Source organism: Centropristis striata, chromosome 19, assembly GCF_030273125.1.
Source record: "Centropristis striata isolate RG_2023a ecotype Rhode Island chromosome 19, C.striata_1.0, whole genome shotgun sequence".
NCBI classification, from domain to species: Eukaryota; Metazoa; Chordata; class Actinopteri; order Perciformes; family Serranidae; genus Centropristis; species Centropristis striata.
Genome location: NC_081535.1, coordinates 13,940,045 through 14,084,223, shown reverse-complemented (window position 1 = coordinate 14,084,223; position 144,179 = coordinate 13,940,045). Strand labels below are relative to the sequence as shown.

The following is a 144,179-nucleotide window of genomic DNA, read 5'->3' as shown; positions in this document are numbered from 1 at the left end:
CATCAAAAGTTGACTGATTCAGCTACTTTGGTTAGTGTAGAAAATAGAGGAAAAAGAAACAGACATGCTCAGAAAAATAAGATACAAGATTTCAGAAAGTGTACCGAGGAGTGGAGGCTATATGATACAGAGAAGTATGCATACACTGTGATATTACCTGCAAATTACATTTTGAATTATAACTACATGTAGCAGGATGATATGTAGCTTAAAACTTTGCACACAAAAAAACTCACTTTTTACTTCTGTTATTTAAAGTTTGGAAGTCATTATTGTGTCAAATGGAGTTTTTAAATATGTTGGTATGTAAAAGGAGGAGGAAATTTAAGTTTAATAATGGTCAAAATAAAATAAATAAAACATAAAACAAACAAACACAAAATTCTCTGTCTACTACACATTTAGAACACGTGCAGAAACATCGTGATGCCAGTCTCTCAGCTTGTTGTACTTGTGTCCTATAACTTCTGGGTCCAACTTGTTCACTCTGATTTGCACCATAAGACAGGAGGAAAAGAGAAAAGAGAGAAAATGGGAAAGTTGGAAAGGTTAAGATTGCAGAAAAAAAGGAAAAGATAACATAAGAGGGACCTACAGAAGCCCTATGAGGCAAGATCAGGTTCTCTGCTATTTATGACTTAAGAACAGGTGGGAAAAAATCGTTTTCAGCAGGTGAAATATTTATCTATTTGTCAGGATAGGAAGTATTACATATTACCCATTTCAGCCACAAGAAGCTGTGCAACACCACCTCGTGTTGTAAATAGGACAAAAATAATTCTTGTTTTCTTCCAGGTGAGCTTTAATTTATCTATGTACTCTCAACACAAGATGCATATATTGTGTGCTTTAGCAAGTTCTACTTAGAAAAGGCTCATAGGGCTTCTGTAGTCCACAGGGTTAAATGCAGGGAGAAAATAACAATAGCACCCAAAAATAGCAAAGATGGAGATGAATGCAAAGCAACAGATGTGTATTAAATTATAAGCCAGGACAATCTGTTATATGCCCTCTTTTTGAGGAAGTCTACACAGAATCTCACTAACAGAAGGAGAGCAGGAATCTCCTTCTGGCAGGGTGGCTATTACCCACAACACCACTTAATTACCCACAGGTTCAAGTGAGTGACACACTGATTGGTTGAAAAGTCTGGTAAGGAGGGCAAACTGTGTTTACTGCAGATTAAATCAATTTAAGACTAGGAACGGCAGCAGCAATCACAGCCTACGCTGACTTTATGGCTGTCTCCACTCCACCGTCTTCCTCTGAGAGCTCTCAGAGCGGTTTCTCCAAATTAAGCCTTAAATTAAGCGTGATACTGTGGGACCATAAGATCAGGAAATCAGGGCTTAACTCGGAAACACAGGCTCCCAGACATGCTTATATTAGTGCTTTGAGGGCCAGTTCTGAATTTGAAACCTCTATGATCAAAGAATCACTGTTATGATTAATAACCTAAAATAGATGCCTTATATTCAGCACATACAAAAATACTACAGACGAAAAACAGAGACAGAGGGCGAGTAAGCTCACAACCACATACCAAATTTGATTATATTAAAAACCACCAACCACTTACTTCTTTCCACTGTTCTCTGCAGCTTGCTCTGAAACAGTAAAGAAAAAAAAAAACACCAGTGAAAATAAAGCAAAAAGTACAATAAAAGGTCAGTGAATATACAGTTACTGTTTGCAGCTCTATCTCTGCTCCAACTTGTTCTAGGTTCATCAAACCACTGCAAACTAGACCCTGTTAGGACTTCCTAGACTTGTCTTTCAATTGGTAACAGCTGCAGAGACACCAGGCGCATTGAATTTACATCAAATGTTCAAATCACATCATATATTCCGCACCAGTCTGGTAACTTCATTTGACACAGAGGAAGAACAAAACAAATCTCTCATCTTACTTCATTCTAATAACGACCATAAGTTAGTGTAAATAACATTTTGCATTGGTTAAACTACACACAAATGCACGCACTCACTCACTCACACACTCACACCCCCAAACACACGCACAATCTCGCACGCATACACACACACACAACCCTTATGAATGGAGACATGGAGAAACCAAAAGCCACAGTCTGGTCGTGTAACCATCACTGTCACTTATAGTCAAAACAGCAATATAAAAAACACATTAAAATCATAGAGTGATGAAAGCTTTCTTAAAGTGCTGTGGCTGAAGAAACTATAATATAATTTTTTGATCTAAATGGGCAATACCATTTTGATAAAGAAATGTGAACATAAAGCTGTTTTTTAAATAAAATATTAGCTTAAAATTGGCATCCTTTGAATTGGTTTATTAGATCTAAAATAAACTGCCAGCAATATAAAGCTGGGACTTACAATGTTTAGAGAATTCCTAAAATCATATTTAGACAGTTTAAACACTTAAAAACACTGGTTCCCAATCAGGGGTCACTAAAGCTTCAAAGGGGATCACAAGATTTTCAACAATTTATTTTAAATATGCAGCATTGACTTCATTTCTGTGGAGAAAACTAGATGAAAATAGTATCTTCAAAGTTTGGATTTTTATTAAAGAGACAAACTTTAAAAAACAAGACCTGAACACAAACTATATTCACAGAACCATTTCTCTTTTTCTAAATAGCTTCAGCCTGTTATGCATTCAATATGAACTATATATGAAAATGTGTCATGGGTCATCAGTTTACTTGATAATAGAAAAGGAGTCCCTTAAGGAAAAGGGTTTGGGAAACATTGCTTTAAAGACCATATGCATGTAATAAGTATCTAACACACTGAGGTTTCTACACACCATTTTCTGTGCCTGTGAGCTGGGCCAAGATGCGGAAGGAGCGGGACTGGGAAGTTCCAGTTCTCGGGTGCCAGTCCTCCGTGTCCTCAATCAGACGCTTCTTGCTAGCCTCGCTCAGTGGGGAGGCGTGATCCTCGGGTTCCACATTAGGTTTCCTATACAGTCAGAAACCAAGAAATTATGTTACAAGAATGGCAATTATCACTGGTCAAAATAACAGTTTATGCACACACGCAAGATCCCAAACAGCAAACATTCATAGTAACAACCAACACACACAGTACACATACAGTATATACTATACTATGCAATGAGTGCTCCACATTCAATCAAGGGTGCAGCTTGTAGATATACAGGTGCATCTCAATAAATTAGAATATCATAGAGAAGTTTATTTATGTCAGTAATTCAATTCAAAAAGTGGAAATAACACATTATAAAGATCCATTACACACTGAATGTCATGTCTAAATTTATTTCATTTCTTCTATTTATAATGATTATGCCTTACATTTAATGAAGACTTAAATTCAGTGTCTCAAAAAAATGTAATATTACAAAAGACCAATTTTAAAAAGTATGTTTAATATGGAAATGTTGGCCTCTGAAAAGTATGTCCTATATGTACTCAATACTTGGTTGGGGCTATTTGTCTTGAACTACTGGAAAAGGACTTTTCCATCATATTCTAATTTATGGAGATGCACCTGTGGGTTGCACATCACTGCTGTTAGATTTCACAATTACCTCCGAGGTTTAGCTGGAGGTGGAGTTCTGCAGACGAGCAATGCAACAGGGGGAAAATGCACAAAGGTAGAGACGATCATAAATGCAAAAGTCACATTAAGTCCTAACTGTCTGACACTGCACTGTTTATATGGAAAGTCAAGAAACTGTTCTGACCTATACTTACTTAAGACTTCTCTGAGGCTCACTATCAGGAAGGAAAACCACAGAGTAAAGGTCAACCAGAGAATAAATTACTGGTAATTTATTTAAATCTTGATTGATTAAGCAATTAGATTTACTATACTAGAACTGTGATATTAAACACACCATCTGCATAGTTTAAGGAATGACAGTGAACACATCTAACCACAAGGTGGGAGTAATGTGCTTTGTAATGAGGGATCAACTTTTTCTCCAAAAATAATTTGAGGCTACTCTAGAATGCAATAATATTTACGTGAAGTGTTTACATGCACAGTTTAGTTCAAGGGCTGCTCCAAACTCTGACTCATTTCAATGTCAAAAGTCCAAGTATATGCAATTTATATTCTGTGTGGTTGCTTCTGTCAGGTGAGTGGAGGGAGGTGAAGGATGATCAAAGACAGAACGAGTCAGTCTATTATTAGCCAAAGCAGAAGATACTTGGCAGTGATTTGTCTGGCCTTGAGTAAACACACTGACAACAGTAGCAGATGGAGCGAGACAGATGCAGAGCCGGGTGACTTGAGCGGCCGAGTGCGTTGACAGGCCGGGCTATGCAGAGTGTAAATACAGTATTATCTAACACAGAGCCTGATGTCACAGAGAAAATGAATGCCCTGCATGAGCTGATCCCCCATCGGGTGTCCTGCGGTGCTTCAGAGATGGATTATTTACGGAGTTTCGCAGTTTGTTTGGAGCTTGAAATGAGCATGTAGTCTAAGTGCATGAGCATGAATGTGAGGGTTGTGAGGGTGAGCTCAAAGAGGTGCAAGCATGCCGTTGGTAATCATAAACCAGAAAGATGGGAAGGCTGTAATCACATTCCACATGGTTAGAAAGCAACTGCAGCAGATGTATTATCATTCACAGCACTAACTTGGTGTCTGTCTCTTCTTCCTCCTGTGTGTAAAGAAGGGGTAAATGGAAAAGGATTGAAGCAAAGAAGGAGCATGAATAGAGCAGATTGAGAATTGGAACACAGTCCAGAACCAATGCCCTTTAAGTGAAAGGCCCTTCTGAGAGAATGTGCCTAAAGAAAACCAAAGGAAACCACAAACAAAGCATGCAGGTCAGCACGCAAACACACACATGCTGCAAGAAATACACTACCTCTATTAGAGTCTGAGATTTCAAGCGAAAGAAAGATTGCAGAGAAAATTACAGAGGAAAATAATAAGTGATGTTGTGCCTGATAATGACACTCCAACTCCTGATTATATATTTAAACCTAATATGAATGATCGTTATCTTCATCTCTGTTCCTCACTGACATTCCCCACAGGTTAAACACAGAATAGAAAACAGATGCTAAACCTTCCCGAATTAACCATTTTTAACATTTGAACTTTGTCAAACATAGAGATATACACAGTTTCATGGATATATTTAAGTGTGGTAGAAGCTGGCTATCTTCAAGCCAATAAAACAGATTTTGTGACCCGTTTTCCAGGTGACAAAGAGTAAAGAATGAGTGGCAAATCACTTCAACCTAGCTCAGTCTACTGAAACCCAACCAGTGAGTCAAATCCTGCTGATGTAGCCCACTGCAGTCAAACCCAGCTCTGTCCCCGGTCCCTAGAAGCACAGCAGAGCTGCCAGGATTCAGGCTAATTAGAAACAAGTGTTGCACCAGCAGTGCCTGTTGGGCAGACTGTGTGTTTTGGCAGTTCTGTGAACCACACTGTCAATTATAGATAGGCAGGCAGTAGCATCAGTTAGCATGTTGTCTAGACTCTGTTCCCTCTCCAGTTGCCCTGTGGAAGATTCAAACAAGATGTGCGGCATGCTTTGGATTTTCCTTGTATGCAGCTGTGTGAAAACATAAGTGATGGGCTGTTTCAATGTTAGCTTTTCAAATGAGACACATATTTGGGGTGGAACAGGGAATGAGGTTTAGGAAGAGCAGAGTGGAATATATTATTTTCTATAATGCATTCTTTTATGTAGATGGTAAAGCAAAGTTGCAACTACTCTGTGGCCTCTGTGAACCACAACTCCTTCTGAACCTGCTGACCAAAGCCATGGATGGATTACTAAGTGGGCCTGCCGGGCACAGGTCCAGGGGCCCAAAGTGTTAGGGTGCACCACTGACCTTCAACTACAAAATGTCACTCAAAGAGACATTTTCCAACCAGGATGAGACTTAAAAATGACCACAAAGAAACATAAAACCACAACAGACACAAAAAGACTACAAAGAGGCCCAAAAAAACTACAAAGAGATGCAAAACTGTTACAAAGAGACTCAATGGTCCACAAAAAGACTTGCAACGTCTACAAAAAAGGAATAAAAACACACAAAATTGACTGTATAGAAACACAAAACAACTACAAAGAGACAAAAAATGACTACAAAAGACCAAAACGACTACAAAAGACCAAAAAAACTACAAGAGACACAAAATTACTACAAAGAGACACGAAATGTCTACAAAGGACCAAAACAACAAAAGAGAGATGTCAAACACTTGCAAAGACACCCAACATTCCACAAAAATACTCACATTTATGAAAAGGGGCAGAACAACGACAAAGAGACACGAAATAACTAAAAACTAGCAGGAGTGGTGGGAAATTTTGCATGTCTGTGCGTAGGAGCCCATGTCTCATAATCCACCAATGACTAAAGCACACAGTGAACATATATTACTAAATTATTCTATATGTTTTTTGTATTTAAACTAACAAAAAAAAAAGTAAAGCAACCAAATCGTCAAGGGGTTGGATGAATGATACGTACCCATTGAAGTGCTCTGAGATTCCCTGGCTCTCCAAAAGGCCGCGTCTCTGTCCCATGACCACCTCACAAGCATTGTTATTGGAGTAGAGGTTGATAGGTGAGTTATAGACGGAGGGCTGTGGGACATTAGGGTTGGAGGGAGGGGCTGTCACTCTGGCTGGAGAGGAGGAGTTAGATGAGGAGGAAGAGGCAGACGGGGAAGTGAAGGCGGAGCGGCCAGTGCTGGGCCTGGGAGAGGAGTCCGGTGCAGGGAGGCTCGACTTCAGCGCAAATGGGGGCTGGGGTGGCTGAGAAGGGGCAGCCGGCTTGAAAGCGGATGACTGTGAGGGGATGGAGGGGGGGGCCGGGGAAGAAGCTGTGACCACACCGCTGTCCCCGCCAAAAGGCCGGGCTGTCTTGTTGTAAGCAGCACTGGGCTGGCTCGACGGCTTGGTGTACGCGGTGCTCGGGGCGGGGTGAGTGATTGGGACAGGCTTAATGATTTCTTGAGGTTCGTCCTGGATGAAGGTGGAGACACACAGCGTGCACATACAGCAAATCCATAATCAGCTCATGCATGTAAACCAGCATTCCTAATAGCACTGCACAACAACCACATCACAGTCAAAGGTGTTTTCACACTTCTGTATGATTGAAAGTCATGCCTGTGCCATACATGTTTCAGAGGTGCGATAAAATGCAGCCTCAGTCTCAGCTATGCATGCCAAGCCAATCTGTGTTCTCACATAATCTCAGAAGGGCCCAATAAGCATGCTCACTTTTAATAAACTGGTACAATATGAATAAATAACATGGAATTCAGGGGAAATTTAGTCAATATATGGTTTTTATGTGAATATTTTACTTCACCTACCTTAGGTATGGCATCTTTCGGAGAGGGTCTGCAAAGACAGAGAGAAAATCATAAAAAGACTGATCACACAACATTCTCATTTTGAATGGTAAATGTTTATTTGTACATCTGCTGCGAGAAGGCTTTCTAGCCAAATACAGGTCAACATTTTTGAGATGGTGACATTTAAGGCAAAATCTTGGCCAAAAACTGGTCTAAAATACCAGTTTAAAAAACTATTTTACTCAGAGATTTTTTTAGTCAGAGATGCAGAATTGTATATTGGATGTCAGCGCATCCCTAAAGCTCCCCCAAAAGAATCATTTTCTGAATGAAGCTGCGTTACTGTGTTTCATAACAAATCTTGATGAGAGCTTGCGGGCTAAATGAATGCACCAAAATGTTTCCAGTGATGAATTACTGATCTCATGCAAGGTTCAAGCTCTGGAAATGGACATTTTTTGTGCACTGAAATAAAATGGAAACAAATGGCAGCACGGAAAGTAGGAAATGTTCAAAACTGTGTGCTTTGGAAGATGGTTAACAATAATTATATGCAATTTGTGGTTAAGGTGTTAAACATGCAAAACTACCAGTATGTGTGAACCCGCTGTACAGTAGGGTGTGTGTGCATCTGCAGGCTGGTGTTAAAGTGTGGCGGACATCTGATTTACACTTGATGATTGAAGCAGCTGCCACGATTTTATCACCTATGGGAGAGAGCGGGGTGGTCTCTTCCGTTCTGTTCTGTTGAGATGTTCTGGATAGATAAATATCCAACAAACTTTTTTATCCTTTTTCTATTTGTGTCATTTTTTTACTTGCAAGCACTGTCTACCACTATGTCCTCCTTAAGTGCCTTAAAAGGATGCAGTTAGAGAGGCATCCAATTCAGACCCTTGTTAACAATGTGTCCTATTTTTGGCCTGGACATGCAGACAATGTGTCCCTTTTTGCTCATTAAAAGCAAAATACAAAAAACAGACAGTGAGTCAGCAAGTCAGGTTCCGGACCAGGAGCTACGGTATGTCTGCTGCTGTCCCTCCTTTCTCTGCCATATTAGGAAAACAGTCAACAAACGCTGAAGCATTTCCTTTCTGACTGAGCCGAGACGCAACAACTGAGCCTGGCAAGAAAGAGTTCCACCCTTCGACCAGATGTTGATGTCATCTGTGCCCATAGCCTGCATTTACAGTTTCCACTTAGCAGCTTATATACAGTATGCTTATTTTCCAATGTACTTGTATTATTGGACCTGCTTATGGAGAGGAAGCAGCACGCCAAGGAAAACAGTAAAAGGTCTAAAGATCAAACAGCACATTCCATTAAAATGTGGAGCCAGTCTACAATGAGGCAGTGTGTATCTGCCATCAGTGGCGCAGAGAGGGGCAGCTGGGCGGATTCACTCTCTATCTTTCTTTTCCCAGAGCAAACTGAACAAACACTTGTTCGGGTGGTCCTGTGAACATCTGTTGAGCTCAGCCCCTCTGTGCTGTCCTGCTCCCTGCCTAGCTGGACCTGCTTTTGTTCTGCTATGACAAAGAGACAAACACTGGGTGAGTGTGTGGTCGCACGAGCGTGCATTTACTTTGTGGTGTCCAAGTTTACATGTACGTGGTTAATCTGAGTGTAACTGGATCGTGGCACCAACTGGTCTGTCATTGTGGCGTCTTCTTGGCGTCATGTTAACCATCTGTGCAGTTCTACTTTTCATTCTGGAGATGGTTCTGTTTCGGGATTTTGGATGCTATAAGTGCAACAAGGTCTGTGGTTTACTATTGAAACCAACATGAGAAGTTACAGGAAACATTTTATATATAACAGAATGAAAGTAAAATAAAAAATGAAATTGTAATGAGGTATTATTTATGTTTTATGTATCAACTACAGAGAGTGCTGTATGTACAGATTGTAACTACCTGAGGCAGATTTGTGATTTGTAATTTTGGCCCATATAATGAAATTGCATTGAGTTGAATCGAGTCGAGTCGAGTCGAATTGAATTTATTTAATCTTATGGTAAGTTAGTAAATTGACCTTACATAAGATAACATTACTTGCAACTGGTTTATTACAATAAAATGGCATGAAATTAACAAATGTTACGTGAATAAAACTTTGCATTAAGACATTTTTGAGCATTATTTCCACAGGTCAGATAGATTTTCATCAGTAACCTGGGTTGTTTAACAGTGAAGACAACAACTCCCATGATTCCACACTACTTCTCTATGTCACCAAGTTCATCTTATGTTTTTGTTTTGATTGACTGACCCTTTGTGGCAGAGAATACATTCTGTGTGTTAAAGTGTTTGTTTTTATATATAGATGAGTGTGGGGAATGTCTATTATATATTTTATCCTGTATTTATCACACATTAAATATTTTTTTCACATTAAAGTTTCTCTGTTGTTAATTTAACTAAACCTTTTCCCTCAATAAAAAAATATCAGACTTTTTGATCTTGACAAGGCTGCTTGTCTAGTTTGTGCTACTGTTTGTGGTTATTACACAGACAAATCCTGCTCCTGTTGAGCCTACAGTCATGGCTTTGCTATGCTCAGCGCAGACTTCAGTTCCTCCTAATCTAATCAGGATGCCTTGTTTTTATTAGATTACAGATGCAGATATCTACAAGATTTATTTGTGGACCAAATTAAGAGACTACATACCTTAAGCAAAAGCTAATAAATTACGGCAATATATAAATAAACATTATCTTGAAAGCAAAAGTGTCCTTGGAAGAAAAAAAAAGTTGTTGAGTGTGGTTTTCATCAATGTAGACTTGTCTTTGCACTGACTCTGTCACACACGCACACACGCACACACCCACACACGCACAAACGCACACACACACACACACGCACACCCCTCCAAAATAAGAGGTTAATAAGGAGGTGAACCGGAGGAATAAGCTAGAGAGCAAAGCAGAGTGACGCATTTCCACCCTGCCCATGTCTCTTTAAGGGCCAAGAGAAACAGTCTGGCATATGGCATTTGACTGAATGATGGAGCAGCTAATAGACACAGCTTTCTCACCACACACACACATCTTACCACCTAACAGACTCACATATCCATTTTTTTTTTACAGGGGAAAGAGAAGCCTTTAATTTTTTAGGTGTTGCTTTCACTAGACTTTCACACACAGTTTCTTTTGGAAAAGTTCCATAAAAACATCATTAATGATTTTGACTCCAAGCATCTGTCACCATCTCTTGCTTTAATATCCAGGAATAGTTTTGTTCACTTTCATCATATTAAAGCCGGCTTGGATATTATATGATATGTAGGAGGACTGAGACAAGTCAAATTCACACGCTATTAATGTCATAGACAGGCTACATTATTCCAAAACTTTTTAAACAAGGCCTGCCCTCTTGTATTTAACTTGTGTGATAAATGTTTAAACTCTGTGGGAGACCTGGCAAACATTATCTGTTTTCTCAGATTTACCGCTGCATAAAAATCGGAGCCAAAGCGTGGAGAAGAAAGAAAACAAGGGGAAAAAAACATCGGAAAGCAAAACAAAAACTCCAACCGAGAGATGTGGAATTAGTGGGTGTGGAAAAAAACTTTTCTTTCTGTATTTCTGTTTTTCTGTGCAGCCAGCCTATCCACTCAGTGGCAAAACTCACAGCTTGTTTCTGGCACATGGCCTCTATCATGTCTCCATGCGCTCCCTCTTTTCACTGCTCCCTCATATTTCACAGAGAATGAGCATCCTGGAGGAGGGAGTTTTGTGCTTTTAAGTAGAGCTCATGAGGATGTTTCATTAGGAAGAGTCTGAACAGATGGTCTTAAAAAGGAATGAGCACAAGATTTAAAACTGTGACAGGGCGAACAATAATAGAAATGTGATGGCTATTTCCAGAGTTAAAGCTTATTAACATGCAACTGGACAGCCTGTTGCTGCTGTCAGTTGCCTGGATACTTGCCCGTGTCGGTACACGTGTCAAGTAGGAACCCTGTGCACTTGTCCATATCAGCAGTCACATGCATCTTAGTGACGGAGGGCATTCATATTCATTTCCATGTGCATTGTCATGCCACTCGACAGCACTCCACTGTGTGAGTGATAACTCTCTGGTCACATGTGCTCGTCTTGGCAAGCACTAGTGGAATAAAAGTTAACCACAGGACATAAGCTATTTAAATTTGCATTTAATTGCAATCAGCAATCAAACTTGCGTAAAGACCAGATCGATGAATAGAGTAAGTGGAAATTAAGTGAGTTCTTCATGAGGTCAGCTCTAACCACAACAGAATAAACTGAAGCTCTAGTTAATGTATCTTTTTAATGCAGGTCCAAGCAATGCAATAACAAGCCCCCATCTTTTCATTCTTTTCTTCCGACCACCGCACCACATCTGGCTAAGGCAGCCAGGAGTCAGCGGGGGCTCTGGGTTGCATTGGATTGTCCTCTGCTTCACCCTGTTATAACCATTCCATAAGACTTGTTGTATGTACATTGGCCATGTATGGGAATATCTGTATATTTAACCTACAGCCGCCTGGCTGACATGTGTTTAGCTACAGTAAGTGGCCTGGGGGCAAAAATAACTGTAGAATATAATGTAGTGACAGCGGTGTGTATGTGTGTGGGACAGTCCAACCAGGTATAAAACAAGGCTGCAGCAGGTTGTAGAGTAAGATCTTGATATCTCAACTTATGTTCTTTCGTACTAGCTATTTTAAACACAGAAGTGCATTCACACTGACATTTATGGTAAAATGCGGTGCACTATGGGTACCCAGATGGTCTGTAATTCATTGTTACCTTTTGCTTCTCTTTTGCTGCTGTGGCAAGTGAAATTTCCCCGTTGTGGAATCAATAAAGTATAAACTAGTCTAATCTAATGTAATTTAATCTAATCAAAACTCTTCTCACCCTCAATGGACACCATCTTGGCTTTGTAGTGAAAGTGAAGAGCCACCCAACTTGGGAAAATGGTGGCCAAGGAAGATTCAGCAGTTGGAGGAAGATTCAGCAGTTGCTCCGGTGAACACCGCACAAGCAAATAAAAGTGAAACCTATTTGATTCTATTCAGTTTTAATATGACTGTCAAGTGAGCAAAACAAGTAAACAAGTTGCCAACTGTTGGTGGTCATGCTCTGTCCAGTTACAATTTGCCATTAAAATGAAGAAAAAGAAGCAGTCAAATGTTGCAATTGTCAGTTCTGGTAAGTGCACGTTTGATCTGAAACACTGCCCTGTTGAAATTCATGCATTGCACAAGTAAGTACATAGTGTACACAGTGTACAATTTGTAAGTGTGCTAATGGTCGTATCCAAATTGAGACAGTGTAAGTTTAGTAAGTTGGTGTCAAGCGAATATGAATTCTAGTGAATGAACATTCAGTCAATGATCCATTCTGTCAGCATGCAATTCATCTGATAGAACACTTAACACCTTCCACCTTCCAAAAGGTTTACGCTGTCCAAGTTCCCAAAAAACAGCGTGTGTTTAAAGCACACAGCCGGAAAAATACACAAAATCTAACAAATGCTCCCGTGCTGTGGGAGCTGACAGAAATTCTTGTGTAAAACATCCGATGATGGTTGGATCTTAGAGCTAGCGGTGCTGAGATGTATTATCTCTGAGGTTTTGGAACCAGGTGCAGCCAGCCACAACCTCTGGGGAGTGGTGTTTCATTGCACTGTGCTGCATATTTCAATGACAATAAATAAACATCAATTATCATACTTTCCTAAGGCTGCTTCCCACAGCCGCCTGCTTTAACTAACTGTCAGCTGGATTTCCATGGTTGTAGAACAAAAAGTACCCATTCAATTCACGGCCAACTGCAAGCACATATCAAAGGATGGCAGATCGGAAACAATTTGATAAAATCATTATCACAAGCTTAGAACTCAGGAAGGCATTTACTCCCAAACTGAAACTTTTGGGTAATCAGTCTGTTCTGCTGATTAAAACTGCTGTATTAGCCAAACATAGTGAGTGTTGTCAGACACTGTTGTGATATGTTTTCCCAAAGACCACATCTTGGAAATGAAACCCTGATTTCTCCCTCTGTCACAAATAACACAACAGCTTAGCACATAATAGCATCCAGACACATCTTGACAGTCAACGACAGGATGGAGATAATACTTTCAAACCCCAAGTCAATTTCCTTTCTGAAAACATGTTTCCCCTCACCTAGCAACAAGGAAATAACTTACAAACATACTGGCATCAATGCCTGTGAGTGGCTTTTTGGCCAGACAACATACGGAAAGACTGCGTGGCATTCAAAACTTAGATGATGTTAATTTGATGCTTTTTTTGTATATTACAACATGTCTAGCTATTGGAAACATGACGTGACTCTGTGTGTGACAGTTTCTTTATAACCAACTGTATTTTATGTAAACCAGTAAATGTACAACTGTAGCTTTTATCACTTTCAGATTTCAAATTTGACCTTAAATCTGTGATTACTCCAGTGCGATTAAAGCAGACTTAATTACCTAAACCTTAAGAGTGAAACTAGTGTGTGGAGCTGAGCTGTTTCAGGGCTTCTTATATAGAAATTTGCTAATTTTTTTTAAAATAAATACACGGATGTAGTGGTTCGTTTTGTTTTTGTTGAATGTGAACTATGTCAAAGTGACATAGTGATACTAGACTGTAGTCACATTAATCATCTCTTGGCTCTATTGGAATGTTATTATAAGAATAGTCTTATCAACGATCATCAAACCCATCAATCAAATCTGAGAATGTGAAGTGAGAAAGTGGTGCATGTCAGAGAGAATTATTCAAATCAAATTGTGTTCTTAAAGTACTACATATTACCTGAGTTTTAGGTACTTTAGAGGACAATAACATTAAGGTCAATGTGACTGTCTAATCCCACTTTCTTTGATCTAGTTCCCATTTTTAACACATTTAATTCAAAATTGAGCCAAATGTAGTATATACACCATTAAGTGGTTTTAAAAGGATTCTTTCTGTGTTGCTGAACAGACATGCAATATCAACAGCATGCAAAAATAGACTATATAAATTGGACGTAACCTCCAGGTCTGAAAAGTAAAGCCAAAGTAGAAGTACCTTGAACCTGCATTCTTTCTAATGACCAGCAGGGGGCGACTCCATTGCTTACAAAAAGAAGTCAGAGTTACATAAGTCTCTGAGATAATTCAGAGAATCCTAATGACTTTGTGTTCTCAGTCTCAAGTCTTGTTCAATACAGTATTATGTTTATTTAGTAAATTATGGCCCCATTTAGAGTGAAATACACAATGAAGCGAGTTATGTTTTGAAGTGTGGCTTGTGATTGACATGCCGCTACTATAAAACCGGTCAGGATAGAGGCATAGCAATGCCCTCCTCCCCAGCTCCACCCTCTCATCCAAATATGGTCACCTCTGTAGTTAAAGAAATAAAAACCATAGTCCACAAACCAATGTGTACGTCATAGTGGCTACTTCCACTTCTTTTATACAGTCTATGCATGCAAACCATGCTCTAAAATATGGTGCCAGGAATAAAGGAAACTACAATCATGTATCATTTGTAACGAGGAGACCTTTGTTGTTCTGTGGGTGATTTTTGTTGTAGTTTACAAGTAGTGTGAGACCAGCATGTTTTGATGTTTCATTGTGCAGCCATTACCCACAGTAGATTACATGCAGCTGTGGGACAAGGCTATTTTAGGACTATTTTCCCACGATTAAAGCACAGAGGCTCCTTTCTCCTTTGATGTGGTGATGGAATGACAGGACATGCAAGCCAGGCTTTGAAATTTTCTGTCAACATGTTTTACAGCTTGGAGAGTATGCGTGCTTCGTCTCCATTTGTTTGTTTCTGACACTAAAGTTACTCTTCTTTATGCTCGGCTGCAGAAAATGTACACAACAATGATTGACCTGCAAAAAAAATATAGAAATGCCAGCTAATCCAGTTGTGAACTGAGTGAACTGATTTTAGTCATGCAATGCGGCCTGTAAAAAGGAGTGTTAAGTTTGAGCTATTTCTTCTACTACAAAACCAACCCAAGACATCCTAAAAGTGAAACATGACCTTCCTGTACATGGACTATAAAAGTAGTTTGGACTAAAACTTCTCCTTGGTGGACAAAATTTAATGGCAACCTCAGTTGAATCCCTGTTTTCTTTTCTTTGAAGCATATATTACGGCTTTACGGAGCGCTATATTTAAAGTGCTCCTAGTACTGCACTATGGCTTTAATATACTCAAGGGCCCCAGGATCTCAGGGTCTTCCTCTTGTCTAATGGGAGAAGCAGAGGAGCAGTTGATGAACTCAACATGACCAAACCAGAACTGATCTGAGTACTTTTACAGATTCTGTGCCACACACTACACAGACAGGGAGAACATGGCATATCGTTCATTAAGAATAATTCTGATGGTAATTAGCTTTTTTGTGTGCGCTGTGTAGCATTAATAGTCATTTTCTGATGTATTATTTACATAGACTTGCAAGTCTTCAAACAGCTCTTGGGCCAACAGTGTAACTTGAACTTAACCCTCAAATTCTACTGATTTGCATGTAATTAATATAGTCGAAAATGTGACTGCAAACTGTTGAGTCTTAAAATTAACTTTTCAGAAACAAGGGAATCACTTTAAATCCAATATTGTTCTTGCTAGACAGTGTACTCTTATTATAATGCATGTGACAGCATATATAAACCATGCAAGAAATATCCAGCTGAATTCAGTCTTTGTAATGTTCCCAAATGTGCTGCAGGAGATCAGGGACACAGCATCTGCTGTGGCAGAAACACTGAACTGTTTTGAATTAGCACAACAGGAGTGCATCTGTTTTAAATAAACCAATGGCTATCCAGCTTCCTATTGCCACTTTTTTTATTTGTCTGTTCACTATGCTGTGAGATGTAGCTTTAAATACACACGGTACAGAAACTACCGGCTCTGAACATGTTCTTCAAACAGGCTTATATACACACACATACACACTGGTAGGCAAAATCAACAATGTATGCATTCCATCGCAGAGTGAGGAAATCCATAGATAACGTTATAGAAAGCATCTGCTATGTGTGCATGTCTGTAACTGTTACCTCTGTAGAGTGAGGCTGAGATTGCCTGTGCAGGCCTTAATCTTGTTCTGAGCCTCGAGGTGGTTCATGCTGTCCGTGGAAATGCCATTAATGGACAGAATGATGTCTCCAACAGTCATCTTGGCTCTGGCCGCCTTGCCTCCATCAGTGAGCTGCAATAACACACAAAAATTACATTTAAAAGAAGCTCATCATTGACATATTTGCACCTAAGAAAGAATAATTTTCACACATAAGTGCCACCTGTTTTTAGGTTGCTAACATTTGGAACTCTAAGAGAAGAACTACAAATGTTGAGTGTGCATATTTTGATTATTTATTTCTTGTAATCACCAAGCATTGTGCTTTTTTTTTCATTTCCCATCTTATGTAACCGTTATCAGATAAGATAGGCATCTTGTTGTCAACATCACAACCTCCATTGAAGATAATTCTACATTCACCAAAACAAACCACAATGCTGACTTGGTTTTGCCTCTCTCAGATTTGCAGCTTTCAAGCTCTGTCAGAATAAATATCAGTGTTGTTAAATTGTAATCATTAGTTCTCACCTTAGATTTAATGTTAATTGCTTTCCCTTAAGAATGGGCCGAAATGAATATGGCCAAAATCTAATATCCGGATGTAGTTATACCTCAATAATTATATACTGTATATCACAATATTACATATTTTCTGCTAAATCAATCGATAAATATTATATATTAAATAACCACATGGTAAAGTTTTTTTTTTGTATAAAAGCCTCTGTGGTTCACTACAGCTTTGCTACCACAGGTAATGATTAAAACATAAAGCATGATGGAAATATTACTGTTCCGCAGTTCAGCCACAAGTTTATTGACATTGCAATAGAAACTATTTAAAAAATATATCTAATAGACACTTTTATATAATTTTGACAATAAACACGGTCGCCCATAAAGTTGGAATATAATATTTTTACCTCTTTCCATGAAATGATTGTGACAGTGTGATTTATTCTTGACAGATAAAATATATATCTTAAAAATTAATAAATACTAAATGAATCCAACTTCATGGCCGACAGTGTATTTTGTCTTATCACCTTGCATTCACTGGGTCCCTTGAGGACATTCCAGTGTTTTCTTTGTTGCTTCATCTGGTATTGTCATGTTGAAACGTGCTGGTTTACAGGTTGTTTGCTTTAAAGCAGGTTTTCCCTTGGGAGATACGTGTGTTTGTGCCACCTCTTTTCCAAACCCAGCCTCCCAATCAGTAACATTTGTTTGCAAGCTTTTGTATGTGTGTACATGTTGTGGCATCCATATTTCAAAGTCTATATGTATTGTAAATTAAATAGCAACCTAAGTTTGTATATTTTCCAAAGCAGATGAAAGAGGAGGAATACTTTAAATATGGGAAATGTAAAGATCCAACCCATTTTGAGAAGTACAAACATTAAATGCTTTGCAGGTTTAATTCCAAGTAGCGCTGCAACTGTCTGTCTACCGAGGAGTAGAGTAAGGCAGGGTGGAGCTTGATAACGTCTTCCATCTCTTTCCACCACGCTGAGACTTGCACTGAACGTAATAAAACCATGACGATGGGATGACTCTCTACCAGGTGTGGCGATCGACCAGCGATTACGTAACTCTGAGCACACACCTCATCAATCACTCAAAACCTGCAATCATGCAGGAACAGAAAAGAACTCTGTGTACTTATCATGCTGCCTTTGTTTGGATCATATCTTTATGTCATCTCTCAGAACTCAAATTCCCAAAAGCTTCAAACACTTGGGAAGCACACACATGTACATAAAAGAGCGGCAGCTCAGGTGAGACCTCTGAATGTGTTGAGAGGCAGAAGGTTAAAAGGAAGAGGGTGTGAAGCGTGATGGGGGGAAAGTGATTTTATCTGTCAACTCCATTGTGTGTTGAATATAAAAATTAAAGTTAATTGTCAGAAAGCAGTTAAATGCTCCCCCGCTGCCATCAACAATACATTTCTACACTTAAAATTATTTGTTTCTTACCAAGATTTAAAAAAAAAACTTTAGATTTAGATTTAGAAGTGTTAGAAAATGTATCTTGCAAAGTTAATTTTAGTTAATTTCTTATTTTAAGTGTTCAACATGCTTATTTTCTAGATTTAACTATTTTAATTCAAGAAATCTTATCAAGTGAATTTTATCTTGTTCTTAGACACCCCTTTTTTGCAGTGTATGAACCAATAAAATTTAAATACACGCAAAAGACCTTCCACTTTTCAGTCACACATACTTATCGTATTTATTTGTATGAAACTGCCCTGATTTAGGCAGACAAACAAACAACAAGATACTCCCTCTCCCCACTGCTGAAGAATGCATTCGGGTTAGATAACTCTATAAAGACTTCCTCTTGGTTTTTAAAAAAAGAGCCAATGAGACATAAAGAATGTGCCATTGTGCTAACCCTCATAATAAAATAGGGGGGGGAAAAGTGGGAGGGAGGGAGAGAAAGAATGAGGAAGTGACAGTGGTGGTGGCAGTGACCGACACATTTTTTTCTGCTGCTGTGCTTTCTTTCTTTTTTCCTTGTGTCATTATCAGGAAGATCAGTAGCGGGAAGTGTAGAATGTATAGCTGAGGCTGATGTATGCATACCAGCGTCCTGGAAACCTATAGAGCAGCCACACGCTAAGTGTTACTCACAAAGGGCAGGGTGCTCACTAACGCTGGCAGGAACACAGCTTCTACTGATTCACTCAGTGTCCGGCGTAGACTCATACTCACACCTGCCACATGAGTGTGTCATGACTAGTTTACTTCCCATTAAATAAGTCATTATTCTTCACAGCAGAGGCCAATGAGGAGTAAGCACTCTGCTGAATCTGCTGCATTTTTTTACTGGAGGTTAATGAGAGAAAAAAGCTGCTGAGTTGCTGAATGGACAGAGTCTTCTCCCTCGTGTCTCCTCCTCTGTGTGTGTTTGTCATAGAGGAAGAGAGAGAGTGAAAAGGAGATCTGAAGTTTTCTCCATGTAGGGATGTGAGAAAAGATAATACTTTACAGCTCTATATATGGTAACTCCTCAAACACTATTTCAAGACACGAAGAGAGGAGAAGGCTTCTGTAACATTCTTAGAAAAACCTGTATTTTTATATGTTTAATGCTGCGGTCTGTGGTCAGCAGAGGGCACTTTATAAATCCCTGCTTCTTCCAGTCAAACACTGTCTTTCTCACATGGATACAAAACAAATAGATGTTACAGTAGGAATCCCTGGCATCCGCCGTCTAAAAATATAAATCAAGAGAGGTCTGAAGCCCTCGTGACGGAGAGCAGATAAGTAATGAACTGGAACTTTGGCTCTGCTGCTCCAGCTCTCTCTAGAGAGCAGGATGTTTTACCAAATACTGGCCACCGCATCACATCGTGTAATTTGTGCACTTAATCAAAATTTGCAAAAAAAAACACGTTACTATTTTAAATCTCGCAAAGTCAAATAGGAGTCATCCAAAAACTGCTTCACACATTTCAAAAAGCTGAGTTTAAAGAGTAAAAAGGCTACAAGCAAGCAGCAGATGAGAAAGACGTTTTCAAATGAATTAAGTGTCTTTCCAACTGCGCGTACATGAATGGGATTCCAGCCACATAATGGTGAGGCTGCTGTGGTCCTCTCCACACTGCTGGTTTTACTGCTGTGCAGTTACTGGTAATGACTGGTTCCTCCAAACTACACATGTAAGTGCCTCTGCTCCTACAAATGTAGCTTGAATACAGCATATTGCACAATACTTGGCTTATGGAAAATCCTATAGTCCACTGGAGATTATGATATGACTCGCTACAAAGCTCCTTAATTTATTTGTGGTATAAATGTCTTTGTGGAAGGACTCCATCTTCTCCTAATTGTAAAGCAATGAAGAGAAGTTTAGAGGGATTTTGTACCAGACTCACTATAATAACACATGAATTGGAGCAGAAGTCGAGAAAAAATTAACAGTCCATTGCTTCCATGTGTCTTCAATCCATCTGTTATACAGCCGTAATCAAATACAGTCATAAATGCTTCCACAAAATAAAAAAGTCTGGATCAGTCCAAAGACTATGCGGATTAAAATGTTTACTCAGTAATCAACTATTCAGTAATAAGGCAATAAAATAATGAAGAATATAAGATTCAATATTTGTGAGAAAGCTGCTTTGTTAAGCAGTTGATACAGCAAGATTTATGACCTAGAGTGCCTCTCCAAAGATAGTCTCTGTGTGGAGCTGGCTGCTGCCAAAACTTCTGAAATACTTCAGTGAAGAGATCAATGTTGCATTTTTAAACCATAGATTTACAGTGTTTTGTCAAACACATTTTTAAATCACACAGACCCCACCTCTTTATGGGAAAAGAAAACCAAACACATTTAAGTAGGGTCGTAAGAAAATATCTTCAGTATTTCATTATGTTTTGTTAAGCCGCATCGATTCTCAAAAACGGTGAATCGCTTTTTAAATTTCAGTTTAGTTGTTAAGACATGCAGAGAGTGGTTCTGATTGCAATAAAAAGTTGTTTTTTTTACTCAGTTTGTATGAATATGTGTGTGTTCTTTATACTGCAAAAGTTGTCCTAAAATTAGATTTTTTTTTTTTTTTTTAATCACAGAAATCACCTCACTTACAATAAATCACAGTATATTGAATGGTTACCACAGTATAATGGTACATATCATATTGCCAGTTTCTGGCTGATGCACAGCCCTTCATTTAAGGTGAGGTAAGAGATTTAGGACCTCGGCCTTGTGGGATACTAATCATCTTTCACGCTGGTGTAACCTACTGCATTCAGTGAAATTATGGAGTAAGGAAGAGGGCTGTGGTCATTTCGCTTTTGAGAAGTCATGTTACAGGAAGTGTCTTGTGGTAACGAGTGAAGGCCTGTGGGATGCATGTCATGTCTGTGTAGCATAAGATAGAAGCCCTTATATGGAAAAGGCTTGGGCCTAACATTATGTCATCACAAACACACAAGTCTAAAGCAGGATCGACTCACTGCACCCATTCAACCTGTGAAGCTCGTTAAAAAGAAATAGTTTACCCTGCATGTGCTGAGAACATTAGACAGTACAGCACACAGCAACCTGCTGGGCGAGCACAAGCAGGAGCCATAAAGTACAGTTTATTGTCAAGAGAAGTCTCCACTTTCACGCCTGCACCTGCAACACCTTGCACAACTATGCAAACAATAAACAGGAAGAGGAATGAGAAGTAGATGAATAAAGCAGTTGGGAGGGGACCAAATAGCAAGTACTCTTTTCCTCAGAGCCAAACATCGCAATTAAGGCCACTCGAACAGAGGTAGACCCGCGGTTGTCATGGTTTGACCCCAGTCACTTAATACATCAATCAGGCTGCTGGAAAACACGTGATGCCAAGTAGATCTACGTACGAGCTCTTGGTCAAATTGCCATGACAACGCAAACAAAACAAAACAAAGCCGCACCAACCCCTCGCTGAATACTGAATGCTCTTTAGTCAGGTCAAAGACAAACCCGGCTGACTAGCGCTGCCGAGGGAGATGATGTGAAAAGGCTTTTAGCAGCGGTGGAGCTTGAGCCAAGTGCAAGTGCTGCTTTCCACCTCCAGCCATGATACGTTCAGCTGCAGGCTTTAAATTACAGCAAAATGGCATAATGATTGTTAAGTGGTAAAATGTTCTGGCTCTATAATGTATTAACCACACAAAAAGACTGCCACGACTCTATTAGCAGTATGTACAGTTGATCTGCTTTTTAAAGCAAAAACATGGCAACAGTTTCATCACAGATACAACAACATAACTAAGGCACTAGAATGTTAATGTGTTGTTGTATGACTGCACAAGATGATTCCCCTTTCAGTTGCTGAGGTAAAGGTTAAATAGGCTTCATTTATATTGCAACTTAATCCAGACAGTTTGAAAGGTAGGGTTGGATGATTGTTTATATATTTTTATGCTGTCCAATCGTGGGTACTTGAGACTGCTGACAGGCAAGCTGATCACCAAGGGGGCGATGGGAGTAATACTACAGTACTTTTATGGAGCACAAAAAACAACTTGGTGAGCAGGCACATGGACAGGGGTACTGGTGGAGTGTCAGATCCATGGAAAAGACTGATCTGTTGTCCAGGATTTAAACTGACTCATTTGAGCTGATTAATTGAGATGATTAATGTTGCTCAGCAGCCAGATATATCATTCCACCAGAAACACATTCAAAGGCACAGTAAGGTGCAGATAATAGAGAATACCGTTTATAACATCTTAGACCGCGTTTACACTTTGTTTTGATATGTATCGTGGGAAATCGGATCACAAGTTGTCAGCGCTAAATACAGGGTCTAAGACACATTGTCATCGGATCAGTCAAAACGCTTGCAGAGGTAGTCTAAAGCATTTGAGCACATATAGAGTCATGGAAAAAATTAGACCACCTTAGAGTTTAATTTAAGAGCTGATATCTAACCATTTTCCATGGTTCTCTTGATAATGATTTTGGTTATTAACAAGAAAACCATGGAAAATGGCTAGATATCAACTCTTAAATTAAACTCTTAGTAGCTATTTTTGTTGTAATCATTATATTAGTCCAAACGAATGTACCTAGTTGTACCAGGCATGGTAAAATGAACAATACATTGAAGAAAACAATGGTGTAATAATATTTTATGACTGTATGTTGTAGTGGAAACACAAATGTGTCCTGATGTGTCCCGACAAGGACGGAACAGGATGCAGGAAGTCTTCAATGCAGGCCATGTGGTGTTTAAATCACAGTTTAAATCGAGCAACTTAAGTCGTTCGATGTAGTAAATGTGCACGGGGCAATTTGAAGTCTAAACAGGGTTTTAGTACCGAGAGTAAGTCTGTTAATCAGTGAAGGAATAAATGTCTGAGTAAGAAAAAAAACAATTGTCGTTCAATTGCCAAGTGCAAAACACTTAACAATGCTTAATAACATGGGATGCCTGTTATCAAGTGTGAGTGACTGTCACTGTTGGTGATGTTTTAATCCAACTGACCTGAAAACAGTCATAATCATCGGCTGTATTCCAAGCTGCAACCATGAACACAGATCATGTGCAGTGGCCACATAATGTCTTTAAAATTACAGCAATTACAACTGTCAGTATTACATTTAAAGGGGCTCATTCCTCTGTCTTCTCAAAGTGAGAAAAAGCGGACTGTTCCTTTCCATATCTTTCGACAAAACAAAAGAAAATAGTAATCTAAATCAAAACCAAGTGACAGCCTGGTTATTCTTTATAGCCCTGCCATACAGCATTAGGGAGATTGAAAGCAGATGCCTTCAATCCAGCTCTCGACAGACACCAGGGAGATCATACTGGGATCAAACACACTGCAGATAACTGTTTTCTACTAAACCCATATGTAACCTGAACACATCTTTAGGGCCCTGCATAGAATCACACTTTATTAAATATGCCTTGTGAAGCGTATATTCACAAAGCTGTAAAATATGCGATAAACTTGACGGGATTCTATTGAATTTCAGTTTCCGTGTAAAAATGCTCAAGAGAGATTCTTATACAAGAGACATATAAAAAAAAATACAGACAAACTGTTTGACAGCTATGCAGCACAGGCCACAAGTTATCTGTCTGAATAGTTTCCTAAAATGCCAGGGGAATTTTTCACTGCTTGACTTTATTTTTTCTGGACCTGAGCTCAACCAAAAGTTATGGCTCAATGTCTGACAGATTACTCTCTATCCAGTGAGCTACAACAAGATACAGACCTCTTTCTGTATTACACGTAAATCAATGACAAAAAAACAACAGGCAGGTTTCCCCTAATGGTCAGGATTCTTCTACTTGGACTTTAGCACTTGCTATCAAACACTATCGTAATATCTGACACCCAACATTAACCCTTTCTTACATGTAGGAGAAATATATTTTAGAAAACATGAACCACCAGGAATTTACATAGTAAACAATAATAAGTGTGTCTAATGAACTATTGATATTTCACTTGATTTATTCTACTTGTAGGCATTTTGGGACACACTACACTATGGCTGTTTTTTGACATTTTTGGACATACTATAAGCAGTGTTTTTTCATATTTTTGGACATACTATAGTATGACCTTTTTGTTAATTTTTAGAGTTACTACAGTCATGGAAAAAATATTAGACGACCCTTGTTTTCTTCAATTTCTTGTTCCTTTTAATGCCTGGTACAACCAAAGGTACATTTGTTTGGACAAATATAATGATTACAACAAAAATAACTCATAAGAGTTTAATTTAAGAGCAGACATCTAGCCATTTTCCATGGTTTTCTTGATAATGATGTTGGTTATTATCAAGGAAACCATGGAAAATGACTTGATATCAGCTCTTAAATTAAACTCTTATGAGCTATTTTTGTTGCTATCATTATTTTTATCCAAACAAATGTACCTTTAGTTGTACCAGACATTAAAAGGAACATTTTTGGACATACTATATGGCAGGGTTTTTTAAAGATATTTTTGGACAAACTATATAGCGTTTTTTAGATATTTTTGGACAAACTATATGGTTTTTTTAAGATATTTTTGGACAAACAATATGTTTTTTTTTTTTTTTTGGGACATCCTACTAGCTGAATGTCACTGGAGGTTATTCTCACGGTTGGCTCTATATATCTAATTTGGTTGCACTTGTGTGCAGAGAGGAAATTAAAGCACAGTTTTGGTCAGCCTTTCAAGTTTCGCACATGCTGGATGTAAAGCTACACAGCGAATGAGTGGTGAGTAAAGGATATGTTGCAGTCAGATCAAAGAGCACAGAGAAGGGTGATTCAAACCGAATTAATACTTGCAAAAAGAAACAACAGCTGTCTCAGTTTTGCACTGGGAAGCCACAGAGCAGAGCATGTGAAAGTTTTGATCGGCATAGCTCTAATAATTATCTCAAGATACTATCATATCTCATAATAAACATATACTTAGCAGATATAAGATTATTATCTCCACCAGCTATGGGCCTGGAGGGGGGGTCATGCATATCTGTCTGTCCGCAGCTAATCTTGCATACTACTGGATCCATCAGCCTAATATTTTTTGTGCACATTTATCACCGTATGCTGAAAGATCTCTCATAGTTACAGTGATTCATAATTATTGAAAAACCTTTTTTAATGCTCTAATTTACACAATCATTGACTGCTGCAGTTTCTCTCCTCTTAACCAGAGTTTCTGTTTCTGCCTCATTTTGGCTTTTGCAGTTGCTCAAAAATATAGAAAAATTTGGTGTCTTTATGACTCGGAGCATCTGCAGATAAATTACATGCAGAATATATGGCACAGTGTGAAATTAATAAATCCCCATTTTTTTCTAGGAGTTGATTTAACATCTGAGTGAGAATCAACCAATTGGCAACCTCCAGGCCTGAAATGTGAAGCCAAAGCCAAAATGCTTTAAACCTGCATTATTTCTAATTGCCAGCACAGAGGAACTCCACTGGTTGCAAAATAATTCCAATTGAACTGAAGTCAATGAGAGAATTACCTTACTTATCACTTGATTTATTACCTCTGCAAACATTCTCCTAATGAGTTTTTGGACTAAATCACTAGTCAATTCACTTCAATCCAGCATCATGTTAATTTGCAAACTGCTGCCAGGATACTTTTTCTTAAACTGAAGGCAGTAAGAATACCTTTTACCCCCGATGTTGATGCTGGTTGCCCAGATACACTAAATCATCACAATCCTCTTCTTTGAGAGTGAAAGTAGCCTCACTATATTAACACATAATGATGGCGCTCGAAAAGGGGCAAATCTGGAAGCTCAGCGCCGACTGCACACACAGAGCTAAAATTAGTTTGTATAATGTTCACTCACAGTATCACATGACACTAAAACAACAATCAAAAGGACACGGAAGACAAGAGGGGGAAGTGAAGGGTCATTGGGAAAAAAGAGGAACGTTTATCTCTGATGACCCCAAACTGACCTAAAATAACCAGTAATTACTTAAGTTTTCACAAACTTTTCTTACATAATATCTTTTTTTGGAGAATAAGTGAATTTATGACCGATATGTTTAACTTAATTCACTGTGTGTAAATAGATTTGATGCACTCCAGTGTTATGTTTTGTCTTTTGAGCTTTCCACTGTTTCATAAGCAATGCAGAAAATAAATGAATGCCTGTCAAGAAATTCCTAAGAAGGAGTTGAATAACCACAGATGCCGGAAAAGGTCTGGGGGAACAGGAACACACACACCCGCACACATAATGCACATAACTGGACCCTTCCTCCATAAGTCATCCTTACATTAATGGGTGGTCTCTTAACATACATCCCAACTCAATATCGCACAATAAAAATGATTTATGTTTTGCACTCCAGTTCATACTTTGATTTAGTTTTATTAGGCCAAAGACCAAAGTTAAATATTTCTAAATAAGGCATCAGGATATCTGTGGCTGTATTTTAAGTGACCTGCCTTATATACTGTACTGTACTGTATGTAATCTTTGGATCAGTTACATATGGGAGGCACATGTTAAGTCATTACATCATTATTCCATGGCAATCGCATCCATCTAAGCTAAATAAATAGAAGCTTTAATGTGAAGGCATATTCTTTACTACAAATCCAGTCTATTTAGCCTCGTGGGTCTCTAATGAACCTGAAAATAGGCATGTGATCGACACAGTTTTCTCGTCACTCCGCTAATGAAGGAACAGAAGAAATGGTTAAATTGCTGGCAGATGTTTCCATATGTTCCTTCTACTCACTTACTCCTCCTTTTGTAAATACTGTTACTTCTTTAACTTAGATTTCAGATCAGTACTGTAGATGAGATCAGATTAAAGGAAATGTTGGATATATAAACTTTTCAGCTCTACTGTAACAAAAAGAGCCCATGTCCTGCATTCGTTATATTGGCTGGGCCTTATGTGACATTAGGATTTGGAAGATAAATAGACAAAAGATAGACTTATTCCTGGCGCCTGGACAATAACAAGAAATCGGAACCATTTATGGTGCCATTCACTGGTCACGCGCTGATGAAAATATGTCACAGGAATGACACTAACCAACAATGTGATGGAGAGAAAAGCTGTGAGAGTCATCTCGCCGGGCTCAGCAGTACTGTGGCTCGATCCCGACCACTGATGACTCAACACAGGACTGCTGCTGGACACAGGAGGTGTATTCAACACTTTTATGGTCCTTGGAGTAACTACCAGTCATTATAACCGGAAAAAAAATCAAGAAATAATAAAAACAACCACATTACAAGCACTTGTGGTCCTTACCGGTTTCAGGGCGTTTTTTGCACCTGTTATACTTTACTCACTGTGGCCTTCTTTTACTGGAATATAAAAGTCCTGCACCTCTATGGAAACAGCACATGTCTTTTGTGCATTATAACACACTTATAATGCCACAAATCCTTAAAATCAAAAAAATTTTGGACAAAAAAAAAAGAATCTATATTTACAACATTTTTCCAAGTGCCCATAAGTGTTACCAATATAGGGATGAAAATGGGAGCTCCACATGCTATTATACATATTGAACTATTTATATTTCTTATTATAATCTTGCTTGTCCTCTCCTCTCTGCTTTGCAGTTCAATCGAAGTTTCGCTGAATTTTTGTCAAATGGCTGTTGGTCTCAGATGAGTCATTCATGGTTTCCCAGTTGCTCTGAGGAGCACAGAATTTAATGTTTTTTACAGGATCAGGTTAGTGCAAATGGTTTATTAAATATCACTGGTTTAAGCTTTGATTCAGTAATTTTAATAAAAGTGTTCATTAAATGTGGTCAAGGACTATCATAAATTTGAAAGCTCTTGTCTAAAAGTTTCTCGCTATAATAAATTGTATAGTTTTGGCCTTTTTTTTTTAAAGAAATCATGATTTCAACTCGTTTCAACTGCATCAGCTTGTTGTTGGGTTCAGAGGGTTGATAGATTAAAGGCTTCTGTCAGTGTTTTTGACACCTTTCCCAACTCACCTGTCTCTTTTTATTTTAAACTCTCTTGTAAAAACATGACAAGGCACATATCACATTCTGAGGTCAGGAGACCATCTGATTCTCATTTTTCTTATGGGTTTTATACAGCAGTTTGCATATTGGATATCAACTGGAAAACTATTGTCATCAATTCACATGTCTTACAAATCATGAAAATAAGATGTAAAAATGTAGGTGTATTTATTTTACATTTGTGCAGATGTTGGTCTTGTGTTTTATTAACGTCTAAAACAGACAATTTCATGCAGATTTTGTTTGCCTCCTCCTCTCTGGAAAGACTTTTTATATTTTCATTATGTTCTGTATGTATAAAAGTGCTCTAACATCTAATCAGGTGACAAGTGTGGAGGTGCTTCATTCACGTGTTGTTTTTGAGATATGACGACAAGATGTCTCCTGACAGCTACATGCCACTATGACAACATGATGTCCCTCATTCCATTATTATCATAGTGTGAAGATATAAAAATAGTCTGAGCAGCTATGCTGGCCTTTTCATACTCTATGTTTATGTTTCCACTTGAGAAAAGTCACTTCTCCTCTTCACACAAAACTTTCAAACTTCTGTAACTCAACCGGGCCAGCAACAAATAAACAGAGTCACTGACCTTGGTCATGACATGGAGATTAGAATTACATAACAGGAAGCCGCATGAAGTAAATAACACTGTTCATTCTGCAGCAGCCAGACTTCACTGATAGAGGACAAGCTGCCGACTTTTAATCCTGTTTCACAAGAAATAATGTTAGTTTAATTGAGACACTTCTGATACCCTTGGGTTGAAATCAACTGCTACTTGACAGACTATCTGCACTGCATAGTTCTTGTAATTTGTTCAACAATCAGTGTTTGCACAGAACTGACTTGAACATAAACCGTTTCACTATGTATAGTCTGGAGCTGTGTCATAAACAGGCCTGTTTTTCAATCAGCAGGCCCTTCAGTCCAGCAGTCCTTGCCCCAGCTGAGGGCTCAACAGGACCTGGTCAGCCAGAGCCAAGTCCCAGTTTGAGTTTATGTGGTCCAAAGTCCCAAATAGTTATTACAGAACCACTGTGGCTTTCTAGAGTTTCACTCAGATGAGCCATTTGAGGACAGGTTCTGATTCTTCCGCTGCAGTCGCAGTTTACAAAGTCTCCTGTGCTTCGAATCAGGACTAACGCCAGGGAGAAAGGCCAGGACACTTAGCACCATCCCTCATCTGAAGACCCGAAATGACAGCAGCCGTTAACAGCTATCAGCCTAATCCTCCAAATATAACCCAAAAGACATTTTTAAATTGATGGATATTGTGGTTACGGTTCAGTTATGTAACATTATTATGACAATACTCATAGCCTTGACGGGAGGCAGGTCATGACCATGGGGGACTGAGTGGCAGAGGCCATGAGCTTTTAGAGGAGGTGTCTAAATCCAGCAGTGAGAGACACACTGGAGATGAATGGCACACGCACTTTCATCACTGAATGGGCAAATGGCATAGTGAGCATGACCAGCATTCCTCAGAGGTGACTGTCATGGAGTGAAGGGTACATATGTGTGTGTGTGTGTGTGTGTGTGTGTGTGTGTGTGTGTGTGTGTGTCTTCCACTCACCCGTGAGATTGTGAGGGGCAGACAGAAGTCCTTCCCTCCTTGCAGTCTGAAGCCCCAGGGGGCTGGGCCAGCCAGGGAGACGCTGTAGCTGCTCATGATTCACCTACAGGCAGAAGAACACATATTTAACACTCGATTGTGCATGAACCTGTGCTAATCCACCAAGAGACAGACACACTGACAACAAATATCACACACAAGGGAGATTAAAAAGGAGAGAAAGAGAATAACAGGGAATGTAAACAGCATATAATGTAATATAGAATTGATATTCAGCCACTGGCATTTAGAAAAGATTACTATTTTCAAGATGAATATTCTGCTAAATCCAAACAGACACCTTCCTCTGATGAGGTTAGAATATGCCATTTCTTGTTGTGTTCTCAGAAGCTGACTTTCTGAAACACTGTAAAGAATATTTTCTTTTTGTCATCCAATAACAGCTTACCAGACTTGGTGCAGCTGACTTAACCTTTATCACATTGAGGCTATCTAAATTCAAGTACAACAGTGTATTAATAGTCCTCTTGTGAAGCTCATAGCTCTCTGCTGACAGCTTTGGAGAAGGTCCTCTGGTCCCAGGTAATACTGTTTACAATGGGGGTAATAGTGAATCTGTAATGTATCATATACAGCATTTTCTCAAGGCATTTTTCATGCTGAATGACTTCTAAAGGAACTTGGGAGCACATCTAAAGTGGTGCTTTTGCACGGTACTTTGTGAAGAAACTCAGTTTCCCAGATCAGTTGATTAAATTGAAATCCCCATTGTGGGACTCATAAAGGAATATTGAATCTAATGAAATCCAATCTAGTCTAATTAAATATTCAAGAAAGTTGTATAAGTGTTAATCAAACAAAAAATATTAATTAAGTCGAAGATTAACCTAGTTGATGCACGTCCTGCAGCGAATCAGAAATTAGGCTTTCAATTTGCAAAAGTAGTTGAAAAAAGAAAGAAGAAAAAGTCTGGGTTATTTATAGCACAAAAGCACTATCCTTTGTTTACCTAATAAGAAGCTCAGATCAGTAACTCTGGAGCTGGACTTTAGACCCACAGTATGATCTCACTGTCCTTTCAGTGAACCCACTGCTTATGAAAATAGGTTCAGACAAACATGCACAGACAGAGACAAGCTACACTAAAAAATAAATTAATATGATGGAGATGTGTGCCTGCTTATTATATTGCCCTATAGGGGCACATATAAGTGAATCATTTTGATTTTTAGGCATTTCATATCACCTATTTTCCCCAGAAGATTGGGATACTTTTTGGGATTTATCTCCGAAGTAAGACTCGTGAACCGTTTTGTACCTGTTGCATCTTTAATATTAGTCCCTGCCAGTCATCAAATGATGATGAACAGATTAAAGCCTTGATATAAGATATATTTTATTGTTTCACATCTTGCTAAAAAGCCCTCTTAATCCCTACTATGTTACAAAGTGAACACTGGCCTTTCCTCAGGCCACTTTAGTGTTGCTGGCCTTGCACAGGGTCAGAGTAAAGGCCAGACACACCCTGGATGGTCAGAGACTTCACAGAGCTCAGCTGCCAACTCAACAATTCACTGGTTTGCCTTGAATTTCAACATCTCAATGGCTAAATACACCATCAGCTACATTACCTCATGGATGGATACAATACCATATCCTGATTATACATGTGTGCATTCAAATCAAATGGACAGTTCCAAAGTTGAGACACAGCAAAGACTATTTGGTGCAGTAAAATATTTCATGCACTATTGAGTTTCACTGGTTTAAGCCCTGCATGTCATGCATTCCTTTTCCCTTGAAAAATTGAAGCTGCAAGCTATTTATTGGAAGCCAGACTGAAGTTAAGTACTGTCACATGTTAAGATTTAGTGCATTATTATGTTTATTAGGTTAATTATTGAGGAAATTGGTACGCCATATTTGCTGGATACAGTTAAATCTGGTATGAGTATTGAGCTAACAGGCTGCAGTGGATGTGTCTGTGTGCCTGTGTGCCTCTATGTGCAAGTTCAGAGAAAGCACAGCTCATGTGGAAATATATCACCTTCGCCCGGCCCAACAGGAAGGGTGGATGTTGACATGAAAACATGACATCAAAGGCAAACCCACGAGCATTATATGTCACATACAGAACATTGCAATTATATGGAAAAAAGGAAAATACTGGGTCTAACTCTGAACAGATGGGTGCATTGTTAGTGGCTATCATATTTTACTTTCGAGAGAAACTGGGAAGCAGAGAAAGCTAAAAACATATAGTTCAGATGTAATTAACTAATAGTCTGGTGTTTCTGTTGAGAAAATTTGGAAAATATAGTAAAGAATGGGGGTGAATGGAAAGACTTTATTGATGCTGAATACAGAGTTTTAAACTGTAGTGCTGATGAGTATCTGCTCTTTTATTTCTGGCTTTGGTGAAGAGGATTTCACTTTCTCACTACCACGGCTGGAAAAATGTGTGTGTGATTTTGAAAAACAAAGGAATTAAAATGTTTCAACACCTTTTCAACACCAAATGTGTGTGCTGGGCAGTGCAGAGAAAAAACATACTTTCCTGATGAGTATTTCATGTATAATAATGCATTGTCATCCCAGAGGCATGTCATTTTGAGGTCATAAGTCATGCTCACGTCACAAATTCCCTCAGGGACGCAGCACCACCTGCTGCAGCCCATCTCTTAGTCAATTGTACACACCAGATCAGAGGGTGGGACTAAACACACTGTCTCACCAACTCGCCCCAGAGGCAAGCAGGCTCTTAAAAAGAAGCCAGCAGGAACCACAAAAGGGTGTGGGGAGGTGGGCAGATAGAAATCAAATCACGTGTGAAAGTGATAGGCAGGAGCTGAACACCTGGAAAGTACAGAGCGCATAGCTCTACTATTTATACAACATTGTTTTACAATCAAACTAAGCAAAAATACACACGTGCAGACTTGGGGAACGTGAAGATCTATAATAAGATAGCAACCACTTAAGGACAGCTGTCTCCCTCTTCAAGGTGACCGAATGGTTGAGGTGAGCCAAGACTTTATTTTTAAGGAAATTACAAGGCCTAACCCAGTGTATTATCGTTCGTCCATTGTCACCAAGGAACTTAAGCCATTCAACATTAAACTCATCAAATGCAGCATAGAGAAACATCCTTGAACAACTATTAAACAGTGATTAAGATAACACAATGTTTAAAGGAATAGCAGAGCTTTATTAAGTGGGGTTGTATGAGGTACTTATCCATAGTCACTGTGTAACCTACAGTAGACAGAGGTCAGCTATTAGCCACCTTAAAAAGCAACAAAACAATATCAGCTTAAGTGGACGATACATTTTGAATATTTTCACAACTTTACCTTGCTATTAGACAGCCCTTTTGACAGGAAATCACAGCTGTTATCTATGTTCTCTTCAAAGCCAGCAGTGTCCTTTGACAAAAACAGAATTTTTACCTTAGAGAACATGGGAGTTGGTGCTCTGCTGCCTCAATCGAATTTGTATTTGTACTATTGTGTGACTTAAAATTGTTAGTTCTGATTCACCAAAGTCACACAAAAACACAAAGAATTGAATCTTGAGGCAGCGGTAGACCAGTAACCCTCCTGTGTTCTGCAAAGTGAAATTACAGTTTTTGTCAATGTAGTCTGGTTGCTTTGAAGACCGCATTTGGATATAATGGCTTTAGTTACCTGTCAAAAAGTTCTGTCTGACTGCAAGGTAAACCAGTAAAAATCTTGTAAATTTCGCATACATGTACCATTATTAATGCACTAATAATAGTATTGTTTTGTGCAGTGGCTAAAATATGTTTTGCTGCTGCCCCCATCCACAGCAGTACATTACTTAGTGTCCGAGCCAGTACTTCTGCCTGCTTCTCCAAACTAGGGGTGTACAGACCACCATCCACTATAGGTTGTGCACCGACAATGAATAATAAAGTACCTCATTCAACCAAACTTTAAAAAAAATCCAAACTATCCCTTTAAGTCCAAAATCATTCTTCACTGTAGCTAAATTCACCAGCAGGCAGCTGACATCATAACCTCAATATAAGGAGCTTAGTGACATCTTGCTTACAACTTTCATTTGAATTTACAAAACTGAACTGGAAATTTGGGTGACACAGGACACAACAGACCTAAAGCTAAAGCTAAAAGTCATGGCTTGAAGACATGCTCTCATTGTTTTCACCAACCCTTGAGGAATACATTGAATAGAACTATGTCACTTGTTCACAGCAAATTCTTACAGTATTAGATTTCATAGCCAACTGGGACATCTCAGTAAAAGCTACCAAAAGAGTTGATGTTGAAATTCAGATCAGTCATACCCGCATATCAGTAGCGTTTCTTTTCCAAATATGGAAAGAGCAAACATTAAGGCTCATCTCATGTCCCTGCTTGTTTTGCAATCCCTAATGATATCATGCATAGACATGAGCAGACACACCTCTCAGTGTTCCTAAAATTGAGGAAAACAGCAGAGCTCTGAACAAGCATTTTATCAGCAGCACTCACATCAACCTTTCTCAAAGCTAGCTCCACCATCAATCTGGTTACTTTCCACTTGGCCCTTATCTTTCAAGTTCCTGTCATAATGGCACTTTATTACACTTAATATTTCAGCACGTTCACACCAAAAACAAGATTAAATCACAAATCTTTCCGCACAGCACAAATGGGACCTGCTGGCCAAGTTATCTACAGTCTCAGGCATTTATATGTGCTTGTAGAGGTTATGTCAACCTGATTGATGTAATAAGTAGGTATCCAAATAGTCTGTTATTGAATGTACATGTTATTTGTAATTGGTTGAAAGTTTAGGGTAACTTCCTAGTCATGGTTGAATAAGAAAAACTCCCCTCCCAGCAGGAATCAAACACGGGTCAACAGGGTCGAATGTAAGTGCCATTCACTCGTCTGACCTCTATGTCCTTTCCACTGTATGTGTCAAAATACAGCTGTGTTTTAATCAAGTGATCTTCAGGTAGTGGGAAGAAAGTCTCTGAGTTTTGATGAGCAGTCTGGGTTTTTTTTTTTTTTTTTTTTTACAGTTTCAGACGTCATGCTCATTTCACAATGCTTCAGGAGACAATGTTGACTGGTGACATCATTGCAGGACATGTTGACTCACAGAGTGAGTGAGTATATTTTCACAATGTACTGTTGTGTGCTGCCTATTCATTATAAATTATATATTTGATTATACATATGATTTTATTTAGATACAAAAAATACATTTTATATGATTAAATAAAGGACAGATGTACATTTTTGTTAGATTACACAATATTAAAACCTTAAATTTGATAGTTAACTGTCTAAGTCAATATCCTTTACCCAGTGTCAATGGGACAACTTGTTCCACTCTGACTTTATAGGACACTTTTTGTACACCCTGATTACACATGTTTGATTTACAGCAACATCTGTGCTCTCTTACCCTACATGACACATTCTTTCATTCAATATGTTGATAACACTTATTTTTAAATGCCTACGTCGCATTAAATGTCTTACCTGAGTATGTAAATCTAGACTATTAAATACAATATAATTTCTAGGGGTAATAGTCTAACATAACGTTTTAGTCATGGTACAAAAGTGATAATTCCCCGGGTCATTCTCAGTCGTGTTTACTTCAAAGACCACACATTAGCGTGTGTAAAATCCAGCACGGTTATTTTTTCTCACGGAAACTGAACCTTAATTTCTCTTTTGTAGCTTCAGTGGGTGTGACATAAAACACATGTTACTCACTATTGGTGCACTTTTCTTATAGAACTTTTAGTCAACCTGTTTTACGTCAGTAAAATAAATGTGTAGGATAACTGTCAGGAGTAGTATCACAAAATGTGTAAAGTTATAAAGTAGCTACATATTTCGACGCGCTTCTTTTAATTGCAACTTTGTAACAGGCACATAAAGCTGTAAAAATCATAACGGTCACATGAGCAGAGACTTTTCCTGCCTCGTTGTTTGAAAGTTTTTGTCAGGTGTAGCGGACTGAACAGGACTCACCTTGCCTTGTGGAGCCGGGTCTGCTGTGCACAGAGAGAAAGAAGCGTGACTGTAGTCCGTCTGTTCTCAGTTTCGAAGTTAACTGGACTGAGCGGAACTGAAACTTCCGCATATAAGCCTGCCCCATCTGGCTGCCGGTAGGAGGGTTCACAGCGGTGTGTGTGTGTGTGTGTGTGTGTGTGTAGACCGAGGCAACACAGAGGCAGGCATGGGCATGTCAGACCGTGGGACAGAACAGGTGAGTTTTAGTAAAGCGAACACCCTAAAGTACCCCAAGTAGGCCTACATGCAAGCTTTCGCTCCTGAGGCAAATGATCATTTGTCCCAATATGCAAAGAATAAACTAATAAATAAATCACTCCCTGTTTGAAAGTTAATAACCCCTCCCTTTTCTTTCTTTTGCATTGATGATATCTTAAGTTTGAGCCACTAGGCTGGAGAACTTAAAATGTTTTTCTAACAACTTTCCAACCGAGGCCGGCTCTACGCTGGGGCAAGAGGGGGCCGAGCCCCCTTAAATAAATGTCTTGCTCCCTCAAATCAAAATTTTAGAAATTGAGAAAGCACATTTTAATAAACTCACAAAATTAATATACTGCAAATAAATGTATCTGCAGTAGCGGAAAATTCGCAGAAAAAGGGACACACAATACACGAAATCTGGGTGAAGGATGTTTTATTTTATTTTATTCATTCATGTGAGGGATTGCCACCTTATTGTGGTCAGGGGGTTTGTGTGCCTCAGTGACCTTAAGATGTAGCAGGAGCTTAGTCTTCTCCGGGAGCATGATGTGTACACATGATGCCCCCTTCACATTTCTGACTGCCCCCTCATATATGCCTGCCAAGAACCGGCCCTGTTTCCAACACTGGAAAAAACATCATCAACGTTTTGATTACAGCTTCTTCAAATAACAATACTCCTTAATACACTACAATTAATTTAGAAAGCAGCACATGAACATAATATTGAGCAAGTCTCAACTTTTTTTTTCAGAAGTAAGATTCATGTAGCTTGGATTGTATGAGAAGTGTACCTTTTTCCTTATTATATGTAAACATTTAAAAAAAACATTGATTCATTTATTGATAACACTTTTTAATAAATGCAAATAAATAAATAATAAATATATGCAAATAATAAATTAGTACTTTCATTTTTGATGATGGTGTCTGTCTTTGTCTGATTTTTTTTTTGGCACAGACTATTACTATTTATTGCCTTAACCCAAAGTCCTCCTAATTCTTGTGAGGCTTGTCTTTTTGTCTTGTGTCAATATTTAGTAACAACAAAACTTCTCACACCAAATACTCAAGTCAGCTAGTAAGCTTATAGGAGAACAACAATACAGAAATGCTATTGCTCTATTAAACAAAGCCTGTACAAGTTAATGCACTTTATCCATGCATCCCATTTAATGTGGGTGAGTGAGTTGGGAAGGTTTTATTCTCTGTGATATCTGCCCAGTTTTGATTAAGTTTACATTAAAATCAAGGAGTTAAACATAAATTTGCTTTGGTAATTTGGAGTCATAGAACATTACGTCATTGAAATAAGGAAGCAAAGTGTCAGCAGTTACAGGAAGGCATAAGGGAGATATATTTATATGATGTTATGAAAGAAATATTTTAACGTGACAGGTAATCAGCTTGCCTGCATCAATGGACAATGATGTCATTCTTTCCACAAATACCTCCTATACAGGACAGACGAGTCACATGCCATCCTGTAAACCACTGGGTGAGCTGAACACTTGTTGATGCTATACAGAATGCATACATTACAATACATTGTAGTTTTGAGTGAAAGTTTTACTTTTCTACTTTTTGTTTGTTTATTTATTTCCCATTATAAAGTAACTGTGATAGGGCATTGAAGCAGGTTTCAGTGTTCACCAGGATTTTAGTGACATAGTGTTGTTATGCCCTCTAGTGGTCAGCACAGAAATCACATGCTTCACAGTTTATGAAATTACTGTGGATTTAAAGCCACTCAGAAATGTATGGCCTGGAGGTAAGAGTGTAGTTTATCCCTTCCTCCTCCGCAAGCTCATACCTAAACATTTGTCACTCATCTTGTTGTGTTGCTTCTTGTCTACCGAGACATGGCATCTAGCCTGAAGCTGAGGTTTTCACAAAACCAACACAAATAAAGATGTATAAAAAAAAGACTGTGACTGAAGATTGTGAGTTTTGCCCTTCAGACATTTGTTTAAATAACAAAAACAAAAAACAATGTTTACTACATTCCTGACTTTAGTCTTCTTTTTTATCGATCTCTCAAGTTGTTGCTGTAACATCACTGAGCTACACCAATTTGTAGGTCGCCACACCTAGAAAAAGCAAGTATAAAAACATTTTTTTAAACAATTAGTCAATCTACAGGGATGAATCAGTAATCATTTTGATTTAAAATAATAATTGTAATCCTTTTTAGGCAAAAATGGCAACCACTGCCTGATTTCAGCTATTTAATTGCAGGAATGTCATGTTTGTCTTTGTCATAGACGATAGTAAACTAACAGCATTTGGGTTTTGAACTGTTGGACAAAACTCAGCATTTTAAAACATCACTTAGGGCTGTGAGACAGATTAATCAATAATGAAGAATACTCACAAGTTGCAGCCTTGTTTCTTCTGTCCCGGCTGAGCAGGTGAGGACAGATTAAGAGGTTTGGCCTCAGTAGGGGAACACCCTTGTGTACTTTGGTCGGTCTATTAGATAACATGTCTGGATATTTTTCACGTACACAAAGGTGAAACGGGGTGTACTTATTTGGCAAGCAAAAGCCTGTAATCCCTGGGTTTGTGAAGGATAATTTTAGAATTGTCCACCGTTTCAACCGGACAGAATGTGCATATAGGCTTTGTACAGTATTTTGTTACACATTTAATCACAGTGCTATTTTAGGAATCAAGGCATTCCAAGAAATCACATGGCTGCATGTTTTATTTTTTCCCTGTGATAAATGTTAAATAAATATACACTGATTTATGATACATGCCAAAAGGTGTGACACATCCTACAGATTAACTGAAGCCAGCTAGTGAAGCTAGATGTTTGTATTCTGCTGCATGGCTTCAGCTCGGCTTTCTCTCAGCTACATGTGTGTCATGTCAATACATGGTTATAAACTAATGGGAAGCCCAGCAGCAAAATCCCCCTGTGCAATGTGAATTGAATTGAACCAGTGAAGTGCACTGGTGCTTTATGTAAGGCTGCAGTACATACCTTTAAATCATCTTTACATAACTGGATAAGCAAAGCGCTCAGGAAATCTTGGAATTAAACTTCAAAGACATTTCAACTGGAGGTTTTCTGGGTGTTTCACTTCGAAGGAAGAACTCACTTTAAGTGTCACTCTAGATAAATGGACTCATCCTTCGAGGCGGCTGCTGTACCGTGTAATTACATGAACATGTAAGTAAAAATGAAATAGGAATTGTAATGTAGTACAGCAATCCCCTGCTAATAAGCATACATTCAACATACCCATATTATTAATGAACTTCTGTCATTGTGGTGACTCACAAAGCACATGCATTGGTTAAAAATGCAGTGTTGATGTCATCCCTTTCTCTTTACTCCTTCTGCTCTATAATGCATGCACAAACAACTAGAAAACAAATGGAATTTGGTGGGTAAAAAAAGGAATTAAACCAACATACTATATTGGTTCTGCAGACTCTAATGCATGACAAATTAATAGCACTAACACTTGTGGAAAGCCTATAATGCATGTATAAAAAAGCATGCATAGACTCCATTCATAACAAATATCAAATTATGTGTAAGTTGATCATAATGCTTCCCAGCACCACTGGCAAACAGTGTATTAAGGAAATAAACTGTTGTGATTTCATAGCTGCAGCAAGTTATGAAGACATTTCTCTGAAGTGGTGAAACGGAATTATTAGTCCTTTAGGCTTGATTAAAGTGAAAGAAACATGATGTGGTAATATTATAAGAAATTGCAGGATACTATTTTTTCAGAATGATCTGCAAGTTTAAAGAAGATGGTGCAGAATATATTGAGAGCTTTATGAAAAGTTTATTTCCCACAACAAATACACACAATGGTTGACCCTTCTAGTTTAATATTTTACAGTAGCATCAAGGGCAGAAAATATGTTATATTCAAAGACGAAAAAGGTGCAAAATTGCAAAAGATTGCTGTCGTGGAAATACTGTTTTTGAAGCCTTATTTCTTATTAGAAAATCCTAACATACAGGGTTTGGGGTTTGAAGTGTCTTTATTACTTGCTACATCTGGCAGCTGAAATCAACATGACATACTTTGGTTAATAAAATGCTTTATATCAAATACGTAGCATTGTTTGCGAAGTGTGCAGACATAGTATATTAGTACATAACATAAGTCATGTACCCCACATTTAATGAAACTAGATAGCATAACTACATGAAATACTCATTTTGAACCAAACCCTGATTTCCTGAATCAAACCAACCAGTTTTGTTGTCTAATATCAACCAAGTTGTGCCGTTTCACAAAGCTGACCACATGTTTATAACTGCATCAGTTTCACTTTTTTATTAAATAGAACAGTCGTATATATTGGCAACCAACCAATAACTTCATTTATGTATAAGGACGTATTGCACATTGTACATTTAAGTGTCCATTTAAGAATGATCTATAGCCTTGGTTACAAAGTAAACAAATGTATAAAATCTGCTTCCTCAGAAAATGGTCAAGAAACACTTCAAAAAGAGACGAACTTTGGTCCCTCTGCAACAAGTTGATAATAAATATGGTTGGTCTTTAGTAAGTTGTTCTTGGTTGATTCTTGGCTCTTTTGACAAAAGTGCATAATATTTTTTTAAAGGTCATTTTAAGTTTAGGCTCCTTTTTTAAAGGTATACTATGCAAAAACTGTAGACTGCTGTTTCTGCATTGTCAGATGTGTTGTGTGAGTGAGTGATGTACTCTGATTGTACCATTTTTTAATGTACCGAGAGGAATTATATACTCTATCTATACATTATTTTTTAAGGAAAATCCTGCATAGTATACCTTTAAGGTTTTTCTTTATTTCACTGTGACAGCATTGACAGTGCAGAGGATGTGCCTCCAACAAAAAAAGGGTAGCATTATTTTGTATGTGAACATCAAGCCTGAACAGGATTTTCAGTGAAAACAGGTGTGTATACGATCGCACAAAAGCCTATAAACAACGTATGTGTTTGCACTGCATTGCTAACCATTTGAGGGAAAACCTTGTTTTAAAAATCACCTCAACATTCTTGAACAAAACAACCAAACGTGTTTACTCTGCTGTGTCACAGTCACACATAGCCACATAGATAAATAAATATATCAAACATTTAGCTTAGAAATCTTTGCACAGACTCAAATGCTTGAGCAGAACTGTCCAGAGTCTTTAAATTGAGCAACAGTTCTCTCTGTCTGCTTTGTGTGCTTTCTTTTTCTGCACAATAGCCAGGGTCCTGGTGTCCTTTCTTTGAGGTAGGGCTGATGATTGCTTGGGAGTGCACACAAACAATATTTTCCAGAGATTCCGGTTGGATAAGGACCTGTAGCTCCTTCTCATCTTTTTCCTCCTGAACTTGTTGTGTCTCTCTTTGTCCATCTTCAACATGTTTCCTCTCTTCATTCCAACTTTCAGGATTCTCTTCCCTTCCCTTCCCGGGTACCAGGGGCATATCTCCTCTGACAGGCTCAGGCATTAGCGTATGTTCATATCTGTTTAGTGAGCCTTGCTCTGAGATTTTGATCTAGAACAGAATTTTAAACAAATATAAACGTAATCTACACGACATAGCCCTATTTAAAGATACATGATTGTGCTGATATAGAATAATGAGCACCTACCCTACCTGCTCCAGGCTTTGGCTTCCCGTTTCCTTGATCTGCTTAGTCAATGATTTGTGTTCTTTGTCCTTCAGAGCTCCCAGGGAATAGCTGTACCTCACACAATGGATCTGGTCGATAGGGTCCAGCTCCACATCACTCCAAACCTGCTACAAGATATATGCACATTAATAGATGCAAATCAAGGAAATAATTTACTGATGTACTTGCATGAATAACGTAACATGTTTCAAGCTTCTATAGGCACATTTCCATTAGGTACTTTTCCCTCTAGTGAGCTGGTGTTAGTGATGTGCGGATCGATACTGAAATATCGATACTTCCGATACCAGATCTGCATGCTCTAAAATCGATTCTCAAATGAAAATATCGATACTTTTGATATGTCATTTGTGGTAATGTATATAATTAAGAGGAATACGGTGGAAAGTAACTAAACTATTCCAATCTTGTCTAAATGACACACTACTGAACTACTTTTTCTTCCGCCTGGCCTAATACGTAAGCACAGTGGCACGCTGCTGCTCACTCTTCTGTCTCTCAGTGTGTGTGTAATTCAATGGCGGAGCGGAAAAGAAGCTATATTGTGAATGAGTCCGTATACTTTTGAGTTTAAAATAAATAGCTAAATAAGTGACTCTGATGTCTTGTATTCATTCTTAAGCCATTTGAAATACACTCTTTTTAGATTTACCAGGCACATTAGGTGTATTTGCACAAAGTATTGGTATCGGATCGGTATCACCGATACCAGCCTGAATTTTACTCAGTATTGGATCAGAAAGGAAATCGGTGGTATTGAACATCACTAGCTGATATGGGTGTAGCTTGGGAGAGAGGATTCGCCCAAGATCCACCCACCTTCACCGGTTAGCGACTCAGGTAGCAGCTCAGAAAGTACCTGCCTCGGGCGGGTACTTTCTGAGCCGCTACTAAGGTGCGACTAACTAGTCGACGCTGATTGGATTAGGGTTGAGGTGGGATATGACGTGAGTAGAACTCTAGAACTCGACACAACCACAACATTCAGCTCCATTTTTAAAAGAAAGAAGCAGAGCAGACTGAGACGAGAGACTTGAGAACAAGAAACCAAAGAAGAGAAGACGATGGACAAAGGAATAAGACATCCGTGTGGGTCTGTTGTCAGCATCGGTCAAAATTGTTGCTGAATAATCACGTAAGTGTCGCAGAACTATTTACGTCACATTCGAACTCCGTTGGTTAGCCGTTACAGAAGTATCTGTATGGGAACAGAGGCCGAGGGGTACTGACTAGTGGCCATAGGCAAAACACTCAGCCACTTTCCAAAAAGTACTCAGTTGAAACACGCCTTATATTTTCCTCAAGTGACATTGTGCTCTTGCACCATTGGAGAGGGGCTGAACGTCAATCATTTTGTAACAACATGGGTGGGATCCCACACAGTGCAATTCAATAATTGACTAGCTATACGACCCAGATGTGTGTAATTAAACTAGTCTTAAACAAGGGTGTAGCACAAGGCCAAGGGGATCCGACTCAGTTGGCACAGTAATACTTTTTCATTTTGATTTACTTTATGTAATAGGGAATGGCCTTGGCGAACGTCTGAGCTCTCTTTCTCATCCTCTTTTAATAAGGATTAAAATGTAATGGTTAATTATTAGTAAGTACATCCATTAAAAACAATTATACTGCTCTTTATCTTTAGTTTCAAAGGTATGTGCACATCTTACAAACCCAGTATTTTAAAGCTAGAGCTGCTGGCATGGCTGTTTGATTCTTTTTTTTTTCAAGGCCTTTCTTGGGCATGAAATATGGAACAGTTAATGTTGTAGATGAATATGGTTCCTATGCAAAGAGAGTATTATTATCCAAATTGCATAACACAAAGATAGCTTGTGACTTGCATTGGCCTGAAGGCAACTATAATAAAACAGGGTTGAAAACCAACACAGAAAATAACTTCACTTCAATGAACCCATCGCTTTCTTTGCAATTGATTTGTGTTAGCGCACCGCTGATGCTGCTACCTTTCCTGTATTTGCTTCTAACAAACTTACTGTGTCTGACGTGGACATGGAGGAAACTCTGTGAAACTTGGTTTTGGAGGCAGATGACTGTCTGCTCATCACTGAGTCTCTGAGCGACGACTCGCTGTGTGACACTGATATGCACTTCCTCCTGGGGGCCTGGGCTAGGAAGTGTAGACAGGGAATATTTTCTGCCATCGTGTCCCTGTTAGAAAATAATGATCTCTCAGCAAAACCTCTATATTCATTTCAAGCTTAGGTTAATAATTAGTTGGATGACTGCACTCACCTGTATTTAGAGTGAATGATGGCGTAGATAAAAGGGTTGTAGATGGCTGATGCCTTGGCTATAACAGCAGGAACAGCCTTGGAATAGGGAGTGAGGATGCTTCCATATCTGCAGGTGTAAAGCATTTGTAAAGAATAGAACTGTGATAATACTGAAACTGAAGCTTGAGACTATTGCATCGCACATCATCATGCCGTATATAATGATGTACTAGAAGAGGTGAATTATGGGTCATGGTTAATGGCTGAAATGTTACACAGTGCAACCAAGCATTCTATATGTTTTATGCTGAAATATCTACACACAACAAATGCAATTAGATGACTAAAACAAATTACTGGTCATACTGTATATTTACCCAGCCCAGGCGATGAGGGTGACACATGCATAGGGCGACCAGGAAAGCACAAACACTATGATGACCACAAAGGCAATCTTGGCGAGCTTCCATTCAGTCTTGATGGACTGCTGCTGGATCAGGGTTGACTTCCTCACCTGATAGCCCAACTTCTCTACATCTCTGTCAGGACAGAGAGAGGAATAAAGGAGCTTTGTAGTTAATATAGAAATCTATTCAGAGGCTTAATTATAATAAATAAAAACATATTAAAAAATCACTTTAATGTTTGCAGGCTGACAGTTTTTATAATCTTATGTTTGCAGGACACACACTGAGGCATGGCAAAGCAGACAATGTAACAATTGGTTGGGCAGACGACATGCACAGGGCACATCTGACTTTTCTTATTTTCTCATTTAAATATTTGTCTTGTTACTTGTCACCCCAAGGCAAAATTAAGAGGGTTGGGACGCCTGTAATGCTGTAATGGCAGCAAACACAGTCCAGTTTTCCACATCATCAGGACAGAAGATAAATAATGATTAATAAATAGATGAAGCTGATGTTGAATAATTTGACAGAGCATGCAAAGAGTTTCAGGCTAGTATTCTAAAGATGCTTAGAGGGATACCTACTCATTTAAAGGACACGGCCTACAGAGTTGTGACCTTCACAGGGATTATTAGTGGGCCATAGGCTCAATAACCATTGTGTTACCTCATTGGACAATGAATAGCGACCTAACAAATATTTATTCATTCATTTATTCATTATCCTTAACCACTTATCCACACTCGAGTCGCAGGGGGCTGGAGCCGATCCCAGCTGACAATGGGCTAGAGGCGGGGTACACCCTGGACAGGTCTTCAGACTATCACAGGGCTGACACATGGAGACATTCAGAGTCACCGATTAAACCTAAGCTGCATGTTTTTGGACTGTGGGAGGAAGCAGGAGTACCCAGAGTCAACCCACACTGACACAGGGAGAACATGCAAACTCCACACAGAAGAGGCACAGGCTGGAGTCGAACCGGTTACCCTGTTGCTGTGAGGCAGGAGTGCTACCGCTACACGTCAACCTGTTATGACATATTAAGTCTTGGCGACTACCCTTGAAATGGGAAAAGCTGCAGTTATATGCTGCAGGATTAATGTGAGTGACAGCTACAGAAGTAGCACAGGGAATGCTTCAGGTGTACAGGCAGGAAATGACAGCATCTGAACAACAGACACGTTTACTCTCGTGCACAAAGATAAATTAGAAAAAGGGAAGCACTAGAGAAAGATGCAGAAGTCACCATGAAAATATGCAGCATGCTTGTGTTTCAATTTAACAAATTGCACAGCAGTACATGTCAAGCCTCTTCTGAAACAGATTGCAGATTGTTTACATATTGATCTGACAGCAAAGGGAGCTATAGTCTGCACTGCAATGGCATGGTGCTGTTTAATACAGTTATTAAGCAGACATGCTTCAAACGGCAGCAATTCAAGTATTTCCAACATGATTAGTGCATTACCTAGGGTAATTCATTCACCTGCTTGCACGACGGATTGCCAGGAACATGCACAGATAACAATAGGATATAATCCCCAGCGGGATGAAGAATACAAAGCAGCATAGCATCAAAGTATAACTTTTATTGGCTGGAGTAGATGTCACATAGTCCCATGTGCATGAAGTCATCAGGCCCTCTGGTATGTATGAACCTGGATGAAAAAAAGAGGGAAAATAGTGATAAGACAGATAAGAAGGAAATGTAAGGTTTAGAAGTATAAACATAGTTGAATAAAAAAGAGTGAGGAATCAAGAGGATATGTTACTTACTCCACCCCAAAAGGGGTGCAAGGCTCCAGGCTAGTGAGTACAGCCAAACCAGGGCAATAACGAAACAAGTGCGCTTCTTGGAGGTCCACCGTATGGCCTGCAGAGGCTTGGTGATGACAATGTAGCGGTCCAGAGAGATGGCCAGAAGGTTTATCATGGAAGTGATTCCAAATAAAGCCCCACAGAAGGCGTACATTTTACAGCCTGTGGAGGAAAAGAGAAGAGAAGCGTTTCATTAATAAGATTGGAAGACTGTGTTACATGAAATAAGTCATTATGTTCATGAATGTCAATCATTTAGTTGTAATTCACACTATTCTTATAGCCATGAGCGTATGTTGGGTTTCAGATTCAAAGTTTATTCGGGTCAAAGACTAAATGCCACAATATGTAAATACTATTATCCGTTTTACCATTTGCATACATTTCTCATAACAGCAGCCACAGATTCTAACATAACACACATTTTTTTAATACACTTAAAAAAAAACCCATAACATATAGACACCATAAATCTACACTTTATCTCATGCATAGCGCCATACATACATTAAATAGATACATAAAGGATGTAGCTGAATTTATAGAGCACACTGTATTGAAATACCTGTTTCACCAAATATCCAGCCCTTGTAGAGGGAGTTTACAAAGAAGATGGGTGACTGTGTAATGGCCATGAGGAAGTCACTGATGGCAAGGTTCATGATGAAAAAGTTTGGGGCAGTCCGTAGCTTCTTGTTACTGAAACACATGAAAATTGATCAATATCCCAAAGCAATCAAAGCTCAATTCAAAGCAATGTTGTCACAATATTACACAAAATATTTTTCCAGAATTATTTCTTAAGTTCACAAGTTATCATAAGACTGAAGATCTACAGTACAAACATTGCTTTTCAACACAATAAAATTTTTTATGTTGTGTCCATAGCTTGCTCTCTAACATTATCCCCAGCAATACTATCGCAGTAGATGCAAATCTTGACTAGCTTGCTGAAATACTTTACTAGCTAACATGAGCCATGATACTAATTTATGTATTAGTCTCATGTAGGTCTGTGTCCCTGTTTGGCTAATGCTCAGGATGCTTGCTTGCACCTATGAAGTGTGAGCATGCAACAGGATGCTGACTGCTGGCCAACAAGGGATGGCGTTTGGAAGAAACCTGCCAACTCCAGCATCTATTACGTTAACGTTCAATTCATCAATTAATCAATCAATCAATCAATCGCTTATCGCCACGGACGCTCAAGCTTAAGCCTCAGATTACAAATGTGATTTTATAGATCCATACTCATGATAATTGTGAAACTTAAGTTTTTTCCTCTATAACCATAAAATTTAAATTTATGACTGTCACACCGCAAATTCTTACAATGTTCATGTGATGCATCAATCTATTTCTGTCAGGTGACGGATAGTACTAGAGATGCAGAAGGAGATACAGGAGAAGTGGCTGGAGGAGGTAGGACGACAAGTTGGAGGAGATGGAGGAGGAGAGGCTGGAGGCTACATGATTTACAAAAGGTCAAACCAAAAACGTAACAGTAAACTTAACAGTAACAATAGAAAACTAGAAGAACTACTAGAAAACACAGTGAACTGAAATTGTTTGAGTTTTATTAAAGATACTTGTGTCCCCCCCACCTCTGAAATCAAAATTCCATCTGTGCTAATCGCTATGTTTTTATACAAACTCCAGTATGTATAAAAACATGCATACATGGGCAAAAAAAAATAAATAAAAAAAAAAAATATATATATATATATATATATATATATATATATACAGTACAATGCAAAAGCCTGTTTTCATAATGTTAAATAATAACTTTTATTTTGAAAGGATTAAAAGAGACTTCCTGTCGATCGTAACACTAATTCAAGTGGGGTTAAAGTGTAAAGATAACGTCAAGGAGTTTAATGTTTTATGTTTTAGCCCCCGAAGAGGGATGACGTTAGTTTTCACAGTAATCTTGCATATTTAAGTGTGTTTTGTGTTTGAATGAGTTTTGGATAAAAGTAATCTTAGTAATTCATGTTAACAAGGTTTGATACAGTAAGCTAGTTTTGCCCAAATTAATACTCTTGTATTTCTGTGTGTATTATAATTTTTATGCAACTTTCAGTTCCCAAACTGTAGCTTTATCCAACTTAATTCTCAGCTCATTGGCTTATTGACGTATAGCCGCAGAACTGAACACTCGGCGGTGTTTCAGTTCAGTGAGTACTGATACCCAGTCATAGATCAAATTAAAATTTAAAAAAATACACAGATCAATTAAAAATTCCACATGGTTAACCAAATTCTTTACTACCAATAATCAATTATTGATTACTTATTCTCATTCCTATATCCATCTGTGTCATTAATAACAAAGTTTTTTTTTTTTAAATTACGCATAGTACCTTTAAAATGTATATTACATTTTTTGGATGTGAATTAAAATCCAGATTGAGGTTTATTACAATGAGAGCCTTGTTGTTTTGAAAGGTTGCTTTTTAAATTACTTTTCCCCACAGCAGTGCAAAGACATGTAGAGGGACGGGGATTCATACCTTCAATGCAATCAATCTAATAACTCTGAAATCCTCATCCTTTTGAAATGTACTTCACCTCCCTCACCATGGAAATCAATAACAACACCACACCCACACACCCACTTTCAATAATAGTATCTTAATATTGACAGAAAATGCGACTCTTACCAGAAGAATCATAAGATCAGAAGTGATCACACCAATACTGTCCTGTGCAAATTAAATGGAGGGACACAAATGTATGTGCAATACTATTGGATTCAGTGGACTCCCTTGTTGGTCACTGTGGCAAGAAAACCTTTAGTTAGTCTAGGAAGTGACAGCAACTTTCTTTCTGTGTTTGCAGCTGTGATGAAAAAGAGTCAGTTAACTCCATCCCTAGAGAAATCCAATTATAAATGACCTTCAAATAAAGATGTATTGCTTTAGGAGAGCAAAGAAACAACAGAAGCTCAAAGACTCAAGGATAGCCATACAATCAGTATTGACAGTATATCCATCGAGACTCCAGCACAAGCCTCTGCACCTCCTGAAAGGGTGCAGTTAACAGCTAAAGGATTTCTATATGTCTATGTGTCTCACTCAAATGGACACTAACTATCTGCCCATACTGCAAGGTAAATCCCAGGACAACACAGCAAACTGTTAATTGAGGCAAGGAAGTAACTAAAATACCAAGAAAAAGGTTGAATTGCACTGCAAGATCACATCAGATTTATCCGTGTAACATTGCTCTTCCTCTTCTCCACAATATGCAGCCGAAACAATTGCACATAAGATCTATTCCTCCTGGGCAATTATCACAATCTCACAACGTGCACATGCAAAGTTTAATGGACAATAACGAGCCAAGCGGTCTATGTGAGATGTTGCCAGTGCTTTTTCTAAGGCTGCGAGTTGGCACAGATGTTCATGTTATTATGCATGGTAATGGTGTGTGTACTTGTTAACCTTCTATTAGCATGCCATAGCTCTCTGCACACACACACATACACACCTCAGATGAATTTTTGGCAACAGTTTGTAGAAATCACAGCTAACGCCTTTGTTGCAGACAAAGACCTTTGATGCCTTTCATCTATAAAAAGTCGATGTAATCTGTGTCAGCGAGCATGTTACGCTCACATTTCTTACATTATATCTATTTACTGTGACATAAAAGGTATAGGGACACAGATGGTGGATGAATATGTATTCCAACTCGTGAAAACAATGATATCATATGTTTCCTTGGTATGGAACCTTAGACCAGTGTTCATATTGAACAATAACTGAATATTTACTTCAGTCGTTATATGAGCTCAGTTTATTGTTAAAAATATCTGCATTGTCCTCCTTGTTTTGCACCACTGACTGTATGAAGAGAAGATATTCCACTGACAGATGAGTTGGAGTGTATTTTTGTGTTTACATGCAGGTGAGTGGGTTTGTACTAAAGTGTGACTGGAGTGGAGACCGAGTGATGCAGCATTTGAGATAGATGTGGGTCACTGGAGGTTGGACCTTAATGCAGAAAACATGTCAGGCCGAGATTTTATCTCACACCTAATCCTTCACTGCATTCAGTGATATACCCAGGAGTGGCTATAGTGCTTATACTGTAGTATAAACGCTATATTGACTGTAGAGGCACTTCTTTTAACTACATTTTAGAGTTTTTGGTTGTGTTTTGGTGTGATGTGTTTTAAATCTAAAAAAATAGCTATGATATGATAATTTAAATAGCTGAATGGTTGTTTAGTATGTGTATCAGTCAGACAGGTCAGACAAAACATCATAACACAAAAGTGAGACAGTTCTATCATGGTTTGCTTTTTTATTCAAATATTTAGTGGACTAAATTACATTTCAAATGTAATCTAAAATGAAAATATTATCCAGATCAATTCAAGGCAGTTTAGTTTACAATAGCATTTTAATTTTAACATAGATATGCATTCATTGGCTCAAAAGTTCAGTTAAAATTCAATAATGCAATTTGCATTTACATTTTTTCTACTGGCATGGGCATTCGTGTTAACAAAGACCAAGATATTGCCGGTACACAATTTGGCTGCTGGCCCTACTTTTATGAAATTACCTTTTAATTTTAATTCAAATGTTTCCATAGCTTTTTGGATGGAAAATAATGCAACAGGGGAGATTTGTTTTAAGTTATCATCATGCATGTCACTGGAAGTCAAAGCAATTTTTAAAAAAAGAAGAAGAAAGGATTTATACCCACATAACAGTTAATTCACTGCAGCATTGTTATTGAAGCATGCTTACCCTCTTTATGTTGTACATTAGAACAGTGCCAACTCTATGTAAATAAGAGTTAGGCTGGCTGAATTATTGAGTGTCTGAATTGATTTAACTAATACAGTTAGCTTCCTGCTATTGAATGCCTGCAGGCTGGTGTGAAGACCTCTCTGCCTGTGCTTGTGACATCTGTGTTTTTCAATGGAAGAACACACTGTTTCCTCCGTTCAGTGCCCTAAATCACTGCAATGCCAAAACAGAGTGCAGAGTGCACTGTGCAGGGTTGAAAGAACGTCACATGAACTGCTTTCAGTGTTAACATTGGGCTTGTTTTGCTCTAAAAATAAGTACTGGTGTATAACTTTTAGTTCTCACTAGTTATTATATTAAACTGATTAATATATTACATTAAATATATTACAGATCAATTATATCATAATCCAGTCAGATGTATAAAATGTGCTACTTGATAATGTAATATTGTACATTATTATTATTATTGAAATACTGAAGTGTTTTTCACTTTGACCATAACAGTGACTTTTACTTTGAATACATTAAGTACATTTTGTTGAGAATACTTGAATGCAGGACTTGTAATTGTGACTATTTTTAAAGTGAGACACTGCCAAATAATTTTATCAATAAGAAGATCTTAAGACTTCCTCCACCTCTGGTAAAATGCCACCGAAGGAACTTTTTAATGGTGATGTTTTCTGATTAACAAAGCAACTTCTGTGAAGTCACATGTTTTTCAGTTCCCGCAGAGCTTGAACATTAGAGCACTGTGCCAACTACGCAGAAATTGTTTCTAAGACCAGTTCATGTGCAAAAATGTGACAAAAATTTTTTAATTGAGACTTGTTGCAATGCCAAATATAGACGCATCATACCATACTTGCTGATTAAACTGCCATCATTCTGCCAATAGGAATGTTAACTTCTCCTTATTGGGGAAACTTTCAGTCAAATAAAAATATCTGGATGTTTAGTCACTGTTACAGAGAACTTGTTGTTTTTAACTTCTTTTGTCATTAGTCATTGGTTAGTTGTCTTGACTTCTAGTCATCTTAATTCATCTTTAACTTTGTGACTATTTTGTTTTCATGATGAGCCTCAATTACAGTTTTCACTTGAGCGTTTTATTTTAAGGATGGCTTTAAATGATGGATAACTTTAATCAATGATGAGTAAATGTTATTTAGAACATTTACATTTTCACTGAACTATTAAATAATCTTTTTGATAAATAGTTATAGTTATAGTTGTCCTTATTCTTTCCGTTCTCAAGATCTTTTATTGCTCTCTGTTCCATGTGCCCGTACTGAATTGGGTAAAGGGGCTTTTGTCGACTCTGGAATAAGTTGCAGAATGACTGGAAACAAACAGAGATAATTTCATTGAGTGCTTTTAAATCTAAACTAAGAGTACTTGAAGCCAACTCTACAATATGTACGTGCTTTTCATAATCTGCTTGTAAATTTAATCTTTTTTTGCTTTTTTGTTTGTCCTTGGATTGTGTTTTAACTTTGTAATTTTGTAACTCTGTTTTGTATTTGCTGCTACGTATCTTGGCCAGGTCTCCCTTGAAAAAGAGGTTCTTAATCTCAATCGGATTTTCCTGGTTAAATAAAGGTTATAATAATAAAAATACAGATAAGGGAAAAAATATATAACTTTGAACTTGGTGTGAACTGTCCCTTTAAATAAAATAAAAAAGTGACCAATGTTAAAAAAATCCTCTTTTTTTTGTAATGAATACTTATTCTGTGCCTTACAAACAAATTCATATGAGGATGTACGTATTTGCCAGGAAATATCAGAGAATAAATCAAAGTCTGCACTGGGTGTGTCATGCAAGCAGCAGGTCAGCAGCACTTGAGCATTATGCAGCATGCCTGGTCCTGTTTATATGTTGCTTTCCTGAAAATCATAAACATTAATTCCATCTGTTTTTGACTTCCCAGAGTAACCCAGCTCAAAGTATACATACACACTATTTAAACTTGTAAGGCACAGAGGTTTCCCTCATTTACAGTGACGGTGAGTACATTTACAGACAGTACAGAACTACAAATTCAAAATACAGATAACAGACAAGATAAATTAATAAGTAAAAATGCTGTTTAAAATGACCTAAGCTAAAAACAGTTGCAGACAGTTTTAGGAAAGTCTGCAATCAAGCCATGAAATTGAAAAAATGTTATGGGTGTATTGATCCTCAGTGTAAGTTGAAGTTGCGGGGGCATTAAAACAAAAGGCTGACTTTCCAAGTTCAGTCTGCACATGGGGAACTGTGAGAGTAAACCAGTCGTTTGATCGTGTCATATGGTGTCCATGGTTCCAGTCAAGAAGACTTGTTAAGTATGGAGGTACTTTCCCGGTAATGGCCTTAAATATAAATAGGTACCAATGTTTATTTCGCCTGTTTGCCAGAGAAGGCCAGCCCACTTTATGGTATAAGATACAGAGATGAGTGTTGTAGGCATCAGCAGTAACAAATCTAAAAGCAGAATGGTATATAGAGTCCAGAGGTCTAAGGATTGATTAAAGTCATGGGAGACATAGTCAAAATAAGGCTTTGCATAGAATCTTAATGTTAGAACAATTATGAAATGATCATGGATAAAGAAAACATTATCACTGACTTTAATGATTTGGAACGTTGCTTCTTCCAGATTTCACAAACATTACAAAGGTTAAAAAGGAGTTTACGACATGCTTTGCTGTCTCCAGAATACTTACCAGAAAAAGGCATACATGACCAAGGCATTCCCAGTAACGCCCACCGTTCCAATCACCAAGACAAAGAAGGCAACAATGTAATGAGCGTGGGCCTGGACGTCCACCTGCCGATACCATCCATGTTCACCGTCCATTTCTGTGACACACACACGCAGATGTCAGCATTAAAGTGTTTATCTTCATGTAGCCTAAAGCGTGTCCCAGTGACTTCTATATTCCTTTACATCCCTCTGACCCACTAAACTTTCGAGCCTTACGTAAGAGTTCTTATCATGATCAGCAAGTGAAATGTCTGGGGGGCAAGAATATGAAATAAGGCATGATGGCATACAGCATGTGTCTGTAACAGTTTTATTCAGTTACTGTTCTTTAATGTCACCATTTTATTAGGCCAAGTCAGTTTGGCCCACCTAACACTGTCTAGGTTGAGGTTTCTTTGTGTTAGTTTAAATATTACGTTTTGTAATAGTTTATATAGGCTACATTGCATTTTTTAACCATTGTTTTTGTTCCACCAAAGTCTAAAGAATGACTTCCCAACTCAGGAAATTATGTATGATGCATTGAATGCACCAGTGCCATTCTAATTTTGCTTTTATTCTTTAGAAATGTACCAGTTCAATGCTAACATTTTGAGATTAATCACTATTTCCCTGTAGGAAATCCCCACATTTCCTCCCTCAGCTCACTGTTGATGTTTTGAGATTGAACTGTGAACTTCAAAACAGGAAATTTTGTGTGTTTGAGGTTGGAAGTGGAGAGTGTGTCTATTGGTTCTGAGGAAAAGTCTGTACTGTTCAACAATATGTCCGTTTGGTTGGTTGGACATTACAGGCTGTCTATGTTGTCTGACTTTCATGCTGTATATGGGAAACTTCCACACTACTATCACACAAAACAGAGCTGAAAGCCTTAAACTTGGCTGTGGAGTGGCTCTATGGATGCCAATGTCAGTCTGTAGGTTGACGCAGCAGGGGCCAGATGCATAAACCATGCCTATGCACAAAAACCATGCAATATTCCCTGCACGTATCTGAAAAATGACAGTGTGGGGTGAGAGTGTGTGCACAACATGCATACAGACCAAGTGTACGTGTATTTTACAGGGATCCAAGGGTGATATGCTGAGGTGGAGATGAAAAGTAAAAATAGATATTTAGATTTTGCTTCATTTTATTTTGTTTAGGTTATTCATAATTTCACTGATTGTGTGATTTATTTTCAGCCTGCACAGTTATTTGTAAAATCATTATCAAAAATAAGAGGCTAGAGCTTCTTTATGTGTACATTCTTCAGTTAGAAGAGAAATTGTGCTCTAATGCTGCGTTCACACCAAAAGTAAAGCAAATTTTCCCCTTTAGTCTTAGCACAAGCTTGACTGCAGTATCATTTGTGTTTATTCGCGTTAGTTGTGCTAGACGTGCTAATGTAAAAAAAAAAAACAACCCATTGGCATCTCTTTCAGTCATCAACCATAAAATAACCACTATGCTGCTTTGTACCTGTTGTGAAATATATGTCAAAAAGCCAAACACCATCATGTCTGGGCTCATAACATCTGAAGGTGCGAACAGCTCAGAGAATTACACCACCTTGTTCTGTGTCTGGTTGACTGCTACTACAGCAGTTTAAACCTAAAATAAACTCAATTTGCTGTGTATTTAATTGTATTCTATGGTTGAAAACCATGCAGATATAATTGCATCATGACGCCAATTTGGAAAAGGTGTGAATTCATGTTTTGTCAGGTCTGTCTGCAGGGCGATAAGTAAACAACTTTGCAGGAGAATCTTTACGCTGATTAGGCATTAGCGATTCAGAATCAAACAAATTTTTCACTCAAGTTGAAAAATGTCACCTTGCTCAAACAGGCAATCTACTGTCTACCACGATTTTATATTTGTTGTGCATTTTGAGTGAACACACCATTAAGACTGTAACTCCACTGCAAGATGTTTGGTTCGAAATTCTCTTTTCTCCATACAAAACTCATCCCTGTTCCAACCTAAACTTTCACTTCATTACTTTTCTGGACTGAAGTCCCCACTGAGGTCTTCCAGTTCACCTTTTACTGACTTCACATGACAGATTAGGCCATTTTTTAGTAATTAATGACATCTAATATAACTATTACATATAGTAGAATATAAGGATTAAGACAGTCACTGTGTCTTAATAACAATCATTAACCCTCTCAAAACCGTATTGGTTGGCAAGGTGTTAATCCCTATCAGAGTTAAAGAGCAGTGAAGCAGCCATGGTCTGTCTCATCAGAGGGTGAAAACCTCTGTCTTACTTGGCTGATTGGCTTTGACTGTTTTTATGAGGTAATTTTTAGGACAGCTACAATATGCTTCTACAGAGGCCAACAATCTAGCCAACAAATGAGCAAAGATCACTTTTTGCCATCAACTCTAATAAGGCAGGATAGCATTTAAAAATGGATGCCGATATGACCTTTTTTAATCTGTAAAAGGTGTCTAATGAGTGCTGCTGTTTATGACTGAGAAATATTTATCATAAAGGTGATTAACTCAAGGCATTCTGATAATGAAAAGGGCTGTATGGACTTCCACATGCTGTACCACGGGCCATGCTGAGCTGCGGCAGTGATTATAACACGATCTTTATGTTTTGTTAATGTGATGGAATCAGAATCAGAGTGCACACTGAGTCACGCAATATTAACAGCATTTATCATCCTATATGTGCCCTTCCTGTCTGCCTCTGATCTGCATTATAGAAAGGATTTAAGTTCCAGTGCAGCACACTGTTCTCTGAAGAAAATGCTGTGAAACATCTGTCATGTAGCGCATTAATAATTTGTTTGGCATGAACATGTTATACATCATGTCTGATGTTGACTCAAAGTGTGCGATGCAATGCTGAATGATGGTACTGTGCTTAATCCAGCAGAGCAGCAGCAGATCTGATTTATAATACATGTACATAATAATGCCTTCGCATGTTGCTCTGCCTAAAATGTTGTGTTGATAGTGCAGCGTTTTTTCTCTTACGGTGTTAAAGATGAATGACATAGACATTTATATTACAGCACAATGGGTGCACATAGGCATGCAGGGTGTCAGATCTAAACAGGGAGCTCTTGCTGTGCTCAGTGAAGCTTTGTGCGTCAGAGGAGCCTTCTTACTGTACTTCCTTCTCTCATTAGACATCAAAGTATTGTTTCATATGGAAGGCTTTAGCACTTTATTGCCCTAAATCAAAACCAAAGGTGAAATGCTCTCTTTATGGGGATGGATGTGACGAATGTGTTCGTGTTCATTCAGAAATTACTAATACGAAGTCCGTGTTCATGGAGAGCAAATGGATCAATAAAGATGAGTAAGCTCTCATGTCATGTACTTTTAAGTCAATTTTTTTCCCTTAAGAGGATATTGAAATAAGGTTTTAAAGCAATATTGTATTGATAACTACAGATCTTTCAGAAAATAGTTGACAAATGCACAAGCATTACATGGAGCGTAGCTGGAATCAACAAGTGTTGTCCTTAGAGAAAATCCATTTTAAAAGAAATGTCAATTTTTCGTTGAAGTTACTCTGCATAGCTGTGATCCAATTCAATTTAAAAATCACATATTAACGTACTGGTAAGCTTCATATGGCCAGGTTGGGGGTAAATTTAAGTATTGATCTATTGATTTCTGCACAACTATTTGATCAATGATAGAATCTGTGGCAATTTAACAAAATAAGAGATGAAAATAAGTGATCATTAAGAAATCAATGGAATATCCCCCAAGACATTCACATGAACCTGGCACAACAGGCAAGCTGAAACAAAAAAAAATTCTCTGCAAGAAAACTACATTTTTTTTCTTTCTTTTTTGATAATGCATAGTTTAAAACAACTCAATATACAACAACTAAAATAAAACATTCTTGAACAACTGAAAGTTTGCTTCAAATTGCATGAAAAAAAGTATGATTTGTTTTGCAAACTAAGACAGCGATTCAAATATCAAGTCCATGCATTAAAAGAAAAAGTGTTACTTTACCTCATTCAGAGAGCAGAAGCCCCTTCTCCTCTTCAGGGCACCTCTGTGTTTATACTGGACTGGCAAAGAAGATCAGAGACTCTGTTCAGCAGCATGTAATGACAGCATGTAAAAATAATTTCTTGTGAAAAATCCACCACGCTGAAGGTTTAAATGGCCGGTGACTGCTTCTCCAATCCCCAAGTTAGAGTCAGATTCTCTCATACAAACTGCAGCAACAGTAAGCTGCTGCTCCCAGTGCTTGAGAGAATATGAGAATACACAGGAAGACACAGAAAGCGAGCAGCAATAATGCATTGACCCATCCCCCTGCTGGCTGCCCATCACACACAGCTCTCACATGGCATAATGCATCGATCAAGCCAGTGTGTGGTGTGTGTGCGTGCATGAGGACGTGCGTGTTGTTTGTGTGGGAAGGTGGTAAGAGGCTGGTCGGATCATATTAAAGACATTTCAGCTGAAAACTGTAAAATCTGAACTGTTGTAAGTACTTTAGAATGTGCTTCTTTAGAAACATTTTGACACACTAAATGCATGTTGCACCACTGGAATTCAAACCCTAATGAATCAAAATAAATGTGCATGTTCTGCAAGGTAGTGATTATAAGCATTGTGTCTGATTCTAATTGGCAGTGGCACACACATATGTCATAGCGGACAGAGAAAATGACTTCCCATTGGGTGCTCTGAGAATTGCAAAGAGAAATCTTATGGTTCTGTAAAGCAGCAAAGCTTTTACACGGTATCAGACTTGTTCACTGCTCATCCTTGTGTAAGGTGTATCTTGAAAAAAAGCACTCAGATAAAAGCATCCCAATGTTTATCATCTCATGCACAACTGAGCACACAGCTGCCCGTAATATTCCGCCCTTGTATGTTGTAATCTGGCCCCTTTGTTTGACTGCCGTAGCACCTGTGTGGTTCAAAGCAGGTCAGAAAATGCACTGACTTATAAAATGGGCTTTCTCTGTGAAGATTTAGTCTGCATACATTCAGCAAGAGGAAGATAAGCCGTTAAACTTCTGGGTCACTGAACTTGCAAGGGAAACAGACCTATCAGCATACACTAGTTTCCAACCAGTTAGCTCCACTATGATGAATTCTGACATAGTAACGCTGGAAGGCAAATATAAGTTGTGTTTTGCTATTTTTCTTGTTGATTTGTTACGCCTCTGTGGCATAACATTACAAATGGAAGGAATTTCATCAAACTTGGCATTCATTTGGACTCAAAGATGAACTGATTATATATTTCACCGTGACCTCATAATGTTTTTTTTTGGCACAGGCATTATGTGTTTGGGTGTCTGTCAGCCTGTCTATCCGTCTGTCTCATTCTCATAAATGCAATATGTATGAAATGCCTTGGGCGGATTCCAAAATTCAGTACAAATGTCCACTTGGACTCAATGATGAACTGATCAGATTTTTGTGGTCAAACGTCACTGTGACCTTGAATAAATAGATGTTTGGCCCCAGGCATTATGTTCTTGGCTTGTCCAAAGGGTTGTCAAGGATTAAGTGATTCGATCTTGGTAGTTAAAGGTCTCGTTGATGCAATAGGTCAGGATCGCCAGAGGGAATTTTATTCATCACATCTGGCACAAATGTCCACTGACTCAAGGATTAACTGATTAGATATTTTAGATCACTGGTCACTGTAACCTCATGAACACATTTTTGCACATAATTTAAGAATCATACACACACTACACATTTGTCACAAATGCCTTTAAAAGATGAAGTGATGACATTTTATATCCGAAAGGTCAACTTCACTGTGAAGGCTTTTCTCGATGAAAATGAGATCTTGGCTGTGATAGACAGATGGTTCATCCAATCACCTGGCAAGTTTTTTTAAAGTGCCTGTCCCTTTTCCAAACAGCTTTCAGTGACGGCTTCTCAGATGGTTCCGCGTAAAACCATCTGGTGCGTCAGGTTGCACAATCTGTACAGCAAACTGCATCCTCTATTCTTAGACCCTCGCCTCGGATGAGGAGCAATTCCCAGGCTTTGATCTTGTCCTTTATTCTTCTCTCTGAAATGAGCTGCCAATGTGGCACAGGGTTAGAGGGGAGAAGGGTTATCCAAAATGGCTTTTATACTGTTCTTTGTCCTCCTCTCCTCCACACTGTCCAGCTCCAACTTGAACCAGGTGCTGGCCGTCCTTAACAGTTTGTTGAGGCTGCTGAATTCCAAGCCACCACTGCTAAGAATAGAGCACTGGCTACTAGGCACTAAATATCTAATAACAATTCTTTTTTACTGCTATTGCAATTGCAATATGATTCCAAATTTTGAGAGAACAACCATTTTTGGCATTATTATTCTTATTTTTGTTGAAAAATGTATTAAAATGATCATGGTGTGATTTCTATTTTGCAAGTATCTGTTTCAAGCAAATACTTATTAAGTCTGTAGGATACAAATTTAAGGTCTTGACAAATATGTTTCTTTTAATAAATAACACGCCTCCTGTGATTTGGATAATGCTTGACTTTATTACAGTTTGGATACAATTCTGATAAATGTTTTAACCCTATTGGCTATTAAAGGCTGACAGACGATCTGAAGAACCTGTTGCACCCACCGATGAGTCTGAGGGAAAACAGTCTGGTCTGTCCCTTCTGTTAAGAGGGTTGTTTCATGAGTCCATTCCAGATTGTTATTGATTTTGGACCCACTTGAATGAGTTCGACCTCTTCACTTGCTCTCCCTGGATGACAGTCAGGTCAGGGGGAATCCTGTTGCTCTCGTAGGATATCACCAGCTCCTTGGTTTCCCTGTTTTTAAGCTTCAGGGGGATTGTCTTGGCACCATGTGATGAAGCTCTCTATCAGTTCTCTGTACTTCTGTGGAAAAATAGTCTCTAAAGGAAGACAGCTCGTTTCTCATGGGAAATTAAATTACTCACTGGAATCATTTAGAATTATTTATTTGAGGTCTTCACCACTTAATATATTTTACGAGTCTGGACAGACATGGATGCAAACTGCTACTTGACTGCTTGGCTAAGGCATGCAACCACAATGTGGTATTTCTAGTTTTCTCTGATGTGTGATGAAACCTCACCAGGTCAAACTACAGGATTGTGATGACCAGCTGATCGTCTGTGAGGGCATTACAGATCATGGGTACAAAGCTGAACTGTTTTCTTTATGTAGCTAAGACAAAGAGAGCATTCAGTAATTTCGTATACTTCACCAGAAAAGGAAATCTGATATGTTTTCCAGAGAATCATGTACAGGAGGACACTCTCAGAGAGGTGATAACTCGACTCTTTGGTCATTTTCAGGTCATTTTGTGGTCTTGCATTGCAGTCCATAATGCATAGAGGGAACATGTTATTAGCTAGTGTAATGGATTATGCACATTATGAATACAGTAAAAACCAAGGCAATGTGGTTGCAGAGAAGGACTTTGTGGGCATTCCAGATGTGACGGCACTTTGTCTGACTGTTCTATAACCTGGAGACAAATAAAGAGTAGAGGGAGTGAGAATTACTGGTAACTGGAACAGTAAAGGTTGTTTTGCCGGTGCTTAGTAGAATGAGCGCCATGAAAAGATAGTCGTACACAAATGCATACCACTGTCAGTTGTATTTGCGAGACTACAAGAGTGGGTGAGAGTGCTTTTTCTTTCCTTTTGTGCCTTGGGTGACCCCGGCACAACAATCAACCATCCAATTACTGTCAAAACGGTCTGTCACCTCTTTCACTCCCACTAAGGTGTGAAAAGGACAAATGCATCCTGCAAAATATGCTCTAATGAAAAAGCTTGTACACGAGAATTAGTCTGGCCTTAAGGGGTTTTAAAGACAAGCAGTGGCTCATAGAATAAATGTTTAGGGGCTCTGTCGTGCCACCAGCACATATGCACGAGTATCTGCAGATTTGACCACATAAAAATGTCCAAGAGAATGGTTTGATTCATCAGATTCTACGTCAAATAAGGACATTTTTGTCATAGTTACAAGGCAAGTCAAAGCATGCTATCATTTGTCATAGATTGCTTTTATGGCCAATGGATTTTAAAGGATTTACAAAGGATTTCAGAATCAGAAATCAGAATCAGAATCAGAATCAGAAATACTTTATTTAAATTGCTTTTTGTTACAGTTGCTGCTGTATAAGAATAGAAAAAGAAATACTTCTGTAAACAGATACAGGTAAACAGTAAAAAGCATGCTTCACTATATAAAATAAAAATAGAGATATGTACAATATAATAAAATAGAAGTATGCAAATATAGGTACAAATAACAACAGTTTAACAAAGTAAAATTGAAATATTCAACATGATTCATATAGAAATTCCAGATTGCACAGATAAATCTTATGAATAAGTTATAAAGTTATGAGTTGTAAAGTTAATAATCATGTGGTCATGGCTGCTGATGGTTGAAATAGTCTATTGACTGGGTGTCTGACACTCTGAGGGAGGCGTTTAAAAGTCTGGCAGGAGTGACTTCCTGTGGCTTCTTCTTGAACCACTGTGTTAATGCCGATTGTTACCGCTTCCTTCAGGGACTAAATGGCATTTTTGTTTTGTTTAATAGATAAGTGCAGCTTCCTGAGGCGCTGCTACCAGCCAACAGCAACCGGCTTCCAAGTCAACTGGTCAATTTGTTGTCAAAGCTAGTATATTTCTCTGCATGCCCAGAGGTTAAATAGCACAAAACAGGGATGAATTGAAGATCTTAAATGGGTGCATTTAACAATTGCTTCTGACTCAGTGTCACTGATGACCTATTTCTAACGTGGCCCCAGGCATATTTAGGCAGGAATCACATAATGTGTATGATAATCCAACACTCTGTGATAGCAGACTTAACCCAGATGTCTACAAGAGGTGGCTATGTCAAGTGTCAGTGTCACTTTGGCTCCATCATGTCTATATCACAGTTCCAGCAACCAATTGAATGGTTTTATGAGCTGCTTCAAGCTGTTCTTTATCTTACTTTTTTGTTATCCTTCTGAAAAATAAACAAACCGAACGAAAATCATGACCTCTTTTGCAGAAGTAAATATTCATTTAATGCAAATTTGCAACATGCACCCTGTGATATGCCAGCTAAGATCATTTACATTCACTCAACAACTGATAGGATTAAGGTGCAGCCTTAGAAATACCAAAAATGTATTAAATAAAAGTATGATTTACCTCATTAAAATAACTTCCCCTATCATAATAGCCTGTTTTATTCTTCATTTACTTGGTTCCTAAGTTATAATCAGCTGCATCCCTGGACTTAATTGCCACAATATTTCCTTTTTTCAATATTTCAATATCGAAAAAACAACACCATACTTGTGACCAATTCACGAGCATGCAAAATCCATGTAGGACTCTAAAATGTAGCAGCAATTTGTGAAGGTCAATCATTTGTGACAATTTGCTCTGATTTGCAATCACTCTGCCTGTATCCTGGATCACTTTGAGGGGGAAGACCTCCTCACCTCACATGCCCTTCTATAGGTAGTCAACTCCATGCACAGTTGTGATAGAGATTCATTCATTCCCACTGATTAATACCTGCATTGATTAATACATTGTCCCACCAGGTCACAGCTGCTAAATAAATGGTTAGTCACCTTCACAGTATGCTCTTGTTCCATCTGAAGGTCATTATATTGATTATTTTCTACATTGCGTAAGTGTCTCAACAGCTGAGCACTGGGTGGTTGGAGGTACTCTCAAACATCCAGGTCTGTCATTAGGAGAAAAGTATTATCTAATAGCACAGAGGATCAACTACTCATTTATATTAAGGGCTGCTGCAGACCTGTCTGTATGGATTACTACAGATTTAGTTATAGCTAGCGGCAAAGCAACTCACAGGAATGAGAGATTATCAATGCCTCAGTGACACAGTGAACTGTGTCAGAGGCTGTGACAGGGCTTTACTAAGGCATTAAGGAATTATGGCTAGTTGTTGTTTATTCTGTGGCTTTTTCACTAAACATACATACTTTAACAAAACAGCTTTGTGCTGTAGAGATGCCACTGTGAGGAAATGTTCCAACCAGCTATTAAACTCATAACAACACCAGTGTTACTGATTACACCGAAAAGTTTTTTTTAAAAGATATTCATTGATGACATAACATAGGATTTGTGTTTTTGTTTGTTTGTTGATATTGATTTATGTATGTATATATATTTAATTATTTTAAATTTTAATTTATTTTCTTTGTGATTTAGCATCCCTACAGTTTTACAATGCAATTCACTTCCAAAAACGCTGTCACACAAAACACTGTACACAGACAAACACACAAAACACTGTACACAGACAAACACACAAAACACTGTACACAGCGGACTTCAAATTCAACTCTGAGTCCTGCCACATACTGAAGTACCCGGACGACACTGCTATTGTGGCGTGTATCAGGAATGGACAGGAATCTGAATATAGGGATCTGATAAAAGCCTTCAGTGACTGGAGTCACAAGAACTATCTCCTACTAAACACATCTCAAATACTCAAAAAAAAAAGGACATTTTCATAGATTTAGTATCTGGGTGTATACCTGAATACCGCTTCTTTTCCTTAAGGAAGCTCAGATCTTTGGACATCTGTAGTAAGATGCTGCAGATGTTTTATCAGTCTGTGGTGGTAGTGTGTTGTTTTATGCTGCAGTCTGCTGGGGAGGCAGCATCAGACACAGAGATGCAAGGCGGTAGCACAGACTGGTCTAAAGAGCTGGTTCTGTGGTTGGAGCCAGGTTGGACACACTGGAGGAGGTGGTGGAGAGATGACCTGTCAAGATGTTCCAGGCCATCCTGAAAAACCCGGGTCATCTGCTTCACAAAACCTTTATGGACCAAAAAACAGCAGTGGACGGCTCCTCTCTCTCTGTTGCAGGACGGAGAGATTCAAAAGATCCTTCTCTCCTACAGCCATCAGGCTGTCTCATTCTTCCAGAGTTACCAGACTAACTGTATTTCCCCTCAGGGATAAATAAAGTAATTTTGATTTGATTTGATTTTGATTGATATATAAACAAACAACTGTACACGTGCATTTGTTATGACTACTTAACTTATGATCAAAAACTACTCAACAATTTTGCTAATGTAAGGTTAAGATATTAAAATAATTAATTTGGGTTAAATGGCTACAATATATTTTAAATGTATAAGCAGCTAACCATTTACAGATTATTATTTACATAATTATTATTCACATATTTAAACTTTTTATAATATATATTTGCACAAGTACCAGCAGTCACAGTTACCTGTTGAATAGGCTTTTCTGGTTCTGTTGTTCTGTTTCTTTTACCTCATCCTAAGTCCTGCTAGTTCTGATTGGTTAATGGACTGACATGTGATGGGAAACAAGGAAGTAATGGGGTTGTTGTTGATCAAGATCTGACGTGAGATGAAAGCTTTCCCTTGATTTTTTGAGCAGTGTACATGGCAGCTAATCCCCACTCTCCCGTTAACATAGATTTCAAGCATCGGGATTCCTGCTGCAGCACTTGAAGCGAGCTGCCCATTAGTCTGGGTGAAAGTCAACATATCTATTTCTATTTTTTATCGATCAAATAATCATTTAGTGATATTCTTAGTGATATTGATAGCTTTAAGTGATTCCTTGACCCAGAAAATGTGTATTTTGACACCAAGATCAACCTTCTTAGTGGTTTGGAAGATATTGGTTCTCATAGACTTTATATGGCTGCCATCTCCGATCCGCAATCTTGATGAAGTGGCTCCCACCAAAAAATAAAACTTATGGTGATAGAGAGCATGTGGAAAAAAGTTGGTGCGTTTGTCCAGCGTATCCCCTTTATTTAGCTAAGCCACCTGACTATATCTGTAGAATAGCCAAGCTCTGGTTGTGGCACGACATCAGCGACGCTCCGCAGCAGTGTTCCATCTCGGCCTAAAAAAAACCCTGCTGTCCGAATCAATCCGTATTACTTAGTGAGGCTTACAAATGTCCAGCTTTGTTAAAACCTGTCTACAGAGAGGCCATTTAACTCAAGGGTGCCGTCACTGCTGCACTCTTTTGGGTGGCAGGGTGCCCTCTAGGTGCGGCATTAATGGAGAAGTTGAAAACGTTTTTAGTAGGGTGCCCTTTTAGTGAAGGAAACATGATGCAGTGTACTTTAGGAACAGCCTGAGTAATAGAAGAGTGCCACTCTTCCTGCTGAAATGTCACACAATGTCATTTTTTTAAATAATTGTCCAGAAATGTAAAAATAAGAATCCACTTCACAGAATGTGTTTAAGACAAGAAGAAAGCTATAACTCCGTTGCATGTAAGAATAATCGTTATTCTGTTGGAATATGTTTTTGATGGTGTGTCTTTATCAGCCGTTGGCAAGACTAAATTTGCAGTCTGACACAATATGCTGAAGACTTGTAGTCATCAAACCCAGAGGATGTGTATGCTTAAACTGCGAGGTGATGACGGCACATCACACGTTGCTCCAGTAATGAATGAAGACATCAAACACAAACATTTTTGCAATTCATGCATTAGTGTTTTGACACACCTTGCTGCTTCCTCTCTGTAATGTATTTGTTCCACGCCCTCTTCCTTTTCCTGTTCTCTATAGCTGTCGTATTGTTTCATGCTGATTTATTTGTAACAAGAACTCACTGCACTTGTTCTGCAATATCCTTATTCGTGTGGCAGTGGTCACATGGTACATAGTACTCATTGTAACTCCCATGTTGCACTTGATTACCACTACAGCTATCAATACGGGAGCTTCTTGATGTTATCGTCTCATCTATGTGGAGGGAGTTTGAGTATTTGAGTGTACAATAGGAATCTACAAACCAGAGGGTGCTTTAGGAGAGGCTCTTCCTACCATACTATTGTTCAATTGTATATTGCTTCTTTATTCAATAGGTAGAGTTCAGGGAGTGTTGTGCATCTGTATATGTGTGGATTTGGTGGTGGATGTGGGCAGATTAGAGTCTGTGTGTATTAGGCACAACTGATATCACTCTTAACATTTTGTCAATTACAACAACTACAAATAACTATACAAATAACATGTCAACTGATGTGAAGGAACAGTCAGCTTAATAAATGTCATTTTGATTTCTCATGAGAGAAACTACTTTAAATTTTACAAATCTGATAGAAGAAGAAGAAATAATGTATGCTGTATGGAGTGGTGGGAAGTAACTGAGTACATTTACTCAATTACTGTACTTAAGTATCATTTTGAGGTACTTGTACTTTACTTAAGTATTTCCAATTTATGTAACTTTAAACTTCTACTCCATTAAATTTAGCGGCCAGCTTCAGTTACTTTTCACGTCAAGATTTAACATGAAAAACTTGATACGTTTAGAGTGATTAGACTTTTTTTTTTTTAATTAAACCTCATAAAAGTATATTAAGTCATTTATATGAGCCTTACCTTGAGAAAACTCAAAACACCGCTTACATAAATGCCTCAATAATAATAATCCAATAATATATTTAGATTATATATAACAACCTAAGTGGGTCCATTCTGCATAACGAGTACTTTTACTTTTGTTACTTTAAGTACATTTTGATGCTGACACTTCTCAACTTTTACTTCAGTAAGTTTTGAATGCTGGACTTTTTCTTGTAGTGGAGTAATTTCACAGTGTGGTATTAGTACTTTTACTGAAGTAAGGGATCTGAATACTTCTTCCACTACTGGTTGTATGCATGTAATATCATGTGTCGTTTCATTGCAGGTCGAGCAGACTTTGCTGTGATTTTTGCTTGAAACCACCAGAGGGCGACATGATAAATTTCCCTGCTTGTTAGAGATGAGGAAATTACTCTTACATTTACCCCTTATCTCCACCCCCAATCTCTAGCAGCAGTAGAACTTCCATTTCTGATATTGTGTAAACAGCTCAGGCTTCTATGATGCAGTTATGACTCCTCTGGTTTGTGGAATTATTCAATTTAATTAATATTAATAGTTATTAAGTATATATATATATATATATATATATATATATATATATATATATATATATATATATATATATATATATATATATATATAACTTTTTAAATATGTTACCTCTTATGTCCACTGACATAAGAGGTAACATATTTAAAAAGTTATTAACTTTAAAGTTATGATGGAACTCAAATAGATGTGGCAAGTGAGTTTTGTTTTTGTTGCTATCATCCAACATATATCATGCAACAGTTTTTTTTTTAATCTATAATCCTGCAGTGATATCTTGTTATTCAGCTCTCAATTCAAATGTGGCATACAGTATAGTACTTCATTTTTTTATCATCATTTTGCTGATTTAAGTTTAAATACATCTTTAAGTCATATACAGTTGTTCTTTTTAGGGCCCGAGCAGGCAACGACCTGCGAGGTCCCTATTGTATTTCGAATGATTCTTTATTTTTTCAACAAGTTTTGTATAATAATGCACAAACTATCCCTTTAATCCTCAAACAGTGTCTGAAGGAGGACTCTTAACTGATATGTATAAGTTAGAAGAGGCAGGTAGCAATGGTGGAAAGTAACTATGTACATTTACTCAAGTACTGGACTTAAAGTACAATTTTGAGGTACTTTTATGTACATTTTATGTAACTTTGTGCTTCTACTCCTCTACATTTAGCTGACAGCTTTAATTACTTTTCAGGTCAATATTTAAAATGAAAAACATGATACATTTAAAATGATTACCCATTTTTATAAATTAAATCACTTAAAAGTTCATTAGGTAGTTTAAATAAGCGGAGTGGAGTCATTTCACAGTGTGGTATTAGTACTTTTACTGAAGTAAAGGATCTGAATACTTCTTCCACCACTGTCCTTTTTACTTATTTTCCTATTTTTTTTTATTTCAAATTTTTAAATTATTTTATTTTTGTATTTTTGTATTATTTGTATTTTTTTCATTTTTTTTAATTTTTTTAATTTAAAAAAAAAAATTTTTTCATTATTATTATATATATTTTTTTTATTATTTTATTTTATTTTATTTTGTTATTATTTTTTCTGCGCTTCTGCGCATGCGCGGTCCCGTTGCGCTTACGGGGCCGCGCATGCGCAGTAGCGCAACGGGCCCGCGTATGCGCAGAAACGCAACGGTGCCGCGCATTGTGCCGAAAAAAAAAATTAAATTAAAAAATTAAAAATTAAAAATTAAAAATTAAAAATTAAAAATTAAAAATTAAAAATTAAAAATTAAAAATTAAAAATTTAAAAATTTAAATAAAAAAGGAAAAGAAGTGAAAAGGACAGTGGTGGAAGAAGTATTCAGATCCTTTACTTCAGTAAAAGTACTAATACCACACTGTGAAATGACTCCACTCCGCTTATTTTAACTACCTAATGAACTTTTAAGTGGTTTAATTTATAAAAATGGGTAATCATTTTAAATGTATCATGTTTTTCATTTTAAATCTTGACCTGAAAAGTAATTAAAGCTGTCAGCTAAATGTAGAGGTGTAGAAGTATAAAGTTACATAAAATGTACATAAAAGTACCTCAAAATTTTACTTTAAGTCCAGTACTTGAGTGAATGTACATAGTTACTTTCCACCATTGCTACCTGCCTCTTCTAAATCATACATATCAGTAAAGAGTCCTCCTTCAGACACTGTATGAGGATTAAAGGGATAGTTTGTGCATTATTATACAGAACTTGGTACAATTATTGCCAATGCCCTCCTGAGGATAACCCTCTAAGGTTTTATTGATCTGCCCCTAGGTGATACTGTGGTGGCAGTCTAATTTCATATTTGGTACCGTGGCCACACTTTAACACTTAAGGCAATGAAATTCATAGGGGTGGTATAGACTGGCCCCTGTAACGCACACACCCCGACGGCAGCATGCCCCAACATGCGTGTACTGCGAGGGCCCGTTCAGTACTGCTTGCAGTCCTAGTTATTTTTATTTTTTGTTGAGGTGGACATTTAATGCATTTATTTAAAAGTGATAGTTGAGAGAGACAGATAAATGGGTGGAAATAGAGCAGGTGAATGACATGTAGCAAACGGTCTGGCCGGCCAGGAATTAAACCAAGGACTCAAAGGGAAATTGGCACCCATGTAGCATGTACCCTAACCTCAGCTATTGGGCCTTTCCACTTTTATATCTGTTTAATCCCTGTGTTATATATATATTTTTTATTCCGTATTGTAAGTTATTATAAGTTACCAATACATTTTAGAAATCGGTTTCATTTGCTATATAACAGCATCAGGCATTTCCCCATTGTTTTCATATAAATACATTATATTTTGTGTCATCTATTGCATGTAACTGCAGTTTGCATGTTCAGAAATTCTCAGCGTGTCTTTTCACCAAACTTGGAGTTGCAGGACTTGGATGAGTGTAATTGAGCATGATGACGGGATACAGATCAGGAATTGAAAGATATTCACGGCGCTGCAATGAGAGATGATGCTCTCAAATTGCAGTTTTGGTCTATTTAAATATTCAAATAATAAATTTAGTATGTGTACCTCATTGCTTAAGACAACTAGAACACATTCCAAAACTGTTAGCCACACTGGAGTTCTTCACGACCTTGAACAGGACCCCAAAGGTTATGGACCCGTTTTAAATTAACAACATAGTTATGCACACACATGCATGGCCACTTACGCATCTTAAGCTGTATCCAACCACACTAGTATGGTTTACTTTAACAGCAAACAAATGTCTGTGTAGTCCTCTCATCTCTCCACAGACAGTTTTCACTGGGATTAAAATCTATTTTTCAAGGGGAGTTCTGGTGCAAGATCTGTGATTATATAGTCGAGGATCAGAGTTCAGACATATTACAGACGGATGATAGGAGCCATTCCTGCATGGATGTCATGAAATATATGGAGCTTTACTACCATCTAGTGGATCTTGAAGCACAGCACCTCCTGTAGGTGTACAGTATTTTAGTAGAAGAGCAATTGTAGGTGGTCTAAGGTGGGCCTCTCTAGTTGTAAATAATTTTCTGACACGTGTGTGACCACTCTGGTGTCTGTGACCTCTGACCCCTGAAAGCTTAGCTTTACCACCTGGGGGTGGACTGTTCTTGATCTCGCGGCACCTCCAGCAGGCTGGCACACAGCTCTCTCACTCAGTCTCCCTGTAAAGAACCTCAAGGTCCACTTTATCGTGCTTGCACATAGAAATACATAGGTGTGTGTGTGCACGGCCCTTTTTAGAAAAACAGCTCCATTACAAAGGTATTTGATGTTGAGGTCTTTGGGACCTTGTAAGTCATTTCGGAGCTCTGGGTGGCTCATGTTTCTAAGTGTTACTTTTATATCCTTGCTTGTTACAGAGTTTGTTTATATTACAAGGTCACATTCAAAGTTGAAGCATATGCACCTCTGTGTAAATTCAGTGTATTATGGTCTCCGGTTGTTTACATTTTTTCAAAGTGTATCTAGTCAGCAATCTTGTGTTTCACCTCCATTGTTTGATTTTTAATTCTAAGGATGCGCAATATCAAGCAGTGCAAGTGAAGGCTTGTCTGTACATCAGTGTAAATAGGACTCAACACAGTAAAACTGGCTTTAGCTATTGCTTATTTTGGGCTTAAGCACATCTGGGGTGTGTTATGACTAAGGCACTCTCTTCCCCTAAGATCCTCACACAAACACTTTCCCTTTCTCTCCTCTTTCTCTTGCATAACAAAAGTTGTCATTAAAGCTATGAGATGTCTGGATGTTGCTGGCTGCTCTGAATGATGGTGACAGACATCGAACGATATAAAAACCAGGTGTGGTATTCAGCGAGCGGTGCTCAGGTGCGCCTTTTCAATATCTGCACGCTGAAGTATGATATCACTGTGGATGATCTTCTTTATCTGCAGCATCATTTTTTCCCTCCTCCTCCTCCTCCTCCTCCTCCACACATCAGACCCCCCTCTCTATTCACTCTTGCTGCCTCACCAACTAATGGTCCTCAACACCCACCAGAGCAATCATATACACCCCTTTGATCAGCTTTATCCCTCACTTTAGTACTGTTAAAAAAAAGATACAGCACCAACAAAGGGCCAAAATGTGGCTCACTCCCACTGCCAAGCCTACTCTCTTTTTCATTATCTATTCTCTTTTATTCCCTTGTCCACATGCAGTACAGAACAATGCAGCGCAGGCGGACAGGGTGGAGGCTCATGACAGGACTGGTAACATGATGACACACCAAAGGCCAGGTGAGTAAAATCCCCCCTCCGCAGTGGGACATGTGTCACAGTCCAGCCGTGTCTCTAGCCTTTTTTGTGGTCTCCCGTCTCTCTTCTTTGGCTCTCTCCCCCTCCGGCCATAACGATAAAGCTCCCATCTGCTGTGGGGACGCGGGTCTGTCTCCCTCTGAACTGATCCCTCACAGCAGTTTCCCCTTTGTCAGATATGCCGATCGCATTTCACTTTTGACACCTCTCTGTTTTACACTTGCGACAGGTACGAAGGTTCTTCTGTTCTCAGAAGAAATGTATTGGAAATATGATAGTCGTCTCTTTCCAAAGCTTTGCCCTCTGCGCCCTTGTCTCTCTGGTGAAAACAGTATTTTTTTAAAAGAGCAGAAAAACAGTTCTAAAGGAATGTATGAGTGTGTTGATCCTGACTAAGAGTTGGATAATTGACCCTTCGGCTGACCTATAATTCCCCACAAAAGGTGCAACTCTGAACTGTTTTTGCAACCTTTTGCATTCACTGTATTCTCTCAGTTTCAATGCTATACAGTCTACAGTAGGGCAGGGCAGTTAATCAAATATTTAAATTAACTTTCAACAATTATGAAAACAAGATAACCAAGATAAAACAATTATTTAACCACATTTTATTTTACAATGATGCTCTTGATTTGTCTGTGTCTTAAGTTTGTGCCCTTTATATATGTACAGTATATACAACATATTTGATGTTATTTTATGTTATGTTATTTATTATTGGCTTATTTATAATTGTTATTTATTGAAATATATATTGGAATATGCATTTTTGTATTTATTCCATGTCAATTTGTAATCCAGTAGAGACTTATCTATTTGTTATTTAATTTATTGATATAATATTTCAACATTGAACTAGCTTACTATAATGTCGGCTCATGCCAGCCACAATGCTATTTATTATTTATTTATAACTACATCGCTCAATATTATATATATTTTTATTTGTTACACTTATTTATAACATTCAATATTTTGTTAGGTGAATTATATTTAAATTTAAAAAAAAATTTAAAAAAATCTGGATTTCTAGAAATTTTTATATTTTGTTGAGTTGTTACTTATTTACTTGACTACACTCAGTAAAAGTAATACAGCTTTTTTGCCACTCACAATTATTATTTTTTTCATTAATTGCATGTCATTTTGTAACAAAGAAATCCAATAGAGACCTAATTTATTGATATGATATTTAAATTTCTTTCAAGCTTATTATTATGTGCCACTATGACAAATGGTTCATGCCAGACACCAAGCTAATTTATTATTTATCTAAATGCATATACTTTATATTTTTTAGTTATTGCATTTGTTTTTTAATAATGTATTTATAAAATGTATATATATTTATTTGTTTTTCAGTTGAATTACATTGAAACTGATAAAAAGACAAGTTTATTTTAAATTCAATTAATGCATGATGTTTCCAAAGTCAATAAGTTATCATGCTAAATAATGCTACATAATCTCAATATGGACCAAAATAATCATGATTATGATTTTCTCCATAATTGAGCATTCAGCAGGATTGTAGCATCCACGTTGATATCTAAAGTATGTTTCTATGGATCTGCCTGGCTATCTATCTGTCACCTGTCTGGCTATCCATACAGCCATATATCTTCTACTGTCGTTCATCCGTAGTGTTCTCAGCTGTTTCAGTGCGTCAGCGGTGTTGCTGGTGATTCTACACACAAACTCGCACATGCCAATTGTTAGTAACATGAACCGCCTCAGCATCCTAACCTGCAGTGAGATCGCCTGTCACAGGTCAAAGAGACAGCTGTAGTGTTTTCAGACTCTGGCTTAAACTGATAAAGTGTCTCGGAATGGGAGTGATGTGTGATATGAGGCCAGATTATCTTGTTACAGTCATGATAAAGTTCATATGTTGTCATGTGTCTCGCCAACCATCAAGAGTCTGTCATCAGGGCCCTTAGATTGGATTTCAAGAAGTGTGATTTTAATCGACTGTTCGCGCATGAAATGTGTTTTATGAACTTGACATTTTTATTTTCAAAGTTTACAAACTTTTTTTTCTCTCTTAGAGGCTAGACAAAAGTATGCCCAGAGCAATTCAACATCTGACACCTGAACCTTGACCTATGAACCCAAGTGTATGTCTCCAGATACTTCAGCTATCAGGTAGACTCAAAACAACGAATGAAAAGAGTTTGAAATGTTCTCCCCGCCCTGAATGACTCACTGCCTTCAAACCATTCTTGTCCTTTGAGCCAAACACCACAGTGATTACCAAATAAACCTGACCTCCATATTCCGATCATGATGATAAAATGCATAATTATCAAAGCATCCTTTTCCCTAATTGCCTGCTCTTTATCACACTTCACACTGTACAGTGTCATTCATTTTTCCAGTAAGATCAGACACGCCTACACAGCTGAAATGTGTCCTGATTCATTTAAAGTTGTTTTAAAGGAGATAAATATTTCTCAAACTAGGTATTAAATGGGTTTAACACGGAGTCAAATAGCATGTTTACACTCCTTTTAATAAGATACAATATCCACCAAGGTTACAATAAACTATTAATTAGGTCATATCTGGTATCACATTACATCTGATTTAATCTGCGATCCAAGGACTACTAGTAGCAAATGCTAATTCATTTGACCTTGGAAGTAAATAAACACTGGAAGTCAACTTTCCCATAACCTCTACTCCCAAGAGAACTGATTAGATTATCTTGGTATTACATCCAATTGTCTCTTTGTAAGCCCAGTTATTCTGTTTGTTATTGTAAGCCTCTTGTTATGTGCTATTCATGAAACAAAGTTCAAGGTTGCCACCACATTTGACTCACCTTTCATTTCATTACAAGAACAACTGAGCAGTGTTTGTCCACTGGAATGACGGGATAACAATACGTGCTAATACTCTTTACGCCCGAGTCGGTTAAGTGTCGGAGTTGAGTGTAATTTATTAAGTGAAATATGACACGCGGGGAAACGCCACATCCTGTTTTGCATAATCATGAGTCATATTTTTCAGGAATGGAAAAGTTCACCTCCCATCCGTCCACATCTGTCCTTAATGGAGTTGGACTGCCTGGCAGGACCGAGAGTTTATACATTTTAACATGGGTGGCCCCTGTTAAAATCTGAACTTCTAACCCTGGCAGTGTGAGAGCCAGGTTCCACGCATGGAGGTGTGCATTGTGTGTCAGCTTGCCATGTTGGGGTGTGAGTGCAAATTTATCCTATATTTTCTCTTAACTTTCTGTCAGACAAAAAATAAGAGAAGTCAATTCCAGATGCACTTCTTAACAATCCAAATCTGCTATTTCCCCCAAATGAACTTATTCAGCCTATGAACGATAGAATGATAAATCCCACCTAATCATTAATTGTCTACTTGCATAGTTAACACCCCTTCAACATTACAAAGTAAGGGGAAGTAATACGGCTGTTTTCTGCCACAGCATATTTTTTTCATTAATTGCATGACATTTTGCGACACAGTAATTCATTTAAGAGCTTATTTATTGAAATGATATCTTAATATCAATCCAGCCTGCTAGGATGGGCTATTATACAAAAATACCTTAATAAAAACACTCAATAAGCACATAAAGTTATTTTTAGTACAATTGTTGTGATACCACATAAAGTTCACTACAGTAGCTGACTAGCTTATGTACTCAAATAATAGTAGGCTAGTATGACATTAGTTAATATAAGGCTAACTAATGCAATTTTATTTGAATAAAATGACATAACATGACTAAAAAATCTAATAAATTAACTATATTTCTGTCTGATGGATTTTCATCAGCAATGTTAATTGTTTAATAATAAGGACAACAACTCACATGATCCCACGCTACTGCACAATGTCATTAAAGTCCATCCTTTGTTATTGTTTTGATTGAAAGATGCCTAGCAGTAGAAATTACATACTGTGCATTAAAGAAAACACAGCTTTCAAGTGGCTGAAATATGTATTTTTTCATGTTTGGTCATACTAGACTAGAAGTTCCCCTTCTATCAGTCTCAACACATCCAAGATCAATCTTTGTACCTAACAAACACAGGGATTAATTAATCTTTCTTCGTTCCTTGGGACCATTTAAAAAAGTATGCCTTTCTTTAAGCCAAAAATGAGACTTTCTACAGTGATTTAATCTTATATTAAGTGATCCTTATACCAATCTGCAAGATATTTGCACAAATCAATGCTTAAAAAAAAAGAAACAAAATAAAATGCATTTTCTCTCACTGATTCAATTAAATGCGACTGAATCAGTGTATCAGCTGATTATTCTGATTGCAAAATTCCTTGTTTTAATTGAAAGATGCATAGCAGTAGAATTTACAATGTGCATTTAAAATCCACATCTTTCACGAGGGTTAACTTTTTTTTCTAATGTTTGGTCACTCAATACAAAATTTTTTCCTCCTATCAGTCTTTAAGCTAAGCTAAACTCATCCAAGACCAATCTCTGTACCTATAAATACAGGCATGAATTGATCTTACTTATAGAAATCTTATAAACAATTAAAGAAAAAAAAAAGAACAGTGAATGACTCACTGTGTAAGCTGATTAATCAGAGTGAAAGTTTCCTCTCGCATATTTACTGTTAAAGCAATTTTCAAGGTGACTGCACTACGTGATTTACATCAAAGCGACCATGTGGTCATGCTGCTCTGATCAACTGTCCAGTCTGCTGAGAGAGACATAATATCCTCTGGGTATTACTGACAGGGAGCATGATACGTGTGTGTGTCCGTGTGTCACTGTATGCATGTGTATGTGAGTTAGTGTGTGTCACCGCGCCCGTGTGAGCGTGCACATTTACACACAGGCCCACGTGCATGAGTGTGAATGTGTATGTGTGTCACAGTGTATTTATGTAAGCGGCTGACATAAATACATCAAGGGGAACACACAGCTGTCTAGTGCCATGTTTCTTGGGGGGTTAGGACCTGAAATGGACTGTGGAACCGTTTCTCTTGCTGGGTCACTTCATTTTAACTTCCTTTCAGTGAACTCTGGTCCCGTGGCGAGCCTGCGCCTGGCTGTCTTCTTCTTCTTCTCTTCTGCTGTTTCTACGACGAATTTGCAGCAGTAGAGGAAATAAGGACTTAGCAAGTCCCGCTGCACAGCCACCGGATGGCTGCAGTGAAAGAGACCTGCTCTGATCTCAACACATACCAGGCTGGATTAGAACAGGGAACCAGAGCAGAAACAGGATCTGACCCCTCTCTGCTATCACTCTCGAACTCTGCCGCTCCTTCCCAAAGACATCCTCAACACTTCCTTCTCCAATTAGTGTGACCTTGTTACGCTGGGGACAGGGGGAAGCTTTGTGAAAGTCAAGACCCAGCTTCTTGCAGCACACTTTTAGCAGAGCTGTCCAGCGAGTGGGCTTGAAGGCTAGAGGTTATAATCAAAATAGCTCAGTTCAAATCTGTAAACCGATACGGATACGCAAAGCAAACGAACAACAAGCAACGTAAGCGCGTCCCTTCCCCGAGGGAGCTTTTCATCTCTGCCCAGTGGTTGTGATCAGCACTTAGCCAGGCCTGTTTGTTTAGTAACACAGGAGGAGGAGGCCCTGGCGGACGCTCTTTGAATGCTAAAAACCGTAAAGCCAGCATAGAGTTTGACACTGTGCCACCTCGGGGAGGAGCGATAGTATCCCACATGTCCAGTCTTCGATGAGGGGCACCACCGACAGCTGCCGAAAGTCAGGGGTCAAAGTCATGCCAGGTAGATATCAGCGGTCAGGATTACAGGCAGTGAAGGATGATGGAGCGCTGAATTAATAGAGTTGGGCAACTCTATCAGCAAAAACACAGACCACCCTTGCTGAGCCTATAGGCCTAGTGTTGTGTGTATGTGTATGTGTATGTATGCACACATTTCCGTGGAAATTCCTTATTTCAATCCATCTTTTGTCATGCAGACAGCTGAACACAGACGCGCCTGGAGGTTTTCAGGGTTGGGCAGTTGCCAAGAAGTGCATCTCAGAGAATCCATCTATGTGTCCCACCTGTCCAGTTCATTGCACTCAAGGAAAATCCCCCCATTTATTTGTGAATTTAATAAAGAAAGGGGGGGGGGGGGGGGGGGGGGGGATAGGGAGCAGTGTTGTAAATGCTTACACCTCTATAACTTTCTCAGCTCTCTCCTCCGCTGGAAGGACCTTGAGTTCGTTTCCATCATGGCCCAATGAAGTCACTGGTCCGTGGGAGAGAGCTTACTGGATTCCCATTCGCTCATGGGGTGATAATTCACCCTTGACCAATAATAAGTTGTTCACACAGCGTGCAGCTATAGGAGGCTGGGGTGATGACAGGCTAAGCTTTCATATAGCAGTGACCCAAAGAGGAAGCACTTCCAACTTTTCAAATCAGACCATATAGCTGGCAATAAAGCTGAATTACAGTGATTACGTCAGTCCACCTTTCACACTGTGCAGCAGGAGAGCGCCACAAAATGTACATAATGTAAATATATAGAGTGAAAGAGTCTAAAAGGACATGTGGCTTTTTAAATGGCTCCCGTCTCTCTACACATTTAGTATCTGTGTCTGAGAGATTTAACCTTCCTTACTTCCTCCCTTCTATTTATAACAGTGTCATAGTCCTGCCTGCACTTTGATAGTACCAAGTGATCTCATTTACACACACTCACTCACACGCACAAACACACACATACTCCCTGCTAGCGCATACTTTTGCATGCATACAATCTATGTGCGAATGATGCCAACAAATACTCATAAAATGTTTTTGCAGTGACTGAAACAGATGGAAATACTGTTCCGAATGCCACAATGGCTGGGCATTTGGCAGCGTGCCACATCAGAATTGTAGCATGTCCTAATGGATCAGCTGAAAGCTATGTGAATCCTTCAGTATCAGCCCCGACTACCTGCTCTCTGTCTCTCTGTGCCAAGGGTGATCCGGGGCTCTGTGCCCGCTGACAGCTGAGCTCACTCTGGCAGACAACCGGCACTCCTGCACACAACTACATGCAGAATACAAAATGAGAGGCCACCGTCATGATCAGCATAAAAGCCAAAAGCACTGGGATGTGGAGTTTGAGCTGTCATGTGCTGGGTAGACACAATGAAAGGGAATCTTTATAATTTAATGCAACTGAAGGCCCCCAAATGAAAAAAAATTCTAGTGGTTTTCAGTTGAATTTCAATACGGTATTTTGTAAAATATTCAGTTTTCTTCTCCTTGCAATGTTAATAATAAATAAATCTAATAAAACACACACACAAAACACAGTTAATATAATACATGATTGTAGAATGGAGTCATACTGTTTTATTAGCTTTATAAATGCTGTATTTATTTCAGGGCGATTGCATTGGACTACATCACACTGTATTAGTGCTTCAGTCATTGTGTCCACATACTGCTCATCAAACTGCCAATGAAAGGCTTAAATCTGTTCAGTGTTAGCTCAGTGTTGTAATTCACTGTAATTCTTCAGTGAGTCTTGTGGCCAGATGCTGATGTTAGTCATGCACACACTACAAACATCAGCTTATCTAATATAGGTCAATAGATAGAGAGTTATTTGAACATATTAGTAAGTTTAAGTTGGAGAAAGCAAGCCGTTATCTATGTTCTCTACAAAGCCACCAGACTCCATTGATTAAAAACTGTAATTTTACCTCACAGAATATGGGAGTTGCTGCCTTGATTTGTTTGTTTGTTTGTTTGTTTGTGTGACCCTGCTGAATCCAAACTAACCCTTTAAACACCAAAGGACATTATCAGCAAAAAGTATGTAAATCATCAAAAGTTTAAGTGCATATTATGGTGAAGAATGGATCTTGTCAGTGTTTAATATTTTATATTATATCATCAGTTTACTGACAATGATGCATTGACATTTAAACAGCATTTTAATATTGTGGCTTGTGCTAATATACTATTGGAAAGTTAATCATCTTTTTTGTGTCTATTTATAATCATCACAACAAGATGTTTATGTCTCAATCTGGTGGAAAAGCTTCATCAAAGACATTGTGAAGTTGTTTGAATGAAATACGTTCAACAAACCTACAGATGTCTCATTTTATAGCATATTACACGCAACAGCGACGCGCATAATCAAGACAAAACACATTAACAGAACTATGAACAGGTTGCCAGTTGTTGACCTGAAACACAATAATTTAAACAAAACAAAGACGAAGAAAAGTGATTAGCCATTTGTTTCACATTATGTTTTACAACTCGATATTAAGCTGAAACAGCTGCAGCGATCTGGGTGGTTTGTTAGTATTGTTATATGTTCATATAAACTCCATATTATTTATTGTTTTTTTCCATCTGAGGGCCTGTCATTGCTCTGTGGAGGCTCGACATCAAACATTGAGGTGCTTGTCCCATCAGAGGCACAAATAATGAAAGAGGGCTCTTCTGTGTGAGTGACGAGTCTCTTCCTCACACCCCATGTGGTGGTGATTCGTTCAGCTTACTCATGTTTCTCCTCCAAACAAATTAATATTTATTATAGTCACTCAAGTATTCAGCTCGGGGGACTTATGACACCACCCGGACCGTGCAGCGCTTTCACATAAAGGACCTCTGTGAGATGCTTCTATTTTCGGTGACCATTATCTCCTCGACTGTGCCTGTGTGAGACAGAGGAGGGTCACAGAGGAATCTTCTGGTGACACTACTGCAAGATATCAATAAACAATACGGTCTCTGTCTGTCCTATCTCTGAGTAGGCTGTGTCCTGGCCTCAGATGTCAGATGCAATGACGTGTAAAAATATATCCTACGAAATCTGCCCCCGTCATTATTTAAATGTGTTTTTTTGCTACCCAAAAAATCGTCATAGTTATAGGGAATGAGAAAAGTGAGAAAAAGGAAGATTCATCACTGACTGTGGTGGGAAAAGTATTAATTCCTTTACTTAAGTTATTATACTTATAATACTTATGATTACTTTTCCTTTTGGATACTTTAGGTACATTTTTATTTCTTTTCTTTTACTTGCATTAGAGTATTTTCACCATGCATTACTTTTAATAATAATATTTTTATATTGTATGTGGATTAATTACTGTTGTACTAATGTCTATGTTGATTTAACTGCTGTAGATGCTTAGGGTTGTGCTCATTTAACTCATTTATATACTGATATACTGTTTATGCAGTTTTACTGCAGTTTATTTAGCTTAAGACGTAGAGGAATTTTCTCAACAAATAAAGGGACACTTGATTTCAAAAAAACAAATTTGGGGTTTCATGGACCAAGATAGCAGGGGTAGGAAAAATGTAACCTGAAAAGTAACTAAAATTGTCAGAAAATTTTAAATAAAATACAATATTTTTCTTTGAGATGTAGAGTTGTTCAAGTTTATAGTAGCATAGAATGGAAATATTCAAGAAAAGTACAAACACCTCAAATATGTAGTACTTGAGTAAAGTTATTTATATTACACCACTGGGAATTAATGTTTTCAATTTTGCTTTAAACAATTTCTGAAATAATCCAGATGTTGTTAACATGCCATGGGTATAATTATTATATATTCTGCAGATAATTTTCCCAATTATTCATTTGGTCTGTAAAATGTCCACCACCATATCTAAAGCCCAAAGTGATGTTTTCATATTACTAAATTATCACTTCCATTCTATTATCATAGAAATGATTACCATAGTATCAAAACAGTTGCCAATTGGTTATTTCTTCTAATTGATTAATTTATGTAAATAGTGTATCAATAGTAATCTGAATATCTTCATGTATTAAAATTGTTCTATGCTTTATGTACACGGTCGCCCATAAAGTTGGAATCAAATATTTTTACTTTTGATGAAATGATTGTGACAATGTGATTTATTCTCTTCCAAACATATCACAATGAAAATGATCACCACCACAATTAACAGAGGATTGTGTCACGTTTTGATATATTACCAGTTTAATGTACATTATTTATGTAACAATAGGTGTTGTTTGATCATTATCTATACATATACATGTATATTTCCATACACAGATGATATATACACTATATAAAGCAACCATTCTACAGGGGTTTGCTGGATAAAGCATGCAAATAAAGAGCAAAACGTATTATTGCTCTTACAATAAATTGATTATTATTATTACAAATTCAAGACAAAGGAGTAAGTAAATTGAAATATATTTGAAACATTGAGACATAGTTGAGTATGAGACATAGTTGAGTGCAGCAGACTTAGACTCCTCAGCTTCTACTTCACTGAACTTCTACATGAACTTTAAATAACCTTGAAGAACCACACAGTCCTGACAACACTCTGCTCTGCTTTCAAATGACTCAGCGTTTCATTATAATGTACTGTATGCCAGTTCACATTACATTCATGCTTCTGAGCTTGTTTATATAAGTATGATTCCCTTCCATTCAGTCTTTTTACCTGCTTATTCCTGTTCAGAATAAATGGGAGCCTGGAGGCTGTCCCAGCATGCACTGGCAGGGAAACATTGCAGAGAGCTGTGTTCAGAACATTTTAATAATCCTGCTGAAACAAATAAATAAGATGTCCACTTACCTTGAGGTAGTGTGATGCTTCAGCGATGAAGAGGGCAGAAAGAGTTACGGACCGCTGAGGTGAAGGACTGCTGGAATACAAAATCACAGGAAATGGACTCAGTTTCAGTTAAGATGGAACAGATCGAACATAGGACATCAAGGTCAGTCAATCTAAACTTATGTATGTAACTTGAATCAGACAAAGAAGACAAAAATATTAAAGACTATTATAGACCATTTCTACTCCAACATATACCTTAGATAGTCAAAGTAGGATAGTGTAGATGGAGAGTGGAAGTTGAAGAGGGACTGGTCCTGTAACACCAGAACAGTAATAATAGAGAATGCATGGGCGGATTATGAGACAATGGGCCCCTGGCTCAGACATGCAGAAGGCCCCACCACCTCTCCTACACGGGAGCAAACACACAGACTGGGATGGCTTTGCTTTTGTTGCTATTTTGGTTTTTCTTTGAAGTTGCTATGCATTTTTTGTGTTTTTCTGTCGCGTTGTGGCTATTTTGTGTATCTTTGTAGTTATTTTACCGTTTCTTGTAGTTATTTTGTGATTGTTGTGTGTGTCTTTGTGGTTATTTTGCCCCTTTTTGTAGTTATTTTGTGTGTCTTTGTAATTGTTTTGTAAGTATTTGTGGTTATTTTGCCCCTTTTTTGTAGTAAGTATGTGTGTCTTTGTAATTGTTTTGTGTGTCTTTGTGGTTATCTTGCCCCTTTTTGTAGTTATTTTTGTCTCTTTTAGGCCATTTGTGTCTTTGTTATTGTTTTGTCTCTTTGTGGTTATTTTGTGTCTTTTTGTGGTTATTTTGTGTCTCTTTGTGGTTGTTTTGCCCCTTTTTGTAGTTATTTTGTGTCTTTTTGTGATCATTTTATGTCCCTTTGTGGTTATTTTGTGTCTCTTTGAGGTTGTTTTGTGGTATTTCTGTGTCTTTTAGAGGTCAGTAAATGTTAATTTGCGCCTATAATATAGCTGGTGAAGAAGGCCCCTGACACCCCTAGGCCTGTGCCCCTTAGGCCTGTTCAATAATCCATCTATAGGAGTCTGTCACTCCTGAATCTATAAACTATTATAGTATATATTGTATTACTTATTCGAAACACCAGAGCTACTTGTTACCATTGTATAAAAACAATTAAGTGCTGTGAAATGAGGTAGAAGTAAAGGCCAAGTCACCATAAAGTTACAAAAACAAATTACATGGATTCTGAGGATTCTATCATAACAAACAAAAGCTGTAGCTGTCAGTTAATTCATTGAAACCATGTGAGAACATGACGGAAAGGAATCCATACAATGAGGACTTGGCAAAGCACCGTGGAGATACTTTAAGAATGGGTAGGGCGCACATAAACGCTTGAAAGAAAACATGTATTGACAAGAAGCTTCATCCCATGAGCAAACAAATATGAGCCTTAATACCACTGAATAACAGATAAGTCAGAGTGGATTTAAAGTGTCAGTGCTGGGATTTCAATCCTTTTATTGAACAGCCATCTTTAGCAGCATTTCACGTGTTAAATTAAAACCAGAAAGCTTTTTGGAAAAGCAAGTGTTTGGTTGTTGGAAGGAGTCGGTCTCTTCTGGCACATGGACACAAAATGAGTCTAATTCTTTAAGGACTGGGTAGTTTTGTGGAATTCACTTGTGCTGAAGATGAAAGGCAGCTTGTAAATCATGAAGGGTGATGGAAAGGCTTTCTCAGGTGCCACATCTTAGCTGCTTCAGAGTCCTTCTTTTGTGGTGTGTGCCTGTGTTGCCCCGGGCTCACCTTGACAAGAAACTGCTTATTGAATGACCAGATGCTTCAAGGTGTGTGTAGGAGTCACATTTATATGTAATAAAGCCGGAGTGGAATAAATTGACTCAATATAGGCTATAACATACCCAATCAAAGTCTCCATGGTGTCTAAATGCTCCTCTCGAGTATTTACAAATATGTTCTAGTAAATAGCAAGTGAAGTGGGACTCTTGAATTTGAGATGTGTGTGGCCATCAGACGGAACTTGACACCGGTGCGCAAAGAGAGCGCGGAGATCAGGTTAGAAACATGCATCGCAACAGAACATCTCCAAATCGCATTCCGCATTCTGAAATCTAATCCGAGGACATCAGGATGTGTGACATAATCCCCAAGACATCTGAAAACTGCGCTCCTCTAAACGGGGCTCCAGGGGTGGTTTGGGAGAAATATGTGGACCTCTGTTTGCTCTTGCGGGGATATATAAAAGAGGGGCGGACACCAACTGCCCAAAACGTCAGAGCGCACTTAACTATAAATCTCTCCAAACTGCCCTCTGCGCCCGGTGCGGTGTTATGCGCAGACATCTGTCCTGCTTCAGTCCAGTATGAGGACAACGCGTGTGGAAACTCTTCGAGCTGCTATCTGTCCTGGAGAAAATGGAGAATAAATACCTCTATCTGTGTTGTTTACCATGTCAAGATACTGTCAGATGTTGGCGATTATAAACATTTAACGCAGTTGTGGATCTAACGGCGTTTTAACTGCTTTGATCAAGACGCAGACGAGAGCTTCTTGCGCTCTGGGAAACAGATATTGTGCACCTTTTTGCGCCGGAGACGCTGATGTCTTCATTGGACTCCTTTCAGTCGGAGATGGTGGAACTCTCTCGGATTTCCAACGTGGAAACGTAGCATCCAATTAATCAGCGACTGCAACTGTACCCCCGTAAGGCGCAGTGGCACTTGGTCCGCTCTCTTCAACACCTACCTTTGGACTCCAAAGTGTGGAAAGACGCATGGTTTGGTCGCTGCGCCGGATCGGAGTATGAAAAACACACACCTGGTGCGGCATTTCAGCTTTTGTTTCTATCAGGACATAAACTGAAACTGAACTCGTTTTAAGGATTTTTTTTCGGATTGTGTCCGTTGAGCGATTCATGCAGCTGATTCAGTTTGGGACACTAAATGAGTCGTGTTTTCTGTTTGGGATTTTAACACCAACAGTCGAGCGAGTTTCAGGTCTGCATGGGCCATATTTAAGGTAAGTGAAGCAACATTTTTTATATCATTTTTTTTTATCATTTGGGAATGTAAAATAAAATTATTCTCATATCCTCAGATTGCGCATACGAGCCTAACTTTCCGTCAAAATTGCGAATCAAAATGAAAAATGCAACTTGTGCATTTGTTAGGACTTTTTGCATAGCATGTTTAAGCCCAGTATTTATCCATGCATAGCTGTTTAGGTTGACTGCAGACTCAACATGCCATTAGACAGAGTCACGTAAGCTTTGGGGATCGCCATCTGGCCAACTCACACCATTATTTAGGCTATCGTTGCCAACACGCTTTGGTGCGTGCTTTAACCAACGCATATTTGTGAGGCGCTCCCTCCGTGCCTCATTACAAGTAGCAAGAGCTCGCCTGATATCACAACAACATGAATATATCATATTCTGATTGGTCAGTGGAGAATAAATAAGTAGGACGCTGCTGTTTTAAAACCCACTACTTTTACGCACAACTTTACGCATTATTATTTATATTTATTCTTATATATTGTGGATATCTTTATTTATTTATAGCATAATAGGCTATTTTCCACTGTGATTAATTCATTTAGAATGTCCTGGTGGGTTTACTATGATATTTATGTTTACACTAAACCCCACTATGAGACAAAGTGGAGATCAAAGCCTCTTGACATGATGACAGAGTTATTAATACAGAATGAGTCAGTGTAAGTCTGGCCTCACTGTTTCAAACTCTTTGCTGACTTCATTATAAACAAGAGCTGGCCTCCATTCTGTGGGTGTATTTATATCCCTTTATTATTATAATTTATTTTATTATTTAGTTAATTTCTAATATATTTTGGTTTATCTCCCTATTTCAGCTAAAATATCTTCTAATTTTTGCAGCTTTCTTCATAGGAACTGAGTCTAAGATGAAGTTATGGGATGTTTTGGCCACGTGTTTGTTGCTCCTGAGCTCTGTTGCTACACGGCCTCTCTACCAAAACACTCAGCCAGCCAAGAGGACTTATTTCCCCAGCAGCTACAGTGATTCTGCGTCCCTGTCTGTGGAGGACGAAGAAGAGCCAACGTTCCAGCGTGAAGAGCACAACCTGCAGGAGATCTCCATGGAGGATCAATGTAAGGGGCACGGCATGTTTTGACAAAATCTGTTGTGATTTGAAGTCACTGTGTTGGTTTCTTGAATGGTGGATAATTGGTCCAAATGGGGGCCACAAAATAGAACTATGCTATGTATAAACCATTAAATAACATGCAACTAACCATATAACCACATAGGAAAACTAACAACTGACACTTTTGAGAGGAATACAAGGCTAGGCAACACATGGCTCTTCCTGTAGGTGGTATTTTGGCAATTCAGACATAAATGTTACACAGGTGGTTTCCTGATGAAGTAATATAAACTAATTACACTTGAGGAACAGCAGGTAATGTGATAGCCGGTGGGCTGAGCCAACAGTGGAGCGTCCTACATTGATAAGGCTCTCAGACAGGCAGGTTATCAGGCGGAAGATCTTAATTTGTGTTTTATTGCTGCTGTGGGTTACATCACACTGATGTCAAAACAAGCCAGCAGCATGAATAAGGATATGAACAGCTCTGATCTTAGAGGTCGCCCTCCACATTTCCCCTTTGTTTACGCTCACCTCTGCCTGTCTGACAAACAGCGACCTATGACCTTTAACCATCTGCCAAAAGTGCCAGAAATCACAGTTTTAGGGAAGGCAGTGTGAACCAGGTCAGAGGTATTTCCAGAGGAGAGGACTGGACAATACCGGAAAGTTTGAAGCATCAAGTGAGAGTTCTGTGTTTACGTTCATTTTAACAGCGACAGTGGGCAGGAATTTATTTTGTTTGGATCAAAGTGACACTGTATCATCTTCACACACAAGAAGACGCGGCCAAGATCTAGATAAGGAATGGAACATTTGGACAAATGTTTGTCCTGCCACCTCATATTCTTGTTTGGACCTGGGTGACATCACTGATGTGCTTTGTAACCCAAGACCATTAACTATGCACTAATAGTGTAAACAACACTGTAGCTCCCAAAGAGGATGGGTCTTTTGGTTTGTGCGTAGTGTCAAAGAAAAATGTGGTTTTCGTGCTCGTTTTAAGGCTAAAATAAGCAGCAAGGAGATTTTTATTGTCGTATTCAGCTCGTGACTCTCAAATTATGGCACAATTTGCACCATGAATCACTCCATTTGCTGCCACCGGCCAAGTCATTCAGCAGGTGTACACTGTAGCCACCCTGCATGTCAGCTGACAAACAATAGGAGGTGTCTAAATCAAAGGGCAGGTGTGTCTAAACAGATTGGCCCACGCTCACCTGATATACGAGCGTCGGCCCAATCAGCTGTGAAGCGCAGGCAGATCAGATGGCCGGTGCGCTGCCAGAGGAACAGGTAAGACAAGAGAGATAGGTGACACTGCAATAGAGGGGCCGTGTTAACCACAACGCCACCTGCCAGACATCACGCCCCGCCGCCCTGACACACATCCATACATTCACACACAGACGCATGCAGGTATTATAATTAGGGTTGGACCAATTGATTCATTTCAGAACAATGTGTCTTCATGATTCTCATAGTTGACTGTTGCCAGACCTGCAGGCGTTGGAGTAGGAGAGACTTTAGTCCATAATAGAATCAACATGTAACACAGGAGGGTCCAAGTCTTTCAGTCAGTCCTCTTCGCCCCTCTCAGCAGATGGTGGAGGGCTGTGCTGGTGCATGTTTCCAGTTTCAGGCAGACTACAATCTGCTTCTTCTAAATGACTCAGAGCATATGATTTCCTTTTATTTGCCCTTTGAAGTTTTTGGCGTTCTAAAATGACATCCATGAAGAATTTAAGTGACTGAAAAACAATCTCACTGTGTCTCTGTTGGTGGTGTAATTGGTGTGCGCCTACTGTATCAATACAGGTGTGAAAGCAAATAGGATTAACAAAAAGCTGTAATGCAAAATCAAGTCTACCCACATCCCATCTGCACAGATTTTTATTCTCTGACTGCAACAATTCTCCAAATGGAACTGACAACACACTCTGACCTTCAGCCTCCAACTCATCCCCAAACAGCTATCTTGGACAGAGTTAAAGCAGGGCACCTGCACGTCCGTTTGAACAACTCTGGACTGCTTTCTGCATTCCTCTGCCCCTGAGACTGATCTATAAATCAGCACGCACTGTTTCTGATCTGACATTTCTTAGTTTTCATAGACAATGTCTGCATTTGTGTCAGCGCATATTTTTAAACACTTTTCCATGCGTATGTTGGCTTGCCATTAACATGTACAGTCAACAACAATGTACCTCATTCTTTTCGACCTAGATGGATGATTTGTTGAGCTTTTGTGTTGTTGCATTTATTCAATTCTGCATGGTGCGTTTGTATTTGTATTTGCACATTTTAAGGAGTTGTTTAACATTCTGTGAAATATGATTAGTGGCTTTCTTGGTGGATTTTTTTTCTGCTCGACAGTGCCAGGCTAACCTTCTCCCCATTTTTATTTTTGCAAAATGTCAAACTATTCTTTAAGTAAATACTGCTTATATGTCATGTTTTGTATACCATAGACATTTATTGTTACAGTCAAACGTTTTAATGAGAGTTAACAGGAACTAACAAAAGTACAATAAAAATATCGGGGTTATGAGCTCAGGCTGTATTTACCATTTAATATGCAGATAGCAACTAATCTTTTACTATATCATAAACAGACATAATCAATAAACTTGCCATTTTTAAAAAATACATACAATGTGAAATATGACAAGTTATATTAACTAATGGGGAAAATAGAACAGTGTGGGCTGTGTGCAAACTTAGGGGTTTACATGAACAACTAGTTAATAAAAGATTGCATAACAATAAAAAAGGAAGGGAAATAGATTAATAAAAAGTCACTTATTAGCATTAACATGCTAAATCAAGCTGTATCACACATGGCAACAGCTTGCTTGCAAAAAAGTACTAGAAATTTAAACAATATGCTTTAAGCTACTACCTGCTGCTTCACTGAGATATCATACACTAAATAATGTATATTCACCTCAGTAATATAATCAATACATTCCTGAAAGCATGTAGTCTTATGGCTATAACAGTGTAATATTGTTGGTTGTAGTATTGGCTTCACATGTGATGGGAGAATGCAACTGTGCATGCACAGGGTTGTAATTTTCCTATTGAATGGGATACAGGCCAATTATCTGTACAAGTGATTGAGGTGTGCAGTGCTGAATGTGCATTTTAAGTGTATTTTCCTTCTAATTATGTCCTCTATTAAAAGGTATGATTTTTAAAAAAATGTTGCACCACTTTGCAACACTAGTCTTACATAGGATGATATTTTTTTATACTTCGATGCATTCATGTGTTCCTTTGCTAAATTATCTGGTTTTGCAATGTTTTCATAACCCTTGTGGCTTTATTGTATTTGAAATGAGTGATTTTTTAAGTTATATCTAATCATGTTGTTGAAGTGATATTTCAGAAATTCCATATCAGTGATGAAATTGTAATTTTAATACTAGCTTTCTAAATGAATCTGTTTCTTCTGTCTCTTCAGATGACATCACAGGTCCCTATCCAGACCAGTTTGATGACGTAATGGATTTTATCGAGGCTACTATTGGCAGACTCCGGAGGTCGTCGGGGCCCAGCGGGGGCTCCAGGGGACGGAGGGAGCAGAGGCAGAGGGGAGCAGCAAACACAGGAAGCACAAGAGGCGAGAGGAGAGGACACAACGACAGGAGGCGTGGTCGGGGGCGAGGGGGAAGTCGAGGGGGCAAAGGAGGAAGGGGCGAGAAAGGGAGGGAGGGGATAACAGTGCAGACCAGAGGCTGCTTGTTAAAGGAGGTCCACCTCAATGTGACGGACTTGGGGCTGGGATACCAGACTAAAGAGGAGCTGATCTTCCGGTACTGCAGCGGCCCCTGTGTGGAGGCGGAGACCAACTACGACAAGATCCTCAACAACCTCACACACAACAAGAAGCTGGACAAGGACGCGCCCTCTCGCACCTGCTGTCGACCCATCGCTTTTGATGATGACTTATCTTTCTTGGACGACAATGTGGTGTATCACACACTGAAGAAGCATTCGGCCAGAAAGTGTGGCTGTGTCTGAGGAAGTGACATCAGCGAACTAAGGATCACCTTTACAAGCTGGTGGGATTTCTTTTGGACTGTGGGCATACAAGATCCGAGAGGATTGTGTCTAATCTGACACAGGAGAGTATATAAAGACCACCTCTCTCAGCGACCTGAAAGACAATGGAACAGCCTTTAAAGAAGCAAACGCTACAATTAACTCTCATGCTCAGTCCTCCAGAACCCCTGACCAGTATTTAAAGCCCAAATGTACGAGGCATGCACCAATTCACAGGAGAAACGATACTGTTACACTTCCAGATTTGCTAACTATGCTGTCTAAAAAGGTGAGAGTGAAGAAAACTTCTGAGTGATTGTTTTTTTCTGGAGGAATTCATTCTGCTAGGAACATCAGTTTTTCCATAGCTGGCTCCTAAGACTCCAGATGAACACAGAGATTTGAGGAGTACATTCAGCTGCAGTCTAAATCACTTCCACTGCATAGTCTGGATGTTGACATTCACGTTCAGAGCCAAAGGATGACAAATATCGTACCAGAGTTCAGCAAAGACTTTTTGATGCAACGCATCTGCATTAAATCCAATCATATATATATATATAAATGTACACATGCATATATATATATATAGATATAGATATATTACACGTGTGTGTAAGAGGTATATTTATTAAGATGGGAATTAACTTATTGTTATTTATTTCAATCCATTTTATGAAAGAAATTGTCGTTTTACTTATTTATTTAAAAGCTTTGTTTGTCCTGGATGGTGCCAATGTGGAGCATTTACTCAAGCAAAATCTAAAAAAGGTGATCCAGAACTGCTAAACACAACCCACACATCCTCATAATGCTTATTCGCTTCACTTAGATTCCAGAGTTTCTCAATTCATGACTCCAAAGGATCATTAGCTATCCAGTTAAAATGAAACTTTGCTGATTTCTATTAAGCCCCGTGTCAGTGGAGCACGGACAGTATATGAAGTTAAATGGCGCCCGCTTCCCCATTCATCTGGAGGTACCGCCCGAGCTGCAGTGACACAGGGCCGGTTGAAAATCAGCACACTAAGTTTCATTTTAAGGGAGAGTAGAAAGAGACACAGGAGGAGGGGACCAATAGAAGATTTTGATTGAATTGATCTGTTGTTTTGGAGCTTTTTGAGGGATGGCAGGGTACATTTTTTGGGACATTTCACCTCATTTTTCCAAATGTGACCATGGTAAGACTTTTTGCTGCTGTTTATTTTCAAGACAATTTTCAATTCAATAACCCGTAATAGATTTTAAGTCCCCCTCCATTTGAAAAAGTGTTTTTTCTTGTTTCTTTCTTGTTTGACTTGTATCTGTGCAGAGTTTGTCACTAGATAGGTGTTTTCACATTCTTCTACTGAAGGGGGAGAGGTCTGGGCACTTCCTTACAATCTGAGATTCTAATATTTGATAGGCAAGTTAGATTAGCTATTCCACAACTTCAAAATCCGACTGCTGGTCACTGATTTTGGTGCACAACAGACTCCTCATCTGAGTCTGGCAGCTCAAACATATATGGCTGAATTTCTGATGTGTCCTCGAACAGAGAAAATAGATCAGATGCAAAACTACTGCTGCAGTCTGCACATCAAGCTGGCGGCCGGCTCTTCCACTGGTCAACCTATGGCGAGCAGCGGTGAGACCAGATCCAGAATTTGTTTTGAAAGAGTAGATGTACTTCTCGCCCCTTTTGAAAATTATTTTTACTTTTCATGTGGGAAAATCATGTTAAACTAAATATTGATCATAGCAGAGTGTTTTTAAAACTTGCCTGGAGGGGGACTTTAATGTCACTTCAAATGGTCATCAAATCTTTTAATTAAAATCTAAAATAAACATGAGAGAAGTGCTCTCTCTGAGGATCTGCAGGTGCCTTTGAGAATCCAGAGTACAGAGGTTACTAGAATGCCTGCCTATCAGCATACGTTACCCGAAACCTCACTCTGGCCTTGCACCAAGTCTGAGCAAAGGCTTTGCAGTGGTTACTGTCCCAATAGGCTTTAAAGTTCACAAGACTGCTTGTGTTTCTGTCTCGACTCTGACAGACAGGTCTTACTCACTGAAAGGGGATTTGAAAGTGATCCTCTAACATGAGTCTTAACCAAATATCCCTGTGGGCAAAGGCATATTGGTGAAGGCAGTTTAAGGAAGATCTAGCTGCCGTAGTGGCTGTCATCGCTCCAATGATGTAAATATATCAAGACTAGACGTTTGTACAAAAGAACATGTTTTGGAATTACAGCGGGAAGATGATGAGTAGGCTCATTGTGCTTTCTACATGTAATAACTTGCTCAGCCAAGTTTATTCCCAAACTATACACGAATATACATCCAGGAAAATCAGGAGGCTCTTTAAAAGCATGTTGCTGTGCCCATCGAGACCCTGCGAGGGGGATCGTTTTAAGTGGAACAAAGAGAGCCCTCGGGTAGGTCTTGATGTTAGCACGGATTAGGGACCAAGGTATCTGTGCCCACCCAGCAGCAAGCAAGCCAGCTTTACTGTGTAATCCCCCTGCACACAGAACAAATCCACTGCATCAAGCTGAATTTAGGCCAAACACTACACAGAGAGGAAAAAAACTCTTAGCTTTTATCACAGCATACCTCATCAATTGGATCATCTTCCCCTTTAACAACTGATTCGTGTATAAGCCTTTCCAGATGAGAATGTGCAGTTAGGAGACTTCCCAGAAGCCTCAGAGCACCTCCGATACCATACATTAAAGTGTGTAAACTGCGACCACTCGCCCTCTCATATTCATGACTGTTTTCTCAACTTGTTTGCAAAAGGTAAAGATGCGAAGGAATCCTCAGTGTTAATATTAGAAGAAGGGATTTCTTTTTCACTCCTGATTGTGTTAACACCTCTGTGAAGAACCTGTCATGTCGTCTCACTTGTTTTGTGTTACAGAACCAAAGCTCTCTGCAAACTTTATTTTTGTACAATATTCATTTTATAACTTTTTACAGAATTAAACTTGTTTCTATTAAATGAGCATGTCTCCTGGTGTTCTGCTATGTACAGGAACGCACCGGTGCCAGATGGTGCTAATTTGCCTGGGATGTGTTTACACAAGCATCATGTACAATTGAGGATGAAAATTTAGGTTAAATGGAGAATTGCGGCAATGGTTTGAGAGATGGCCTCTACAGTGTGGCGTGCATTCCTGAACACTAGCTCAGGGTCGTACAGTAAACAAAAGCTCGCCGTAAAGCGCCACTGAGCTGTAAATCAAGGCGCTCAAGAATGTTTCCACTGTGCAAAGAAGATCTGTAAATGCTGATGGGAAGATGGCACTATTACAAACAGGGAGTGTGTTTACAATGCATAGCTCAGGTACTACTGTGCTGCTGTTTAAGTCCAAGTCAAGTCTCCATTCTTGTAATACAAAGTCACATTTCTAATCTAAGTTCAAGTTAATTTCCAAATTTTTCAGGCCTCTGAATACTGAGGTGTCCCAATAAACCAATATTAACAAAAATGAAAAATACATTATTGTTATCACGTTATCATATCGTATAGATGGCAGATGATAGGCTTTGTGAACAGAGTCATGGAAAAATTATTAGACCACCCTTGTTATCTTCAATTTCGTGTGCATTTTAATGCCTGGTACAACTAAAGGTACATTTGTTTGGACAAATATAATAACAAAAATAGCTCCTAAGAGTTTAATTTAAGAGATGGTATCAAGCCATTTTCCCATGGTTTTCTTGATAATGATTTTGGTTATTTTCAAGAAAACCTTGAAAAATGGCTAGATATCATCTCTTAAATTAAACTCTTATGAGCTATTGTTGTTATCATTATATTTGTCCAAACAAATGTAATTTTAGTTGTACCAGGTATTAAAATGAACAAGAAATGAAAGAAAACAATGGTCTGGAAAATAAACAATACTGTTATTGTCCTTATTCTTTAGTCCACAAATCTGGTTCCTATTTGTTTATTCCCGTCAAAGTCAAATGTGATTTTATCTTAAATATCTGGAGCTGACAGTAATTGGTGGTTGTTTGTGGGCACAAAAAAGTTTTCTTTGAGACTATTCTTTAGATAGAAGGATGTTGCAATGAAAACTAGTCACAACTAGCTCTGTGGAATACCCTAGATAACTGAGGTTGAGTAACCAAACTTTTTAATGCCTTGCACAGCAAAAAAAAAACTAGCCTTCACCTCCACTGCACTGGGGGCACAGATGGATTCCACTGCACCTACTAAAAGTAAAAAAGTATTTCTTTGTAATTTGGTGCAACTGACCCTTTGACTGGTCTGTATCTTAAAATGTCTGCACCTGGAGGCTATGGTTTCAGCTCCACACACAGCTTCTCTTTTCCACTTGCCAACTGGTTCATCACATGCGAGTGGAGTGAATCAAACAGCAGTCACTCCTCACCTCCTGCTGCTGCTGAGAACTCTCTCTAAGAAGAGCTTGACGTCAGCCTCTCCCCCATGAAGCCCAGCTCCTCTCAACTCTCCACTTTAGTTCTCTTAAAACCTTCACTCATTGTTTTAGTCCTTCGATATTTCATGTCCTGCTATTTCTCTGTCTCATATTCATTTTATGGCCACAGGAGATTTGCCAGGACACTGAGACATTTGATTGTCTGCTTGTAACTTTGGTTAACTAGGAATTTAAGACAGCTCTACAGTTTCACTGAGTAGAAACACAGGCTGAAGGACGGGTATCGCGTATCAAAACTTGGATGTAAGGTAACATCAGATTGGGGGGTAACGACAGCTCATTTATTATTAAAACCGCTCTTGCCCGTTAAATTCAATTACATGCAGTGGCGTAAAAATCATGTGACTTAAATTTGTCTTGTAACAAACTACTTTTAGTTGAAAAACACATGTTGTAGGCAGAGGTTGCATTCCTGAGAGATGTATAAAGAACACAAACATGGGTTTCATTAGATCTGTATGTTGTGGTTTTCTCTGTCAGTTGAAATAGTTTTAGACACTGTACAGGTCATTCAAAGAGGAAACAGAGAAATGGCTCCACTCTGTTATAGGTGTGCTTTTCAGTGCAGTTTTCCAGATTATGACCTGTGCCAAGTTTTCAGTTGTGGCTGTCTGTTTGTCAGCAGGGTTACAAAAAACTACTGGCCTGATTTTAAGTAAACTTCCTGACAGCATAGGCCAAGGAAGAGCCCATTCAATTTCAGGGAAGATTCAAATCACAGGGTGGATACAGATTATTTTTCAATTTCATTAACAATTGCAAGATATTTGGCCTCGACAGAGATTTTTGCTGGCTGAGCGCTGAGTTTTTGCAAAGACAATGCAATAAAAACGGATAGCTTGTAGCCGCAGCCAAGTTTAACCTTAAAAATGTAGCCGTGAAAGCATTTGGAGCCCCTAGACATAACTACAATTTGGTGCTTGGGTGATAAATGTTCATTAGTCATCTTGCAAATAGCTCAGTGTTGCATTTCATAATGTTCCTCATCATCAGTTCACTGACAAAGATGTGGTTGAAAACTACAGAAAGTGGACCATGCCATTATAAATATCTAACATTTTTTACAGTAATTTCCTTTTTATTCATCAATGTTATAAACTGCATTAAAGTTTAATAACCGTGCAAAGAGTAGCCTGTAAAAACTTTATTTAAAGCAGTAAGTCAAAACACTGGCTTTGGCCTGGATTGTGTGTACTGTACTGTATATCTGCAGGTTTAAGCCAGTGCCTCATAAAAAAAAACTTATTCAGCAGAAGAATTCCTTTGATCAGCTGGTAAAAACAGATCTATCACTACCATTCACTTTGGGTAAAATATATCACTATTTGACACAAGAATTCCTTTATAAAAGGTCTTAAGGTGAAATACAGTATGAAGGAAAAAATCTAAATTAGCAGAGGGCTGACTGAAGTTTTGTATATAGCATCCAACAAAACTGCACAGCTTTAAAACGTGTAAACCTTTAAAGAAAAAGAAAAAAGAAAAGAATTGGCTGCAAGTTTGTGTACGTCTTTGCAATTTACTTTTTACCAACTAGCAAACTGTTCTTCATAGTTGATGAACACAACCAGACCACAAAATCTGGAGACAATTTATGAGGCATTAGCAAACTCTGGAGATGTGGGAGGAGAGGACAATAGAAATGATGAAAATAAAGTCCATATAATCAAAACAGACATAAAAAGCCAAGTTTTTTCAGGAGGTTGATGAATTGCAATGCGAGGGACATAAAACTGTATAAAACTATATTATGCCTGCACAGTAAAAATGCCTGCACATTTATGTGTTAGCCCTCAACACAGAAGCATGCGCATAAATACATATATGCAAACATTACAAGAGGGAGGACAGAGATTGTAAATTGTAGTAACTTAATTGATGCTCAATGCAAAGTTTCTAACAGAAAGTCAGTGTTTTAGGATTGATCCTGAGCCCTCATGGTTACTGTGAGATATATATACACAAACTGCAGCCCACCCTGTCTGCTATCCAGGATAAAATGAGCTGCTGTTGAGGCGCCTCAGATCTTGCGTTTCTTCCAATCTGGTTCCTTGTCAGCTTCCTCGTCCTCCTCTGATTCCTCTGCAAACACAGGCTCTGGCTGGGTACTAAAAGCAAACAAAAAGGAGTAATAATTTAACAGTTTGAGGTTCATTTCAGACAACTTTAGAGATAAACAATGAACTTCAAAGTAAAGATAATAACCAGATGACAGTACGGTGAAGATGAAAGAAAAGATGATGAAGATGATTTAAAAAGTTTGATAGTTGTGTTTCAGTGTTTTGGACAAATTGTCTCTTTTATAAAGGTCAACTGAGGCTTAAGGATGTTCAGGCTGCAGATGTTACAGTATGGGGAGGAAAACTGGAACTTAAACTAGTGCTGATTGGAGTGCATTTGCAATTCTGGCTTCCAATAATTTGTACTAAAATAAAATAAAATATATTTAAAAAGTCATACTTAAAAAATAGTATTTTAATGGAATCATAAAATAATCATACAGTCATGGAAAAAAATATCAGACCACCCTTTTTCTTCAATTTCTTGTTCATTTTAATGTCCTATCTAGCCATTTTCCATGGTTTTCTTGATAATAACAACCAAAATCATTATCAAGAAAACCATGGAAAATGGCTAGATATCAGCTTTTAAATTAAACTCTTATGAGCGATTTTTGTTATCATTAAATTTGTCCACACTAATGTACCTTTAGTTGTACCAGGCATTAAAATGAATAAACTGAAGAAAACAAGGGTGGTCTAATATTGTTTTTTCATGACTGTATATTAATCTTGTTCTCTTAATTTATTATTGTTAAAGTTCAAGAAAATCCACGATTAAAAGGACATTTTTAAAGTCCTGATAAACGCATGATGTTTACAAAGTTAATGGTGAATAATCCTGATCTCTAATTTTTGCCTTAATCGAGCAGCCCTGGCTCAGACCAAATGTAGAGCTGCTTTTACAGGGCTGCTCCTTCCACCCAAGCAAAGAGAATGGCAATGGTGACTATTATTCTACTGCTTCAAAGAGCTCTGCAACCAGGCTGAAGTGTTGCACTTCATCTGATTGATCTACTATAATGTATATTATATTTAACTACAGATCGTTTCCTTGCTCTACGTGCAACAGTCTGCTTGATTTTGCTCACAGCTTTGTTCCACGTTTACATAGCTGTCTGAGCCCGATAGTGATCTAAAGTCGTCCATTACTCTTCTCTCTGCAGTGTGAAGTGTGTACCTGTAAAACTCTTTAAACATTTATGTGTCACACCAGTAGAAAGAAACCCAAGCACCATCACAATAGCACGAAGCGGCACTCCCCATACTCATCTTACACTGTGTGCTAATGAGAGCAGACCCAGAAATGAGAGAAGAGTGAGAGGAAGAGACGTGGACGGGGACAGGAAGTGATTGATATTTTTTAAACAGATGAAGATATGAGGGTTTCTTACTGTGTGTATGCCGGGGCAACCCAGTAAGGGTTATCTGAAGCTTCCTTGGCGTGACGTAGGATGGCCTCTCGTGGGTTACTGTCGTCGGTTTTATCTAAAGCGATGTTCTTCACAATGAAGGAAGACAGAGTGCCACCATGAGCTGCTACTCTTCCTCCACGACCTGTCAGGACACACAATTACAGGATTAGATACAGACTTATGCACATAAAAAACACAACGTTTTAATGCTGGATGATGGGATTATTCTAATAAAATGTGAACAATAATAAAAAATATACACACTGTGCATCATAACAAACAATTTGACCAAATCATACAGAAACACAAATATAAGCTTCCACAATTATATTTTTTAATTACAAAAAGATAGGCTAACTGGCTCCTCCAGACCCCCACATTCTATGCAAGACTTTTTTTTTTTTTTTTTAACTCATTGGATCAAAAGACGTACAATACTTTTTTAAGTTATAAAAATAGCCTGACTTCTAACAGGCTGACCTGCCAGTCTGCTATTGGCTTGTCTTCAGCGCCAGATAATGATGTTATTTTCTTTTATCCACTATAATATACTACACTATAAACAGTGACACCACCTGGCACCAAAGAAGAGCAAATAGCAGATGTACAAATTGATAGCTAACCTAGTAAGTTAAAGTCAATCCATGATTTTATATTTGGCTACTGTTGCTGAACCCCCCTAAGTCACAAGGGCATCTTAGTAAAGTTCTGTGTAAATCAATTCACATCAATAGTGCTTAGTTTAATAAATCATAATTAGAACATCTGTTAATAAATTAACCCTGGAGGTGATTTGAGTGCTCACTTAAAGTAACAGAACAGGTGAAAACACCAGCTAAAACCAAACCAAACCTGCAAGATGACAAGTTCTGACCTTTTTAAGCACAAAAAGCCTAACAATATATTGTTAACAAGCATATTAGCTTCAGCTAAAAATCTGACTATTATTCTTGTTATTGTAATCTGGTACAATGTTTTGTGCATTGTTCCTGACCAATAAACTAATAAATAAAGATCAGGGCATCGCAACTTTGTAAAGTCTAATCATCACACTGAGGTTTTCAAGCAACCAGTAATGTATACTCCTGAACATAGAATAGCAGCGTAACTCTTTGTAAAACTACAAAATATGTTTTTACATTTCTTTTTGTGTACAGATTAAAAAGCAAGATATAGCATACTAAAGGGTGATCTTTAGAGGTGTTGGTTGACATATGTTTTAACTTTGCTTGCTCTTTCTATCAGATTCTTGTTTTAATGGTAACGAGAATAAAATCAATCTTTTCCAACTCTGAGCCAGAAAGCAAATTAGTATAGTTCCTTAAATGTTCAACTATTTCATTAAATGTAAATCAGCTGTGTAATCACAAATTAAATCCACAAAATTATGTTAATGTTCAAATGCTACCAATAATATTTAACGTGTGCACAAATTGCATGTCCCTTGTATTTCTTTTGCACTCTTGCTGCAGTCGTAGTGTGTGAAGCTACACTGATCTTTGCTGTAGTTACAGGACTTCTGCGCTGTTGGCTGTTCTTGACTGCACTTAATGGAGACTTGGGGGGAAAAACCTGCTCCTTTCCAGGGAGGACATTGTTACGCTTGTGTGTGTGTGTGTGCACATGCATGTGCACATTCATTCCCATAGTTAAACACACAGGGATTTCCTGCTGGAGCTGAGCAGTGAGGTTGTTTGGGGGATTGAGAGGCACCTCTTTCCACTGCTTGTAAGCATCCAGCCAACCACCAAACATTATCTCCCACTTATGCAAAGTCATTTCACACACAGGATAAACAATATAAAGACAGCCTGTCAGCTAAAAACCACTGACCTGCTTTTAAGTAGTTAACCTTATATTTATAAACGGTACCTACATTTTCATTTGCAGACTATTTAATTTTTTCCCCTGTCTTTCTCTTAACCTGTGACTCAACATGTTTTCATACTTCTGTACAGAACCATTCCTAAGTCACTGTCATTTAACAGAGCAGAGATTATTTTTTCTCTTTTAGAGACTCTACTGGGCAAGTAGTTTTTCTCTCTTACTTCAGTTATTATTGTAAAGTAAAATAAAGAAACAACAAAAATTAAAAAAAGTATATATGTCCATAAAACATTTTATTTTTCTTAGGCCAGGCCATAATATTTGTTATTGAGTGAATCCAGCTAATGTGCAGGGTAAATCGGACATCATTTTGAAGGTACTTCCTGTTGTAAATTGGGCAAAATATTCATGACCCTTTTAAATATGTTGCTACTTTTTGTATATTTTTATTTCCAATCACAAGGGGAGAAAAAACAGCATTTTCACTGTATTACACAGTGAAATAATTATATTGCTGTAAGTACATACTTAAGGAATAAGTGTTTGAAAGTGGAAAAAACTAACACAGAAAGCAGCAACGAGCCAGCTGAAAAACAGTTAAGAAGGAAATGTTGTCTGGCACCTGGGCTTATTGGAACTAAGCTCCAAATGTATTTATGATCGTGCAAAGGTGATGCATTTGTGAAAGTGTGTATTACAATAATCGTACAAATGGATTGACCACGGGTTACACAGAAAGTTCACAATGCATCATTATGTCCTAGCAGTTAAATATGAGGCAAAACTACAATGAATCTTTGAGAGGCCAAGTGGGAGCAGTGCTGTTAAAGTGCTCAACTTCAGCTGGGTTGCATAATACCGAACACATCAACAACTGTGGATTTGAACATCTGCCTCAAAAAGAAACATGCATTCATCCAGTTAAGAACATGACTAATAATATGCTTTAAAAGCAACAGTAGGAAATATAGCCGCACCTCGTTACTTTAATCATACTCAAATGACAGTGTTTGTTGTGTGCTTTTGTTTTTGCTCATTAGTTGTTTTTGCTTTGTCTTGTCTCCCAGGGACACGCTATTGCATGCCTTTCTTGTTACTCCTTTGTCTATTTTATTGTTACTTTTTTGTTTATTCTGTGAAGTTTACACTAATAAAAGCAACAAAAAAAAAGCACTTCACCTGGTCCGGATACAGGAGGCTCAGGTTTGTGGGATTTCTTTGGGTCAAGTCGGTCCTTCTCCAGCTGTTTTCGTGTACTCCGCTGCCGGGCCTCTCTGAACATGGGTAAGGCATGAGCTGGAGGAGACACACAGGGTAAACAAGGATAATCAAGTTGCTTAGGTAACTGCAAGATCACATAACACAGCCGCACAAATAAGCAGGCAGGGCAGCTGGCAATATGTCGAGTGTTTGTAGCTCATGTATGTCCGTCGCTAAATAAAGACAGAATGCAAGGCTGAGGTTTTGGCAGCGTTTTCAGACAGAATGTGCAGAAACACAATCTCACCCGCTACTACACCTTGAAGAAGACATGCAGCATTTGCGATTTAACACACACCTGTTGACCTCAGCTGCATCTCTTTTTTTACTTGTGTACTCTTTCTGCCATAGTGCACACCAACATATTCATTATGTCCCCCATGTTTAGATTCAATCACTCTGCCACTCTTCACACTTTTGTGAACACTATCACAATAAAAAAGGCCCCCAGCACTTAAATCTACGAGTGTGTGAGTGAACGTGTGCATGAGTAAGTGTGAATGAGTGCCCTCAAAGGTGTGCGCGTATGTGTGTGAGTGAGCATTTGTGGAAAGTGAGTGTGTGCTCTGCTCTCATCCTCAGGGGTTACAAAGAGACACTTTAGTAAAGGGTTAGATAAAGTGATTTTCCATTCAGGAGCCCTGTCGCTGTTCAGTGTTAATTCTTCTCCTCCACGCTACATTAAGCAAAAAGGTTACTGTTAACAGATTCCCTCGCTTTTCTCAATGGGCCATCACTTGCTTCCTGTCCCCTCTAATTTTCCAGTGCCAGGGCATCAAGTGCGTCACTCGCCACTCGTGGCAGTCAAATGCCTGCCTATTTCACACCCTGTTGGCATGGCAATGAAATCACATGATGCATCTGAAGAGGCTGCGGTAGCCCAAACAATAAATGGCGTCTGAATTGGGTCCTTAGCAGCCAATCGGGGGCGACGTGTCGGCAGCTGTTCCATTCTTGCAGGTTCGTGGCCTCAGTCTGGGGGCAGAGGAGCATGAGGCACGCACAGAAGAGATGACAGCCTCGTGTGTTGCTGATATGACAGGATGACAGGTAGGGGGGTAGTTTGTGAGTGTGTTTGTGTGTGCGGTGTGGAGCAGCAGGAGATCACGCCAGCAGAGGTGGGAGAGGTGGATGTCCCTGGCGTGATCGGGCGTGACTACAGACCACATGGCCGCCGCGTGGCACAGTGCCCTGTGGCTGTCGATCCACTCATCCGGACCCTGCTCCATCAGTTAATGGGCCTGTGAAAGCCCTGAACGCTCTCATTCCCCGCAAAGCAAATGTTTCTGCTTGTGTGAGAGTAGCAAGAGCGAGGCAGCATTTAAATGAGGTTTGGTATTTTTTGTTGTTTGTATCGAAAGAGAAGGAAGCTGGAACATCATGCACGTGGAAGATGGCCTCCGTTGTTTTCTCTCGTTGATAAAACGCAACGTCTTATCATGTAACGAGCAGATGGGTTGGAGGCTCAAGGTGGACTGAACTGCTGGAGGGTTTTGAGAAAAGCACTTCACTTTAATTGCTTCAGTAATTGTTTACTGATGAAAAGGCGATGCACGGCAAGGCAAGAGAGCGGGGAATTAAGTTTGACGTTTATTAAGTGGCAAATTCCATTATTCTTAGAAGATATGCATATAACAGACTGTTAGAGTGTTTGAGCAGACGTGAACTTACGTGTGATGATGTAATCCTGTGTTAGCGTCTCTGCTTGTTTCTCTTTCCGCTGGCTCTTCACTACACACAGCTTAGCCCCTCTGGAAAAGAGCCAGTTGTTTACAAATTAAGCTATTTGAGTGAATCATATAGAAAACAAGAGATCATAAATAATGCCTGGATTGTTTTTTCCCACCTGCACTGGGGTTGCTCCAGCTATGTGTGCATTCTCTCATAAGTTTGGGTGTAAAGTTGGCACTAGAGGCTTATTAACAACATTTGTAAATAAATCAGCAAATTAATTTGGTTGCACCGCAACTACTTGGGGCATTACCAAATTAGTTTGGAAATTTAGTCATAACTAAGGCAAGCGGCCAATCAACGATCAAAGACAGTTTCATTGTCATGGTTGCAATGCACATTAGCTTTCTGGTTGGCATGAGCCATGTGGCATTGTAGTAAGTATTCAATATTGAAAAACCATCAATTAGCTCAGTTTGAACTTGCACACAGCTGGGGAAACAGGGTGCTGAAGAGACTTGAAGCCAACAATAAATGTATTGTATTAATAATTCCTTGCAGCCACAGCCTAATATTAAACAATAATAAATTAATTAGCTGTTATTTGGTTAGACCAACAGAGAAAGATGACTTAACTCTGCAACTGCATGCTTATGTTTACACTGTCCTTACGATGTGTTGATTGCAAAGAAAACATATGTTGTCCATTGCAACAGTACGGCTCTTACACATGTTTTTAATAGTTTTTTTTGTCAACAATAGGCTCCTATGGCATAGCACGCAGTTATTTCAGGCAGTGGCTACACAGACTGCTGTTAGGATACATTCAGAGGAATTAATAATAAACAGGTAAAATAAAACCAGCTTTATTTCTCAAGGTTTAAACTGAACGTACCTGTGGCTTTTAACAGGGTCATAGTAGACCTTGGCCAGTCCATTCCCAGTTCCCACCATTATCTGGTTAAGTTTCGGGTGCCACAGGCATCTGACGACACTCTGTAACACACAAAAAGACAAAACAAGATAGTTGTATTTTGTACAGTAACTGATGGGAGGTGCATGTGAGGAAAGGAGGTCATGCTTTAACACAGCAGCCCCACAGCAGGTTGTGAACTACTGTTTCGGTCATGCTTCAGATTTGCACGCCTGTTTCTGCTTCTTTGCTAACAAAAGTTAACAATCATCTTTTATTGTCTTGAGTATTGTGAGTGTGTGACCCAGGTTGGTCGCGGTACAGCGGGGATCAGTCCCAGCGTGCTCTGCTGCTCTAGTTGACTATATTTGGTTGTTGGGATGAGGGCTGGATCCCTCAGTCTGTGTGTGACAGATGGCCCAGTGCCAATAGGCAAATGTGACCACATTTATCCAGAGGTGTGTGTGTGTGTGTGTGTGTGAGCGGGAGATAGAGACGGAGAGCAAAAGAGGGGCAGAGGGAGAAATACACACACAGTTGTTGGCCAGTGATGAAGAGCCTCTGTTCAGTCTGTGATATGTGAGCTACAGTAGAGACCCAGACTCCCTGCAGTCGTGCCACTTTTCTTTATACACATTATTAGAGCATCAGAACCATTGGTGACGATTTGTGTTTAAGAGGGTAATGCATGCATGTCTGGTAGTTGTGCAGAATTTTTTAAAGGAAGAGAGAACGATTGTCTTTATGTGGAACAGAGTAGGCAATCTCGGGGGCGGGGGTCTAGGACAGGGGCGTAGGATGGGGGGTGGGTAGGACTACGGCTGGGATGTCCAGATTCTGTGACGGTGAAAGCTGCTTAGCGCCCAGCTGTTCAGCTTCCCACCAGGATACCATGGGAAGGAGTCTCAATCACACACACACAATCATACACACACACACACGCACATAATAGGGCAGACACGTACTAAGACTAGTACTAATGCAGACTATACATAGAGAAAACATAGGCATGGAGTTTGTTTCACTTCAATATTACATGAAAACTATAAACAACAACATAAAGTGATCATATAAAACATAAGATCTGTCCATTATTCTATAAAAAAGTAATTATGTCACTATATAAATACATTTACTGGACATTATCAATGTTCCAACATTTTAACGCAGGTATGCAACATAACTTTGTGCCCGTCGCAAGTTAAAATCATCCACAAGCTTAAATTTGACACAAACATCACCCATGCATACAGTATCTACACTATCAGGCCAACTGCCGAGTGGTGTGTAGCTCATGGGACAGATGAGGGGTTAATCTGCTCAACCAGATCATGAGCCGGCTGTAATTGATAGAAAGATCTGGAAAATGCTTTAAACAGGATGTGCTTAACATGAGCCTCACATATTCCATTAATACATTTGTATAAAGATGAAAACATGTATAAACTAGAAGGGCACTCAGAGAGTGCACACCGTGATTCGAATCTGCTCCAAAGTATAATGGGTTCTTCCTTGACCCAAGCTACACCCTTCAACCGAATTTTGTGAAAACTGAGCTGCTAGTTTTTTCCCATAATCCTGCAGACAAATAGATCAAAAAATGGAAACAACTCCTTGGCGGAGTTTGATAATTCCAGTAAATGGCTTAATAAGCTTTAGGAATCCATCCACGACTGGCAACTGTAGTGTTTTCCCGAACACTGTTGAAGCTATGAATATTTGCCGGTAACAGCCGGAATAGTTAATTTAACAACTAATTTAACAACTAATTCTAAAGTGGGAAAATCTGGTGTATTTGCTCTGAGGGCGATGTTGTTCCCATTGAACGTTCAACACTTTTAAATAGTTCATAATGCATGTCAATACATGTTTTTGTTTACCCACTGTGGATATGCTTCATTGTAAATGGGTAATGGGTTATAAATTGTTTGCTACAGAAACACGGACAGTCCCTACATGCGAACGGAGGCAGAGACAACAGTTAAGAATCTTGTTACACTCCGCAGGTTCTGTCAAAGCTGGAATAATTTACCCTATACACAGTATGGCTACACAACATAGCATGACCCAAAAACGGCAGTGAAACAAAAACAACACCTTCAGGTAACTGCAGCCCAGCCAAGTTCAGAAAACAACCTCTTCAGACCCAAACAAATCATTCTGTCAGCAGTGAAACAAGTCAAACAGAGAGAGCAGAGCAGCCTACAACAGAGCAGTTCAGTGGGGCCCACCGCAGCTGGATTCACTGAGAAGCCCAGAGCCAAGCACAGCTCAGTCCAGCCCAACAGTAAAACTGCTTTCCAGATATTCAGAGCAGCATGTTTATACTCCAGGAAACCCTGTTTACGCTTCACATCCACAAAATTACATCACATCATGAAGGAGGAAACTTTAATCAGTCAGTTCTTCAGTAGCAGCCTTCTATGTCCTGTCAGATTAAAATACCAAAGGCTGATTAGGGATAAATAAATAAGACAACAGCAACTCGCCCAATATCTGCGTTGATTATGGTATAAAGTTATGCAGCACTAATGGGACACAACAGTCACAGCTGTGTTCCTTGTTTAGTCGATGGAGAATGGATCCAAATGTGCAATGCTTCTGACAGACTTCTGAATGCAGTAGGGGAAAGGAGAACTCTAGACTTAGCACCTCAGCTACACACTGAGTGGGCACATGTCCGAGAAGTCTGTAATTAGTATGAACTGCCTTCCTGGAACAACCAGCGTTTACATCATTCAAGATTTACTTGGGTAAGATGCACAAGAAAGAACAGAGTTTTAAGGCTTCCTTTTTACCTTTCAAGCTTGGCTGCTCTTACTGGGGCTGGAAAGATCGGCCATTCGTATCAAAGGCCTCCCTGAAGAGCATGGCACAGGGAGCAGCTCACTGTTAAAGAGCCATCAAGCATGTGATGGTAGGTAGTGAAGGTGACCCCAAAGTAGTTCTCCCTCTACACAATCCCATTCCATGCAGAGAAAAGTCGTAATCACGTAGTATTGCTGATCAATAATTCTTTAGCTGCACTCCTAAAATGCAGAAATCTGGCCTTTTTTCCGAGGAATTTTACAGACTTTTTTTTCATACATTTACCTAATATTCTGATCATTTACACATTCGTAAGTCAGACTGAGTAGTATAATCATATCATAATAGGAATGCTCTGATGCCACCATTTCCTCTCTAAACATCAATTGCTACACAGATATTCAGTGGAGACAATCATGCACCAACATTGATTTTAAGTTTGTGCAAAGTTCGATTTTTCTGCAAGGTTTATTAAGTTGCATTTTTACCAAGTTATCCATTACTGTGCCTTAGGGCTGTGATAATACCTGCATAACAGCAATATTGCACTAGATGAAAGATTGCAGGTTGAGCTACTGTTATCACTGCAATTTTAAAAACATTTTTAAAATGTATTTATTGGTGGGGTCAATTGGCCCTAGAGTAAACCGCTTGACCACAGGAATATGTTCAGAAAATCCAGCCTTAAGACAGTGAAATGGCACATAATGTTGATTTGGCTGATACCTAATCAATCAAGTAATGTCACTATAGGCACCGATAACAACCTGGTGGATTAAAAAGGAGCAGTTGTCTAAATTCTAAATGTTTTATTATTTTTGGGGCCACCTTTTCTGTGTTTATTACATAGCAACAGTGGAGCGATTACAGGAAATGAGGGTCAGAGACGTAACAAAGGTCCTTGCTGGATTGGCAGCAAAATGATGACAGCTGAAATGTGAATACACATATCACACAGAGATGCATGCACACATTCACAGGAAGTGTACAATGGCTGCAAGTTTCATTTGAAATCCAGCCAAAGGCTCAGAGCTTTGATAGTCAGAATGGTCTCACCTGGTCTCTGCCCTTTTTGATGGACTAAGATAAGCTTAAGAGTGTCTAAAGTATTTAACAAATGGGCTCAAAACAGCCTCTGCTGCCAAGCGTACCCCAGAATCCAGGTCTGGGGTTATGTAGACTGTTTAGTTAGAAATGATTGGTGGCCCTTCCTTTCACTCGCCTGCCTGGTACGCCACTTTATAAAGACTGCACTTAAATTCTTGGGCCATCCGAGAGGCAGACGGCTGATGTAAACATAGTAAATAGCACATTCATCAGGTTCACTGAGTGCATGTCAACCAGAAAAAAACTGATCTGCTGCTAAACTAAATTTCACTGCATCCAAACTATTTTTAAAGAAATGGGTCAAAGCTACCGATACAACTTGGAATGGGCGATCTAGTTGGATTAGATCCATAGAGTAAAGGTCAGTTGATTGGGAGGAGGGGCTGAAACCAGAGGGAGAAATTTATGGAAACTATATTATATATGAACATACAGTAAAATACAAAAAGAAAAAAAATACTGGACATTAAAATGGTGTTGGCTGGACAATCTGGCAGCTAACCCTAACCACCCCCCCTAAAACTTTTTTCTGTACATGCTTCTCTTAACCCCTATGTGACATGTACAAAAAATGTCTCTGCAATTTTGCAATACTACAATAATTGATCTCAGTCATATTCAATAATAATTACCTTTTGATTTTTTAAGGGGTTTCAGAAATGCATAAATAGCACGATTCTCCAACACAACATGCATTTATTCCGAGCCCCTGGGCATCCATGTGGCCACCCAACTCAACATGTTGACGCACAAAGTGAAGCTTTTATGTACACAAGAGCAATTAAATGACATTAAATGGCAGCATGAATGGTTTCAAAGGATATTTTCACAGACTTCATCAGCTGCAGATCCTTTTGATGGAACAAAGCATAATTAAAGAACTTTAATCATAGCCATATATATTTTGAGAGGTTACAATTACAAATAAAAGTATTGCCAAGGCGATTGGCAGACCGTACCAGTCTCTAGACTGCATTGTTTTTGTGGCACCGCGTATGATTTTGTGGGAAATCTGCTGGATTTCTATGCAGCACAAAGGGTGAGCAGACAGGAAGAGGTTTTGCCGTCCTTCCAGCGAAAGTGAGCCGAAGCCTTTAGGGTTTCTCACAATGGTGGAACGAGTGAAAGGCAAATGGAAAAATCACTTCCAAATGTTTACCCTCTTTAGTAAAGTGAAAGAGAAGACAAACGTACGGAGAGATACAAAGGAGGAGGGGGGCTGTTAAATTCCAAAGCGTCTCAGGTCTTTCGTTGATGCTGCCTATAGTGGAATCGTTACTACGGTGGAGTGGATATAAAGATATAAAGTGGAGCTGATTCTGTTCATGTAGACTCTGCAGGAAGACCTTAAATACAACATGTCGTGCTGACCACTGCTTGGTCTAAGTGACAGACATCCATACATACAAGGATTATGTTGCAGATTAGTATTAATGGGGTCACTCAAAGACAGTAGGTGGTATTATTTAACGCTCAAAAGTCAAGTGTTTTAATTTTAATTTTTTAATTTTAATTGCAATGTGTTATTTAACAGTTAAATTGACTGTGGACTGTTATCTTCTAACATTGCAGGAGCTCTAGCTTTCTAGAAAGAAGAGGACAAGTACAGTTGCAACATCATCCATGCAAAAGGGCATCTAGAAAATGTGGTTTTGAGAAACACTTGCACAGACAGCAGCTTAACATTACTGTGAGACAAAGATGTTTGATGTTGTTCCTCCTGAATGAAGGGACACCAAGGTTCTGACAGTGAGTATGTTGACATTAAGGATGCTATTCTTAGCGTTTTTAGTCATCAAAGTAAACACAAAACTCGGTCAATTCTATTTTAACGCAGCATCAATCTTCATTCTGACTTCAGAAGAGCTGAAACTCAACTTTAAATTCAACAGTGATCCTATAATACAAATTGACAGATTAAATAACACTGAAAGTGAGATTTAGATAAGGAAAGGACAGATAAAAATGTATTAATTTAGATTAAAATCTCAAATAAATGGGTCAACAAAAACACAGACTGCCCTCCCCTCCCTTCAGTTAGTGCAACTGTGCAGCAGGCCGTGCACTTAGTGCCAAAGTTTGCAAGCTAACAGCAGCTGGCTGTCAGGACAGGGGGATGCACATATGCACAAACCCAGCTTTTGTCTCTTTCCCCCTCTCTCGAAACACGTTCACTCAGTGGCCCATGTGAAAGTGTAATGCCTTAGTCAGGGAGACCAAGTTGGAAGCCATTAGCCTCTGTCAGACCTCACTGTTATGACTACAGATACACATAGTGCTAAATCTGTTGAAAAGGAAGGACAGGAGGAGGAGGAGCAGGAAGCAACCAAAAAAAAAGGATTTCTTCTGAAGACGGCACCTCTGCCCTTCATTTCAGCACCTATGGCTGGTTGCCTTCACCAAATGGATTTCTGAGAAAGCAGGATTAGTATAAAGTACATAGTATGCTAATGTGTTTGACAGTGTAGTGCATGTGAATGGAACATGCCGATTGTGTCCGTAGATAATTTAATTTCAAATGTAACTCAAAGGCATATAAATGCGTATAAAAGCATCAACAGTTGCCCTGCCAAAGGTTTGTGGGAATGACTCGCAGTAAGGAAAGGTCACATTACTCCACTTTCTCCTAGCTTGCCTCTAACCATTTTTAATCTTTCCTCCTCCTTTGCCTACACTCCCGTCCATAACTCATTCTCATCTTTCTCAGTATTTTCTGCCAAATAACGTTACCGTCAATCTTTCATCCAGTGTGAAGATGGAGAAAATATGCATCCTGCTATGCTTCTCACACACTCTTGAGGCACACACTTTCCTATTCAAACGATCTATAGTGCATGGTCTATAGAGCATGGTGCAATTAGATTTAGGGCCTGTCCAATTCCACTTTTGCAAGTTAAACAGCGCGTAATCTGGGCACAAAGTAAAACATAAGAGGCAGAGAGGTTGAATTTATTTTTTTAATTATCAATAGATTTGTTTTAGCTGTTACATGAATGAAACTAAGAAGAGTGTAATCTCCCATTCCTTTAAATACTTACAGTAGTGTTCAATATAATAGCAGTCCAATATGACTAACCAGATTAATCCAGGTTTTTAGTATATTTTTTATTGCTACATGGCAAACAAGGTACCAGTAGGTGCAGTAGATTTTCAGAAAACCAACAAGACCCAGCATTCGTGATCTGCACGCTCTTAAGGCTGTGCAATTGGGCAATTAGTTGAAAGGGGTGTGTTCAAAAATATAGCAGTGTGGCATTCAATCAGTGAGGTCATCAATTTTGTGAAAAAACAGGTGTGAATCAGGTGGCCTCTATTTAAGGATGAAGCCAGCACTTGTTGAACATGCATTTCTCTTTGAAAGCCTGAGGAAAATGGGTCGTTCAAGACATTGTTCAGAAGAACAGCGTACTTTGATTAAAAAGTTGATTGGGGAGGGGAAAACTTATAAAGAGGTGCAAACAATTATAGGCTGTTCAGCTAAAATGATCTCCAATGCTTTAAAATGGAGAGCAAAACCAGAGACACGTGGCAGAAAACGGAAGACAACCATCAATATGGATGGAAGAATAAGCAGAATGGCAAAGTCTCAGCCAGTGATCAGCTCCAGGATGATCAAAGACAGTCTGGAGTTACCTGTAAGTGCTGTGTCAGTTAGAAGACGTCTGTGTGAAGCTAATCTATTTACAAGAGTCCCCCGCAAAGTCCCTCTGTTAAAAAAAAGGCATGTGCAGAAGAGGTTACAATTTGCCAAAGAACACATCAACTGGCCTAAAGAGAAATGGAGGAACATTTTGTGGACTGATGAGAGTAAAATTGTTCTTTTTGGGTCCAAGGGCCGCAGACAGTTTATGAGACGAGCCCCAAACTCTGAATTCAAGCCACAGTACACAGTGAAGCATGGTGGCATGCATCATGATATGGGCATGTTTCTCCTACTATGGTGTGGGGCCTAACTTTGGTCATAGAACTAAATATTAGTTTAGTGATCAAAGGATTGCAAAATCCTAGAAACAAAAAAGTTTGTACAAAATAGTTTTGAGTTTGTAAAGGCAACGGCAGACACTGCTATATTTTTGAACACACCCCTTTCAACTAATTGCCCAATTGCACAGCCTTAAGAGTGAGTGCTGGGTCTTGTTGGTTTTCTGAGAATCTGCTGCACCTACTGGTAAAAACCTGGATTAATCTGGTTGGTCACATTGGACTGCTATTATATTGAACACTACTGTAAATGGCAGACTCAGCAAATTAGAAAAGAGAGCCGACTCTCTGCCTCAAGCGTCCCCCAATCCTCTCTCCCATCAACAACTGCATTTAATTGCGAGAAACATACGAAAAAATGCACTAATAATCTACATGTCTGAGGAGATGGATCACTGCTGCGTGTCTCTGTGTGGAACAAGTGCCTATGTAGGCATGTTTATTATCTGAATAATGTGCCTGTTTAAATAGCAGGAAAATACGGCACCATTAACTTTAGTTCAGGTTTTTGTTTGACAATGGCTAAATCGCTTTCTGCTGTCTCAAGATAACAATTTGCAAACATTGCACCAGACCACACCTCATTTTAAGACTCACACGGGTAGGTGGGCGCATGTATATTTGCTACTTAAACAACAGGGGCGCTGGGTCTGAAACTAGCAATGACAGTTGAGTTTAGCTGTGTGCCGGGTGTCAGACAGGGCCCGCAGTGATTTAAAGGGAAAGTATGTGGTTACTGCTACATGATTGGGCCATTTGATATTTGATTTACATAAGCAATTGCTTATGTTGCAACTTGAGTTCATAGGATTTTTACTCCATACTTAAATAAAAATGAAAATGAAAATAATGGATTAAAGTACTAACTGTTTTAAATAATCCTGTGTTGAAAAGTTGAATAGGAAGTTAAATGGATCTCCATATCAAGCCAGTCAAATCTCTCCAGCTGTCACAATGAGGCCATAGACAGCTGTTGAGTTTTCAGGGAGCTAAAACCAAATAAAAATATTTTAAGGCTGCAGTTTTGTTTGAGCCCAGACTACTTACATGGAGGAGGAATGACATGCACATTGGTTTCATTATGTTTCTTTTCCGCTGCACATTATTTGGGGTAATTTAGGTTTGTAACAAACATATCATATCAACCAGTTGAAAAACATCTTGCAATGAGTGTAGTTGCGGTTGTGGAGATTGAGACAGAACTTACTGCATTGGTGACTTCTATTTCATAGACTCTCTGAAAGGAAGCTCGGTCAAAGAAAACCAGCTTCCCATTTCCCTCATCTTTCTTCACAGAGGTCCCGGTTACAAGAAGCTTGTCGTCAGGGCTAAAACAGCAGTCAGTCCTAATGGAGAAAATTACACACATGTAATATAATCAGTTTTTCCACAGATAATTCACAATAAACAAGCAGGTTTTCCTTATGATGAAATTTCTTACATTGTGAAGTAGTTGGTCAGCCCAGTAGCTACATTCACAGGCTTTCTGAAGTTGCGTATATCCCAAGTCTTCAGAGTGTCATCACCTAGAAAGTAGACAGAGTCAACAAGTAAACTGTAAATTGTGATATTTACTCAACAGAGAGTCACCACAGTGGATCTGTCTTTGGATTTATTTACTCTGCCTTTTCTTGACTATACAACAAGGCCGAGAGTTATCTTTCATTTACATTACAAAAATATGTTGAGTGAAGGACTCTTGCGCAGAGTTATTCCCTTTTGTCTTTGTGTTAGAAACCTCCTGACTAAATAACATACCAAGCAGGAACTCAAGTGTTTCTGTGTATATAGCTCTTGTGAGTCTTCAGTCTTTTGTTGATGGTGGCTCCTGTTATTTTGCACAGAATGAGAGAAGCTACTTCTCTGCTTAAAAAAATCTCTTTGGATGAAGTATCAAGCATTGGAGTCTATGAGTAAAATACCCTACTTCTCACTTGATTTAATACCTGGGTAAACATTTCCTTATAAGTTTATGGTCTCAATTAGGGATGGGCGTTTGGAAGAAACCTGCCAACTCAATTATCTATAACGTTAATGATCAATTAATCGATTAATCGCTGCATGCATACATGGGCAAAATAAAAGATACATAAAAAGTACTATGCAAAACCCTGTTTTGATAATGGATGCTTTTATTTTTAAGGAGGAAAAGAGACATGATCCTCTCAATTGTAAAACTAACTCAACCGAGATGATACTGTAAAGATAACGTCAAGGAGTTCAATGTTTTATGTTTTAGCCCCCGAAGAGGGATGAGGTTAGTTTTCACAGTCATCTTGTATATTTAAATGTGTTTTGTGTTTAAATAAGTTTTGGATGAAATTAAACTGAGTAATTCATGCTAGCAAGGTTTGATACAGTAAGCTAGTTTTGCTCAAATAGTACTATTTCTCTGTGTTTTATAATCGTTATTACAACTTCCAGTTTGCAAACTGTAGCTTTATCCAACTTAATTCTCAGCTCATTGGCTTATTCATGTAAGTCCACAGAATTGAACGCTTGGCCGTGTTTCACTTCAGTGAGTACTGATACGCAGTCATAGAAAATTAAAAAATAGACAGATCAATTAAAAATTCCACGTGATGGACCAAATTCCTAACCACCATTAATTGATCGATTAATTATTCCCATTCCTAGTCTTAATTGCTAGTTTCAAGGCTTCTGCAAGACAGCATGATGTTCATTTGCTAAATTAGGGTCCCGTTAAGATTAAAATAAATGTGTGTGGGTGTGGCATCTTTTTTACCTCCGCGTGAAGCTAGAGTCATGCCGTCGTATGAAAAAGAGAGGCAGGAGGTGTCTGATCCGGGAATGTGTGCTTGCCGACAGTGGAACTTTGTATGGACCTTAAAGAAAAAGAAAGAAAAACAATGCATTGGAAAAAAGTATTGTTTATGATAAGACTGGCAAATAAAGGCTAAATAACATTTAATTATTACATGTCAGGTCAATGTCAAATATAGAGGTCATGATTGCGGCAGCTCAGTGGAATAATAGTCATGTTTAAGTAACAAAAGTAGAAATACAACCCTGTTTCCAAAAAAGTACAGAATGAATATTTACAAAAAACAAAAGTTTCCCACTTTATCATGATGATGCGAATGATTGCAGTCTGCTTGTTATGTTTTTAAACAAGGTCCCAAATTTTTTGGAATCTAGGTTCTATTTGAGTAAATGCAGAATTTTATTGATTTATATACTGTTGATATGAATTGCAGACAATTACAGAGGAGCAGAAAACCTAGACTAAATGTAATTGATCATTAACAACAGAACAAAATGAATAAATATTGCAGTCCTGGCTCTCTCTACCTTTTCCATAAACACGTTGCCTCGGTCACTACTGCTCATCAATATTAAAAAAGAGTTCTTATGATCTCCTGATGTGCAACAGTATACAACTGCCAATGCTTTGCTTCAGTAGCAGTCATTTTAGTTTCTCACTGCAGTAACAAAAAGACCTTTTCATTCAAAACAACACACGGTTTCCATTTCCTCCATGAGCACCGTAGTATGTATTTAACTATGAAGCCCACTAAAGCCTATGAAATACCGGCAACTTTAAACACTGTGCCCAGCGCGCTCTTAAGCAAGACTACAGACCACAGAGATTTACCTTGGCAGGCTTAGGTGCCTTTCTGACAGATTTTGATATTTCCTTTGCTCCTACCTGAAATAGTATTATAATATTCCAACTTGGTATAATTTGCCAGCCAATAACACACATCAGACACCCTTTTCACTGTAGCCCTGGGGTAACATCGCCATTTTGATTCATGTCATTATTAGCATTCCTTAGAACAGTGTTGGCAATCAACATCAACTATTTTAATGTGTCAAACCAAAATATCAACGGCCACCAGGATTAATTACAGAATGAAGACAATTTGGCTTCATAATAACACATGTGCCAGAGGCATCAGAGATAGTTTGAGGTTGAGAAGATTGGGATTGAAAAGAAGTGTTTAAAGACAAAAAAAGTGGGCTATGAAGTAAAAAAATAACACACTCCTTTCCCTAAAATAGTTAAACAGAAACTCCCCTAATCTTACAGACTTAAGTCAGGTTACTATACCCAGCCCGTGAAAGTCACAGTATAATGTCTTCTGTAATGTTAAAAGGGTTGTTTTTTTTAAGTCAGAGAAAATTTAACGAAATGTGATTATATAAATAATAATAATATAAATATCATAATGTTATCTGGGTTATATTGGTCTCTTGTCTTTAATACATTATTATTTTAAACAGAAAGTCTGTATTACAAACTGGGTGTACAGACTTTGAAAGGCATTTACAAGCCAGGAAATGTGGATTATGGAAAACTACTGTGCAGATTTTCATTAAATTTGGCGGAAGGGTGCTTGCAACATTGGCAGTGCTCTGTGAGAGAAAATTTATTTGCAACTATGTTAATATTTTATCAACCATTATTCTAATAAAAATATCAAACTGATTTCCATTTTATGTTTATGTTCTTCTGTGCAAGAAGTGTAGTCACACTGCTTGGTCAGTACATGGCCCAGGTGGCCAAACAAATCAAGCAAGAGCCGAGCCTTACTAATTTACCAATTCCTTCCTAGTTTGATGCTGGTAGATAAAAGCAGACAATGAACTATAGAAATCAAGGTCATCCAATCCTGATCAGCAAAGCACATACATGAAGCCAGTTGAATGTCTCAGATAAGTATAATGCCGATAAATAAGTTAGCTGTACTTATAGCAAAGTGTGTTGGCTAAGATGTGACCTTGAGCTTAGAAAATAATACCCAATACCCAATATACTTTTCTTGACATTTCATACAAACTAATTGATTAACAGAAAAAATAATCAGAACATAAAGAGTCGAAGCCCTAAATATAACGATATGTAGAAGTGGGGGGAAAAAAAATCGATACGGCATCATATCGCAATGTTTTGCGTGACAATATTATATGGATTCATGGCAGCCAAGTATCGATATTAATCGTTCCGATGGCCTGCTGTTTTCGCGTTGTTCCTGAGGCCGTAGCGGGCCCACTTTGAGGAATTTACTGGACATACTGGCATCATATGCAACTAGAAGATCTAAAGAACTATAGGCACCAAGTAGTCAGGGTATTGTAACGAGAAGTTCTTGAAATATTAAAAGTCAAAAGCATAGTTAAGCTATTTTTTGATGCTTTATAGTGATTTTCAAAGCAGTCAAGCAATCTGATGTATTGCTATCGCAATACAAATAGGCTCTCTGGGTTCCCAAAAGTCCCCCCTTTACATACATGACTGCCTCCCAGTTCAGAACTGAGAATTTTCTCTTTTGTGGCAAAACAATTCTTGATTGCGATTTAACTGTCTAACTGCATTTTGTGTCCACAAAATTATATTAAATATATTGTATTGCAACACTCACCATATCGCAAAATGCTTAAAATCACAATAATATTGTATTGTGACTCAAGTATCGGGATAAAATCGTATCGCAGGGCCTCTGCTGATTCACACCTCTAACGATATGTAATTCTGAAGCAGAGTGCACTTGACCACACCAAGACCCAGAAGATTACGATGAAAAAGGAAATGTTGCAAAGTATTACAGCCCCATATGAAACATTTCCACCATCACAGTCTCCAGCAGGCAAGTCATGTGTATAATTTTGCCCTTGTAACTATTTCCTCGGCATGTTGCTGTATATGAGAATGCCATCTTACTCAACTTGGCTGTGATGATCAGCATGCATCACTGAAAACCAAGTAGACTAAGTGACATTTCAGTTGAGGTCATTTTATAGAGGTGTGAACAGACTGGACTACAAAGCTGCAGAGAATGGAATTTCACCTTTGTGATTCATGGGGGAAAAAACAGATAATGACTCATTTTACACTGTTTTAGGAGAAGCATTGGTGACCTTTAAGAGACGGTTTGGAAACAATTAGAAATTACAATAGACCCAATTACAAAGCCATCCAAAATATTCCCAATTAAACCCCAGCCCATGAAGTTCCCCCCTGCAAACAGAAGCCTTTTAACTTCTCATTTAAGCAGCTGTTTTCAAGATGGCCAGCCGTGCAATGTACTTCCTCAGAGCTCAGTCTGAGCAAGTGGTGGGTTACTGTAGTGTAGAGAGTGTGTGCCAGGTCTGCAGCTCCAGGCTGGAAATAACCCAGCTCAACACCCCCCAACACACAAACATAATCTCTCTATCTTTCTCACACATACACACAAAGGAGCAGCAAGAAGAAAAGCTCTCTAAAAGTACACGGCCACCCAAAATGTGGACAATGAACAGAAGTGAAAGAGGAGATAACCAGTAAACAAATACAACAGTGTTCAAATTTATGTTATGCGTCCTCGCCTTGAGTGTATAAAAGGTTCTATGTCTAAAATAAAAAAAGTTATAACATTTAGACTCCAGATTTTATAATTAGGTATGCAATTTATTCTTATTTTTAGTGTCAATTAATCAGATTTTTTTTTTTCAATTAATCATGTAGTCTGCAAAAATGTTCTGGGAGTGCATAGTGACTTCTTTAAATTGCTTATTTCATCCAGGCAACAATCCAAAATCCAAAGACTCATTTGGTGAACAACGATGTAGAGCTAAGAAAAGCAACATTCTCATATTTGAGAAATGTTTGACATCCATGCTTGAAAAATGACTTGAATAATAAATTGAGTATCAAAATTGTCTGCACTAACTGCACTGCTTGGTTGCCTCTCTCTGCTTCTTCCCAGTTTTACTTGGGTACAGCCAGATTGTAAAGATCGATCATTAAAAGACAGCCATGAAGCAATAGTCTGGGAAGTAGGCTTGCTAACACTCAAACAAACATAACCTTGGTTTATACGGCTACATTTTCATTAATTCTAAACGGAATGCAAATAAATCAGTGAAAAGAGAATTGCAGCAATACAGGCTTTTGACTCGGAGAGGTGGATAAGGAATTTGAAGTGAGCACAGTGTGGGGAAGACAGATAAGATAGAGAAATGCCGGCAAAAAGAACAGGAGAGCTAGAGAGGAGCGTGAGGTGAATGAGTGATGTGTCCTTATGATACAAGAAGGAAACGAGGCCATACTTCACTTCCAAAGTAAATGGAGGGAAGTTATTAACTTGGACGAGACAGATAACACTGTTACCTTGAACTGTAGATAACATGGATTCCACTTTTTCAGGCCTTGGCCATTTAGCCTCTGTAGTCTCTCCAGGGATAATTTTCTGCTTCCCATCATCATTTTACTCTTATATTACCTTTGACTTAAATCCTTTCTCCTCATTTGTTATCTTAGATTATCTTCCTGTGCTTTTATTCACTGCCTTGGAAATTGACTTGGTTGAGAAATAAAAGTCAAGAGGTCAATTTAATATAAAAAGTACATTTTCTAATCTTACAGCAGATGTGGAACAGCGGGGCCATAAGCTATCTGGGGCCTACTAAACAGCAGCTAAAGCATAATGTGCACGGCTTTAACCCAGTCAAACACACTCAACCTGGAGGGTGCATGACTGAGCTTTGAGAATTGACTACTTTATTTGATCAGCCTAAAACAAAGACAATAGGGCACCGTTTCAATCATGCAATCACAATGACCACAGCCACTGTTCTGTCAAGTGCACATGGACACTGGGAGCATATTCAAACATGCAAAATTTCCATTTAAATAACCTCGAATACATCTATGCATGGAAGCACAAATAGGTTGGGTGGGGTCAGCGGACTATGAACAGGAGGGTATGCTGATGAACTGTTTTCCTGTAATTATCTTGTCTTATGAGCTGTTGCATGAAGCTCAAAGGCACACCATAAAAGTATGTCTAGATGAAATTATAGTTCAGGCTGGTTTCTATGGTTTTGCAGGAAAATAAAAGTGTTATAGACATATATGATATATATATATATATATATATATATATTTTTTATTTTTTTTAAACATAACTGCAAAACATGTTTTTCACCATAGCCATAGGTTTCCTCAGGTCAACTAGTCAGGAAAGTTATGAGCTCTTGTTCAACTTGAGATGATTCATTCCACAAAGTTTTTTTTTCCTCCTTTTTGCATGTGATGCCTTTCTTTACAAAATTAACACCATCTGCTGTTAGCACATGCTGTGATTTAACTCCTTTTAAGTTGTATTGTTATGTTATACTGTCTGCACTTTAAAGAAATGTTTTCTGCATATCCATTTATATATTTAAAAAAATATTTGGACAAACAGGTGGAATGAGGAAAAGATAAACCTTTGTTTAACTCTGGAGTAAATTATGACAGAAAAACACAAGAGCACTGAATAGCGAATACATTCAAGGCAGGAAATAATAAGAATTATTCCTTTTTTTTTTTTTTACACCTGATAAATAATCTCAGTCAGTATATGTAGTGCCTCCAATAGGTAGCGAGTGGTTATTATAGCTGCTTATTGAAAACATACACCCCTCCAGCTATTTCTAGATCATTTACTGCTGTTGTGAAAGCTTTAGTGTTTATTTACTATCCTGATGTTGGCTGGCATTGGTAGATGCCATGGTGTTTGCTTCCTGTGATAATCTACACAGCCGGCTTGTGAAACCGGATTCTCATACCCAGTTTGAAACTTCTCTTACACCTTGTGACTTCCTCTGTAAACTGCACCCCTCTCTTGGGCCTAAACACGCATAGGATAAAGGATAGATTGCCCTGGTTTTATTCAGCGAGCCAGTGTGACTATTTTTCCACACAGATATGCATGTTTACCATTTAATACAAGATTGTGAATACATGCATGCATGTGTGTACACAGACAGAGAGACACACAGAGACACACACACACACCTAATCCACATCTCCACCCATTCTGCAGCAGGAGTTGATAAATAGCTGAAGGAACACAGCATTGGGTTTCATCCGCAGCAGACTATGATAACAATCTACCACAGCACCAACTGTTCCTAACCACGCTATCTGGGTATCATTATATAAATACTGCCATGCGCTGCCTTTCCCCAACCTCCATACTTTTACAACCGCACACCTGAAAGGCTTAATGATGCTCACTGTGCAGTCACTTGTAACATCTCACTCTGACCTCTGTTACTTTCTGTGGATCGAGTGGCCAAACCGCAGTCCTGAGCAGCTGCTCTGATCTTTCATGGAAATCAACAAGTGGTGATGGTGAGGCCGTGTGTGTATGTGCGTGCGTGTTAGCGGCTCACACTGGACTGAGTGTCCACATAATCGGACAGTGTGTTCCATTGAAGTGACTGTATTCCTCTATGTCTCAGCTTATATACTCCAAAAAAGTAGGATTGTATAGAGCAGCGCACGCAGCCGCATGGACGAGAACAGTATGTAGATTGATGTACGTAACATGGAAACAAATTTCACAAGCATGCATGCCATCCGGCAGTCGTACACTTTTTGCAATATATGCTAGTTCAGTGGTTAGCACACAATGGTGAGTCAGTCACAATATAGCGACTGCAAATGAAACACCAGAGTTGAAGGACCTGTCTGTGCAGATACAACAGCAATGAAGAGAGAGGTGTGGATAAGAAGATAAATGGTCAAAATAAATTAAAAGTAACATATCCTTATGTTTTGTTTTTTCTTCTCCTGTACCAAATCGTGACATGTAAACTGGGGTATGAACCAAACGTGACTTTTTTTGTACGCCCCTTTAAGTAGGGGCGTAACGGTACTTTAGGTGTCATTAGGTGTCATTATGTGCCGTTTGTCCTGACATGTAAAAGGGATTAAAGGGGCGAAGGTCAGGCAATTAAATAAGTCATAGGTGAGTCACTGAGATCCAGTGTAAGTGTTCCCCTTTTTTCCTGTAAGTCGCTTTGGATAAAAGTGTCTGCTAAATGACTAAATGTAATTTAGTTTTTTACCTTTATTTGACAGTGCAGAGACATAGATTGGAAACAGGGAGAGAGTGAGGGGTATGACAACCTGGGATTTTGCAGAAATGTGGCATGCACTGCAACCACTAGATTACCAAGGCGCTCTATCAGGTTGCCTTCAGGTAGCCTGGTGAACATCTCCATGAAGACATATTCACGATGAGGGCTGCGTTTGTGCTCTAGTCAGTTATCAGATCCTAGAGAGTTTTCTAAACATTTTCATTAGACTTTGAGAAGTTCTTCTGTTTACTAAAATAAAATCAGGGTGTCGAGCCTTGATTAACTTTATTAAGACCAATATTGGCTGAAGGCAAGAATCACAAAATGAAGACTTTCTGTGCATTAGAGATGGGTATCATTTAACAAAATATGAAACCAGAACCAATACCAGCACCCTTAAAGCAATACTGATACCAGTGGAGTATATAATTTGATATTTTTTCCCTACTTCATTTCATGGGAAAAGTGAATGGAAACATGTACTTTATGTATATAAAATGCCACCACCTCCCCTCCCGATTCAAATGATTTTTTTACATCAAGACATTACACGCTGAACTGCCAACTCTATCAAATAAATCACGCTCAACTTCACCACACCACAGACTGTTAGGGTTGTAGTTGTTGTGGTAGTGGGCCAATCTCATGTCGTAATATTTCCCCCCAATCTGAATCGAAAAAGGATCAAAGGCAGATATCATTTCACTGGAGAAGTTTCGATACTTGAGTTATTTTTGGTCGATAGCTTAAAGAGGTACTGTGCAATGAAATAAATAATGTAATTTATCAAATACTAATTTGAAACGTCTTGGGAATCTGTTTTCTCTCACAGTTATTGCCGATTGCAGTGACAAAGCCGACAAAAGCAGAAAACTAGTGAACGTTCGCCATATCATCACATGATAACAATCCCCAGTGGAGTAGTTCATCAAAACCACCTCTTCTGTGGTCCCACTTTGAAGTCTGGAAACATCCAAGTCCACCAATGACATCATAACATTCCCCAGGTCTGTGTGGTAATGTTTTTGAACGAAGGCCTGCACCCTCAACGTACAAACTTTCGGAGTGCACATTACCTGGCAACCATTTAAATGCAGTCTTGTAATTCTGGCACCGACCCCTCTGTTCAGAGAATGCAATCACTCTCTGTGGCAGTCCACTAAAAGAGACCTACTTGACTCCCATCATAGGATCAAACTCATGTCAGGGTTCAAGAGCACGATGTGTCATCCTCAATAGCTTCTCTTCAGACTCAGCTCCAGATCAAGGTCATGTACATGATTGATTGTGATTGATCTGCCTGCATATTCTGGCCATGAGTAATAGTGGCAATACAACAAGAGATAGGCCTTTGAGTGGGGGAGGGTGCAGCAATAAAAGCACCGGGAGGTCAACTCCTTTTTAGGCTTGTGGCTGAATTCGAGTCAGCAGCACAGGTTGCTGATTAGGGCAGAGGGCACCAACTAAATTCTTGAGCCATTCAGACAGGACAGGCTCCAGTGGTCAGGCAACAGACATGACTATTGTAAGCTGCTATGGGACGCAGGGTAAATATTTAGTTTGGAGAAAGAGGGGTAATAAATTTGGAGAGCTTTAACCCAATCACTCGAAGCGTGCTGCTGCTGCTGTGAGCAGCCCAGGGGCGGGATGCTGGGTGAGTGAAGTCTATACAACACTGGTACATGGAAGCACACAAGCTCTTACAATAGGAATCACCCATCTAAATAATGTTTTGTGTGTCCTGTTATTACTAAGTTGACTGTTGGAGTAATTATCATGTAGCCTACTTCTCATTTGACTAATCTGGATAAGCCCCTCTGTCCAATCAAGCTGTTCCAACTCACTAACTGCAGCTTAATTGTCACTGTCACTATTCACACATACAATAACAGAAGCATTCAGCCTTGTCCACACATGCAGTTGGACAGATGATGAAGGATTTCAAGTGCGTAACAATGTATAGAATTGTTGGGGGCAAATAAACAACTTCTTATTCTCCAGAAAAAAACAACCAGTTATTCCAAACATATATTGTCCGTGTGCCAGTATTCTTAGAAAGTATTTAGCAACATCTGTGTAGGGCCCTCCATCAATTTGATTTTCCTTTGTAAAATATGGGTTCATACTGTTTTAGGGCTCCCAGGTGAATATCCACAAAGTATTTCTCACACTGTGAAAAAAAGCAACTTGTGAAACCATGTTTGCAAAGGAGCTAGCCATAATATAAGACAATATCAAACTGGAATGACGCCTGCAATATGTCACCCTTGGAAAGTAGTGAATTATGAATACTGCAGGTCCCCAAAGGCCCCCTCTTCAACAAGAATGCACCTCTCGTGCTTCCTCACATCTGTGTTGTGAAGGTGAATTTTGTGTGTGATTGAGCAGCGAGCTGTGAAACATGCTTCTTTTGCTGCCCATACACAAACCAGAGGCGCCTCACCAGACAGCCATCAAGAAGAGAGACTTATGGGTAGACAGGCAGACATGGGTTAAGGTGTCAAAAACGGTGATATATAAAGAGACCCAGAAGATCTCCTCAATGAAAGATGGAGGAAGTGCATGCTGCAGCCCCGAATGGAAGTCATTTTTAGCCACAGGGATGATTTGTCAAATAACTCAAGTGAAAACAGACAAATAAGTGAGAGCAATATTACTTGGGAGCCAAAATCAACTATTACCTCAGCAATGTGAATCTTGAAGAATGGAACGAACACTTTGATCACTTAATTACCTAATTAACTAATAGTGGAAAATATAAGGAGGGAAATTGTGACTGGGCCTCCCAGTAACATTTATGTAACTCAACTCAATCATCACAAGTCAGTTAATTCAGTTACATAATCAGCTATTTTGAGCCAGGCTAGCGGCGTGGGCCTGGGAGAAGCAATGTCAGTCTGACGGTCAGTCCACCACTTTGGTGCAGAGAGAATATCTCAACAACTATTAGATCATATTAATGATCCTATCAGTGAGAGGCATCATCAGATCAAGAATTTAATTTGTCCAATACTTTTGTTTATGACAAAATACTTGCACTACTAGTGACTAGTGAATGATGTAATTATTGGCTTGATTATTGGTGCGTTTTCGGCCATGCTGACGGTAGTGTCAGCTAAAACAGTTGCTGTCTCCAAGTACAGATTCACAGAGCCTCTAACATGGCTGTGGAGTTTAGATTAAATAAGGGCAACTCCTACCTGGTGAGTGTGATAACAGGGTGAATACAGGCCAGACAGGCTATTTAATAATATTCCTAACTACTCCTAATTTGGACAAATGCATTTTAAAGCCAGACATTTAGAATTCTGGTCAGTGTTAGTGATTTATTGAACTCTGACCTCTCTGGCCTGTGACCGGACGACCTGAGTCTCATGACTCTGTACCCGAAGCCATAACAAAACAGACATCCTCTGTTTACAACCTACTGCACATTGAGGTGGTTGGTATGTGTGTGTTTTAGGACTCACGCTGAGGTTTCTGTCCCAGATCTGGATGGTGCCATCCTGGCATCCTGCTGCAATAAGCTTCCCATCGCGGCTGTAGGTGCAGCATGTGGGGATGACCTTCTTCCCCTGGAAGGAACGCGGTTTAAACACACTCTTGTGCTTCTTCTCCGAGCTCAGGTCCCATGTGCGCACAGTGCTGCAGATAGACACAGAATTTCATTTATCCTCACCCAACTGTCATGAATCCCTCATAAAATATATATCCATCAAAACATACTTGGTCATCAACACCATCCACCACTATAATACATCAGAGTCATGTAGAGAAACAGAGTGCAGTTCATTCTCATGAACATAAGGTTAGGCAGCTATGTGTGTTACAGAGTGAAGAGTTAGCAAATAGCAGAACAGTAGATCAGTCTGACAGGCGTGTCTGAAGCCTCCATGAAATCCTTGAACACATTACACAACCTGGACCACTGAGAAGGAGGACATAAAATGCAGACTTTTCATGCAGTACATGTGAAAATAGGAGGTTTTATTTCAAAATGTCATAACATTTTAGCCCCTGCTGGTTACATGTTTATATTTATAAGATTAAACAAATTATACTGACTTAAATTGTGTATTTAAAAAACCCCAACATATTCCCTATTATAACTTTCGTAGTAGCACATGCAATTTATTCATTAAACCAATAAAATATTTTTTTGCATATGTATACACAGACAATGTAATCTGTTAAAATAAGAAAGAAAAAAGGATGAAGTTAATTAAAAAAAAGAGCTTGGAGCAAGAAGATATTTTGAGGCTAGTCAAAGAAGTTCATTATTTCTTCTTTTATACTTTGAGTAACAAATTAGACAATAATCTGAGAACACCAACTTGTTTAGTTTAAAACAAAGTGGAGCATTTCACCTTTGACCCCATTGGCATGGCTTGCCGTCTAGAGGATGTCCAATCAAGGAATGTTGCACAAAACTTCTAACCACCTAATCGAAATCTTTTCAATTAATTATCTCTGTATCTTTTCATGGCTTTTGTGAGAACTGTATAAGTGGGACTGCAGTGATGAAAAAGTAGATGATGAGGTATAGGGACTGATAAATGAGAAGACAAAATTGATGGCAGAGAGTTCACCGAGGTACCCACAAGCACGGCTAGTGACCTCAAGAGTGTTAAACTCCACATTTATTTATTGAACTACCTGACTACACACAAACATGTTTAGCCAACTTCTCGCACACCCACACCAACCCTCTCCCCAGACAGAGCGTGTCCAAATGTGTCTGTGACCCACTGCTTGCTTTAGTGAGCATCGTGACCTTTGGGTCATGAGGTCAGCAGAGGAGTATAAACACACAGGCAGGGCCGCTACTAACAGCCAGGCAAGGATTCCTCCGTAGCCGGGCTACAAAGTCACAGACACGCACACTCAACTGTGTTTGGATAAGTCTAACAATGTGATACAAATGCCAGCTGAAGACATATGGTTTGAGTGAGAACTGGCAAGGGTCAAATAAAACTCTGTTTGATGCATAGCTATGTTTAAATTCACATAAACCAAAGCAGTTCATAAATCAAAAAATCTCTTGCTGGAAGAAAAAGATGCAAAAGCCACGTATATGGGTTGCCCATGGCAGCCAGAGGGCTACTGCATTAGACAGTATGATTTTACATGAGCAGATATACATGTTTATGTGTGAGGGTGAAGGAGAAAGAGTGATAGCCGTGGACCAGATGACAAATTGGTCCACCTGCTGCCTCACACAGACATCTCTATTTTGTTTACAGAGGACCGTAGGCGTCTGTCAAGCCAATAAAGACAACATAACCTTTCGCGTAGCACACAAAACCTGGAATGCTATTTATCGTAAGGGCTCTTTCCAAAACATGGCACTGCTGGCTGTCAGGGGGACAGAATAGAGAGGTAGGAGCCCACCAGTGTTGAGTCAAACCTGAGCACAGGGCAAAGACTGCACACCCTCACCTGTCAGGAGCAAGACACAAAGCAGGGCAAGAAAGGGAAAACTGTCGGTTCTAATTTGTGGCACTTTACAATTGTTAATTAAAGTGTACAAACATTCCGTCCCCCATTGGAGTAACAACTAGAATTACCGCCTTACTGTTGTATGCCTCCGCCAACCAGTCGAAGTTGCAGTTTATAACCATGGGTGTCCAAACACAAATTTAGTCATGTCAGTAGACCATGCTTCAAATATAGATGTTGTTACAAAGGAGCTTACAAAATCGAAATGATATTGAATGAATATTGAATGATATTGCTGTTTTTTTGCCGTTATGCTGACATTTTACAACTAGTCTTATCACTTTAAATATAAAGCTTAAAATGATGTAATATTCCTTCCTTGTGCCTGGGATATGGCATAAAAATCATGTGTTTAATCAAGGAAGCAGCATGCTGGCCGATGTCCAATGGCTCATTTTAAAGCCAGTATTGGCCGATACCAATAATATCGTGCATCCCTCGTGCAGAGGCATAAAAAACGGAAGAAAAAGTAACTAGATGCTAAGAACCTTCCATATCTCCAAATGTTAACAAAAAGGGAAAAATAGTTAAATATAAAAATAGTCTTTCGATCCCTAATGATTCAGATCCAATCTAAAGTTAAATGGGTTCTACCTTGGCCCAAACTAAACCCTTCCACCTGGTTTCAGGAAAATTGAGGCAGCAGTTTTCTGAAATCCTGCTGACAAACAAACTGAACCTTACCTCCTTGGCGGAAGTCAAAAATGAACTGCAGCTTCACCTAATTAAAGTTGCATATTTTATTCCAGAGGGAAACATCTGGGGCTGTCTCTAACTGTATCCTCTCAGAGGAGGTGGTTGTTTTGAGAAAGAAACAGCAATGAAAGAGTGAGATGTCAAAATATTCACAATCCGCATGAAGAAACTGACAAAAACTGTGCGCCCTTTCCTCTTCCCTGCAACACTGTTTTCACTTCAATCAGCAGCCCCTTTTTCCCGCACAAACGCTTCAGAGACAGAGGGGTGAATGTAATAAAATGAGACCCATACATCCTCAGTCATGCGTGTGCACTTTACGAGGTAGCACAGTCGTTCACACATCAACTTAGGAGTGACAACTCCCCAGGCTCAAGATTTTATCTGTCCGTCAGGTTATAGGCCTAATGGGGGGGGAGATGGTTGCTAGGATCACTTTCCTAGATGATGAGATAAGAGAGAGAGCAGTATAAGAAAGGCATACGTCTTGTATAAGGTTGTTGGTTGGTCAATGGGGATAGGCTGTGTTGCCTGATGGCCGGTTGACTGACTAACTAGGGCTCTGTTATGAGAAATGCGGATTAGGAGGGGAAGATGGTCCATCTTGCATCGCAGCTGAAGAAGATAAAGTCGGGGAAATAACAGAAGGATTTGGGAGGAGGCATACACTCAGTGGAACTCAAGCAAGAAAAACTCTGGTCTAAGCACAGATGCTCTGTGGGTACAGTGAGATACTGAGTCAAGTAAATTTACAACATTATTAGTGTGGCTCAAAATTAGAAAATCAAGCTAAAAAGGCCTTAAAGGGGCAGGTGAGACCACACACTGAAGGAAGAAAATGCTCATATTTTATCTAGAAATCTGGTTGATAAAATGCAATCCCTATACAGCAGTGGCCCCATATTTAGTTTAACAAGAAAATAAACAAACAGTGTATCCAAACACTAAAGAATTTGAAGTAGCTGTCAGTCAAAAATTCAGCCATGACTGTGAATTGAACAAGAAGCATAAACGACTCCTTAAATGTATGGTATGTGCGTTCTTGGGCAGGATATGGAACACTTGCAGTGTAAGGCGGGCAACAGTTGGAGACGAGCTGGACTGTGGATGAACCTGATGTTTAACTGTGTGAATCGCCCCAACATGCTCACACACACACTTTGTAATGTCTTTCTGCACTCTTCATCCCTGTTCTGTCACGCAGATAAAACTTACTAACCCGGCAGTAATGCCCTTTCCACTCTAAAATATCGAATGTAAGCTATCACCAAGAATTTTGCTGAAAATACTGAAAAATATATGACCTACTTAGTTGACATGATCAGAATGCTAGAAGTTATCAGTTAGGAACACACGATAAAAAAAAAGGTTGAGAAAGAAATCCTGAGTTACAACAAAAGACTTTCAACTCACATGCAAAAAAACATTACTGATTGCCAGGATTTATTTAAGCAGTATATCATGAATCTGCCTTGCGGGACTCTATTTTCTGGCTGCTCTTCAATGGTTCGCTAAGCTAAATGTGTCACATATATCACATCATGTGTTGGTTTTGAACCTCTTGGTCTCAATAGTGAAACAAATTGTGGAACTACCTTAAACCTGCATTGTTTTGAATTGCCAGCAAGAGGCAACTCCTTTGTCTGCAAAAAAGAAGTCAGACTGATTAGAAGTCTATGAGAAAATGATCTACTTCTCACTTGATCCATTACCTAATTATTTATTTCTTAATGCGGCATGGTGTTCATTTTTATAATTATGGTCCCATTTAGAGTAAAATAGACAATAAAATAAGATATGCTTTGGAGCGTGGCTCCCTTGTGTTTGACAAATCGATACAACGGTGCATTGTATGTTTTTAGTCTTAGTCTCAGTTCATGAAAGTTAATTGTGACATTTTGATAACCTTGTTCAGCATTGACTCGGACTGCAACACACTCTAAGGAGTCGTCTCTTTATTTTTGAATTATGGATGCACCTTGCAAACCAAGCCAGCTAAGGATTGCATTAATTAAATAATAATTAATAATTTAGCATCTTACCATAGTTACACTTGCTTGTCCAAATATGGTCACTTCTGGTTTAAAAAACAAAGAAACAGAACGGTCAAAATACCAAACTCAGACTTAATAAGTAAGTTAGTCCACAAACAATTGGTTATGTCACGGTGCTTGGCCACTTCTTTTATAAAGTCTATGTTTTGAGCACATGATAAAGACAAATCATTTGTTCCTCAGCAGTAAAAGGTCCTGCCATGTTGTCCTCTGGGTCTCCTAGCATACAGCTACACATCTACGTCCAGCTGCAGCCCTGACAGCAGGCCAGCACGAAGGGAATCCCTGGCATTCAAACCTCCTGGAAACATTCCTCAAATTGTGTGTATTTGTGTGTGCACATGTGCAAGTGTGTCTCAAGTCTCAACAGAAGTAACATGTGGGTCCAATTAGAAAGTCGCCGTTTGTCCTATCCTCTGCTCGACTGGCTGAAATTTCAGTCACAAAAAGAGCACAACATGAATTTTTGATCATTCTCCTGGGGCACTATAAAACTACAGAAAGTACAACCAAGAATTGGCTCTGTCATCTCCTAGAAGCCACTTGTGTAAAGCTTTGCACAATGTTAGGTACAGTTTGTTAACAATTCTTCAGTATGCGGTATGGTTTGTTAAACAAAATTACTCAAGATTAAAGTTTTTTAAAGCTGCTACTGTTTAGGATTTTGTTCATTATAAAAGGCTGCAGCTCTCATAATACGGCACTAACACAAAAGTCCCAGCCATATTTTTAGTTTACTTCAACTTCAATCCTGCCAAAGAAATACTTCCAGCGGGAGTAGACCCAGCACATATTGCCTTCACTTTCTGAGAAATAAATCTGCGGTTTTCAAACAGGTGTTCAGTCTTTCAGAAAAGACTTAGTTAGAGTGGCTCAATGCTTCATACGCATTTTCCCCCTAGGATCAAACATGAATAATGTTGGAAAACATTTCACCATTTAACAATCGCACAACTCTCAAAAAGAATGACAGAATAATGTGAAATGTTGACATGTTCACACTAGTCCAAGCACAAATGCTTTTCACTGACCGACTGGACTCGGGCACAGTTCTGCTGAAGCCCCCATTCAACCCTCAGTGTGAAAGGACAATCACTACCACCCTGCTGCTGCATTATTATGTTTGATCACTATTTCCCTCTCATCCACTTCCTCTCAGGGGGAAAAAAAAGTCTTGATTAATGAAATCATCCAAGGAGCTGGAAGGCGGTTCTTATGAATGAGATTCCATACAACCAAGGGGGCCCTTAATTAAGGAGCTGGGCGGTCCAGTGATCATGCTTAATAACCTATTCAAATAAACACAACAAAGACTCTCTAACTAGGCTGACACAGGAAGAAAGACAAAAGAACCTGGGTGTTGGTCTGATGTTCAAGCAGACACCCACTGGTACTATTGGCCCACTGCTGGTCCATTCTGAAGAGGCCCACCAGCTACAGTGTGGCCTCCATAGATGTTCAATGGGGCCTGATGAAACTAAAAAAGGATGAGCAAGAGGCCACATGAGTATGATAAGCTGACACTCCTGTAAATCAAGGAAAAACTTCCAAACATATGAATCAAAACATTTTTCCCCCCAAACTCCAATCAATGAAATAAGCAATTTAGACCATAAAACATTGGGGAAGAAAAAGACACAGACATACAGAAGTGTAAAGTTATGGTCTGTTTTGTGCACAGAGAATACAGAAGAAGCCCTCATGAATTCAGTCCTGGGGCCAGTTCCAAGAAGCAGGACACATTTGCTGAGTAAAATCCAGAACCCCTCATATCTGGAAGGATCAGCAAATGCCTGGCTCCCTTTTGTCTAGATTAATGTACAACCACAGGAGCTCTGCTCTGAGGATCTCAGGCTGTGCTTTCAAAGATTTATCAACACACACACGCAAAGAAAAATACATGCAAGTTCCCCTCCACTAAAAATGTGTTTCTCTTTTCTTTACGCCTTGATGGTATTGACTTGTACATGTGCCACTAACGCTGCATCAGTCAGTGCCACTTAAGAAAAAACAAGCTAATTAACAACATTAAAAAAAATCATAGATGCTATATACACTAACTGCTAATGCATCTGATAGTCACCAATTTTGGTCCACAATAAACTCCTCATCTGAGTCTGAAGGCTCCAACATGTATGGCTAAATCTCTTTGATGTTTCCTCTAATGCTTGCCATTTTCATGCACACCGTACTTTCACCAGCCAGCCTAGCACCCATGGCGGTGGTTGGCCAGGTGGAGGTCAGATTTAGAATTTCTCAATGAGGGAGAAAGAGTAGATGTGCTTCCAGTCTTTTTTATCTTTTTATTTCTTTTTATATGGGAAAACCATATTATGCAAAATATTAGTCACAGCAGAGTATTTTTAAAGTGTTTGGAAGGGGGCTTAATATGTGTAACCCTGAAAATGAAGAGTTAGAGAAACAAGGACTAAAGTAATGTGATCAGTGTGTTTGGCACCTGTTTAAACCCTGGCGTCTACACTCTGTTTGCGCCGGAGGAATGAGAGGGACATATGATTTAAAGAGTGTGAAGTTTGAGGGGTAGTAGTTTATCCAAGAAAGTCAAGTACAACACTTCATCACTAAGTAGCCCCTGTACTGCAGTGCACATTGCTAAAGCGATGATAAGCAAGAATGCAATATGAGAGATTTGACATGGGGTTACATGGACAACATCTTTCACCTGTAAATCACTATATGCAGCCCCTCGCACTCTCTTTCCATCTCTGAGACGCAGGTTGCTGTGCTGACCTGCTCTGCTGCTGTGAACCCCTCTGCTCATGCAGCTGCTCCGCCTGTGAATGGTTCCCTGTGCGCTCCTCTCGCCGTTCTCCTGTGAGCTGGCCAGGGGCAACACCCAGTGCTAACGTGCCAGGGGAGGATTTCCAGAGCCTCAATAAGAGCTAAATAAACCAGCCTCCACATCTGGGAGAGCAGTAACACTGGTAAACACTGGGCCGCGGCCTGCCCGCAAAGCCAGGCCCTTGTTTCCACTTAATGATGATAGCCCTGGGTTTCTGCACTGCTGCCTGTCACACTCACTTAGACTCATCACTGTTGCTCTCACTCAAAGTCACACGCTCACAAATATTCACTCACACCTAAACAAACAGCAAAGGGTTACAGATTTCTCAGTCATACAGGACTACTTTTAGGGAGGGAGAAGATTGTTAATTCTCGGCTTTCTGAAGCAAAAAGATTATAAATATGCGTGTGTGACGTCTTATCTCCAGCAGTGTTGCTCTGGTCCAAATCACTGCATACTAATAAACGGCTGCATTTGGACAACATCCAGTATAAAATGTGCCATGTGTCAATGCACAGCTGTGAGGCCAAGCTACCCTTTCCAGATGCATAATCTGGACTAGAGGACTCCCTGCTGGTGACAAGAGGATGAGAGCAAAGAATGGTCTCGGAACTGACATGCACATAGTAATAGATAGTTGCCCCAGTAAGAATGATTCTGAATAAATGTTGGACAACTTAGTTTAATATTATGGAGGGAAGTTCTATAGATGTAATCATTAGATATGTCAGATCCAAAAAGAAATTCACCCGAAAAGAAAAATTTATATTTTGGTTGTTTCTGGATGTCACAATAGGGAAATGCTTTTCTGCACTGGTGCATCATATGGAATAACAGAGCAAAATGAGCAAAATTATTATCAATATTTCCAGTTAGAAACAGCAAACAGGCACAACAGGCGATAGTATTTTATATAATTACTTTTCAGTACTGCAAGTCTCCTGTTTTATTAAGTGGATGCTATTCCCTTATGGACTTTCTACAACATAAATATGTATTAGTAATAAGAACATATTTCAGTAGTAAACCCACACGTTTGATATGCCTGTGCATGAAGTGGATATTTTGGTAATTATTTCTCCTTCTGAAAATTGAATGCATTAAACCATGATGGTTTAACAACTTCAAGAAAGACAAAATAATAGATTTTGCCTAGAGCTGGGCAATTAATCTTACTATTTTTTCAATTACAATTTTGGCTTCCAACATTATGAAAACAAGATAGTTTAGAAAACAAGATTATTGTGCCATATTGTGTTTCGCAATGATGCTGTTGTTTTATGTGTTGTAAATCCCATGAACCCCTCTCCTTTACAGTGGTGCGCATTCACCCTTCCCTAAAAAACCTTCTGGCATGTTTAGTTCAGCTTGAGGCAAGATGATTATTTTTTTATTTTATTTTTTTAATGTGTATATTATAAATACAATAAATAGTAAAAAAATATATATATGTACATTTATATATTATATATATAATATTTATTTTATTTATTTATCTCATTTTTTTATTTCTTTTTTTTTAACATTTTTTATTTGGTTTGTATGAATTATTTTTGAAGTAATAAAAGTAAGGGAATATTTACTCATTATCCTGATTATTGCCCTAATTTTGTTGACATCTCAGGGCCCACAACATAAAGTTATTTACACTCACCCATCATTGGAGCAGGTCATGAATTCTTCCTTGATCTTGGGATGCCAGCAGCCACTATTCAGCATAGCTGTGTGGCCCTGAAAAGAGCAGAGTGTGAAAATGATCAAACTGCACACTAAACAGGCACTAAATTGTTACAGGCCAGATCCTGTGGCTGGCTTCCAGTCGCTTTGAGGTGCAGCAGCACACACCTGTGAATCATGTGGTTTGCTGTGGATTCAGTCGGCAACATAGACATTCAGGGCTGCCATTTGCCCTCCAACTGTTTTCTAACTCATTTCAAACTGCTGTAGCATTTGTAGCAGGGAAAAGATGGTGGAAACATAAAAGGTGAAATGTCGCCAGGAGGAACCAATGAAGGTGAATTCATGAAGACGTCTTTTGCAATCTTAGTGCACACAAATTATGTTTAGAGACAGCTGTTGTTCTTCGTTGTTAAATCTTAAGCCAAAACTACTGTGCAAAAGGTCACCAGTTACGTTTTTGTGACGATGCATCGTAAGAGTTGCTTGAGTGAACTGCATGGCAACTGTGAGGCATGCACCCACAGAGATTCATTGTCTACTACCCAATGTTGGCAATTATGTTGCCTCATCTGAATGCACCTTCAGCTCTCCCTTGAGGAAAGGATCTTTTCCGACCTTTAATTTCATCATATTGTAACCTTTTGTCCTTCCTCAACTTAGGTTTTACCTTCCAACTGAGCCAGTGAACTCTGAAGCAGTGCAGCAGGCCGTGTCACAGCTTCAAACAGCGAGCTCCTACGAGAGCAAGTTTTAGACATTTCCTCTGCTGGAGTACTCCTGTGGAGAATTATTCATAACAAATGACTTCAAAGTGGGATAACCCAGAGAGAGGCCTCTCACCACTGCCAGGTCAGAGAGGAACACTTCACTGTGCTGCAAAGAGGCTTCAGACATGACGTACCGCTATTTGACAGGATGCTCAAGAAAGCAGAACCTTGCATGAGCAGAAGTTGACCGAATGACATTGGTATGTGTGCATCAGGAAGAGAGGCCTGCCTGTTCACTGTCAAGTATTTTAAACACACATCTTTAATAATCGATAAAAAGAAACTGCTGTGTTCTTGCTGTTTAACGACCAAAAAGTCTCAACAACAAGCTTGTTATTAAAGTTGTTAAATTTTATGCTAAAATACACACTCACTATATGATGAGGTTAAAGCTTCAATGGGCTGTGAATGACTGCTTCCCTGCTCTGTGTAATAACATCAGTGTTACAAGAGCTTCATGATTAGGGTGAAGTAGCCGCTACCTTCCTAAACAAATCTGATTCCTCTTCCTCAACAGTTTAGGACAACAAATTGCCAATGACTAAAGAGAAACAGCCGGATTTGATCAGTAAACTAAAATAGAGCAGGTTAATGACAAACAGCACCAAGAATAGAAACCTCCCTGATAACGAGTGACTAAATTGGGGACAGCACCAGCATGTCCAATTTGTTTTCACTCAATTTAGCATGGGCAAAACAGGATTCTATATTTATTAGGTTGAGTTGATTTGTTGACCAACAAAAGGCATTCATGGCCCAACTTCTTTTAAGATTTCAGATTCTCAGCTGTGAGGATTTGCTCCTTTTCTTGGTTTTTCCTTTTTTTAGACTTTGGGCTGCTGGCCAGACAAAAAATTAAAAAAATTGAAGATTTTGGGATCTGGAAACTGTGCTGAAGATTTTTCACGCTATCCTGGATTTGATAGAAAAATCACATCATGCCATTCTACTGCATGTGCACAAAGACCTCTGTGTGGCAAATCCCTCTGCACACAGTGGGATCAGGTAGTAGGGAAGCGATCGTCTGTCAACAGAGGCAGAGGAAGCAAGGACTTAATTATCACATGAGACACAGCTAATCGACTGGGACATTGTCAGCGGGCCAAAACGCAGTTTCATTGAACCAAACGCTCCCATCAGCACCAGATGGGACTGAGCAGGACAAGAATGTAGGACATCCAGGAAACCACTACTTGCAATCAATGGGCCTTCACTTGTTCAAGTTATTCATATGGCTGGTATAAACTATGTCTAAATGCACTGCAGCTGGCACAGATGGTTAGTGACCACCAATACAGTTTTCTTAAACACAGTAAAACCCAAACATGGACAATTAATTAGGATCCTTCTTTGTAGAAGCAGGTACAAGCAAGAGATGAACCGCGACAAAGCATGTGGTGGTCCTCTCCCCCTGAGTTTGCCTTTGGCTGGTAATACAACACAAAAACAGACAGGCTCATGGCTACACCTTGCTACCATTATGTGTTGGCAGGATTCACCCACAAAACATTAGGAGAAAAAGCATCCAGCCTGTGTAAAGAATTAGCAGTCACTCTTGTGCTGCAGTTGCTGTAGAAGAGAAAACACAAATGCCTGTAACATATTTGTGGTTTTAATATGTATATATTTTAAGATAATCCATCAAATGACACTGTGAATTTTTTTTTGCATGTATTCTCTGATTAACCTACAGAGAATTATCACCCAAATCAGCTCATTGTTCAGCTTTTGGGCCACAACTTCACAGTTTTGGTTCACTCTTACCACACCCCAATTGTGACATTTTTGGCTGCAGCAGGCAGTGAAAAAGCAAAACTGAGGGAGAGTGAATACTGGACTTTGATTCATAAAGTCCTTTATACTGCTCCATAACTGCTGGATGTATATTGTAATGAAAAATATTAGCAGTATTAAAAAGCACTTTTATTTATAACATTGTACTCACTATGAGAATTGCTTAAATCTGGGAATAGTGTGTTCAAAAGAAGTCAGACGGAACGAAACGTGCTGTTCAATGAACCAACACGCAGATGTCCAACTATTTTAAGGAGAAAATGGAAGTAAACAGTGAAATTATTGCCCTAACTGTCAGAAAAATCCATTTCAGTTTAGAGACTTCTTTGTTCAACTTTGACCTAGCATATACAGATGCATCTTAATACATTAGAGTATCATGGAAAAGTCCATTTCCAGTAGTTCAAGTCAAACCGCCCCAACCAAGTATTAAGTGCATAGAGATGGACATACTTTTCAGAGGCCAACATTTCCATATTAAACATACTTTTTAAAATTGGTCTTTTTTAATATTCACATTTTTTTGAGACACTGAATTTTAGGTCTTCATTAAATGTAAGCTATAATCATTATAATTAGAAGAAATTAAATAAATGAAGACACGAAATGTTTCATTCTGAATATAATGGATCTATATAATGTGTTCATAATTTCAACATTTTGAATTTAAGTTCTGACATAAATAAACTTTTCTATGGTATTCTAATTTATTGAGATGCACCTGTATGGCTTAGTTGTATGATGGTTAAGAATCTGGTAAAGTGTTGGCTTGCTTACAACCCCTCTGATCATCTAAACATTTGCGTCAGACCTCATCGATGTGTAACCAGATCTCAGAAATTACTTTGGTGAAAATAGTGTTATCATATCGATGGCGTAAACTCCAAGAATGCGACCCAAGCATAGGTGAGCAACACTTTACCTTGGTTTGGGCCATATCCACAATGTATTGGTCTCCTTTCACACACTCCATGACATTGAAGCCATCACGGTCCAACACCTTGGCCTGTGCATTGCCAGAAACCACCAGGATGACATCACCAGTGATGCTGTACTGCAGGGTCTTAATCTGATGGCTGAGGACACACACATAACTCACATTAGGGGGGCATAAGAAAAAAAGAAGATACTTTTAGTTTGCATTCCTGTGGTGCTGATAAAGTCTGATAAGAGTCTTGGTGCCTGTTTGCCAGCCATCTGCGAGCTGTGAGTTTACAAGACTTCTGCATTGTTATACAAGAGGCTGTTTGATCCTTCAAAGGGTTCATGGAAAAAACAGCAACAGATATGTGTAGCTATAGGAACAAAACAACACAGCATCTAATGTACATGCGATAACTGGTCTCCTTGATCTACAACACACAACAATAAGCATATTGGTGCTTTAAGCTATGAAATGTAGAGAATGAAAACACGTTCTTTGAAACATTTTACACAGAAGAAACATAATGAAACACATTGAAAGAAAATAAACATTACACAAATGGCAAGAAACATAATACGATATGAATGTAAAAAACAAACAAACTAGTGTTTAAGCTTTTAACTTTAGGCATCAGTCATTCCTTTCGAAAATGGATATTTTATTTTAATGTTTACACTGAACAACTAAGAAACATGCATTTCATTCTACCATTTGCTGCAGTGCATACAAGTGAAGAGACAGACAACTATCTGGACCACTTAACCAGAGTGAGATTTGCAATTCAGGTCAGAATCAAATAGCATTAACACAGCAGGGGGTAGTTGGGGCACCAACATTTCCATACACGGAGCAAAAAGTTCTACTGCTGAAATGAAAGTGAGGCCAACACCAATGCTGTTTTTAATTGGGGGGGGGATTTGGCATCTTCAGAGGCGCACTACAGCACCAAATGTTCATTTCCATCATTGTTTTAGTTTGACTGAGCTCATAAGTTGCCTTTTTGGGTCAGGAAAGAGGAACAGTGGAGCTCAGCAGTGCAGCTTTCTATATGAAGCCCAGCTTGTTAGTAAACCAAACAGGCTACTGGATCACATTGTAATCAAGCTAAATGTAGCGTAAATTTCTGTTAATAAGGGGAAGCCTGCTCCAGCTCAGCCCACTGGTTCCCAAAACCGAAAAAAGAATTTGATCTTTGATGATGGCTTCAGTGGAACACAAAATAAACATGCACAGACACACAAACACACAAACACGTATCTCAACCATCTGCTTCTGAAAGGCTCATTTTCAACGAAAAGAGAGGATGTCACAGAGTTAACATTAGGCCCAATGAAGCCTAACAAATGTGTGTGTGTTTGTGTACACTTTGGCACACATAAATGCAGCGAGTGTGCTGGATGTTTGCATAAAACTAATTAAGCACATGTTAAGCAACTGTGTTGATGTTCCACATTGTGTTCTCAGAAGTGAACTCACCACTCACAGGGCTGGAGGGATCTGAAGGCCTGCAGCGCCTGGTCCATCCCAGCAAAATCCCAGAACCGCACATCATAATCATAGCCACCAGTCACCAGTCGGGCACCAGAGGGGTCTAAGCCAAGAGCAGATACCTGTGGAGACAATGACCTAAATTTATAACTAAAAGACAACCTAACACCCTGTAGAGGCAAACCAACTGTAGAGGCTTCCTTCTGCTGCGAGAAATATTTGATAGTGTAGTCATACTGCCTCCTCTAAAAGGCAGAAAAAATAAATAGAATCCAAATATTTAAAGTTTGTTCTTGTGAAATGATCCAATTATTCAGATCCAAACTGTTTTAAATATGCAATCAGCACTGGATCTGGATACCAGATTGGCTCTATATTGAAGACACAGAACTCTTTTCTTTTCTCACTGCTACAAAATACCAAGGCCACTCTTATTGCTAAAATTCAGCACAAAGTGAGGGAACATTGGCTAAAAAAAATCCAATAACTGATGCAGATCTCCAGATGTTTCACTCAGTTCTGTGTGCATAATGTAAATAAAATATGGTGTGGATTACAGGCCACTTACAATGAATATAGACCTTCTTCTTTTTCTTCTTCTGACAGAGAGTCATTCAATAGATTTCCAAGGAGACACATAAACAATAATTACTGAGTGCTGGAAGAAGTGCTTACTGTCCTGGTGCCGTGCTGCAGAGTGATTTCATGAGTGTCTGGAATCTTCTTCACTGGATTCTGGGGTGGAAAGTAGAAATGAATATAATGAAACCATAAAAGACTGAAGAAGGCTGAATTAGGTGTGTATTATAAGCGTGACATTTCATTCCAAGCCACAATTACATGTGACATTTAAACATTAATAGCGTGTATGGTTAAAAAGTCTGGAATCGCAGTAATCAACTGCAAATGACTGATTGGTAACAGGGATACTGTTGGAATTTAAAAGGCCAGCATCTGGGCAGTTCACCCAAGACTGAGTCATTTACTCCCCTATGTGACAAATTAATTGACACACTCGCTGCATTTAGGATGCGGACATATTTTAAGTAGCACATACATTTTGATTTAAGAAAGAAAGAAGAAGGACCACTAACCACTGAATATATTTACGTGTGCTGCCATCTAGTGGTCAAATCATAAAAGCACCCCACAACACAGGGAAAAACAGGTGCCTGTTAGGACTTTTTTTCACTGAAAACTATGTGTCATGTCACAGTAGAAAAAGCACAGGAGCTTGCATACTGCTCAGAGGGTTTAACAGAACAAATTTTAAAAATCAATAAGATTTGTTTGTCTGACGTTAACTCCTACTGTTGAGGGGGTCATTTCAGACATACATCATCATCGTCATCTTTTGCCTCCTCTTCATCATCATCATCTTCATCACTGTGAGGTGGACCAGTCTGTCGCACATCATCATCACCCTGGGCTGTATACTGGGGAGGCAGTGGAGGCCCAATAAGCTCTGAGTCTGAGTCCGAGTCTGAATCACTGTCACTACTGCTCTCACTCTCCTGTTTTCTAAAAGGAAAAGAAAAAAGTTGTCTTACAGTTGATTTTCAGACATGTAACCCTCTGGGGCAGTGGCTGCCTTACCAAACTCTATAATAGCACTCACAATCACAATCAAAATAAAAATCTCAGGTTACCTGGACGTAGCAGCTGTGGCTTTCTCTCTCTGAGTTTGAACTGATGGCTTGACTGTCTTGGAGCTTTCCCCTTCCTCCTCCATCTGCTCCTCCTTCTGTCGCTCCTCTGTGGAAGCAGCAATTACAGCACACAGTTACACACAAACCTGGTGACAGGAAGAACAGCTCTATAAGTTGGTAAACAACCTACCTAATACATGATGACTCCTCTCAATGGCTGTGCGACGGGTCTGTTCAAAAATGGCATCCAGGTCAAATGTGCGGGCTTTCTTACCTGCATGAAACAAAGACAGCGTTTAAAAAATAACTGACAACTCATATTGTCTGTTCATCATAAAGGAAATAAAATAAGCATGTCAAACTATTGACTATTTGTGCTGGACTGTACATACCAAACCCAGAGAAACCCATGACGGACGCCATGTCTCCATCACCACTCGATGCTGCAAAAGAGGAGAGTATATTGATAATCAGAGTCTGAGTTGTCTAATTTATCATGGAAACTGTAATGACAATTTGTTTCTCAGATTAACCCTTAAAAGTACAGGATACATCTCTCTTGGTTGTCTTGTTTTCTTTGTGAGCATACCAGTTTCAACTATATGTGAACCTTCAGTGAGTGCCTGAGTTTTACAGTAGCCTACCCTGAAGAGGGGAAAATACTGACTCTCGCTGTGGAAAAAACACATTAATAAATATATAAAGCGTCCCTGCCATACCGAAAAATAACATAGCGGTATACAAAAGCATAACAATACCATTAGATTATACATGGTCGTAAGCCTCGGGCAAGTACAAGAACAAAGGCTTGAATGAATACCTCTAAGATAGTTTTGAAAACATATCGAACTATATAACTAAACTGCTGTGTTAAATATATTACTCTTATAATAAGTCTTCACACTTCTTGTATCTGAGTCCCAGGAATTCGCTCAAAATATAACGTTACTTTTGAAAACGTTAAAATGTTAAAGCTTGTCTGTTAGCAAGCAAAACTGTATTATTTAAGCTTGAATGAGGAAAAATAAAGTAAACACTAGCAAGAGCACCAATTGTCTCTGTTTTTAAGGACAATTGCAGCTCTTAAGGACCATTAAAGCTGAGACTAGCTAAAAGTTTTTTAAATGCCTTGGTATAAACTGGTGAACACCATTGCAGTGAATATAAGCTAACAAATAAGCTAGCAAAACAGCAACGACACGTTTTATTTCACATACTGGTGTAAGGTTTTGCGCTCAAACATAGTGGAAATACAGCCCCAATGTGCCTGAATATAAATGCGTCTTGTGAAATGAAAAAAAATTAATTAAAGACGTGTAAAAGCAAAACGTTGCTACCTTTATCCACTTTGTTGGGATCCATGTTTTCAAATTCGAAGATCCACTTTGACCACCGGAAGTTCTTTCTTCTTCTTCTTGTCTTGTGTTTGTTGCGACACTGCACCCTGGTGGTGTTTTCAATAGTGTGATAATCGTGTATGGTGATCGATTCATTTCTGTTAAGGCTATTTACACAAAAACACGGCTCCCCTACGGCCAGAGGGGAGGAGCTGAAACTCTGTGTGCAATGGATGGGAACTGTCATTTAAAATTGAACCAGTAATGCGCTATAATTGTTCTACTCCACTACATTTTGAGGCATATATTGTACTTTTTACTCATCTACATTTAGTTGACAGCTTTAGTTACTTTTCAGGTCAAGATTTAAAATGAAAAACGTGATAGGCTACATTTAAAATGATAACCCATTTTTATAAATTAAACCACTTAAAAGTTTATTAGGTAGTTAAAATGAGCGGAGTGGTGTCATTTCACAGTGTGGTATTAGTACTTTAAGGGCGCTTTCACACCTGAAAGTCCGGACCAAACGAGATAGGTGTGAAAGCGCCCTTACTGAAGTAAAGGATCTGAATACTTCTTCCACCACTGTCCTTTTTCCTTCTTTACATTTTTTTAACTTTTTTGAAAAACTTTTTTTGTAAACTTTTTTTTTTAATTTTTTTTTTTGTGCAGAAATAAAAAAAATTAAAAAATTAAGTTAAAAAAAAAAAAAGTTAAAAAAGAAAAAGCTTTTAAAAAATAAAAAAAAAAAGGTAAAAAAAAAAAAAAAAAGGTAAAAAAAAAACATAAAGTAAAGAAGTAAAAACAGTGGTGGAAGAAATATTCAGATCCTTTACTTCAGTAAAAGTACTAATACCACACTGTGAAATGACTCCACTCTGCTCATTTAAACTACCTAATACATTTTTAAGTGGTTTAATTTATAAAAATGGGTAATAATGTTAAATGTATCATGTTTTTCATTTTAAATCTTGACCTGAAAAGTAACTGAAGCTGTCAACTAAATGTGAGGATTAAAAAGTACAATATATGCCTCAAAATGTAGTGGAGTAGAAGTATAAAGTTACATAAAATGTAGATAAAAGTACCTCAAAATTGTACTTTAGGTCCAGTACTTGAGTAAATGTACATAATTACATAATAACATTACCCGCTCTGCCTACTTCCATCTACGAAACATCAATCGCCTCCGCCCCTCCCTTACCCCCCACACTGCTGCCATCCTCGTCCACAGCCTCGTCACTTCCCGTCTGGATTACTGCAACTCTCTCCTCTTTGGCCTCCCTCACAAATCACTCCATAAACTTCAACTGGTCCAGAATTCCGCTGCCCGCATCATCACAAGAACCGCCTCTATCCACCACATCACCCCTGTCCTCCAACAGCTCCACTGGCTCCCAGTTCAGTTCCGGATTCAATA

General features: G+C 38.8%; 4 protein-coding genes across 4 annotated transcripts in view; 1 reads left to right on the top strand and 3 right to left on the bottom strand.

The window, feature by feature from the left end:
* Positions 1-36,075, bottom strand: part of pdlim5b (PDZ and LIM domain 5b) — a 44,915-nt gene extending 8,840 nt beyond the window's left edge. The window contains exons 1-7 of the mRNA XM_059357947.1: positions 35,955-36,075; positions 29,938-30,040; positions 16,357-16,508; positions 7,318-7,345; positions 6,465-6,961; positions 2,795-2,949; positions 1,580-1,607 (exon numbers count right to left, since the gene is read on the bottom strand). Coding sequence (XP_059213930.1) covers positions 1,580-1,607; positions 2,795-2,949; positions 6,465-6,961; positions 7,318-7,345; positions 16,357-16,508; positions 29,938-30,033 — 956 coding nt within the window. The 5' untranslated portion in view covers positions 30,034-30,040; positions 35,955-36,075. The remainder of the gene's footprint in view (positions 1-1,579; positions 1,608-2,794; positions 2,950-6,464; positions 6,962-7,317; positions 7,346-16,356; positions 16,509-29,937; positions 30,041-35,954) is intronic.
* Positions 36,076-41,644: 5,569 nt separating this feature from the next.
* On the bottom strand, positions 41,645-57,966 carry opn4xa (opsin 4xa). The gene is made up of 10 exons (XM_059357948.1): positions 57,826-57,966; positions 53,807-53,942; positions 46,888-47,021; positions 46,281-46,484; positions 45,991-46,162; positions 44,469-44,630; positions 44,111-44,218; positions 43,852-44,026; positions 41,810-41,958; positions 41,645-41,712 (listed from the first exon to the last, which is right to left on the bottom strand). Exons 2-10 carry the CDS (start codon positions 53,938-53,940, stop codon positions 41,685-41,687), a joined length of 1,266 nt encoding a protein of 421 aa, XP_059213931.1. The 5' UTR covers positions 53,941-53,942; positions 57,826-57,966; the 3' UTR covers positions 41,645-41,684.
* Positions 57,967-84,996: 27,030 nt separating this feature from the next.
* gdnfa (glial cell derived neurotrophic factor a) lies at positions 84,997-90,689 on the top strand. The gene is made up of 3 exons (XM_059358387.1): positions 84,997-85,553; positions 86,434-86,667; positions 90,130-90,689. Exons 2-3 carry the CDS (start codon positions 86,460-86,462, stop codon positions 90,687-90,689), a joined length of 768 nt encoding a protein of 255 aa, XP_059214370.1. The 5' UTR covers positions 84,997-85,553; positions 86,434-86,459.
* Positions 90,690-96,293: 5,604 nt separating this feature from the next.
* Positions 96,294-142,847, bottom strand: LOC131992809 (WD repeat-containing protein 70). Its single transcript, XM_059358501.1, has 18 exons — positions 142,757-142,847; positions 141,812-141,862; positions 141,610-141,693; positions 141,420-141,525; positions 141,108-141,291; positions 140,446-140,505; positions 139,759-139,892; positions 138,280-138,433; positions 134,771-134,847; positions 125,532-125,706; positions 114,953-115,052; positions 113,648-113,732; positions 113,414-113,552; positions 104,293-104,393; positions 103,398-103,477; positions 101,646-101,762; positions 98,619-98,781; positions 96,294-97,272 (listed from the first exon to the last, which is right to left on the bottom strand). The coding sequence occupies exons 1-18, from the start codon at positions 142,779-142,781 to the stop codon at positions 97,185-97,187; spliced, it is 1,923 nt and encodes a 640-aa protein (XP_059214484.1). The 5' UTR covers positions 142,782-142,847; the 3' UTR covers positions 96,294-97,184.
* Between the last annotated feature and the right edge of the window lie 1,332 nt (positions 142,848-144,179).

Bases quoted from the DNA above. Each gene is read 5' to 3' on its own strand.
- gdnfa (XM_059358387.1), top strand. From the start codon at position 86,460: ATGAAGTTATGGGATGTTTTGGCCACGTGTTTGTTGCTCCTGAGCTCT. The intron at 86,668-90,129 runs GTAAGGGGCACG...CTGTCTCTTCAG, and splicing joins GATCTCCATGGAGGATCAAT to ATGACATCACAGGTCCCTAT.
- LOC131992809 (XM_059358501.1), bottom strand. From the start codon at position 142,781: ATGGATCCCAACAAAGTGGATAAAG. The intron at 140,506-141,107 runs GTATGTCTGAAA...TTTCCACCCCAG, and splicing joins CAAAAGATGACGATGATGAT to AATCCAGTGAAGAAGATTCC. The intron at 97,273-98,618 runs GTAAGAAACCCT...GTTTGCTTTTAG, and splicing joins GTTGCCCCGGCATACACACA to TACCCAGCCAGAGCCTGTGT.
- opn4xa (XM_059357948.1), bottom strand. From the start codon at position 53,940: ATGGACGGTGAACATGGATGGTATCGGCAGGTGGACGTCCAGGCCCAC. The intron at 46,163-46,280 runs GTAAGTAACATA...TTTTTCATCCAG, and splicing joins TGCACCCCTTTTGGGGTGGA to GTTCATACATACCAGAGGGC. The intron at 41,959-43,851 runs GTAAGTTTGTTA...TATATCTTGTAG, and splicing joins CCATGTCCACGTCAGACACA to CAGGTTTGGAGTGATGTGGA.